At 33.6% G+C, this 105,054-nt stretch overlaps 1 protein-coding gene across 3 annotated transcripts; it reads right to left on the bottom strand.

Moving 5' to 3' along the window:
- Nucleotides 1-634: 634 nt before the first annotated feature.
- LOC126882373 (protein CLEC16A homolog) lies at nucleotides 635-104,306 on the bottom strand. Of its 3 annotated transcripts, XM_050647278.1 has the most exons (14): nucleotides 104,150-104,305; nucleotides 103,881-104,091; nucleotides 102,896-103,035; nucleotides 81,837-81,985; nucleotides 72,916-73,145; nucleotides 61,591-61,849; nucleotides 51,946-52,393; nucleotides 33,169-33,508; nucleotides 32,611-32,737; nucleotides 29,661-29,811; nucleotides 24,107-24,223; nucleotides 19,286-19,482; nucleotides 5,835-6,301; nucleotides 635-900 (listed from the first exon to the last, which is right to left on the bottom strand). In XM_050647278.1, the coding sequence occupies exons 2-14, from the start codon at nucleotides 104,081-104,083 to the stop codon at nucleotides 744-746; spliced, it is 2,985 nt and encodes a 994-aa protein (XP_050503235.1). In that variant the 5' UTR covers nucleotides 104,084-104,091; nucleotides 104,150-104,305; the 3' UTR covers nucleotides 635-743. The 3 variants fall into 3 exon arrangements, with proteins under 3 accessions (XP_050503235.1, XP_050503239.1, XP_050503241.1); XM_050647282.1 differs by having other exon boundaries at nucleotides 29,664-29,811; nucleotides 103,881-104,306; XM_050647284.1 differs by having other exon boundaries at nucleotides 29,673-29,811; nucleotides 103,881-104,306.
- Between the last annotated feature and the right edge of the window lie 748 nt (nucleotides 104,307-105,054).

Genomic DNA, 105,054 nt, shown 5'->3' with positions numbered 1-105,054 from the left:
AATTTTTGGACTTTGGGTGCCCTTAAGTAAAAAACACCCTATGATTGTTACACCCGGTATAAAATGACCTTTACCTGTCTAGCAATAATAAAATTACATCGATTTTCTTAAATAATAAGGCTGTGACATACTAAAAAAATCACTCGAATCGGACAACAGGTTTACGAAATTCGAGACTTCTAACGTGTACAATTCAGCAAGTGAGTCGATTATTTTGCTCTCAAGTGTAATAGTGCTATACCTCTATAGTTTTCGCACTTCGTTTTGTCGTCTTTTTTGTAGATTCGGCCAATAAGACTGCTATTCCATTGTTTCAGCATTTCTATCTTTTGTCAAACTGCCAATTTTAAGCGGAAGATTCTTTCTTACAGTCTTTCGCCGTATTTCTTGAAAATCTCAGCTGGAATACCCTCTTCTGCTGCCCTTCTGTTATTTTTTAGCTATCTTATTACTTCTTTAACTTCATTCAGAGTTGGTTCCTCGCACGTCCCCGCATCCGTCACCACATCATTTTCTTGCCAATTCTCATTTCCTTTCAGGCTTGTTGTTATGTATTTCACAGGAATGTAGGAATGTATTTTGCAGTCTCTATCTCGCGACCAGGAAACCCAACCGTATAAAATAAAACAAGATGTCCATCTTAATATTTAATATATTTTCTCATTATATACAAATATGACAAAACACTGTACAATGATAAGCTGCTGCTTAAGCGTATAAATCGTTGCAAAAATAAAATCTACCTATAAACTCTCTTCGTTCCCCTCCCCATTTTCTTCGGCTATAAAAGAAGTTTCCCTCGAAGCTTCAGTTTTGATCGCGTCTTTGGCTGCCGCCCCGACCAGTTGTTCGCTCGAAGTTGAGGGTTCGCATTCGATCACAGTTCGTGGAGTTTGAGGTCTGAAAATAATTAATCTTAAACGTTATCAAGTCTTTATCGCCAGATATATGGAAACATTGACAAATGCGAGTCAACAGTAAGTCAGCAGTAAGAAGTGTAAAGATATATGCTACGTTGCTAGGGAACACAGTGTCAGCTCAGGTAGCCAGAGGCTGCCCACAATATGCGTTTATCTGCTGTCTTATCTCCTGCTGTCTTATCTGCTCTGTTGTGGAATCTGGTCATGGATGGCCTGATAGCTAGACTCGACAACGATAGGCATCATGTGCTGGGCTATGCGGATGACCTAGTCATCTTAACCCACGGAAAATTTAATGGTTCAGCCAGAGATCGAATGCAACAGGCTCTGACCGTAGTTACAGAATGGACTTCAGATGTAGGGCTTAACATCAGTACTCTGAAGTCAAAAATCATGAAATTTACTAAAAGGAGGAATTCAGAGGAATTGGGTCCTCTAAGTCTAACGGCCAGTTTCACAATCTGTGGTTAACCCTAGCGGTCAACTAACTAACCTTTACCCACAGTCTAACTGGCAGTTGCTCTTTCACAACCACAATCATGATCACCAGAAATAACATTTTTATGGAGAATTATCAGATCAGCTGATCAGTCAGATGAGTTTTGATTGATTTTTATTAGGATTAATTCAATAAATTGTTATATTTCTTTATGACTAGGTCATCCGCATTTGTTGTATATATTTTTTAGGGATGTTATATTTAGTTGTGGAGTTTATTTTGCAGATTAAGGAAAAATAACTGTGTGTATATGTGTGGTTAGAATATTCACTGCGATATTTGTGGTTTCATTTGCCGTATTTTTGATGTTGATTCTTTCTATTTTGCTTTAAAAATTCATACATTTTAACATACCTCCTATGGGGTTAATAAAATTTGATATATGATGGTTGGATCTTAGATTTTGGACCATATAAATTAGTATGCAGAACTTTTTTTGAAGTATCTTTTTTTCGTAAAATTAATATTAAAAATGCTTCCTTCCCATACGTGGCCAACTAAAGTACACACGCTGGCGCTGTATATTACATGAACATTATACATTTTAAGTTTTGTTTAAGAATAATACCTATTTGTGTTAAGGTATTTCGCCAAAATCGTTAAAATTAAATTGTTAATAAAAAAATATGTAGCAAGCAAGAGAATATATGTGTAGTGTATTAATAATTACCCCAGGAAGCAAATCATTTAAAAATTTAAAAATTATTGGCCGCTGAAATGCTAAACGCATTTAAGTACATCATATAAATTCATATCTGTAATTAATAATTTACGTGTATACACTCTACATTCTGTCCTGTCAATAAATCGAAATTAGGTTAGGATAACCTCTGGTTAAGAGCTTAACCATCACTCCAAATTCTGGTTAAAAATTCTGTCAGTTAACCACAACTTCGCCGTTGACTTGATATTGTGAAACACATATTTCGGGGTAACCTCTGGTTATCTCTTAATAACAAGCTAACTTTACTTTGTGAAACCGGCCGTAAATGGTCTACATTTAAATCTGGTGAGTGAAGTAAAGTATCTCGGGATAATATTAGACTTAAGATTTACTTGGAATCAGCAGATAGAAAGAATAACGAAGAGAGCGGTAACTACGTTAATGGTAGCCAGACGTACTCATGGAAAATGTGAAGTTTGAGACCAGACATGGTATATTGGACTTATAACATGGTGGTAAAACCCACAATTACATATGCATCAGTGGTATGGTGGCCAAAAGTGAAGCAAAAAAGTACCATCATCAAATTAAGCAAGGTGCAAAGACTTGCTTGTCTCGGGATCACGTGGGCTATGAGGGGCACACCTACGGCAGCTATGGTGGCACTACTGGATCTCCCTCCTTTACATATAACAATTAGAGGTGAGGTGAGAATGGGATATTATAGACTGCGAGAAAACCTGAGCAACCTACCAGTTAAATCAGGACATAGTAGAATAACGAATGAAACTAATGATGCCTAATGGATGATGATTTCTGACCATATGACATCAAGATACAAGCCTGAAGTACCTTTTCAAGTGGACATTTGCCCACGAGACGAATGGGACAGAGGAAACTCTCGACCCAGACTGCAGGGTTACACCTGGTATACGGAGGGGTCTAAAACTGCCGACGGTTCGGGCACAGGAATATTCTGTAGTGGTGGAAATTTCAACATTTCTATTCAACTGGGAGAATATACCTCCGTATTTCAGGCAGAGATTTTTGCAATCTTGCAGTGTGCAAGAGAAAACAACCTGAGGGCATTCGAACTGCAGCAGGTTAACATATGCACAGATAGCCAAGCAGCCATTGGGACTCTTATAAGCCCTAAGGTGAACTCTAGGCTGGTGTGGGAATGTCGACAAGAACTTGACAGACTGGCACAACATAACAGTGTTATACTGGTATGGGTTCCAGGTCATCGGGGCATATACGGCAATGAAAGAGCTGATGTACTTGCCAAGAGAGCATCAGCTACAAAATACCTGGGTCCAGAGCCGGCTGTGGGAGTGCCAAAAAGCACAGTCCGCGAACAAAAAAAGCCTGGATCCGAAGCCAACACAACTCACACTGGGAGAGTGCACCCGGACAAACACATGGCAAGATGTATATCGGACGGACATGTGCTAGTAGGGCTGAGTTACTGCTGAAAACAAGCAGGAATCAGCTCAGAGTCATAACGGGTTTCCTCACTGAACATGCGCCAGTTAAGGGTCACCTGCATACAATGGGGCTGTTTCATGGAGACTTGACCTGCAAACTCTGCAACAGAGAACCTGAAACAGTCAACCATATTTTGCATGACTGTGAGGCATTGGATCGGAGGCGGCAAACACTTTTCGGAGACATCGAAGTGAAATATATTATGGCACCCACCCACCAGACCTGTACAAGCTGGTGCAGGGTTCCAGAATTCTGGAATGGGTTTCATAAACGAATGGAAGATGTACAATAAGCCAAGTGGCTGCAGTACAACCAGTTCACAACAGATGGCTTCCAGGAAAAAAAATGTAAAGTCGTTTTGGTATTGGAATTTTGTTCAAAAATTTTAAATAAGGTATAAGTAAAAAATACTAACTTCAGTGGATTTAGCGGATTGAGTGACTACTAAGCCTAAAACACACTCACACAACAAGGACAAAATCTTTCAATAGAGTCAATTGTAGTCAACCATTCACCAGAGCATTGAAATCACATGTGATCAGCTACTAAGGGGTATGCAAATAATGCTTAAGGATATTAAATGAATTAAACAAGAAAAAATTAGTTACACTCCTATATATTCAAGGAATTACTGGAGTGGAGCGAAAAAATCCGACGAATTGGTGATAAGAGGATCAAAATCAATTTTTAAGGGACAGGACTCATTTTGCGGAATTATTAACAGCATAATGCTAAAAGAATCGAAAAAGTGCACTATCTCAAAAGATATAAACATTAAAAAAAACGGTATGAGACAATCAAAAATATTTCTGGATAAGTATAACCATGAAAAGTTAAAAAAAGTTAGTTTAAACAAAAAAGAAATCCTTATTTAAACTGAAAATGTACAGGCCATTCTCGAAACACTTGAAAACATTGACGATAATAGGTGTGACATCATCTATTATCTTCAATGGATGTCGATATCGGGGAAAACAGGATTTTTTTAACACAAAACTTCCATATGCAGAGTGATTTTTATGTATCCAACACCTCAATAATCTCGAAAACAGCTTGCATGATTTTTATAGATTTTGGTGGGTAAGGGTGGGTCGCTCTAATGCGACCGATATTATAGTGGTATTTACATTGTTGTCAGATCTTCCGCTTTTCTGGAAATCTAATGAACTTTCTTATTCCAAATGGAACACCCTGTATATTTTTTGCGTTTTGGAGTCCTTAAGAAATACTAGTTATTTTTCATGCAATCTTCCCTATACCTAAATGCCGTAATTTCGGAGTTATTGCTACATTTATTAAAAAAAAAATTTAAACAAATTATAAAATTCAATTTTTTTTGCCCGGGCAAATATTATTTTAGCAATATATTATTAACAATAATATAATTTTGTTAATAATAACATATATTATTAACAAATACGTTGTTTTATAATTTTTCTCAAAAGTTGATCGTTTTCGAGTTATAAAGAATTTAAAACTGCAAAAAAGCAAAAAATGAGCCTTGAAAATTGTAATAATATCTGCCCGGGCCGAAAAATTGATTTTTATAATTTGCTTTAAATTCTTTGTAAAAATAAATGTAGCAATAACTTTAAAAATTACAGCATTTAAGGTATAGGGAATATTACATATTCCCAATTACAATTCGTTGTAAAAATAAATGTAGCAATAACTTTAAAAATTACAGCATTTAAGGTATAGGGAATCTTACATAAAAGAGAATGAGTATATTTTAAGGACTTCAAAACGCAAAAAATATACAGGGTGTCCCATTTGATATAAGAAAGTTCATTACATTTCCATAAAGACGAAAGATTTGATAGTAACGCAAATACCACCATAATATCGGTCGGATCACAAGACTCACTAAAACCTAGAAAAATCGTGCAAGTCGTTTCCGAGATAATTGAGGCGTTCCATACATAAAAATCACTCTGTATACTAAACTTCCATGGAGAAATAGCTCTTCTCACTTAGTCTTATTTTTAGAAAAGTCGCAGACCTATTTTTTTATTTTTTAGAGTTTACAGGTCGCAGTGTGACTTCTACCTTAAAAGTACTAACAGAACAGTAAGTGGTACGTTTCGAGAGAACGTTATTGGTAGAACTGGTAGGGGACACACACTTTATTCTCTCCACAATATTCTATTCTCAATTTATATTCAGGTAGCATACAAAAAAACATTTGACTGTTACTTGGAAGTAGCTTACTCGGTCTGGTTGAATGGCATATGTAAATGATATAAAAGATGATATTCCTCACCTCGGCATAATAGTAATTTTAGGAGCCATATCAATAATGGAACTCGGAGCTTTCTTGATTAACTCCAAAGGAATTTCTTCAGATCTCGGCCTCGGCATCCTCGGCGAGCCCTCCCTCGATCGGCCCCTACTTCCAGAGCTTTCCCTCGACCGTGAATCTTTTCTACCATTTTCTTTTTTGAGATTATTGCCGCTCCTGTTCGGACTCTCGCCCTCTCTGTGTCTCCTGATGGACTCATCCGCCCTATGGATCACCCCAGGGGAGCTCTCCCTTCGTGGAGCAGCCAATCCCGGTCCCCGGTTGATGTTGAACAGCGCCCTATTTTCTATCCTGGCTAATCTCACTGTAGAACGAGTATAGGAACCTCCTTGTCCTGCAAAGGCAGGACTTGGTGGTCCGGATTGCCCGGGAATTTCCAAAAGCCGAGCTATGTGTTGCATCTTCTTTTGGCGCGCTTTTATTCTACCCTAAAACAAGAATAAAGAAAAAAATTACGGTTAAATCAAATACGTTAACTACTATTGGTAGGGGAGCCCAAACGGGAATTTTTGCAGTTACTCCAGCGCGTCAGATTATCACATAGGAGAAACCTTGTACCCTGTAAATGTACCTCTACCATATATGGACTCTTAATACAGGGTCGTGCGTAAGGGGCAGTCCCTAAAAATATCTATCCTTAGAAAAATGCGAACACGTCAGATTAAGACAAGGTAAGTACATGAAGAACAGTGTATATTTCAAAAATGTGACGATACGAGCGGGGAGTAAGGAAATGGGAGAGTCACAAAGTTTCATAAAAAAAGCGAATATTTCGCGAAATTAAAATCAAATCAAATGATACCAAACACCAGTGGCGACGCGTGACTTTTTGTAAAATGTTACCAAACCCAGATGTAAAAAATCTTGTTTAAAAGAACCTCGCAAATATAAGTTTTTGTTTATTTTATCTGGAAAAATGTTAATAACGGAATCGTAGAAAGAGGGTTTAGTCATTAATCCATTTGAAAAGCGTTACTCAATGAAAATTAAAGAAAATGACGACATTCAATCTTGCAATTGGGTATTTCTTTGCCATGTTTTAATCCGTTTCATTGCTGAAAAACTTTTTTCAACGGATGCACTTGTAGCCGGAATTATTAAAAATAGGTTTGCCAATTTAAAGGGTTCCTAAAATGCATTATCAAGTTCTGAAGACGTTAAATATTGATACAATTCTTGTACATTTTTTTTAATATAATCATTATAAAGAACTGTCAATTCTGGTTTTTAACTTTACCGTGTCAAATTTTTGTCCATACAGCTGTACAAATTGATGAAAGGCTCTATCTGAAAATTGTTTGCTTTAAATTAGAAAACCTATTTTTAAGTTGGATAATCATAGTGTCAAAAATTTCAAAAAAAGTCGTCAACGACACTCATCCCTGTTTAATAGGGAACTTGCATAAAATTTTAAATTCGAAAAAAATGTTATAAATCACAACAGAACATAATTTAAAACATGTATCAAATATTAAAAAGTTTTGTTTGGCTTTCGTTTGGCCCCTAAAGATGATTAAAAATTCAAATTAAAACAGGTGGCCCAAAACGCGTCGTGACGTCATTCGTTTAAATTATGTTTACATTCTTCCAAAAAAGTAAACAGAATATAAAATTAGACATTATAAACGTCAGTAAAAAATACAGTTATGTAACCTCACAAGTATTTTTGATCGTTTGAACTATTTTAAATGTCATTTAATAGTGTCAGTGTCAAAACGAATGCCAAACCTAATAGGGAACTTGCACATTTTTTTATTGCATAATAATATTCAGTTTGCTTTAAAAATAAGATTTCCAAAATTTCACGCCTTAAAACCTCATAATAACAGAAGTACAAATTTAAAATCTATATATATATATATATTTTTTGTTTTCTGGCCTTGGTTTAGAGAACCTTTAGTCAATTTAAAATAGTTCAAACGATCAAAAACACTTGTGAGGTTACATAACTGTATTTTCTACTGACGTTTATAATGTCTAATTTTAAATTCTGTTTACTTTTTTGGAAGAATGTAAACATAATTTAAACGAATGACGTCACGACGCGTTTTGGGCCACCTGTTTTAATTTGAATTTTTAATCATCTTTAGGGGCCAAACGAAAGCCAAACAAAACTTTTTAATCTTTGATACATGTTTTAAATTATGTTCTGTTGTGATTTATAACATTTTTTTCGAATTTAAAATTTTATGCAAGTTCCCTATTGCACGAACACTGTAATAGGTAAGTAACCATTGTAACCATTCCAAAAAGTAGTGACAAGCCCACTAATATCCACAGCGCGCTTACGCCTTCGCCTTTCAAAATTTTCAGACACGAGCCGTCTTCGACCGTCCGACCGATATGATAGCCGATGGACCTTCATTTGTATCCACATTTAAAAGTGGTAACGTTAACCTTCAACTGAGTCGCATAAATTCGCCAATATTTTCGTGCGTCTAGTTGGTTTTTTAGTGAACTACTATTAACACTCATATTTCTATTGAAAAAAAAAAATAAATAAAATGGAATTATTTCACAGTAGTCATAAAATATTTATTTGCAAGATTGTTAACTGTTACCAATGGTAACAGTGGTTACATGGACGCTTCGCCAGTGCCAAACACGACCCCCTCACGGAAGGGGGTGAGTGGTAACTTAAAAATTTTTAAATAGAAACTCCGCGATATTTTTCGAAATTAACATCAGATCAAAAAACTAAAAAAAAACAAAAAACATCTTCAATATTTTTCAAAAATCTATCGAATGACACCAAAGACGACCCCCCACGGAGGAGGAGTTACTTTAAAATTTTAAATAGGAACCCCCATTTTTTATTGCAGATTTGGATTGTTTACGTAAAAATAAGTAACTTTTATTCGAGACATTTTTTCGAATTATGGATAGATGGCGCAATAATTGGAAAAAAAAACGATTTTTGAAAATGGAAAATCCCCACTAAAAAGGAAACCTTTACTTAATTTTTTTTTGTTTCAGGACCTACTCTTCACAACCCAATATGTCCCCATGACGCTTTAGTAACTGCAAATTTAGCATCCAATGCTCCCCTACTAATATAATACTCAGTTCATTAGAATATTTGGTCGTTAATGGAGAATTATCTCTTTATGAAAGCCTTTTCAAATAAATAGTAAAACACAAACATTGAAAAATTTAGACGATTTATGGTAACTTAAGCAAGAATTAAAACATTATCCATTCTTCAAATAACCTCTTGGTACATTGTCACTAAGAGACTGCAGATTAAAAAAAATATTATATTCATTTTTCCCAAGTAAAAAGATAAACAATAATGAGACTTTATTCAACGTAATATTGAAGTAAAGACTTATGTCGTACATTGGTATATGAATTTATTACAATTATTTAAAAGTTATCCAAAAGATAATGGAAAATCACAAATCGTTTTCGGTCAAAACTGACCATCTTGACTGTGAAACGTCCAGTGAACAGGTAGTTGAAACTCGCTACGGTAGAAGGTGTGAAAACTTTTCAGTTACCTTGTTAAAATATATCACATTACAAATAATGCGACATTAAGTCGCAACCACATTTTGATGCAACATGTGGATGTATTTCAGCCCTGTTCGAAATAAGGACGTGGTCCTTTGGTGAGAAGCAACGACCAACTCTAGTTGGGGTTGCCTCCCACCAAAGCACCACGTGCCTCATTTGAGCAGGGATGAAATACATCCACATGTTGTATGAAAATCTTAAGAGTAAACAGTAGCGATCAACAGGTAGCAACAAAATATAACTTCGGGAGATAGTATCATAAACTTTGGCAACAGTGATAATCTTTGACATTATCTAAGATTAATATTTTGACAATATCATAGTCGCGCTAAATGGAAGTAATAGAAAACGATTTTATTATTAATAAATAGATATTTATAAAAATAAACCGAAATGGGTGAAAATTTTATGTTAAGATAGGTATTTAGAAAGGTATTTGCATGAAATATCTAATAATAAAACAATAATAAATAATCATTTTTTGTTGTGAAGCGAAACAAATTTCGATTTTCGCATAATTTTGGCACGGTTTTTAATGGACTTTTTCTTGGAAGGTTTCACTTTATTTTTCGTTTGATTTACTTTTTCCATTTTGTTAAACTATTGATAATATTGCTATTAATAACAATGTAACTGAAAGGTTAACACCTTCTACCGTAGCTAGTTTCAACTACCTGTACACTGGACGTTTCATACTGAATATGGTCAGTTTTGACCGAAAACGTTTTGTGATTTTCCATTATCTTTTGGATAATATTTAAAGAATTTTAATAAATTCATATACCAATATACGATAGAAGTCTTTACTTCAATATTACGTTGTTTTATCGATGGTATACAGCCAAATGTAGGTTTACCCTTTTTAAATTCTTTTGAGAATTTATTTATCAAAAATTTTATTGAAAAAATCCTTTGTAAAATGTCTAAAAACTTTTATTAAAATCCCTTTAAGGGCTACATCACAACAGAACGTTTTCAATTTAATCATCATCAGTGTTATAATAAACAGGTTGAATGCTAGCTGAGCCACAAAAAAATACCACGGTGAGAACCCTTTAAATGATACGGTTATATTACAAATGCATATTTATTTAAAATTCCATAAGATGGATATAATGAATAAAGAATAATGCCCTTGGGTAAGGTATGAACCTTCCCATCACGTGGGATGTAAATTGAGTTGCTGTCTTTACATTACGACAATTCATCAAGTTACCGTCAAATTGTAATGTAAAGACAACAACTCAATTTACATCCCACGTGATGGGAAGGTTCATACCTTACCTAAGGGCATAATTCTTTATTTATCTATTCTTATAAATATGCATTTGTAATATAGCTACACACCATTTAAAGGGTTCTCACCCTGGTATTTTTTTGGTGGCTCAGCTAGCATTCAACCTGTTTATTATAACACTGATGATAATTTTGTAATAAAATCCAAAACGCTCTGTTGTGCTTAAAGGAATTTTAATAAAAGTTTTATAGTCTAAGAGCTAGTGAACCCTCCGACTAACGGTCGTCCTGTAAGGCTAAAATTTTTTCTAGTGATAATTCATAGCACACCAAGGCTAAAAACCATGACCTGGCAGGCCTTAGCGGTGCACGTGTATCTACCAGGTGAATCGAAAAGTGCAAATTTAGGGGGTAAAATAAACTTTCTCCTGTAAGGTTTAAGTTTAAGTATGTGTTTGAGTAAGTCATTTAGAAGAAATGTGTACAATGACAGGCGATTCTGAAGAGCATAAGACCTTGCCAGGCGAGGGGAAAGATTAGGGGTTTTTCCTAAAATTATTCTTTTTGCATCGAACAATTTTTTTTTAGGTTTTTTGAATCATTCCAAACAGAAAACGTCTTTAGTGATTTTTCTCTTAAGTTAATAGTTTTTGTTATATGAACGATTGAAAATTTTGAAAATCGAGAAATCGGCCATTTTTAACCCTAAATCGGACATTTATCTAAAAATTTCAATGTTTCCAAGGTACGTAGATATTCTTTAAACATTGATTGATGAAATGCCGAAGAGTTTTTGCAATAAAATATCGAAAACCTCTTTGTTTTTTTAATTGCTAATCAAGCGTGTGCGACACTGTAGTATAAGTGAGGACGTTTGAGTTTGCATAAATTCATTATCTCGAGAATGGGCAAATTTCAAGAGAAATCCTCAGACAGGTCGATTTTTATTTTTGAATTAGGACTTTTTGGCATATATATAATACTAGTGACGTCATCCATCTGGGCGTGATGACGTAATCGATGATTTTTTTAAATAAGAGTAGGGGTTGTGTGATAGCTCATTTGAAAGGTTATTTAATTCTATATTCAGCAATATAAACATTAACATAATTATTTATACAGGGTGTACAAAAAAACTTTTTCTTCTATTTGTCAAATTTAATCAAAGTTAATTTAATAAAAAAAATTTTTTTGTACACCCTGTATAAATAATTATGTTAATGTTTATGTTATATATACAAGCTGTACGCTCCCGAGGAAGCTGAAGCTGTTTTCACTTGAAGATCCTTTTTGTGGGGGATCATCCCATTCTGACTTTGGTTTTACAATTGCTGGTGTGACTTCGCTGTTTCCACTACCTTTCTCCATTCTTCTCTCTCTCTGATTTTGCTTCCTATATTTCTAATTTCCATACTTCTTAAGTCTTCTTCCACTTGTTGTCTCCATCTGAGTTTAGGCCTGCCTCTGGTTCTTGTACCTGGTGGTATCCATTCGGTTATAAGTCTTAACGGATTGTTCTTCTCTCTTCTCATTATGTGTCCATACCATCTAATTCTCTGTGCTTTTGTTGCTCTTACTATGTTCTCTTGACCCATCCATTCTTGTATTTCGTGGTTCATCCATTGCCTTGCATCCTCTTCGTTTTCCCTCTTTGGTCCCAGAATTTTTCTCATAATTTTTCTCTCAAAAACTTTCAGCTGCTCTTCTTCTCTTGCTGTTAATGTGAATGTCTCCAAAGCATATAGCACTATTGGTCTTATGGTCGTTTTGTAGATTTTCATTTTTGTATTTCGGCTTATCTTCTTATCTTTGAAAATTTTTTTATTTCTGTAGAATGCTTTGTTTCCTGCTTGAATTCTTCTTTTCATATCTACACTTTCATTTCTTCTGTTGACTAATACTCCCAAATATTTGAATGTTTCAACCTCTTCGAAGCTGTGTGCGTCTATTGTCATTTCTGTCAGTTGCGTCTTCTTTTTTTTACTTACATTCATGTATTTTGTTTTATTTTCATTTATTTCCAGTCCTCTTAGTTTGGATTCGTTTTCTATTTCTTGAAAGGTTTTCTTTAATGCCTTTTTATCTGTTGCTACTATGGTTATATCGTCCGCATATCCAATTATTTGTACTGTATTTTTATTTATAGTTCCTGCGTTTGACAACTTTTTTATTATCTTATCTAATGATAGAATAAATAGTACAGTTGAGAGCGCATCTCCTTGTCTTACTCCATTTTTAATTTTTATTATTTCTGTTCCCTGATTCTTATAGAAAAATAATAAATTACATGAGAGAAGAAAAAATAGTACACCATAGCTATCAACTCAAACAAGAAAGAGCATATAGAGTCGTACTAAGAGGTTTACACCATTCTATACCCTTAGAGCAAATAAAATCTGAATTATTAAGGCAAGGCCACACAGTCAGAAATGTTTTAAACATCCGGCACAGAGTAACAAAAGAGCCCCTACCATTATTTTTCGTCGATTTGGAACCAAAAAACAACAATAATAAAGTTTTTAATGTGGAATTTATATACAATACCAGAATTAGAGTAGAAGCTCCGAAACACAAGAACACCATTGTGCAATGCACTCGATGTCAGGCATACGGACACTCTAAGTCATACTGTTATAAACCTTATAAATGTGTTAAATGTGGAGGATCACACGACACCAAAAGTTGCACAAAGCCGAAAGACACACCTGCAACATGTACTCTTTGCAAGGGCAACCACCCAGCGAACTATAAAGGCTGCACTGTTTATCGAGACTTATTAAAAGCAAAGAACAGGAATAACGACACAACTGGACCTAGAAACACACAAGGATACATAAATCCCAATCCAGCACTGCACCAAATGACTCAACAATATGCGCAAAATGGAATGAATTATGCTCAAGTAACCTCAGGAAACATCAACAGACCAAATAATGGTGAAGATATAACACACATGATGTCAAGCTTCTTAAATGAATTCAAAAATCTATTTAATCAACTTCTGAACCAAAATAGCATGATTCTGAACATGCTAACAACAGTCATTAGTAAAATAACGAATTAATGGCTCCATCAATTAGAATAGCCGCCTGGAACGCCAACGGGCTACCAAACCATGTACTGGAAATCACAGCATTTTTAAAAGTAAATAAATTAGATGTTCTTCTCATCTCAGAATCACACTCAACCGAAAGAACAGTAGTAAAAATCCCTTTATACACAACGTACCTTACTCATCATCCTGATGGAACTGCTCACGCAGGAACAGCAATTATTATTAAATCTTCTATTAAACACTATTTCCTACAAAATTACGCCACACCTAAAATACAAGGAACCATACTAAAAATAGAAACATTCACATGGCCACTTGCCATTGCAGCAATTTACTGTCCTCCTAAACACTCCATATCAATTGAAGAATACGAGACCTTTTTTCAAGAACTAGGACCCCGATTTATAGCAGCTGGAGACTGGAACGCCAAACACACCGTATGGGGATCGAGGCTTATAACACCAAAGGGTAGAAATTTATTGGCGTGCTCGCAGAGAAATAATTTAAACTTCCTTTCGACAGGTCAGCCAACGTATTGGCCGACCGATCAAAACAGGATTCCTGACCTGCTAGACTTTGCCGTTATCAAAGGTATCTCAAATATACATTACAAAATAGAACCCAGTCTTGATTTAAGTTCAGATCACACCGCAATAATCATAACACTAAGTACAACTGTAATTTGGAAGGAACCTGTGGCAAAACTCTGCAATAAAAGAACCAACTGGGAACAATTTCAAGCTATTATTAACACAAATATAAACTTAAAACATCGAATTAAAGAACCCCATGAAATAGAAAAAGCAGTGCAACATTTAACAGAAGTAATACAAGATGCTGCATGGAAGTCAACTCCAGATGATAAAAAAATTACCACCCATGATCATAACATTCCTTTACAAATTAAAGAAATTTTAAATGAAAAAAGAAGAGCTAGAGCCAAATGGCAGCGGTCAAGGAATCCCCGGGATAAAACACAATTAAATCGGTTAACACATCAACTGCGTACAGCTTTAATCCAGGCCCGTAATGAGACTTTTAAATATTACATCTCCAACCTAACACCTAATGACCATTCATTATGGCAAGCGACCAAAAAATTCAAGAGACCAATAACATCTATTCCACCAATTAGAAAATCGGATCTAAGCTGGGCAAAAACTGATGAAGAAAAATCAAACACATTAGCACAACACCTCGCCCAGGTATTTAGTCTACATACAGAAGTCAATGCTGAAGATGAAGAAGTATACACATTTCTCGACGCTCCTTGTCAATTATCACTACCACTGAAACCATGTACACCAACAGAGATCTGGAAGGCGATAAATAAAACAAACCCTCATAAGGCTCCAGGTTATGACTTAATTAATGGTGATGTACTAAAGCATTTGCCTAGAAAAGCGATAGTCCTGCTAACTATTGTATATAACAGCATGATAAGACTGTGTCACTTTCCTATTCAATGGAAATACGCACAAATAATTATGATTGCGAAACCGGGAAAACCGCCTACAGAACCCTCCTCCTATCGTCCTATAAGCCTTCTACCAATAATGTCAAAAATTTTCGAAAGACTTCTTTTAGTCCGAATTCTCGAAAGAATAAACATAAATAACATAATACCTGACCATCAATTTGGCTTTCGACAGAACTACTCAACAATACAGCAGTGCCATAGGATTGTAAATTATATAAAAGAAACTTTAGAGGGAAAGAAAATGTGTGCGGCAGTATTCCTTGATGTGGAAAAAGCATTTGATAAGGTGTGGCATAAAGGCCTGTTGTATAAAGTGAAAAAGAATATGCCTAATGAAATATACCTGATATTAAAATCATATCTGAACGAGCGATTTTTCCAAATCAAAGTAAATACCTCACTTTCCAAATATCATCCTATACAATCCGGAGTACCTCAAGGTAGTGTCCTCGGTCCCTTCCTTTATCTCCTTTACACTGCTGATATACCTGCTGATGATGACATTACTATGGCCACATTTGCCGACGATACAGGAATCCTTACATCAGACGATAACCCAGATAGAGCTTCTAACAAACTGCAAAACTATTTAAGTTCACTTCAAACATGGTTAACAAAATGGAAGATTAAAGTAAACGGTGAAAAGTCTTCACAAATTACGTTCACAACAAGAAGGATCGACTGTCCACAGGTTCATATTAACAACATTCCTATCCCCTTAAAATCAGATGTCAAGTACCTGGGACTCCATTTGGACCGAAAGCTGACATGGAAGAACCATATCAAAACCAAGAAAGCTCAACTAAATTTAAAAGTCAGACAAATGTATTGGCTGCTAGGTAAAAGATCCCAGTTATCATTAGAAAACAAAGTATTATTATACAAAATTATACTAAAGCCGATATGGAGTTATGGTATAGAGTTATGGGGCTGCAGCAAACCGAGCAACACTAAAATACTGCAAACTTTTCAATCAAAGACGCTGCGCATGATAGCGAATGCACCATGGTACGTCTCCAATATAACTATCCATAATGACCTTGGGATACCATTCATCGAAGATGTTATTAGACTACAGGCAACCAAAGCCCAAGAAAGAAATTTCGCCCATGAAAGTCAAACTATTCAACAACTCTATCAGCCGCCACTTGTGGGAAGAAGACTGAAAAGGACATGGCCAGAGGACCTAACTGATTAGGTGTATTGGAGAACCATCGATGGATGGTGCCCAAAGCATGCCAGGATTCAAGACTTTGCTACTATTTGCTAAATACTCTGTGTTGTAATTGGAGTAGATTGTAAATTTGCACTTAATAAAATGAAAAAAAAAAAAAAAATTATTTCTGTTCTCTCTCTTCCGGTGTCTATTGTTGCTTGGGAATCTCGCATTGTCATTTCTATCATTCTTATAATTTTATTTGGTATTTTGCTCTCTTGTAAGTCTTGGATCATTTTTCTTCTACTTAGTTTGTCAAAAGCCTGTTTAAAGTCTAGAAAAAGTATATGTGCTTCTCCGTCGTACTCGTATGTTTTCTCTATCGCTTGTTTTAGTGTATGGATAGCATCTATCGTGGATCTTCCTTTTCTGAAACCGTACTGGTAGTCTCCTATGCTTTGTTCTGTGTATATTGTTAGTCTGTCTCTAATTATACCAGTCAGTACTTTATATGTTACATTCAGTAAATTAATTGCTCGGTAGTTTTTACATATCCTGTGGTCTCCTTGTTTTGGGATTGTCACAATAATTCCTGTCTTCCATTCTTCGGGCATTGTTTCCTTATTCCATATATTCTGTATTAGTTCATAAATCTTTCTGTATAGTGCTTCACCCCCGTATTTTATAAGTTCTGCACATATTCCGTCGTCTCCCGCTGTTTTCCCGTTTTTCAGTTTGCATATTGTATCTTTTACTTCTGTATAGGTCAATTCTTCTTCTTCACCTTGTTCCGGGTTCATTATTGTTTCTCTTTCTTCTTCTACATCCGTTTCTTGATACATTTCTTCGAAATACTTCTGCCATGTTTCTGCTTCTATGGCTACATTAGCTGTCCGTTTTCTACTACCTAGCTTTAAGTATTGGTACAGTGGTTTTGAATTGTGTCTCTTATTTTCTGTTTCGATCTCGTTCATAATTTCGTCTACTTTTTTATTTTTCTTTGATTTAAACAATTTCTTTGTCTTTTTCCTTTGATCTTGGTATTTTTCTCGTTCCTCTTCTTTACCTGTGCTTAGCCATTTCAATCTTGTTTTATTCTTTTCGTCCACTGCTAGTTTGCACTCTTCGTCAAACCAATTGTTTCTTCTTTCTTTTTGCATTTTTCCAACTACTTTCTCTGCTGCAGTGTTTATTCCTTGTTTGATTTTTTTCCACTGCTCCTCCATTTCTTGTTCCTCCTTGAACTGCATCTCTACATTTACTTCTTTTACAAATCTTCTTTTTACTCCTTTATCTTTCAATTTATCTACGTCCCATCTTCCCTGTGCTTTTCGTCTTTCATTCTTTGTTGTTTTTATTTTACATTTTGCAATCACTAGCATATGGTCCGAATCGATGTTTGCCCCTCTGTGAGATCTCACGTCATTTATCGACTGTTTGTGTGACTTTTTAATAAGTACATGGTCTATTTGATTCCCCTCCAGACTGCCTGGTCTCATCCATGTTATCTTGTGTATGTTTTTGTGTTTATATCTCGTGCTACTTATGTCCATGTTTAATGCCGCTGCTAAATTACATAATCTTTCTCCATTATTGTTTGTTGTGCTACGTAATGAGTTTTCCCCTGCAACCTCCCTAAAGCATTTTTCTTTACCTATTTGTACGTTGAAATCGCCTATAATAATTAATATATCTTCTCCCGGGATTTTTTCGGCATTTTCTTCTAGTGTTTCATAGAACTGTTGTTTTATTAAGTCATCACTGTTTTCTGTGGGTGCATAGACATTTATTATGGACAACTTGTTCGGTTTGCTGTTTACTCTTATGTATGATAATCTTTGACTTATGGGTTTAAATTCCATAACTTTATGCCTCATTTCCCCTAACACAATAAAAGCAGTTCCTCCATATCCTTGTTTTTCTTCTCCAGCATACCATACTGTATAATTTTCTTTTTAATATATGTTTTTTAATAATGTTTATGTTAGTGAATAGAAAATTCAATAACCTTTCAAATGAGCTATCACACAACCCCTACTCTCATTTAAAAAAATCATCGATTACGTCATCACGCTCAGATGGATGACGTCACTAGTATTATATATATGCCAAAAAGTCCTAATTTAAAAATAAAAATCGACCTGTCTGAGGATTTCTCTTGAAATTTGTCCATTCTCGAGATAATGAATTTATGCAAACTCAAACGTCCTCACTTATACTACAGTGTCGCACCTGCTTGATTAGCAATTAAAAAAACAAAGGGGTTTTCGATATTTTATTGCAAAAAACTCTTCGGGATTTCATTAATCAATGTTTAAAGAATATCTACGTATCTTGGCAACATTGAAATTTTTAGAAAAGTGTCCGATTTAGGGTTAAAAATGGCCGATTTCGCAATTTTCAAAATTTTCAATCGCTTATATAACAAAAACTATTAACTTAAGAGAAAAATCACTAAAGACGTTTTCTGTTTGGAATGATTCAAAAAGCCTAAAAAAATTTGTTCGATGAAAAAAGAATAATTTTAGGAAAAACCCCTAATCTTTCCCCTCGCCTGGCAAGGTCTTATGCTCTTCAGAATCGCCTGTCATTGTACACATTTCTTCTGAATGACTTACTCAAAGACATACTTAAATTTAAACCTTACAGGAGAAAGTTTATTTTACCCCCTAAATTTGCACTTTTCGATCCACCTGGTAGATACACGTGCACCACTGAGGCCTGCCAGGTCATGGTTTTTAGCCTTGGTGTGCTATGAATTATCACTAGAAAAATTTCTAGCCTTACAGGACGACCGTTAGTCGGAGGGTTCACTAGCTCTTAGACTATTATACCTTTTACAAAGGATTTTTTCAATAAAATTTTTGTGATTAATGGTATACAGCCAACTACAGGAAAATTCTTTCTTTTCCTTGTGGATTTTTTAAATTTATCCATACTTAAATTAGTTGTTGAGTATCTGTAATTACCTTGGTAAGTCGTTGTTTGGCAGCCATACATCTAATATTATCGTCAAATAAGAATTTGGCATTGAGAAGCGGTACTCTGTTCGTACTAGCACCCGATATTGGCCTGTGTATTGTAATGTGTAAGCACCTAGAATCATCTTTGTCTCCAGTAACTTCTATGTCTTGTAAAAACCCCACTAGTTTGGCCACTCCCCAACCTAAAACAATACATATATAATTACAATACAAATCATGGCTAAAGGTTCTAAACCAAGGCCAGAAACCAAAACAGAAAAATACAAATCTAAAAACGGAAGTTTTCAACAGTTCTTTAAGTGTCAACAAATTTTTCACAAGTACAGTATTTCAACATTGTACGACCATTAAAAACTTGTATTCAGATTTACTAGGAAGTATTTATCGATCGTAAGTTAGTTATCCAGAAATAGAAAAAGTACAAGTCTAATGGAATATTAAACTTATAAGAGCAGTGGCTTTCAATCTTTATGAGTCATGTACCACAAAATGCTTTTTATTATTTTTGGTACCACCTAACTGAAATACCTATCTAGCTAAGTAATCTAATTAACTATAATAGTGGTGCTGATTTTGGTCGTTTTTGCGTTTTGTGTACTACCGCAAATAATGATATGTACCACTAGTGGTACATGTACCACAGATTTAGAACCGTTGTATTAGAGGATACGATCCAAGAGTTAAAAGGGGAAGGAGACACAATGTCTGAAAAGTGATAGAAAATGGCAATGACATATTATAAACTGCAACAACTACCAAGGTATTGCTGTACATAACGTAATTTAAAAAATTGTTTTAGCGCGATGCGGTCATTAGTATCTATATTTTTGACAGGTGCATAAAGTTGACGTGTTTTAAAAAATGACGCATATGGACAACGATTTTCGATCTCTCATTAAATAGTACGGGAGCTAGCGTTGTGTTACAGTAGGAGCTTTATACCGAATAATTTTTATTTGTAGCAGTTGAATAGTTCGATAGTCAGCAAAATGGGCGTCACTCGCCGCACTACCTGCGGTGGAGTTAGAGGTGACAGCATCTGAAAGTAATATAATAAAAAAAATTGTCTGAATAGTCAAGCAGGGATGGCATTTGTTCTTGCATGGCGAGCTACCCCCAAATTGAATTAATCTAACCCTAACCTTTCCTTTAGAGCGGGGTCAATAGTAGTATAAATTTAAAATGGCGGCTGAATTCGCCTTTGCGTTAGACGACGCGCGCCTTTTTGAATTTAAAAGATAACCGTTTTTGCTCAAAATCTCCGCCATTTTTAACTTTTCGACCAGAATAATACGGACTGAAATTGTTGCAAACGGGATTTTCTACAATTTCTTTTTTACAAATTTTTCGTGCGATCAATATTTTCCTAGTTAAGACGGAAGGGGGGGGGAGACGCATAATTATTGAATTATCTCGCTTATTATTAACTATACAGTGAGGACGTTTGAGTTGGAATAAATTAATTATCTCAAGAATGGGTGAATTTGAAGAGAAATCCTGAGACAGGTCGATTTTTAAATTAGGACTTTTTGGCATATATTTAATACTAGTGACGTCATCCATCTGGGCGTGATGACGTAATCGATGATTTTTTTAAGCGAGAGTAGGGGTTGTATGACAGCTCACTTGAAAGGTTATTTAATTCTCGATTCAGTAATATAAACGTTAACATAATTATTTATACAGGGTGTCCAAAAACATTAATTTTTAATTAAATTAATTGAGATAAAGAGAAGAATGTACATAGGCAAATTCATTTAATTCAAAATTCATTTTAGTGCTGTCAGAAAACAGAAAAAACTATTTATTTGACAAATAAATATTGTTTTCGCTTAAATTCAATGTTAAAGCTGCCACCCACCTGTCTCTTAGAAGTTTGAACATTGAATTTAAGCGAAAAGCTATAGTCCTGTCGCCAGGGGGGGTACAACGGCCTCGTTAATTCAGATGGACTTACCCAAGTTTTTTTTATGTATTTTGACCCGTAGAACACGAATTTTTTGGGTAACAGTTGATCCGGATGTCGATAAGATTGTTATAGACCAAGAACTTGAGGAATCAAATAACAGCGATTTTTGGCAAAACAAAACAATATTTTGTATTTTTTGGGTCATTTTAAGCAAAAAATATTTCTACAAGTTTTTTAGTAGGATGCACAGTTTTCGAGATAAACGCGGTTGAACTTTCAAAAAATCGAAAAACTGCAATTTTTAAACCCGAATAACTTTTGATTAAAAAATAAAATAGCAATTCTGCTTAGCGCCTTTGAAAGTTCAAGTCAAATTATGTCGGTTTTGATTATTTGCATTGCTAAAAATTTATTGTGTTATTGTTAAACAAAGCTACAAACCACTAGTGCGTGAGTGATGTTTCTATGATTTCTCATTTAAAATCGAACGAGTAGGTAGAATAGGTACTAGTGCAATCAAGACTATTTCTACGTTACATGCGTTAAAACGCATGTAAAAGCACGGGAAACCCTACGTGTTTATAGCTTTGTTAAACAATAAAAAAATAAATTTTTACCAATGCAAATAATCAAAACCGATATAATTTGACTTAAACTTTCAAATGCGGTAAGCAGACTTGCTATTTTATTTTTTAATCAAAAGTTATTCGGGTTCAAAAATTGCAATTTTTCGATTTTTTTAAAGTTCAACCGCGTTTATCTCGAAAACTGTGCATCCTACGAAAAAACTTGTAGAAATATTTTTTACTTAAAATGGCCCAAAAAATACAAAATATTGTTTTGTTTTGCCAAAAATCGCTGTTATTTGATTCCTCAAGTTCTTGGTCTATAACAATCTTATCGACATCCGGATCAACTGTTACCCAAAAAATTCGTGTTCTACGGGTCAAAATACATAAAAAAAACTTGAGTAAGTCCATCTGAATTAACGAGGCCGTTGTACCCCCCCTGGCGACAGGACTACTATGTTTATTTGTGAAATAAACATTTTTACCTGTTTCCTGACAGCAGTCAAATGTTTTTTGAATTAAATAAATTGCTCACATTCTTCTTTTTGTGTCATTTAATTTAATCAAAAAAAAATATTGTTCTGAAGCTATTTTCTTGTGGCATTTTTATAATCAAGTATATTCAAATGGGAAATAAGCCACAATTTTACCTAAAAATGATTTTATTAACGTTTCGACGCCCAAGTCGGGTGTCGTTGTCAAAATACAAAATAATACTAAATAAACAAAAATGTTGTTGCTTAGTAAAAAATTCTTCTAATAATTTATTTAATCTGACTCATTTATATCGGCAATTCAGACACGTATTATACATTTTAAAGTAGACGACTGTAAAATGATATTGCCAATATTGATGAGTTGCGTTCCTGGGACGACTTTACTAAACGATAGTTCATTTGATTACATGAAATCAATCCCAACTCAAGAATATCCGCCACAAAAAATCATAGCATGTGATCTGTCTTTAAAAAGACAACCAAATGCAACGGTGGTACTGAAATTCTCGCGTTAGAGATTCCACAGTAAATCACGAGGAAAAACCAGGAAAAACCTCGTGATACTATCCCGACATCGTAAGTATTAAATATCAAGTCAGAATTTGGTATTAGTTTTGAGAGTAAACTAAATGTAAACCCAAATACCAAATTCTGACTTGATATTTTAAAATATCAAGTCAGAATTTGGTATTAGTTTTGAGAGTAAACTAAATGTAAACCCAAATACTTACGATGTCGGGATAGTATCACGAGGTTTTTTTTGGTTTTCCCTCGTGATTTACTGTGGAATCTCTAACGCGAGAATTTCAGTACCACCGTTGCATTTGGTTGTCTTTTTAAAGACAGATCACATGCTATGATTTTTTGTGGCGGATATTCTTGAGTTGGGATTGATTTCATGTAATCGAATGAACTATCTTTTAGTAAAGTCGTCCCAGGAACGCAACTCATCAATATTGGCAATATCATTTTAAAGTCGTCTACTTTAAAATGTATAATACGTGTCTGAATTGCCGATATAAATGAGTCAGATTAAATAAATTATTAGAAGAATTTTTTACTAGGCAACAACATTTTTGTTTATTTAGTATTATTTTGTATTTTGACAACGACACCCGACTTGGGCGTCGAAACGTTAATAAAATCATTTTTAGGTAAAATTGTGGCTTATTTCCCATTTGAATATACTTGATCAAAAAAAATATTTTTTGGCCACCCTGTATAAATAATTAGGTCATTGTTTATATCTCTAAATAGAGAATTGAATAACCTTTCAAATAAGCTAGCACACAACCCATACTCTCATTTAAAAAAATCATCGATTACGTCATCACACCCAGATGGATGGTGTCACTAGTATGATATATGCCAAAAAGCCACAATTTAAAAATAAAAATCGGCCTGTCTCAGGATTTTTCTCTAAATTCACTCATTCTCGAGATAATGAATTTATTCCAACTCAAACGTCCTCACTGTATATAAAAAAATGGAGAGAATTATATTTTATATAATTTTGATATCTTTCATTTTTTTTTCTAAAATCAATATTTAAGGTCTTAGGTTCGTTCCTGCTTATGGCTTGCTGCTGATGGTCAGACAAACTTGCAACATACTGTTGTTGCATTGTAATTAATAAACCCGCACGTTCTACACATCAATTATATATTACATATATATTGTATATAGGACCTCTCCCCGTATCATTTTTCCCGCGCCAGTCACAGAAAACTTTTTTGAAAGACTCGATTTTGCACGTACATATCTTCACGGTGTCTAACAAACTATTTTTATTTTTTTAAACATACTAACATTAAAAGTTTTGATGACTTACCTAGTCTCTTAGTGTCTGGCTCTACAAGTATCAACTGTAAAATGTCGATCACTAAAAATCGCCTCATTTTTGTACCGTCCTTGTACATCACCGTGCAGGCAATCAGATCAGAATTGTCTAGAAAAATATGCCATTTCATGAGGGGTTTTCTTTAGTTTATGGACCACGAGACTTATACAATCACTAGTATTTGGACAATCAACGATAGTGAGCGAGCAAAGTTATTTAATATGTTACAAAATGCGAAGCAAAGCAGTTAAATGGAAGTATTATATAAATGGTTAATATGCATATGCAAACATGTAAGCCCAAGTGGAACCTGTAGTGGTTTTGGTTTTCATTTATGTTGTATTTTATCTGGGGCAATTACCATAATTTTTAGTTTTTCAGGTGTTTTTGTGTTTATCGCTGTTTTCTTAAATTCACTTAACTTTCACTATATTTTCCGTATTTCTAATCTCCATATTTCTCATGTCTTCTCTCACATGTTTCCTCCAACATATTGTAAGTTTTTCTAGAAAATACTACCAGAAAAATAGTTAATAAGTGGGTTTTAACACACAAAACATTATTCGAAAAACTTTGCAACTTTAAATTTATTTGACGTTTCGACTTCCACTTTGGAAATTTCATTTTCCATTTTTTGATAATGATTTCCTAAGTGGAAGTCGAAACGTCAAATAAATTTAATTTCTAACTAATATTGTGGCTTATTCCCAATTAAAATAGTAAATATGTACCTTAAACAATTAAACACAAATCTTTAAATGTTTATTTTTTATTCTTTTAGTTATTAGTAGATTAGTATTAACACATAGAAAGTTTTTAATAAAGGAATTAATGAATATAAATTTTCATTATTCATGATTATCCTTCTTTTTTCAGAAATTTTCTGTTAACCAAGTCTGAAACAGGCTGTTTATTTTAGCTATTAATATGATGTGGTAGACATTTTTGTATATTGTTTCCAACAATGATATTGCCAAAAAATATCTCAAAGTTCAGCAAACCGACTATATTTTTTCTGCTTAATCTGTAATTGTCATATTGAGCTACTCTTTCAGGATGTCTATCATATATCTGCACCTTTCTATATTCGCTATATTTCGATTACATCTCCCGTAGATTATGTGGAAACTAAAATTTCTACATCGATTTTAAATATTTTAGGATCAAGTTCTTCACAATTACTACTTTTTCATCTTTGGCTGTTTCCCCTACTTTCTTTTCTGGTATCCAAACACTTATTCTTGATGTTTCTTAAATTTACTCGTTGAATTTTTGAATTATTAGTGGATAAATTGGAAACACATTGATTACATTAGTATTTTTTTACTGTTCCAGTTGAAACTATTAGTCGGAGAGATAGAAGCGGATTTTGTGCGTGATAACTAATATGGAAAAAGTATACGGGGATATATTGAATTAGTTGTGTACATGACTTTCCCCAACGGCCGGAAACCAGAGTGGGGGACGAGCGTTTATAAGGGGTCAAAGTCGCGGTTTTTATTATTTTTTTTGTGACGTTCATGATCGACATAGTGCACCAAAATTTGGGAATAAGTAGGTCATGACGTAACTGAGTAAAATCTCTAGAGGCGGAACGCTGCGTGGTCAACAAAGGGGTGGGGGTAGGGGTGAATATAAAAAATATAAAGGGTTTTTTGCGACGTTCATGATTGAGATAGTGCACCAAAATTTGGGAATAAGTAGACCATGACATAATTAAGTAAAATCCCCAGAGCCGGAAACCAGAGTTGGGGACGAGGGTAGTTATGAAGGGTCAAAGTCGCGGTTTTTATTTTTTTTGTGACGCTCATAATCGAGATAGTGGACCAAAATTTGGGAATAAGTAGGTCATGACGTAACTAAGTAAAATCTCCAGGGGAGGACCGCTGCGTGGCCGTTAAAGTGATGGGGGTAGGGGTGAATATAAAAAATATAAGGGGTTTTTTGCGGCGATGTTCGTGATTGAGATAGTGAACCAAAATTTGGGAGTAAGTAGATCATGAAGTAACTAAGCAAAACCTCCAGGGGCGGAAACGAGAGTTGGGGATGAGGGTAGTTTTAAGGGGTAAATCGCAGTTTGTATTATTTTTTTGTGATGCAGCACAACATTTGTCCCCCACGCAGCGTTCCGCCCCTGGAGATTTTATTTAGTAATGTCATGATCTACTTATTCCCAAATTTTGGTGCACTATCTCAATAACGAACGTCGCAAAAATCCCCTTATATTTTTATACTCACCCCTGTCTACCACTCCTTTGTACCCCAAGCATCGTTCCGCCCCTGGAGATTTTACTTAGTTACGTCATGACCTACTTACTCCCAAATTTTGGTGCACTATCTCCATCATGAGCGTCACAAAAAAAAAAATAAAAACCGCGACTTTTACCCCTTATAACTACCCTCGGTCCCCATTCTGGTTTCCGCCTCTGGGGATTTTACTTAGTTATGTCAAGGTCTACTTATTCCCAAATTTTGGTGCACTGTCTCAATCACGAACGTCGCAAAAAAACCCTTATATTTTTTTACATTCACCCCTGCCCCACTCGTTTGTCGGCCACGCAGCGTTCCGCCCCTGGAGATTTTACTTTGTTACGTCATGACCTACTTATTCCCAAATTTTGGTGCACTATGTCGATCATGGGCGTCACAAAAAAAATAAAAACCGCGATTTTGACCCCTTATAACTACCCTCGTCCCCCACTCTGGTTTCCGGCTCTGGGGATTTTACTTAGTTATGTCATGGTCTACTTATTCCCAAATTTTGGTGCACTATCTCAATCATGAACGTCGCAAAAAACCCCTTTTATTTTTTATATTCACCCCTACCCCCTCTCCTTTGTCGGCCCCGCAGCGTTGCGCCCCTAGAGATTTTACTTAGTTACGTCATGACCTACTTATTCCCAAATTTTGGTGCACTATCTTGATCATGAGCGTCACAAAAAATAAAAATAAAAACTGCGACTTTGACCCCTTATAACTACCCTCGTCCCCCACTCTGGTTTCCGGCCGTTGGGGAAAGCCATGTACACAACTAATTTAACATATCCCCGTGTAGTTTTTTCATATTACTTATCACGGACAAAATCCGCTCCTAGCTCTTAGACATGTTATAGGAAAAGTCAAACAATAAGGAATGCACGCAATTTTCCCCTTGTTGCCATATTCTAAATTTGAAAAAATATATAGGGAATAATCAGATTTTTTGACATGCCATTCCTATTACAGCGAGCATTTCATTGGGTCGAATTAGTGACGAGTTTTTATGACATCATTATTATATTTGGTGGGACTGTAAATGGTAACTGACGTATGTCATAATATTGGAGGTTAATATAATGTCAAATTATTGTTTTCAAATTAATTTATTTAGTTTATATTATAACGACAGTTTATTTTTTAACCAACTTTCCTTTCCCTGTCCTTGATTGGTCGATTAGGTTTGTCTTACTGTATGGTAGGTTTAGTTAGGCGTTAATTTTAAGAAATGTTGGCTAAATGGGCACAGCTCCCAAAGGCCATAAAAGAAGAAGAAAAATAATAAACGAACAAAAATCTTACATAACCTTCTATACAACAATGTCAGTTTGACACTTATAGTACATATAGTCATCTTTGTTTCACACTTTAAAGCCAAAGAGAAACAGTGTAGCCGGTAGCTCCTTTGGTTATGTTTTTTATTTGGCAACAGCGCTTGTTTGTTAAACTTGACGGTAGCGAAAAAACTAATATATGAGGAAACATTTGTTGAATTTGTTACCGTCAAGTTTGTACCGGTGGGTAATTAAATATAGACGTGCATTCCTAATTGTTTGACTTCTAGTTTAGGCTCTCAAGCTTTTTGTTTTACCTTAACCTTTTTACTTGTATCCTCTAGTGTATCATCCTTTTTAATTCACGTTTTGTATTATATACGAATCCGTAATTAAACTGATATCCTGCGATAAAATCGTTTTTAATGATTTTTTGGAAACTGTTACTTTTTTGTTTATCTCAAAAGTATTTAATACCTTCTACATCAGTATAGGATTGAATATAAACGTCAAAAGCTTAAGATTTATTCATTTTTAATATACATTTATTATTTTCTTTCTACCAGGTATATTGACTACCATTGCTTGGACCTGTATAGATAGCAATATCCCATTTATACTGAACATTTTTGGAACCAAAAGTTGTTTTGGTTGTTTCTAAAGCAGTATCCTTTTCTTAGGTACTACTTGTATGTTGTTGATGCTATTTTATCATTGTTATCTGCCTCTATATTGTCACGGTTAATTTTTTCTAATTTTGTCCTAAATAATATATGGTGTCCTAAATAATTAACAGACTTAAATTATTTACTATCTTTAAAGAAAAAAGACTTTACTATTAAAAGAACAAACAAAATTTTCTTTTGCAGATTTTGCTCTTTCACATCTTCCTCTGTGTTGTTGTAAATAGTATTTTGTTATTGATGCTAGAGTTCTTATTTTGGCTTTACCAGCTAGCACTGGTCTCTTCCACGATTTATATATGGGCATTTTACTTCGTCTGAAATAGTAATATCACTGGATGACTGGATTGGGAAGCAAGTAATATACGACTGCTATTGGCGAGTGAAGTTAGAGGTGGTGAAACAATTTTCATTCATGACACTTTTAGAGCTGCCTCGAAGAATGGATCCCAAATGAGGACTAATCTAACTTATTTTTGAGGTATTATAGTCTTATTATTTCTTTACTTGATCTTCTTGTTTGCCTATAATTTATTATTTTATTCTCTGTCTTTCGTAAGACAATCCACTAAGACTAAAAAGGAGGAATCTAAATTTTGGATTAGTAATCGTCAAGAAAGTTCTGTATCTTGAAAAAGTATATCAAACTTTTTAATGCTACAAAACTAGTACACAACAAAGTATGTAAAACACCTATGGTCTCTTAATCCTATTTGCACCATATTTCCTTCTTTTTATTTATGTTTCTATAAGCTATCACTACATTTGCTTTTATATGATTAGCTGGTGTATTCAATATTGATTCGTTATATTGTCCTAGACCTTCTTGATATGTGCAATTTTTGCAACTGGCGATATCTTCCCTTTTATACATCGATACTATCAATTTCCAACTATCTTGATACTGTGTTTGTTTTTAACTCTAATCCAGAAAAAAAAAATAAACCAATAAACCAAAGTACTTGGGTGTATGGCTCAAAAGAAATATAGATAAAGTAACAAAGAAAAATTTACATATTATAAAGTAATTAACAATGAGAATCATCAGTATAACATTATATATATGTACATCAATATAACATTAATAACATGCGTATTTTTGATAATTAAGAAATACATAGCAATATACCAGTAAATCCTTTTACCATATTTTAGGGTCTTCTATGTCTTCCGCATTCCACACAGAACATTGGCAAAAGCAAATGAAAACAAGCGCAAGCAAACAACAAACAATAATAAAACGACAACGAAAATGCAAAACGAACAAAAAGAATAACGACCACCAACAACAAATAGACTAGTGATTGTGTAAATCACGTGACTATGACACACAACGAGTTATACTCAGGTCCAGCGCTTGATCGATTTGGACGCAGCTCTGTGGATTAGTCAACGGCAGTTGGGATTCCACTTCTCCGTTTAACGTTAGCACCAAGTTACGTACGAGAAAATAGACTCGTATAGCCCTTCTGGCTCGCTCTACCTAAAAGTAAAAGAAAAACAAATAAATGAATAATAATCCAAATGTTGAATGGGTTGCATACGCGAGTTCATTTTGAATGGAGTAAAAGACAGACGACTCGCAATCATTTATTGTTAACTCCCAACGACCGGTTTCGCTCTATATAATATGCAGAGCATCTTCAGGTCAACGGTTACAAGTAACTAAATGCTACAAATAAAAACCAGAGTTAGAACAATGTCTGGTTATAAAAAGATGCTAAAAAGATCCATGAGGTCAAGCCAATATTGAACAATATGTATGTATATAAAATTTTCAAGACAACAGACAAATACATATGTATGTACACATACCGGCAGTAACAAACGCCCTCATGTCCACAAACACATGCAAATGTATGCAGTCTGTGATTATGCAATGTTAACGTGTTGTACTTACATTCCGCTACAAGGGGCTCTTTCTATAGTCTTCAATAACATGATTTATTGTTCAAATTATGCTAATGGGGATATGATGGGATAGACGGAAAATATTGTATAGGTTAACAAGTATATGAAGTTCTTGAGGGTAGAGAGATAAGTGGCGAGAGACAGCCAACAAATCTATGTTTGTTACTTTGTTTGTGAAATAGATTAAAAGTAGATGTCATATATTTAATTTTAACATGTAAAAGTGGTTAACTCACCAGAGTTAACACCAATCTCAGATATTAACTTCTTTTGATCCAAACGTTGTAAGCCTTACAATCACCAACACATAAATAAATAGAAATCTTTTAATAAATATAGATAAAACTTAAAACCGTTACATGTTAAAATTAAATATATGACATCCACTTTTAATCTATCTCATAAACAAAATAACAAACATAGATTTGTTGGCTGTCTCTCGCCACTTATCTCTCTACCCTCAAGAACTTTTCCATATACTTGTTAACCTATACAACATTTTCCATCTATTCCATCATATCCCCATTAGCATAATTTGAGCAATAAATCATGTTATTGAAGACTATACAAGGAGCTCCTTGTAGCGGAATGTAAGTACAACACGTTAACATTGCATAATCACAGACTGCATACATTTGCATGTGTTTGTGGACATGAGGGCGTTTGTTACTGCCGGTATGTGTACATACATATGTATTTGTCTGTTGTCTTGAAAATTATATATATATTGTTCAATATTTGCTTGATCTTATGGATCTTTTTAGCATCTTTTTATAACCAGACATTGTTCTAACTTTGGTTTTTATTTGTAGCATTTAGTTACTTGTAACCGTTGACCTGAAGATGCTCTGCATATTATAGAGAGCGAAACCGATCGTCGGGAGTTACCAATAAATTATTGCGAGTACATACGTCTGTATTTTATTTCATTTAATAATAATCCATTCACTCACGGTAAAATATTGCAAAACCTCCGAATTTTAAAGAACCATTTGGATTGATATTTTTGGCATACACATAGCTAACATGTCAAAGAAAAAAAATGTGTGCTTTTACCCTGGGGGCGAGTACCACTCCTTCTCGGGGCTGAAAAAATATACGTTCAAACTAAGTCCGGAATATTTCACTAAGTCAATACCTACTTTTCGAGTTATTTGAGAGTGAATATGTTCATTTTTCAACAAAAAAACACTTTTTAGACGGTTTTTCGCAAATAACTCAATGTACTCAAATATTCAATAACTCAAAATACACAAAGTAAGTAGTTTATTGAAAAAAATATTCTTAGCAAAAATATAGCTTATAAAGGTGTATGTATGAAAACTGTAGACCCAGTAGAATCAGAGTTATAGCTAATGAAAAGTAGGTTCTCATTCGTCAAATTCCAAAACAAACTTACAGATCGTATAAAGAATGCATCTATAAAGTAACTGTAAAGCGGTATCGATTAATTTCATTTGGGGACTAATCAGAGGGAGATTCTCACGATTTTACTCGCTTAGTTTTGATGCTAGAAACTTTTATAAAAAAAAAATAAAAATAAAGCTTTCTAACACATCAATTTTTGTCTTATCGAAAAACAAAAAATCCAAAATATTCAGAAAAGCAAAACCTAAATTTTGTTACTCTTTGATATCTTTGGTATCACTAATAATTTTTTAGTTATTTTGAAAAAAAAATGGATTTTTTAGATTTTTAGAAGTTAAAGAGAAAATTTACTTTAAAACCAAATTTTTTCAAAAATATGCACTCTGAACCGATGAAATTTGCAGATCATTTAAACAATACATAAGTAAAGTAACTTTTGAAGCGGTAACGATTAATTTAATTTGTGATGCTAATTAGGGGGTGGTTTTTACTACCAAAAAAAGGGACCAACTTTATATTGAGCGTAACTTGCTAACTTTTGATGCTAAAATTTTTTTAAAAAACAAGAATAAAACTTTTTTACACTTTAAAAAAGTTATGATAAGTTTATTTAGAAAAGTGCTTCATTTTTTGGTTATTTCACGTTGCAATATTTGATTTGGAATTTGGCGAATAAGAACCTACTTTTCATTAGATACAACTATACTTCTACTGGGTCTGCAGACTTCACACATACACCTTTTTTTAAGTTTTTTAGAAGCTATATTTTTGGCTCAGAATATTTCTTACGATAAAGTACTTACTTTTTGAGTTATTTGCGAAAAACCGTCTAAAAACATGTTTCTATTATTTTATCATTAATTTATTTATACTACACCTCTCTCTCAGTAGTTGTAGTTTCCAAGATGGTAGTCAATGTGGGGGCAACCAGTATAATAAAATATATTTAATGCAAATATATTGCCAATGCAATTATTGCAAATATATTATAGTATTCACTTACCTCACCACACGGCAGTCTTTTTGTAAAATCTATCCCTGTCATGGGAGTACCAGTTGGAGGCAATAAAATTGCACTATCCATACACAGCCATTCGACATTTAAAGAACCTTTTGACATATCACAGTATCTAAAAAATACAAAAAAATATTGTGTTATCTACTGATATGTATTTATTTACTGAAATGTTTGATAGTATTTGAGAGCGTCTTTCATTTTCTAAAGACCACAGTTCAATAGCTTCCCTCAGAGTCATAATACTTATTTGATGGTGTGTAATTTCACGAAATATAATGGGAAGCCTAAATCCAAGAGTGTAGTGCCGGTTTATTCACTGGGCACTTGGGGCGGCCGCCCAGGGGCCCGGGCCAGTTCCTTTTAATAATAAAAAAGTCCGCTAAATAATCTACATGTTTTCCGAAAATAATCTTACAATAAGTACGCAAGAATGAACTTACATTAAGTACCTTATTTAATATTAGGTCTTAGAATTTTGTCCTTCACTGTCAATTATTAGTAATTCAAGGAAAATAACAATAAAATAGATACGGAAATACTTACTCATGTTCAAACATATCGAGAAAAATTTCTTCACTCTTATAAAAATTCCTTAACAGCGCCATACTTTGCACCCTCGCGGTTTCTATTGTATTCCTATGAGATTCTGACAATACAGTCTTGCCATCACACACCGTGAGTTGTATGAACAGCTTTAAGGCGAGTTCTAGGGTGACTAGTCGTACTCTACAAGACGGTTGGCACGAGAAGATTATTATTTGCAGCATCTTTTCTACTAAGAAGGTGTTGTAGGTGTACCGGACGTCTTTCGATGCTGACGAGGATTTAGAAATGAACGATTTTTTCGGTCGTAGGACTTGCTCGGTGATATCTGAAGTTATACCTAAAATAATATTTCATATCTATAATTTGGGTATACACATATATTTGTGATTTGGGTCAACTCATACAGTCTTTAAAGATCTGACAAAGGCATATTGTACCACTTACAATGCTCTGGGTTGTAACGTGTCAAAAGGACGACCGTTATATTATATTCCGTTCAGTTCTCGTTATTTTATTAAACTTAAAAAAACATAAATTTTTAATTCTTATAAATATCTTCTTAAATAAATAATATTCTTTTATAATCCCTTAGAGGCTTTCTACCGAAATCTAAAATATTCTGTGTTTTATTACTTTTGTTTTGTAATTCCTCTCTATAAAATAACCGTTATTTGGGCTAGTCCAACTTTATGACGTTTTGTTTGAAAATAGTTACGTCAACACACAACAAGTGTTGTGTGTTTTTGGATGCCCCTGTAAAGGCCCCGAGGTAATCGAGTTCCCCTTGCCGAAAACATGGGAGTTACACAAAATGCGAGAGACTGGTTAAAGATAATTTCTTTAATTATTGTGTTATATGTATGTGGTGATAATTATACAGGGTGTCCCGAAAAGATTGGTCATAAATTATACCACACATTCTGGGGTCAAAAATAGTTCGATTGAACCTAACTTACCTTAGTACAAATGTGCTCATAAAAAAAGTTACAGCCCTTTGAAGTTACAAAATGAAAATCGATTGTTTTCAATATATCGAAAACTATTAGAGATTTTTTATTGAAAATGGACATGTATCATTTTTATGGCAGGAACATCTTAAAACAAAATTATGGTGAAATTTGTCCACCCCATAAATAATTTATGGGGATTTTGTTCCCTTAAACCCCCCAAACTTTTGTGTACGTTCCGATTAATTCATTATTGTGGTACCTGTTAGGACTTTTAACCTTTATAAAAAATGGCAACGGTGGCAACACCGCGCGCGCCTCAGTGACACCTAAAAACTAGAATTCGGGAACTAATGTTGTTAAGACAAGACAAGAAAACAGACTACAGACGAATACGCGAACCAAGAAGTGTATTTTATGTAATTTGTACCTCTTTCAATTAATTACAAGTATCATACAGTCCACTAGTGTTTATTTCGATTATCAGCGACAGGAAACGAGTAAATTCCAAACATTTTGGTCAAAAGAGCCGAATTTATTATCTATTAGCCGGCATGAGGCAATATTAGCGCCAAAAACTAGTAGACGCTAACCAAGTTAATAGTTCCAAGTTCTAGTGTCATTTCCAGTGGCCCAATTCAGCGAAAGAGAAGTACGTACAGCAAGGTACGCGACAAGCGACAGCTATTCATCAGGACCACTGCAAATAAAGGTCAGATCCTTCCATTTTTACATATTTCATTCTTAACCGATCATTTTATAATTAGTTGGTTTATTTGACAATAATTATAAACGATTTTATGCAATTCTATCAATATCAATCTAGTTAAATGATATTACCTTCTGTTTGCGATATTTGTGTACAATTATATATGTGTTTTCATATTTAATTTCAATAATAATCCATAGTTAAATTATAAGTACCCATTTGTCGAGTTTATCAATTTTATTTACTAAGATGGCGACCTCAAATGAAGTAGTAGTAGTAGACGATTTAAAAGATTTAGTTAGACTTCGTGGAACAAATAAACAAAAGTTAACTTTGCTAGAGAAATTCATTACTAAAACAAAAGACAAGGGTGACTTTGATATTCAAGATGTTCAATTTAGATATGATAATCATATAAACTTATTAAATGATTTTGATATAGTTCAAACAGAGATAGAAAAGAAATGTTCTGAGGGTCAATTACCGGAGCACTATTCAGAAAGAGAGGAGTTTGAAAATCGATTTTATGCGGCACAAGCATATTTAAAAACCATTTTAAGACCGGTAGCGGTAAACAGTAATAACGTACAATACGGTCAATTAGGTCAATCTAGTGAATTTAAAGCAGTGAGTGATCCCCTGCAAAATGTCCTATTACCGAGAATAAAATTGCAAACGTTCTCTGGGGAGTTTCAATTTTGGGTTAGTTTCAAAAATAGCTTCAATGCGACCATTGCGAATAATGCATCCCTTAGTGATGGGCAGAAGTTTCATTTCTTGAAGGCTTCCTTGCAAGGGTACGCAGCCAGTTGTATTGAAGGTTTAGAGAGCGTAGATCAACCATTTCAGAAAGCCTGGGATTTATTATGCGATAGGTTCGATAAAAAACAGTTTTTAATAGACAGCCACTTTAAATCATTACTAAATTTAACCATGATGCAAAAAGATAATTATAATTATGCTAGTTTTCGAAATATGTTAGACGAGATATCCAAACATTTAACTTCCTTGGAAGGTATAGACGTACCAAAAGAAAAGTTATATGATTCATTTATGATACATATCTTAATCAACAAGTTCCAGAAAAATACTATACGCGAATGGAAAGAAACTAAGGTTGCAAACGATTTGCCTACTTTAGAACATTTTATCAATTTTGTAAAAAATAAGACGGACATACTACAAAGTTTGGATGAATCTCAAACGGCTAAATCACAGTCTTCAAGTTCAAATAAGTATCATAACAGATCTAACAATCTAGTGCACTTTGCGGTTAAAAACCGATGTAATTTTTGTAGAAAGGAACATTCAATTTATAAATGTCCCACCTTTAAAGCGTTATCAGTCGAAGAGAGGTTTCGGGAAGTTAGAAAACTTAAATTATGCGAAAATTGTTTATTAAGTGGTCATGATAAGAGAAATTGTAAATTTGGTCCATGTCCTGTTTGTAAGACTCACAAACATAACACGTTGCTTCATAAAGATTATGCAGAAGTTTCAATTCGTGACACTAATCATCAAGTAAGTTCACCTAGTACTTTTGATCATAGAAATGATGGTGTAGAACAGCAAATAAGTATAAATTTTGCAAAAAATGAGAGTCAAGTTTTATTAGCTACAGTTATGTGTAATATTAAAGACCAAGATGGTAAGTTTCATAAGTGCCGAGCATTACTTGATTGCGGTGCACAAATGAATTTAATCACCGAACGCTTTTGCAATAAATTAAAACTACAATTAACTGATACAAACTGTTCAATTACTGGTATTAGTCAGCGTTCTTCTAACATTAGTAAAAAATGTTCATTAAAAATATTTTCACAATTTTCAGATTTCAATTCTAGTATATCATGTCTTGTAGTACCCGTTATTTCAAGTAGATTACCTGCTTATCCTATTGATATGAATAATATTCGATTACCTCACAATATTAATTTAGCAGATCCAGAATTCAATTGTCCTAAAGAAATTGACTTGTTATTAGGCGCTCACATTTTTTGGGATCTTATATTGCAAGATAAAATATCATTAGGTAAAAATCTTCCATTACTAATCAATACTCATTTAGGTTGGGTTGTAACAGGTACAGTTCCAATTAATTCAGATAAATATGTATGCAATTTTGTTGAAGTACACATCCCTGAGGATGATCAATTAAAAAAGTTTTGGGAACTAGAGGATGTTCAAACCAAGAATGAATTTCTGTCTCAAGACGATCTCATTTGCGAATCTTTATTTAAACAAGACACATCTCGTAATGAGAATGGACAATTCGTGGTAAAATTACCATTAAAATATTCTCCTAGTCTATTAGGTGATTCAAAGCAAACAGCTATTAAAAGATTTAAGTCATTAGAATCAAAATTCTCCAATTCCTATTTTAAACAACTCTATTTTGAATTTATTCATGAATATGAAAACCTAGGTCATATGAGTAAAATTTCTATTAATTCAGAACATTCCTATTTTTTACCACATCATGGTATATTAAAAGAGTCTAGTGTAACTACAAAACTTAGAACTGTCTTTGATGGAAGCTGCCAGAGCTCATCAGGATATTCTCTTAATGACCTTCAACATGTAGGTCCTAAAGTGCAAAACGATATTTTAAACATTTTGCTAAGATTCAGAATTTATAAATATGTTGTATCAGCAGATATTTCTAAAATGTACAGACAGATACTCATACATCCAGAACATAAATATTTACAACAAATTCTTTGGCGTGAAAATAATAATGAAGAATTTTCTATTTATCAACTGAATACTGTCACATATGGCACTAGATCAGCACCTTATTTAGCAATTAAATGTATCAGAACATTAGCTGAAGACAATTTAGACAAGTTTCCATTAGCTTCTAGCACAATTTTAAATGATATGTATGTTGATGATTTATTAACAGGATCTAATGATCTAAGCGAACTACAAGAAAGATGCAAATCTATTTACAATATGCTCAAATCAGCTCATTTTATTCTGAGAAAATGGATTTCAAATGATCAGCAAGTAATTACAGATTTTCAAGAATCCGATGTCTCAAATTCAGTATTAAATTTGGGAGATCACGATAGTTGTAAAACATTAGGTGTCCAGTGGCTAAATTCTTCTGATTCGTTTACCTTTAACATAAACAAATTACGTAGTCACGAACCATTTACTAAAAGACATATTCTATCGAATATTGCGCAAATATATGACCCTCTAGGTCTGTTAAGCCCGTCTATTATTATTGCAAAAATGCTCATTCAGCAATTATGGACTCTTCATATTTCGTGGGACACTCCAATCCCTTTGGATTTGCAACAGACTTGGTTACAATTTCAAAATAATATTAATATTTTTAATCAGATATCTATTCCTCGTAAAGTTGTCTCGAATACTTTACTTGATATTCATTGTTTTTGTGATGCATCAAAAGCTGCATATGCTGCGTGCATTTACCTTCGAAGCATCGATGATTCAAATCAATATCACATTAATCTCTTGTGTTCAAAAACTAAAGTTGCACCAATCAAACTTGTAACTATTCCGAAACTAGAACTCTGTGCTTGTTTATTAGGTGCACAACTAATAAACACCGTAACAGAAGCCATTCAAGTCAATGTTCCTATTTTCATGTGGTCTGATTCTCAGGTAGCACTAAGTTGGATTCATACGGATCCTAGTAAATTACAAGTTTTCGTTGCTAATCGAGTATCCAAAATTCAATCGTTGTCCAACACATTTACCTGGAATTATGTTAACAGCTCAAGTAACCCAGCAGATATTGCATCTCGTGGTATTATGCCTGAAAAATTAATTTCCAATACAATTTGGTGGAACGGACCACTGTTTTTGCAATTGCCACAGTCAGAATGGCCTAATGTGGATTTTAAGTTAAAAACTTCAGAACTGACAGAGTTGAAAAAGACTTCTAAAGTGTTTCAAGTTATATCAGTACAATTGTCAGATTTAATCACTAGATACTCAGATTTTATTACACTGCAAAGAATAACAGCCTATTGTTTACGTTTCATTTACAATTTAAGAAATAAATCTAATAAACGTACGGGTAATTTATCTATTGCAGAATTAGATGAAGCCCATATTAGTATCGTCAAACAAGCTCAATTAGAGTCATTTGCTGACGAATTATCCTTTTTCAAAAGGGGCAAGCAACTTCCAAAAAATAATAGACTTTCTTCATTAACTCCATTTTTGGATAATAAAGGAATTCTTCGAGTAGGTGGAAGACTCAACAATACGTATTTATCGTTCAATACTAGACATCCTATTCTTCTGTTATCCAAACACTATTTTACTAAGTTAATTTTCGAGTATAAACATAAGCAACTATTTCATCCAGGTCCTCAATTATTGCTTGCATCAGTAAGACAACGTTACTGGCCTATAGCAGGACGTGTCTTAGCAAAACAAACTGTCAAAAATTGTTTGACTTGTTTCAAGTTTAATCCTACACCCTTTTTAAGTCCAATGTCAAATCTACCAAATAATCGAATTAAACCTAATTTTCCATATGATGTGACTGGTATAGATTATGCAGGTCCTTTTAATATCCTTAGTAAAAAGGGGTGCGGAGCTAAACTATTAAAATGTTATTTGGCATTATTCATTTGCTTTTGCACAAAAGCTGTCCATTTAGAAGTTGTGTCGGACCTCACAAAAGAGAATTTTTTAGCAAGTTTAAAAAGATTTACCGCTCGACGTGGTATACCTAGTACTATTTATTCAGACAACGGCAGTACCTTTGTGGGAGCCAACAATTATCTGAAACAGTTAGGACATTTTTTACAGAAAAATTACAATTCTATTGAAACGGCTACAAGCGAGCTACGAATAAAATGGATCTTCATTCCTCCTTATACACCTAATCATGGGGGGCTGTGGGAAGCAGCTGTTAAAAGCACTAAGCATCATTTGAAACGAATATTAATTAATAATAATGTAACATTTGAAGAATTTAACACCCTTATCGTACAGATAGAAGGTATATTAAATTCACGACCATTGTTTGACATGTCAAATAATCCTAATGACTTATCTCCTATTACACCTTCCCATTTCCTAATTGGTAGACCTCTTACGTCATTGCCAGAGTATGACGTTCACAATATAGCCAGCTGTCGCTTAACCAGATTCCAACATGTGCAGCAGCTGTACCAGCAATTTTGGGGTCAATTTTCCAAACAATATATGTCTCAATTACATCAACAGTACAAATGGAAGGATCCAGCTAGCAAAATTCGATTAGGAACCCTGGTTCTTATTAAAAATGATTCTGTTCCTCCTTGTCAATGGATTACTGGACGAATCACTAAGTTATGTCAAGGTAGAGATGGAGAAACCAGAGTAGCAGAAGTAACCACCATGAAGGGATCAGTTACTCGTTCAGTAAGACATTTGTGTCCTTTACCAATGCAAGAAGACATCAACAATTGACAATTATTTGTGTTTGTTTTATTTTTTGTGTATTTAGATATTTTACTATTCAATATTTTATGTATATATTTTTGAAGGTGCCCTTCAAAAGGGGGGCTATGTTAGGACTTTTAACCTTTATAAAAAATGGCAACGGTGGCAACACCGCGCGCGCCTCAGTGACACCTAAAAACTAGAATTCGGGAACTAATGTTGTTAAGACAAGACAAGAAAACAGACTACAGACGAATACGCGAACCAAGAAGTGTATTTTATGTAATTTGTACCTCTTTCAATTAATTACAAGTATCATACAGTCCACTAGTGTTTATTTCGATTATCAGCGACAGGAAACGAGTAAATTCCAAACAGTACCATTAGTTAAACACAACGTTTTTAAAACTTTTTTGCCTCTTAGTATTTTTTCGATAAGCCAGTTTTTGTCGAGATGCGGCTTTTTTTTCAATATATTTACGTAAAAATTTTATGGGGGTTTTGTTCCTTTAAACCCCCCAAATGTTTGTGTACGTTCCAATTAAACTATTATTGTGGCACCATTAGTTAAACACAGTGTTTTTAAGACTTTTGCCTCTTTTTTATGTCACCTTTTATCGAGATGTAGCTTCTTTTTCAAAATATACCTAAAAATGTAAATTATAAATAAATTTTCAGATTATTAACAGGTCTCTATAGCCGTAGTTAACCATATACAAATATGTGGTGGATTCGACAAATATTCAAAATATCTCGATAAACACTGACTTATCGAAAAAGTACTCAGAGGCAAAAAAGTTTTAGAAACATTGTATTTAACTAATAGTGCCACAATAATAATTCAATTAGAACGTACACAAAAGTTTGGGGGGGGGGGTTTAAGGGAACAAAGCCCCATAAAATTTTTATGGGGTGCACAAATTTCACTTTAATTTTTTTTTAAATGTTGCTGCCATAAAAATGCCACATGTCCATTTTCAATAAAAAATCTCTGAGAGTTTTCGGTATATGAAAAAAAATCGATTTTCATTTTGTAACTTCAAAGGGTTTTTTTGTGTGCACTATTGTATATAGGTAAGTGAGGTTCAATCAATCTATACCCAAAATCTGTGGTATAATTTATGACCAATCTTTTCGGGACACCCTGTATATCATGATACTGAAACGGTGCCAAACGGTGTAAACTGCACACCAGTTTGGATTTAGATCCGAACACGCAACCACAGTATAAAGAGGGACAGTAAAACCTCTTCCATGTCGGCACTTTGATCTCAAGAAGTAAGACCGGCAGTACGCAATTGGTAATCCACCAGTGGTGGATGCGGGTTTTGCCTGTTAAAACCCGTACGTTTCTATGCGACTAGCAATGCGAGAGTGGGGCAAAAGCGACTGGGAACATTGCGCGGTCGCCATGTGCGACTAAAGATTTTATTTCCAATTTTTCGGAGAGTGGTTCTACTGTCCCTCTTTATACTGTGACACAACCATAGAACAGGTTCATCGGATATGCAGAACTGTGAATCGAGCATTGGAAGACAAAATGTACTGCACTGCCGCCTTTCTAGACATCTCGCAAGCATTCGATAAAGTCTGGCACACAGGTCTTCTATACAAATTAAAAAAAAATGCTGCCTCTCACTCACTTCCTAATTTTAAAATCCTACCTCCATAACCGTTACTTTTTTGTACAACATAGAGATGAGCGCACGTCTCTATTTCCAGTTGGATACGGAGTTTCACAGGGCAGTGTCCTCGGACCAGTGTGATACCTATTGTACACAGCGGACTTACCAACAAACTTTCAAACCACGACAGCTACATATGCAGATGACACAGCAGTGATGTCAGTACATCAGGACCCACGGACAGCTTCTCAACTTCTGCAAACCAGCCTCAACAAAATGCAAACTTAGCTAAAACAGTGGCGTTTTCAAACAAATGAAACAAAGTCGGTTCATATTACCTTCACAAACCGTAAAGGTCACTCCCCTCCTGTATATATATATATCAACAACCACCAACTAAAACAGCAAGCAACAGTCAAATACCTTGGAATGCACCTAGACCAAAAATTAAACTGAAGAACACACATTTTTATGAAGCGTACACAATTTGGTCTCAAATTACACAATCTATACTGGCTGATTGGTCACAAATCATCACTTTCAATAAAAAATAAAGTACTTGTCTACAAAGCAATTTTGAAGTGAATATGGAGTTAAGCGATCCAACTTTGGGGTACTGATCAAACTCCAATATCGAAATCTTGGAGAGGTTCCAGTCGAAGGTTCTTCGAATATTCACAAATGTCGCATGGTATGCTGCAAATAATATTATCAGGCTCGACCTAGAAATTGCAACAGTAAAAGAAGAAATTACTAACTTCGCACAGAAATACGAAGACAGACTGATACATCCAAATGTACTAGCCAGAAACCTGATGAGACAACCAGTCAGACGAAGACTTAGATGAAATACACGTAGTGATTTACCATCGCGATTTTAGTTATATGTGCCGTAATTCCCAGAGACAAATAATATTATAACTATGTAAAATATTTGTAAAGAAAATGATAAAGGAATCATTTTCTCCAAGTCACGTACACTAGTGGTCACAACATTTACTCATTGTAACTTGTTTTACATATGGTAAATAAATTGAGAGGTTAAATAAAAAAAATCTCTAAATGCTATCGTACGAGTTAATTTGTTCGGGCTGATATTCAAGATTGTCCCTAGTTCGCAGTCAACAGACCACTTGCATTATTGTCGATATTAGAACTTTCATGAGAAAGAATTCTCATCCGATGACTTTTGTCTTGTTTCTTCTGATTGGTCAAAATACCAACATGGTTCTGTTGTAGATGTGTTTAAGGATATACTTTGATTCTTTTATTGGTTGGGAGTAAGTGGAAGGAATATTTGATTTTTTTAATTGGGCAGAGTATCCTATGGTGGAAGAGATGAGGAATCGATCTTAGGACAGGAGGTCCAAGTCCTGAGATTGGGCAAGCAGTCAAGTTAAGTTTGATTTGAGATGAAGTTGAGTTAAGTTTGATATGAGATGAAGTGAGGCTCAGTTTTTGAAGTTATACTTCTTTAGGCGCCATTAAGAGTAAATTTTTATTATTCTGCGCGCATACGCACACAGACAGTATGGCGTTAGTTGCTAAATCTTTCAAGTTATGTATATATCAGTGCAAAAAAAGGTGTGAAAATAATATACATATTAGTGTTTTTAATAAATATATTTATTATAATTTTTGTGTCTTTGGATTTGTCTTCCTCGGGAGTAAGATAAGTATTAAAAATATTTTTATATTTATTATACCTCACTTCGTCCATTTGTTACCGTGAATTGTCATTATGTCCGAGAAACTATACAGGGTGTCCAGAAACTCTACCGACAAACGAAGACAGGAGATAATAAAGGAGCTAGAGCTCTTTGAAGATGGCGTCGTGTAAGTAGTTTTTCTTAAATAACTCCAGAACGCTTATATTGAGAAAAACGAAAATTGGTACACATATTTATCTTCCAGAGATAAATCGACTCCATGCATTGCGAATTTCTATTACCGATCATAGGCGTCCGTTTTGGGTAGGGCAACAATTATTTTATCGCATAACTTTTTTATCTTTAACTTTTGAGCATTTTTGACTCTGGATTATTAAATTGTGAGATATTCTACAACTAAAAGGTACTCTTGTTTTAGGTCGATAGGATACACCGTTTTCTAGAAAAATCGATTTGAAAAATTTTTCTTTTGAATTTCCAAAAAAAAAATTCAAAAAAAACCATTTAGAAATCTGAAAACTGGTACGTTTATTTATATTTCAGAGATGAATCGATTTCATTAACTGCGAATTTCTAGTACGGGTCATATGCGTCCGTTTTGGGTAGGTCAACGGTTATTTTATCGCATAATATTTTTGTCCTTAATTTTTAAGCATTTTTGACTCTAGATTATTAAGTTATGAGGTATTCTAATACTAAAAGTTACTCTTGCTTTAAGTTGATAAAATACACCGTTTTTTTTTGAAATTTTTTTTCAATTTTTATTTAAATTTAAAAAACGAAAAATTTTCAATTCGATTTTTCTAGAAAACCGTGTATCCTACGGACTTAAACCAAGAGTACCTTTTAGTACTAGAATACCTCACAACTTAATAATCCAGTGTCAAAAATGCTTAAAAGTTACAGACAAAAAAGTTATGTGATAAAATAACCGTTGCCCTACCCAAAACGGACGCCTATGATCGGTACTAGAAATTGGCAATGGATGGAATCGATTTATCTCTGAAAGATAAATATACGTACCGATTTTCGTTTTTCTAAATTGAAGCGTTCTGGAGGTATTTAAGAAAAACTAATTACAAGAAGCCATCTTCAAAGAGCTCTAGCTCCTTTAGGAAGCATTTTCGGACTAGGCGAATTGAGCTAAATTGTCTTAAAATTATCTGAAGAATCTCCTGTCTTCGTTTGTCGGTAGAGTTTCTGGACACCCTGTATAAACAGAGAGCTCGTGGCGTTATTGGTAGAGCATTCGGCTACAGATCGAGAGGTCTTGGGTTCAAATCCGGACCATTCCTATTGTTTTTGTTTGGAAAGTGATAAGCATTAAAATTAGTTTAATATTTAAATAAAATAAAAATAAACTATTTAAAGTATATTTTTTTCAGAAATGAATAACCATTTTCAATTTCGTTGCAAAACGAAAATACAGCCGAACCATATTCCAGTCCAATCAGAGAGTGCTGCAAGCACCTCTACCGGTTTCGAAACTTATTAGTCTCTCATCAGGAGGCACATATGCTGCTCTCCCCGATCCAACCAAAACAAACCCCAGCGTGCAGTCCCGAATTGCAACGAACGAAATGGCATAGATGCCCAGGGCCGCGCCAAGGCTTTCAAGCGCCCCGGGGCAAGTAATTTTAGGCGCCCCTTTCTTCCTTCCTTTGTACGTAGGTTTTTGTAGCATAGTGAATCGTTATACGGTATACCTACAAACTATTTTTTAAGTGTTTGGAAAGTATCATCATCATCATAATCTAACCGTTAGCTTCCACTGTTGAACATAGGCCTCCTCTAAGTTTCTCCATGTCTCCCTATCTTGAGCTACCAGCTATCCAGTTCCCGGCAGTTCTCTTTACATCGTCACACCAGCGCGTTGGTGGTCGATCTCTGCTTCGTTTATCCGATTGTCCGCCCGCGGTCTCTATTCCATAATCTTCTAGTCTAGCTGTTGTTTGGTGTTCTTGCCACATGACCTGCACATCTCTATTTCTTTTTTGCTACATGTTCATGTCTTTGATTTTTGTTCTTTGCCTGATATTATATTTGGTATTTTGTCTCCTTGTGATTCTTAGCGGGCCCTCTGGGTAACCCTTATCTTCTGCTCTTATATTTTCAGCAGCAGGAAAGTAATATACTGATAAGTTATGATGAATACTATAAATATTTACAAATAACAACGATTACATTATCAGAGAACAAATAAATATATAATTATTATTATAGTCCATTTGCTCACGGTTTTTGCTCCGTATTTTAAAGAACCGCTTGGATTGACATTAAATTTGGCATACGCATAGCTAAATTTATAACAAAGAAAAAAATTGATATTGCGTCGTCGGAGATGAAAAAATATATTATGTTAAAATTAAGTCCGGAAGTGGATAAACTGACTAATTCTAAGCAACTTTTGTTCCATATACAGTTTTTTCACTAAGTCAATATTTTTCGAGTTACTTGTGAGTGAATTTGTTCAATTTTCAACATAAAACCACGCTTTTTCGCAAATAACAAAAAATGTGTATTTTATTGAACAAAATGTTCTTGGCAAACATATATGTAGCTTATAAAGAAATTTAAAAAAAACTTGCGCACGCATGAAGTCGGTAGATCTAGTAGAGGAAGAGTTCTAGCTCGAGAAAAGTGGGTTGTTATTCGTCAAATTCAAAATCGAACATTTCAACGTGAACTAAGCAAAAAATGAAGCGCTTTTGGGGCAAAATTTATAACTTTTTTAAAGTCTTAAAAAGCTTTATTTTTGTTTTTTAAAAAGTTTCTAGTAGCAAAAGTAAGCCAGTAACGCTGAAAATAAAGTTCGTCTCTTCTTTTTGGTAAAAAAATCGTTACAGCTTTACAATTTACATACTTCACTTATGTATATTTATACAGGGTGTCCAGAAATTCTACCAACAAACGAAGACAGGAGATTACTCAGATGAATTTAAGACATTTTAACCCAATTCTTCTAGTCTGAAAATGCTTCCTAAGGGAGCTAGAGCTCTTTGAAAATGACTTCTTGTAATTAGTTTTTCTTAAATAACTCCAGATCGCTTTTATTTAGAAAAATGAAAATTGGTACGTATATTTATCTTCCAGAGATAAATGGATTACATTTATTGTGAATTTCTAGTACCGGTCATAGGCGTCCGTTTTGGGTAGGGTAACGGTTATTTTATCGCATAACATTTATGTCTTTAACTTTTAAGCATTTTTAATACTGGATTATTAAATTATGAGGTATGCTAGTACTAAAAGGTACTCTTGCTTTAAGTCGGTGGAACCAGGTAAGGTACTCTTGCTTTTCTAGAAAAATCGATTTGAAAATTTTTCGTTTTTTGAATTTCCAAAAAAATTTTCAAAACAAAACCATTTAGAAAAACGAAAACTGGTACGTTTATTTATATTCCAGAGACGAATCGATTTCATTAATTGCGAATTTCTAGTACCGGTCATATGCGTCCGTTTTGGGTAGGTGAAGGGTTATTTTATCGCATACCTTTTTTGTATTTAATTTTTAAGAATTTTTGACTTTAGATTATTAAATTATGAGGTATTCTAGTACTAAAAGTTACTGTTTCTATAAATTGGTAAAATACACCGTTTTTTTAAAAACTTTTTTCCATTTTTTTTCAAATTCAAAAAACGAAAAATTTTAAAATCGATTTTTTTAGAAAACGGTGTGTCCTACCGACTACTAAATCAAGAGTACCTTTTAGTACCAGAATATCTCATAATATAATAATCCAGTATCAAAAATGCTTAAAAGTTAAAAACAAAAAGTTATGCGATAAAATAAACGTTGCCCTACCCAAAACGGACGCCTATGACCCTTACTAGAAATTCACAATGGATGAAATCGATTTATCTCTGGAAGATAAATATGCGTACCAATTTTTGTTTTTCTAAATAGAAGCGTTCTGGAGGTATTTAAGAAAAACTAATTACAAGACGCCATCTTCAAAGACCTCTAGCTCCCTTAGTAAGCATTTTTGGACTAGAATAATTGGGTTAAAAGTCTTAAAATTATATGAGGAACCTCCTGTCTTCGTTTGTCGGTAGAGTTTCTGTACACCCTGTATGATCAGGAAGTTTCACCATTTCAAAGTGCTTATTTTTGAAAAAAAAAAATGGTTTTAAATTAAAAAAAAAATAATTTGAAATTTTGAAGTAAATGCCTTTTTTTCAAAATTTTTCCTAAGAATATATTTTCGATAAAATACTTAATTTTTGAGTTACTTGCAAAAAACCGTCTAAAAACGTGTTTTTTTGTTGAAAAATTAACATATCTATTCACTCTCAAATAACTCAAAAAGTAGATATTGACTTAAGTAATATAAAAACATTATAAAACAACTTAACTTTATAGTTACTTACAATTCGTCAGTTTATCCACTTCCGGACATATTTTGAACGTGTATTTTTTACCCCCGTGAAGGGGTAGTACTCCTCTAGGGCAAAAGCACACGTCGACACAATATCAGTTTCTTCTTTGACGTGTTAGCTATGTGTATGCAAAATTAATGTTAATCCAAGCTATTATTTAAAATTCAGAGGTTTTGCAATATTTTACCGTGAGTGAATGGAGTAATAGTTCAGTTTCATGAGAGAAATAACGGTTTGTACACATTGGGGATCAAAGTAATAATATCTGCTATTTTTATATCTACCTACGATTGGTAAATTTTCAATTTTACAAGATAATAAAATATTACTAATATTTCTGGTAATTTCGGTATTACCAAATTTTTTTTTCACCTACCGGCGCCTTTTTCGTTCGGCGCCGGGAGGCACCGCCCCTCTCCGCCCTTATGGACGGCGCGGCCCTGTAGATGCCCTAGCGGCAACTGCTAGCAAAGACTAAGTTTTCACTCTAATGGCATACAACATATCCCACCAGAATGAAAACAATGGGAACCTTCTCTGGTTACACCTCCGAGGCTTCTACAATATGCAAGCCATACGGATGCTGAGACTAAGGAAGATGAGGGAATTCTACAATTTACAATTCACGTCACATCTGCTCAGCGCGGTAAAGTTCCAACGAGACTGGTTCCCTTCATACTCCACACAGAGTAAATGTAAATCAAAAATGAATAACCATTTTCAATTTCGTTGCAAAACGAAAATACAGCCGAACCATATTCCAGTCCAATCAGAGAGTGCTGCAAGCACCTCTACCGGTTTCGAAACTTATTAGTCTCTCATCAGGAGGCACATATGCTGCTCTCCCCGATCCAACCAAAACAAACCCCAGCGTGCAGTCCCGAATTGCAACGAACGAAATGGCATAGATGCCCTAGCGGCAACTGCTAGCAAAGACTAAGTTTTCACTCTAATGGCATACAACATATCCCACCAGAATGAAAACAATGGGAACCTTCTCTGGTTACACCTCCGAGGCTTCTACAATATGCAAGCCATACGGATGCTGAGACTAAGGAAGATGAGGGAATTCTACAATTTACAATTCACGTCACATCTGCTCAGCGCGGTAAAGTTCCAACGAGACTGGTTCCCTTCATACTCCACACAGAGTAAATGTAAATCAAAAATGAATAACCATTTTCAATTTCGTTGCAAAACGAAAATACAGCCGAACCATATTCCAGTCCAATCAGAGAGTGCTGCAAGCACCTCTACCGGTTTCAAAACTTATTAGTCTCTCATCAGGAGGCACATATGCTGCTCTCCCCGATCCAACCAAAACAAACAGTTTGGTTTGTTGTGGTTGGATCGGGGAGAGCAGCATATGTGCCTCCTGATGAGAGACTAATAAGTTTCGAAACCGGTAGAGGTGCTTGCAGCACTCTCTGATTGGAGTGGAATATGGTTCGGCTGTATTTTCGTTTTGCAACGAAATTGAAAATGGTTATTCATTTTTGATTTACATTTACTCTGTGTGGAGTATGAAGGGAACCAGTCTCGTTGGAACTTTACCGCGCTGAGCAGATGTGACGTGAATTGTAAATTGTAGAATTCCCTCATCTTCCTTAGTCTCAGCATCCGTATGGCTTGCATATTGTAGAAGCCTCGGAGGTGTAACCAGAGAAGGTTCCCATTGTTTTCATTCTGGTGGGATATGTTGTATGCCATTAGAGTGAAAACTTAGTCTATATTTTTTTCGTTGAAATCATATAATAGGAGTAAAACTTCTTACAAGCGTACAAAGTACACACATTCTTTTTTTGTATGAGCCAAAGTTAGGCTCAGGTGGAGTCTTTAGCCGATTCCTTGTGAAAGTAACAAGAAATGAGTGTGTAGTAGTGAATACCAGATCGGTATTTTAGCGGTTTTCTTTCTGTTATTGTCTGTAGGTCGTACATAACTGTGCCTGATGTGAGTGAAGAGTATGTTGTTATAAGAATAAAGTAACCCAAGTGTCGCGAGACGTGTAGTCCCCAGTCTTTAATAAAAAAGTAATGGTTTAACAAACCATCATAATTTCTTTCTTTAGTCAAATGAAAGAAAAGAAAACAATTTTAAGTAATTAATTAAGAGAAGTGTCTCACCAATAATAATACAAGCAGTTACTTCTTTAATCGATAAACCATGGAATTTTATCTTTTGATATAAATGATAATATATGTACTGTAGAACTCTAAATATCACGTGCAAAGTGCAGTGTGGTGTCAAAAAGAGATGGCGAGGAGAAAGTCTACACGAGTTACCAGTAGCAGCTAACACCGACTAGAACACCAGGTATTTATAATGAACTTTTTATGAACTTTTATTTTCCAAAATCTCATAACCAAATAGAGGACCTTTTTTTCCCTATTAATTCATTTGGTAAAACTACAATTTTTCTCCTTATTGTTTTAAATAAACTATAAATGCTTATGTTTAACTTTGTATGAGTTTTTTTCTTTTGCACATCGATCTCTAATCTTTATTTTTAAAAAGGCAGACAATACTTGAGATAGAAATGGTAAGTACCTACTTATAATAAACCTAAAGAAGAGTAAAGTAAACTAAAGTAAAGCAAGTTCTTTTTTACATTTAAATATAGGCATATAATAGTAAATTCTAATAAGTTTATGGCGCCCAAGATTCAATATATTTTAATATCAAAATTATTTAAGAACCTATACCCCTTATGTCTGAGAACTGAGCGTACAATATATTGTGCTACAACACTATAAGAGTGAATTTTAATCTTACTATCTTAAAGTGCCCTCTTCTCAATGGAGGTTGGCTGCTATATTGCAAACTCTTCTATTTCTTCAGCTGTCTTTATTAGCTGTTCAAAATTTAGTCCTGTCTATTGTCAGATATTTCTTAGCCATGATAGTTTTTCCCTTCCTAGTACTCTCTTTCCCTCGATCTTTCTTTTCACTGTTAGTTGAGCATATTGGTACTTATTATTTATCAGTATGTGGCCTAGTTATGCAGTTTTTCTAACTATGACTGAGCTAAAAAGTTCTCGTTCCTTCATTCTTCGTTTGAGGTGTGCGATGTCCATGAAATTTTGGGGATTCTCCGGTAGATCCACATTTCAAAGGCCTCCAATTTATCTACGGTTGATGTTTTAATGGCCCCCCTTTTCAACTACATAGAGAAGAGTCGGCCAGACTCTTTGTAGCATGTTGACTCTTTGTAGTCTTTGTTTTTCAGTAGCATTTTGATAAACGTAGTCCAATTTTGAGTTTTATTCGAGAGTTATATAGCATTTTTTTTGATTTTTTCGAAATATTTTCTGGCCTGTTCTATTTTCGATGTTATTTCTAGATCAAGATTTATGCTGTTATCGATCCAACATCCCAGGTACTTGAATTTTGAACTCACATACCAAGATGGTTCTGTCGATGCCTCGTTGTAAACCCAAGACGACGTAAACCTGGCGTTTTGGTTCGAGTATAAGTTTTTTATTAGTTTGAGGTCCTTCCCATTTAAACCGACTTCTTGCAAATCTTCTAATAGTAGGTTGTGTCCTACTCCATCAAATGCTTTTTCGAAGTCTATGAGCATGTACATACGTATATCTTTCTGTTGTTTGTAGCATTTTTGAGTCAGAACTAGTAAACTGAACAGGGCTTCTCTCGTTCCCACGCCCGCCAGTTCTGAATCCAAATTGATCGTTTCCGATGATTGTTTCGCACTTTTTATAGTTTCGGTTATGTACGAATTTTATTAGGAACTCGTTAAAGTGTTGTGAGTTTGGCTGGCTTTTTCGTTAGCTGGATGAATATTGATTCTAGCCAGCCTTGAGGTTTTTTTCCTATATCATAAATGCGATTGATAAAAGGACAAATATTTTGATGTTTTCTTCTTTGATTTATTTCACCATTTCTGAGTATATTCCATCTGGATCTTTTGGAATTTTAATCAGTAAATATTAAGAACAAATTCAAAAGTAAGATCACGAAAATGAATAAAGAAAATTAATAATAAAGAAAGAGACAACGAAAACTTACCTGCATTATTGGCCATTGCGTACAACAAACTCAACCCAAACAAGGCAGCGTAATCGTTCTCCGTACAGTCTAGAGCCTCATAAACAGTCTCTAAAAAAGGAAAGTTTGTTATTCCAGCCCCATCGGCAGGGATCACCATCCTCTGCTTCTCCTCGTCGGTAACGTTCGTGTTCGTCTGCTCGTCCACGATATTCTCCTTGGAACTACTACTTTCCCTATCACTGGGCACACTTCCCGAAGCTTCGTCCTCGGAATTTTGCCTTTCTTTTATTTTTTCATAGTATTCCAAAAGTTTGTCCACGCCGTTTTCGAAAACCGTTCGGTCGGTTTTTAGGATTATCCAGGCTAGTGTTTGTACTAAAGGTGAGTGCGAGAGGATAAGGAATACTTGCGATAGGAGAAATAGGGCTACGACGCAGGATACTTTGCCATTGGTTATATCATGAACCTAAAAATTAAGAGATTATAATTAGAAATAAAGCTCTGTCTGTGTTATGGTTAGGCGATTTTTGTGCTTTCTGTGTTACTACTCCTTTAATTTTTAGATTTTTAGTCTATTTTTATATAAAAAGCAGTTGTTGTTAGAACTCTTTAGCGACGTATTAATATAATATAATATTTATGGATTACCGTTGAGGGCCGACATGATCAACCAAAAAAGAAGATGTATCTGATGATTTTTCTAGTGACTTTCTTGGGTATGAATCTTTGTCTTTTTAGTTTACTCCTCCTGGTTAAAAAATAAACCATAGTTGTGGGGTGAACTGAGTAGCTCTACAACAGATACAGCCGGTCCCACGCCCGGAAAAAAGAGGAGAGATATAGAAGGAACACCTCAAAAAATCATACAGAAGTAAAAAACTTCGTTTGTACAATGGTATAAAAAAGTTTATTAAAAACCATTAAAAGTCATCCAAAAGGATTCGGAAAACGTTTTCGATGTAGATCAGATCATCTTCAGTGCCTAGAACGAAGTATTTCCACGTTAGAATGAAAACAAAAGGTTAAAATTGTGACTAGTTGAAGAAAAATGTGACAATACTTACGTTCTGCTTAGTACATGAAACTAGCAACCTTATGAAATTGGTAACATCGAGAAATATGGTTTACATGATACTTATATAATATTTATAGCGACTCCAAGTCGATGTTAAAAGATTGAATGTGTTAGGAGTGCTCAAAGGGCAACATGGTTCCCTGCTCGATAAAAACTTGTGGTTCTTGACAGTTCAATGGACACAGACCAACAAAAGTGAATGAAATGACAATCTAATTATTAGACAGAAGCGACATGACAAGACAGGTAGTCAATTTTTGGTTATGAATTTAAAAGTAGTGTTGTTTAGAACTTAGATTATTAGTTAAGCTGAATGTATATTAATAACTGTATTAAAGTGAAATTTAAATTATAATAAATTATATTTTAATGAAAAAGTCTAAAAAGCAACTCTATATTACAGAAAGAACTGTTGTTAATGTTAAATTGATAAAAATATTACTCATAGTAGAGTCAATGACGTCATTGATGACAGTTTTGAAAAGAAGACGAAAGTTTAATTTAGTTTGAAATAGAAAGAGAAAGAAAAATAATTATTGTTTTCAACTTGCTTCTGCTAAACACTCTTTTCTACTTAAAAACTTCTACAGTAATATATTTATATTTCTTCCATTTCAGTCTGTTTACTCCATTACCTTCTATAGATTTAAAATTATCAGTTCACTAATTCAGACAATAAATTAAATTAAAATATTTTTTCAATTTGTTAACAACCATTACAACCACAATAATAGGCAACTAACATTACTCTTTTTATTTTTACAACATCACTATGTATCTTACCTTTGTACGTCTATAAGTTGTTCACATTAATTATTATTTTTCTTTCTCTTTCTATTTCAAACTAAATTAAACTTTCGTCTTCTTTTCAAAACTGTCATCAATGACGTCATTGACTCTACTATGAGTAATATTTTTATCAATTTAACATTAACAACAATTCTTTCTGTAATAGAGAGTTGCTTTTTAGACTTTTTCATTAAAATCTAATTTATTATAATTTAAATTTCACTTTAATACAGTTATTAATATACATTCAGCTTAACTAATAATCTAAATTCTAAACAACACTACTAATAATTCTGTCTAATAATTAGATTGTCATCTCCTTCACTTTTGTTGGTCTGTGCCCATTGAACTGGCAAGAAACATAAGTTTTTATCGAGTAGGGAACCATGTTGACCTTTGAGCACTCCTAACACATTCAATCTTTTAACATCGACTTGGAGTCTCTATAAATATTATATAAGTATCATGTAAACCATATTTCTCGATGTTACCAATTTCATAAGGTTGCTAGTTTCATGTACTAAGCAGAACTTAAGTATTGCCACATTTTTTTTCTTCAACTAGTCACAATTTTAACCTTTTGCATTCATTCTAACGTGGAAATACTTCGTTCTAGGCACTGAAGATGATCTGATCTAGATCGAAAACGTTTTGCGAATCCTTTTGGATGACTTTTAATGGTTTTTAATAAAATTTTTTATACCATTGTACAAACGAAGTTTTTTACTTCTGTATGATTTTTTAATTATGGTATACAGATTTTATACCTCTATAAAAGGCCAGAGTTCAGCTGTCCAGGCTGCTAGTACTGTGTGAGAGCCCCTTGTCTAGGGCTACCGACGAAGATCAACGGTGGATGGATCAGATGAGGTTCTATTAAATGGTCCTGAAAGCTGAAGAATATTGAAAGGAAGGCCGATCATTCCTGAAAGACAAATGGGAAGAACACCCCGAGAAAAAATTACCCGGTAGGGGTTTAGACATTGGGGCTGCTCCCCATTACTTGATACAGTAAATTCGGGAGGAACACTTGGACGACGACCACGGCGACGAAACAGGACAATGAATTTTGCAAACATGGAACCTACAGGGCTAGCGAGGTAAAACGGAAGACGTTACTAAAGGACTAGAACAAGAAACAATATCGATATCTGTCATTACAGAAACAAAAAGAAAAGACAAGGGAATCACACGTGGATAATTTGTTCAAGATTTTTAGCTACGTACCGAAGGACCAGAGAGCGGCCAAGGGGGTATTTATACTATACTTATTGAACAAAAACTAAATAACAAATTGGGAAGCATTTAATAAAAAAATAGTAACTGCGAATCTACACATCTACGGACACAAAATTACTATATTAGGCGTATATGACCCAATGAAGATAAATCAGTACCTGATCTGAGAATACTTGAACCTTTTTTTTTTAATTTTAATGGCATGGACTTTATGTCAGTCAGCCAGTCACAACTTGACTACTATATCAAGAAGATTAAATATTTAAAGACCGTAAGTCCATAAAATATCAATAACGAAGAAAAATTAGTTCAATAGCTGTTGAGAGGTAATTTATGTACTGAAATAAAGAGATGGTACTAAGCTAAGGTAAGCTAATTATAGCCTCCTTTCAACATCATAGGTGTGTTCAAAAACGATCTGCAAAAATTTAATAACAATCACAATAAGATAAGAATAATAATAAACAAGACGGTGAGGTCCTCAAAGTTCCATAGCAAGTTTTTTCTTTGTTTTTATCTTCCGCGGCTCCCTACTCAATTCGAAAGCCGCCTTGCTATGGACTGTCCAAGTTGCTCACCATATTTTCTCTATATACATACATACACATATACACACATATACTTTTAATACTTGACACTACAAAACTATTTTGGTACTTGATAGAAACATCACCAACACATTATACATACTCTCTTGTCCATTGGCTAAGATACTAAGCTAATATATAAATCAATTGTATTACAATTTACGACAAACACAAGTTCATTTTCCAATTAGTATAGAATATCTACTAAGTTGTCATAAAATGGAAATATTTAAATTACTCATAAACTACTTGAAAGAAACAAATATAGTCATTTGAGTCAGATAGGTGGGAATATAACAAAACTAATAAATTGAGGTAAAAATAAAATAAAAATCTGTGGCTAACGGACCCGCATCCAAGCCATTTTTTCACACACACACATAAGATACTAAGGATATTAAACGGAGCTGGTATCTTAAGTCTATGTAGCTGCTGAATAAATCGATCTGTTTCATTCTTATATTTTTGGCATTCAAAAAAAATATGATCTAAATCACCTTTTTTATCTCAATTTGGACATCGATCATTTTCGAGAACACGAATTTTATACAGGTGTGTGGGATAACAGGCGTGACCAAAACGAAGACGTGTTATAATTGTGATGTATTTTCTTGAATAATTATATGGCTGGAACCACGTTCTATTCGGTATTTTCTTTTGTATACTACAGTACCTAGAAGGGTTGGTATAAGTATGATGTGACCAACATTCATTCCAAATTGTGAGTTATTTCATTTTAATATAAGAGACTGCATCACAAAAACTTATAGGATGTTTATTAGGCAAACCATTTTTTACACTTCTTTTCGCCAGCATATCAACATGCTCATTATGTTCAAGACCGATAATATGTGCTTTAACCCAAACAAAATTAATCTTTTTATTAACTTTATGTAGTTCCAAAAAGCGTTTTTTGATTGCATATATGATATAATTGGAGGAGTAACTTGGGTACTTAGTCAAAACCAAGGAATTTAAAACAGACAGGGAGTCCGATATAATTATTGCAGAATCAATTGTAGACTGACTTACATACGTCAAAGCTTCGTAGATTGCAATAGCTTCAGCACTAAATATAGAAAATATGTTATCTAGTTTGTAGGAATAATTAATATTTTTGGATGGAATATAAAAAGCACATCCTACACCATCCTCGGACTTAGAAGCATCAGTATATATAGCCACAGATTCTTCAAAGCTTGCTAGTATAGAGTTTAATAAGTTAATATTAATGTGAAAATTATCACTGTATGAAGGTTTTACAATCTTGATATTCAGGAACAGTGAATTGTAATCATCAAGGTCAGATAGAATTGGGCTGGGATAATATAATTCACTAAGGATATCTTGGACAGGACACATCCATAATCCAATATTAATCTGAAATAGGCACGATAGAAAAGTAATGCGGTTTCAACGTTAGCTCCCCACCAAGTTCTAGTGAACATTTTTAGAAAATTCAAACCTTTCATACATCGGTCTAACATGTAATTGATATGCATTTTCCAAGTCAATTTTCTATCAAGTACCATGCCAAGATATTTGATTGAGTCTTTAAGGGGAAATTTATAAGAACCTAGGGTAATGTGAAAACACAAATTTCAGACTTGGAATGGGAAATCTGAAGACCATTTGCTGTTAACCATTCATGAACAACACCAAAGATATCTTTAAGAAAAGCCATAGTGGTATCAAATTTATTATTTTCAGTATATATGCAAAGGTCATCTGCATATTGTACTATTTTAAATGGAATATGATTAAAACTTAATTGGTGTAAATCAACGGTATACAGGTTAAACCTTTCAAATATACTTTTATTAAATTTTGATTATATTCATAATGCAGATGCTTTTCTACTTTTCTAATTGGCAAAGATGTCCATAAGTTTCTAAAAATCGTATGCTTTTACCAAATCATTCTCAATGCACAAAGTTGTTAGGTCAGTTAACTGTTCTTGTTTCATTGTAGATCTCATAGCATTTTTTGCGAGAAAGACAACCAAAGGATCTTTTTTCTTCTGTGACTCATTATGCAAACACATAATGGTGGTTCCGGTTTTGCACATTACCGGTCATTGGTAATGTGCAAAATATTCTTAAATCAATAACGACGTTAGGAAATATTGATTCCGATTTGACAAAATTAAGTTTCTCCTATGTAGAATATTATCCTTGTATATCACTCTCAAATGAAAAAATTTGTCTATCAATAATTATTCACTGATATCTTCTTTATAAAACTCATGCAACGTATCAATTGTTTTCTTAATATTGTTGTCATCTTTATCTCGGAATGTCTATAACATCTTAAATAGCGAATTAATTTCATTTACCGCATTCAATCTTCTGGTTAATTGCTTATTATACAATATAAATATGATTATTTCATTCATAGGAGATTCTGACCAATAGAAAGCTACAGAAATCTGAATTAAATCGATAATTTTTGATAACCTCTGTCGTTAAGTATATTACGTCAGATGCCCTTCGTTGCTACGAAAAAATACATTCAGTGACATTAATGACAATTAATGTTTTAAAAATTATAAAAGTGATGACTTTCAATCGTCAAATATTTATAAAAACTATGTGTTTAATGGTACTTACATAAATAAATTACAATAAAATTTTGGTTTTGAACAGTTTTATTCATGAAATAATCGCAACAAATTGCACTCGACCTCTGAAATTAATATAGAATTTTTGCTCTCGTGACACTTTGACATAATTTCTAACTAATTAAATTTCTAAATTAAAACTGTCAAAGTGTCACTCGGGAAAAATTCAATGATTTCAGAGCTCTTGTGCAATTACTACAGATAATATTAATTATTTCACAGCGAAATATTGCGTCGGGAACAAAATTATCAGTAGCATCATTACTAGGCCCAGGAAAATCATCAAAAAATCTCGAAGGCTTCTTGCACCGATTTTCTTTAATTGATGTAAATTCTGGATTTATTTCATAATTCTGGCAACTAATTTAGACTCTTCAACAATGGAAGACCATGAATTTCTGATTTTTTGTAAATCTTCTAGAAGCCCTGATATATTTTTAATCTCCATATCCATAGTTATCTGACTGTAGACTGCACTGTAGAATTTTACTCTGATTCATTGTTTTTAAAATTTTAAACAAAATTGATGATATTAGTACATATGTACTCAAATTTTTTAATGTATGTATATTTTAATTGATTTCTTCTTCTGCAGCTTTATTAATTCCAGGTAATTTCTGTGCTAGTGGTTTAATGCTTTCAATCCTAGCAGACCAACGAGCGGAACTCATTGAATGTAGAAAAACACCTATATTTTTCTTTAATATCTCTCAGCGTTGTGGGCTGCTGCTAAATATATTTTAAAATTCCGAAAAAAGTTGTTACTTCAGGGCAAGATTCTGCTGCATGCACTCCACATAACTTCAAGCTGTGACAGGCACATGGGAAAAACAAATAAATATAAAAGAATATTTTTTCTTTCAAAATAGAGGTAAAAGTCATATTAAATATAGCCGGGTGTTAATTAAACGAATTATGCCCATAAAGTGAAGAGCAAAAAAAACGGGAGAAATTACCTCTTTGGTATGGTCGACGCCGGTCCCCTTACATCGCCGGGCCTCGGTAAAATGTATAGGTTGTACCGCCCTCTCGGCGGGCCTGCATCCTATTAACAACTAGAAGAGGTACTCTTAAAAATAGACAATCAGCGAAAGATAATAATCATGGGCGACGGTAACGCAAGAACTGGAAGAAGATAAAAGAATCCAGTAATACGTAACTTCGGCGAAGGAGTGACAAAAATAATGTGAAAAATAATAACGAAAATAGACTTACAATAGTATATTATGCAAAGAGCATTAAAATGATGGTCATTATGATGCGAGTATGCGGTTTACGACATGAGCCGTGTATGTTGACATGTATAAAATACGAGCATCATAATAACAATAATTAAATGCAAGTTGTCATACATGATTTTTTCTATGATCATTCACAACAATAAAAAAATATTCAAATTTATTTATGAAAATGGAGAAATATATAATAGTATATTATGCAACGAGCATTTAATGATGGTCATTATGAAGCGAGTATGAGGGATACGAAAGGAGCCGCCTAGCGGCGAGTTTCGTATAGAGTACGAGCTTCATAATGATAATTAAATGCAAGTTGTATACACGATTTTTTCTATGATCATTTACAACAAAAAATATATTCAAATTTATTAATTTTGTAACGCAAACAAATTTTGACAAAGTAGTTTGTCAGTTTGTTTACATATTGAGAACTGTCAAAGCGTATGTATTTGACTCGCCACTGGTCACTACGCGTGAGCCACCCATTGACATATTAAGCGTAGACAATACACGTTGGCATACTCACCAAAAAAGCGTAACGCGGAAACAGCATGGAAACAGTCGATCGGTGGTCTATCTATCTCTTTTAACCAAGCGATCCCGCGCATGTTACAGACAAAGATAGCTAGACCACTCAATTCTACGTCGGCGTTACACCTCGATGCATTGGGTGGCATATGACTAGCCCGGTCTATCCTTAACATGTCTCTGGTGCCACCTTCATCGCGAATGCGGTATTATTGCGATACTATTGATTAATCAATACTATTGATTATCGAGTACAACATCATAAACTCGTACATACACTAAAACAACTCGACATAGATCAAAAAGACATTCGTTGCGTAGAGGCTCTTTACTGGAATCAAACAGCTGTCGTCAAGGTGGATAATGAAACAACGCAAGCTCAAAAAATTCTCAGAGGTGTAAGATAGGGATGCATTCTCTCCCCACTACTGTTTAATCTATATTCAGAAAGTATCTTCCAGGAAGCTCTTGAGGAATGCGAAAGCGGCATCAAAGTGAATGGTACCTGGGTCAATAATATACGATATGCGGATGATTCGGTCTTAATAGCAGACAATATAGAAGACCTCCAAAACCTTCTTAATAAAATTGGAGAGCATAGCGAGAACATGGGACTTAGCATCAACATAAAAAAGACGAAGTTCCTTATAATCAACCGTCAATTATGTCAATATCAAAATGCAAGACTAGCATATAACAACCAAGATGTAGAGCGCGTAAGAAAGTTTAAGTACCTGGGAACCTGGCTATGTGAAGACTGGATGTCGGATATGGAAATTAAATGTCGGATAGAAAAAGCCAGATTCATGAAATTCAGAAACGTCTTTACGAACTCTGACTTTGACCTAAACCTAAGATTAAGATTCACAAAATGCTATATATGGTCGGTGCTCCTATATGGCATGGAAGGATGGACTTTAAAAATAAAAACAATGAATAAGCTAGAGGCATTTGAGATGTGGATCTATCGACGAATCCTTAAAGTTCCCTGGACCGCAAGAATAACAAATGAAGAAATCCTGAGAAGAATTGGTACAGAACGACAACTGATGTGCACAATTAAACAGAGAAAACGGCATACCTGGGACATATAATTAGAAATGAAAGATATCAGTTTCTGCAAACCTTAATTGAAGGAAAGATCGAAGGAAGAAGGGGAGGAGGCAGGAAGAAAATGTCATGGCTCCGTAATGTCAAACAATGGACAGGACTAAAAAACATAGGAGACCTAATACATACTGCAAGGGATAGAGAAAAATGGTCAAACGTGATCGCGAACATCCATTAGTGGATTGCATAAGAAGAAGAAGAATTGATTAAAAATCTGTATCGTAATGAAACTCTGTATCATAATGAAGTTCATTATGATAGAGGTAGTGAAATCATAATATAGTATGAGAATAGAAAAAAACATATAAATTTTACTAACTTTTGTGGGTGGTCCATTGTCTCTGACGCGCAGTGTATATTCCATTATTAATAAGATTCTAAATAATCTGATAATAATAATCTAAATCACTTCTGAATAATTTCCTATTACTCACTAACTTATATAAATTTAAAAGAGTTCATTTAAAATTGGCTTACCTTTGGACTGCTATTCTGTGAGCTCTTCGGCGTCAAAGATGTTTTGCCAATCGCTTGAACTACCACCTCGTTAGAAGACGTCCTCCTTCGGTTAGACGATAAAGAATATATGTATAATGGAATGAGCAATTTGTGGAGCAAGTGATCAGTCAATACGTGATTCAGGTCTGTGATATTCAAACATAATATGTCGTTCAGGTAGTGCAAATGGTCCAAATGTTCTGCCACTAAGTCTGATAAGCGGTTTTGTGATTGATGGCTGTAAAAGAGGAATCTGAGTATAGTAACATTAAAATCATAAAATCACCCTCTAACAGGAATTTTTTTCCTTCCTTTGTGATGACTGAGGGAACTGAACTCATTTGCCAAACTACATTTTTTATTATTAAATGAATGGGAAAAGAATAGTTATTTATGAAACAGTTCGTGAAGTAAGCTTTCTGCGATGTTTAGAGCACGAGCACGCTATACATTGCGTAAGTTCGCAAAAAGTACTTCACGCACAGTTTCATACAATATTTTATCTACGATAAACAAATTTAAAAACTGTAACTTTTCGTCACGGGAATTCATTTCTATTCTACAACTTTTAGAACATTGACATTTAAAAATTCTAACTTCCTTCAAACCACAAAACTGTCAAAACTTTTGTTGTAATTTATTGCTCATTATGTCATCACCATGACAACGCGAAAGTTAAGAATATTTGATTATATAAAAGTGTGTCAAAAAAACAGTGCGAGAAAGTAAATCCCATTTAAACATTGTTACTTCACGCACACTTTAAACCCTTCACGCACTGCTATCTATAATGACAGTTTTCAGAAACTAAAAACTTATACATAATATGACATAGAGTAGATAAAAGTATTTTTGAAGTGTGTAAAAATAATTTGATTAAATTCCCAGCTAAGCGCTTTCGGCTTACAAAAGCATCTTTTGTTAGCCGACTCCACTCCAGATGGGGAGTGCTTAAACCTTACAATGCTCAAATTTTTTAATGTGTGTTTTGTGAAGTCCCAAAGTGCCGCAACTTACTAAATTTGAGGCCATCAGAGACACTGTTTTTTACCAAAAGTGCCAAAATCAACATTATATGCCATTATAGAAGTGACATCTACATCGAAAAAAAAAAGATAGTAGCAAGTTTCGAAAAATAGAAAGCCACTTGATTCAACCTATAAGTACACCAATATACAAAATGTATGCAGCCAACATTTTTCCCACGACTGAAACTCTTTGATAAGAACTAATTCGAAAAGATATCATTCCTTGATCGGCAATAACACTTCGCGTTTTCCTTAAAGCTATTAATTGAAATATAGCACTATAGATAAACGTCGGACACTCGTGGAAAGCAGCAGAATAATTTGTTTGCGAAATAGTATGGTACAGTATTTCTCATGATCATCTTTCAGTGCGTCACAGTTTTTCGATTTCTTTCTAACGCATTAAATTGTATGTGACAGAAAAAAGGCACGTCGGTGATTACATTTCGTCGGTGACATTTTTATAACATTTATTATAGTTATTCTAGTTGTCGATAGATGGCGCCATAATAAAAAAATAATTTTTTTTTAATTAGATAATAATATTACAAATATAATCTGTATAATTTATAAGACTATACAAATCAAAGAAAATACCATTTTATAAATGCAAGAAACACATTTGATTTGTTTTTATTCCAAATTGAAAATAAAATGTGACAACTGTCAGATTTAACTAAAATGTCATGTTAGAATAAATGTCATAAATGTGTATTATCACGGACTTACCCTTTTTCCTATCATTTGTTACGCACTGAAAAATGATCATGAAAAGGACAATATAACTAGACCCAAACCCAGACATCCAAAGTGAAAGTTATCCTCCAATACCAAATTGTTCTATATGGTCCACATAATGTTCAGAAAAAAGTCACACCATTTTGAGCGTCGGGTTTGAGGGGGAGAGGGGGGAGAAATAGGTAAATTCGTAGTTTTTTACGCTTTTCGTCAATATTTCTAAAACTATGCGGTTTAGCATGAACAACCTTCTATACAAAAATGTTCTACATTACATTTAAAATAAAAAAAACCCTATGCATAATCCTTCTAAAATGAACGGTTCCAAAGTTACGGAGGTAGTATAGTATAATTGATCCAAAAAATGGCATAACCCAGATAGTCCTGTCGCCAGTAGGGGTACAACGGCCTCCTTAATTCAGATGGACTTACCCAAGTTTTCTTTATGTATTTTGACCCGTAGAACACGAATTTTTTGGGTAACAGTCGATCCGGATGTCGATAAGATTGTTATAAACAAAGAACTTGAGGAATCACATAACAGCGATTTTTCGCAAAACAAAACATGTTTTTGTATTCTTTCGGCCATTCTAAGCAAAAAATTATTTTACAAGTTTTTTGGTAGGATGCATAGTTTTCGGCATAAACGGGGTTGAACTTTCAAAAAATCGAAAAATTGCAATTTTTGAACCCGAATAACTTTTGATTGAAAAATAAAATAGCAATTATGCTTACCGCATTTGAAAGTTCAAGTAAAATTCTATCGGTTTTGTATATTTTCATTGCTAGAAATTAATTTTTTTATTGTTAAACAAAGCTATTAACACATAGTGATTGAATGATGTTTTCAATGTATTTCTAATTTGTAATCGAACGAGTAGGCGCGCATACAGAATTTCTACGTACATTACGTCCATTAAAACGCATGCATTGGGCCCGGGAAACACTATGTGTTTATACCTTTATTTAACAAATAAAAACTTATTTTTTAGCAATGCAAACAATCAAAACCGATAGAACTTGACTTGATCTTTCAAATGCAGTAATCAGAATTGCTATTTTATTTTTTAATCAAAAGTTATTCCGGTTCAAAAATTGCACTTTTTCGATTTTTTGAAAGTTTAACCGCGTTTATCTCGAAAACTACGCGTCCTACGAAAAAACTTGTAAAACCATTTTTTGCTGAGAATCACCCAAAAAATACAAAAAAGTATTTTGTTTTGCGAAAAATCGCTGCTATGTAATTCCTCAAGTTCTTTGTTTATAACAATCTTATCGACATCCGGATTAACTGTTACCCAAAAAAATCGTGTTCTACGGGTCAAAATACATAAAAAAAATTTGGGTAAGTCCATCTGAATTAAGGAGGCCGTTGTACCCCCCCTGGCGACAGGACTAAGACATCCAAAGTGAAAGTTATCCTCCAACACCAAATTGTTCTATATGGTCCACATATTGTTCAGTAAAAAATTACACACAAGTTTGGGGGGGGGGATATGGGGGAGAAGTCGGTAAATTAGTAGTTTTTTTACGTTTTTCGTCAATATTTCTAATAGGTCTGGATCCCGCGTATGAAAAAAAAGTTGATTAATAGCAAGCTGAAAATTTGTTAATAGCTTAAGGGTGTCTAGTCGGACAAACTTTGATATATGGGAACACTGGAACAGGGGAAGTTTTATTTGTGGAACAGGTTAAAAATTTGAAACGGTCGGACCACGAAAACGGCACATGTATTTTGTCCGACAGAACGGACTTAAACTCTCCGAACAGAGATTAAACTCTCATGCAAAAATCAGACTGCTATGTGTCACCAAATGGGCGTTTTAATGAGTGGAACATGTAGAATATGTCAAATGACAGGAATAATGACAGGTGATAAATAGCAGTCTGATTTTTGCATGAGAGTTTAATCTCTGTTCGGACAGTTTAAGTCTGTTCTGTCGGACAAAATAAATAAGCCGTTTTCGTGCTCTGACCGTTCCAAATTTTTAACCTGTTCCACAATTAAAACTGCCCCTGTTCCAGTGTTCCCATATATCAAAGTTTATCCGACTAGACACCCTTAAGCTATTAACAAATTTTCAGCTTGCTATTAATCAACTTTTTTTTCATACGCGGGATCCAGACCTATAAAACTATGCTTTAGCGTAAACAATGTTCTATACAAAAATGTTCTACATGCAATTTAAAACAAAAAAGGTCCTATACATAATTGTTATAAAATCAAAGGTTCCAGAGTTATACGGAGGGTGAAAAGTGGAGGTTTTCGATACATTTTATATTTTTTGGGCAATTTATAATATTATTACTGATGAAAGAAATTTTCTTTAACAGGATTGTGTTTTGTAAATAAAATTTGCTATTTCAGTGGCCGATGGTATGTTAGTGATAGGCCCTTGAAGAAACGTTAACCTCACCACCCAAAATCATCATCAATTGCCCAAAAAATATAAAAAGTATCGAAAACCTCCACTTTTCACCCTCCGTAACTCTGGAACCGTTGATTTTATAACATTATGTATAGGACCCTTTTTTGTTTTAAATTTTATGTAGAACATTTTTGTATAGAACATTGTTTACGCTAAAGCATAGTTTTCTAAATATTGACGAAAAACGTAAAAAACTACTAATTTACCGACTTCTCCCCCAACTCCCCCCCAAACCGGACGCTCAAAATTGTGTAACTTTTTACTGAACAATATGTGGACCATACAGAACAATTTGGTGTTGGAGGAAAACTTTTACTTTGGATGTCTGGGTTAGGCTTTTTTTTTGGACCAATTATACTATACTATCTCCGTAATTTTGGAACCGTTCATTTTAAAAGGATTATGTATAGGGCCTTTTTTTATTTCAAATTTAATGTAGAACATTTTTGTATAGAAGGTTGTTCATGCTAAACCACATAATTTTAGAAATATTGACGAAAAACGTAAAAAAACTCCGAATTTACCGACTTCTCCCCTCTCTCCCTCCCAAACCCGACGCTCAAAATGGTGTGACTTTTTTCTGAACATTATGTGGACCATATAGAACAATTTGGTGTTGGAGGATAACTTTCACTTTGGATGTCTGGGATATGCCATTTTTTGGATCAATTGTATCATACTAAAACAAGTATATATTCAAAATATAATGGAGTATAGAAAAATGAAACGACAATATATATAAACATTATATACTTGGATGAAACATGGTACGATAAGCATGACACCGTAAAAAAGGCTGGATAAAAAACAGTAAAAAATGTTCAGTTCAGTTCAGTTCAATAAAGGTAAAATGATTATTATTTTACATTGCGGTGGAGAAAATGGATAGATCAACGACTCCCTATTGATATCTGCCAAAAAAATGAAAGATACGTCATTGGACTAGTACGATGATTTGGACAGTGATCTTTTTGAGTCTTGTTTTGAAAAAAAACCTTCTCCCAAAAATCCAAAAATTTCTATATGAGGAAGATTTGTATTCTGAAGAGACAAAGTTACCAATTTTAACAGAAATATGTTGTTGATGACTGTGGTCTCAAAAATGAACATAACGTGTTTAAGACTACCTCTTTATTTTTGTATACTGAATCCAAACGAATCAATATGGCAGTGGCGGATCTACGGGGAGGGAAAAAGGCAAAATTTCCCCCCTAACAAGGTCCAAAATCAAAGAAAAAAATTGAAGAATCAAATGTATTAGCTGACATGAAACTTAAACCACGGACAGACAAATTTAACTCAATAAACAGGCTATGTTAGGAAAATTAAGGGAACTTGGAGCATATCAGTTATTTATGTCTTTTATATAGTTTGGGCTCATCTTTTTTATGTCTTTTGGTTGATGTTTCATTTAAGGCGAATTTCCCCTCCCAAGGCAAATGTCTAGATCCGCCACTGCGAATATGGGCGCAATTAAAAAAAATACAAGAAGAAAAAATGTTGCTCTTAAATTTTCATCGGCTGTTCTGCAATTAATTACAGAAGAAGAAAAAACATTACAGCGAGAAGTTGAAAAAATATCATTGAACACGTAATGGGGGTGGAAAATGAATAAGCTAAATATTTACCAACAATAACAAATTTAATTATAACTGTGTGACAGTGAGTATGAATGGAGTTGTAAGTAATTAGAAATATATTTTTGTTTACTGCGGTATTTATACTAGGTTTAATATATTTTTATATTCGATACTTATAGGACTTTCCAGATTGTTCAATTTTAATATAACAGGGAAAATGTGCTATACATGGTTTTCTATTTAAGAGCGTAGGCGTAAAATTTCGCACCACTGTGTTTCCGATGCATTCATTTTTTTTTTCGAATCCTGAGAAAACTAAAAGTATTTTTGAAAAATTTAAACGCAGAATGAAAGATTGCATATTACCGAGGGCCAAAAGTCACTGAAAACTTTTATGTTTATTTCAATAAGTTACAGGGGTGAAAAATAAAGAGAAAATTTAGTGTGATTTTTTATTTCAAATATCTCATTCAAAAGAAACTTTTTGGTTATTCTAAGGGATTTTCGGCCCTCGGTAATAATGTTTCATTCTACGTTTAAATTTTTCAAAATACTTATTAGTTTTCTCAGGATTCAAAAAAAGAGAATGCATTTAAAACACACTGACGCGAAATTTTGCGCCTATGCCATTAAAATCGTATTTTTTTTATTTTAAATGAAATATCATTTTAAGAAAATAATACGTAATTTAAAATTTTACAGCATAATACGGTCTTATTGACATCCGAGAATACTACTTGTTCTTCACACAATGTCTTTCTATTTAAGAGCGTAGGCGCAAAATTTCGCACCAATGTGTTTTAAATGCATTCATTTTTTTCGAATCCTGAGAAAACTAATAAGTATTTTTGAAAAATTTAAATGCAGAATGAAAGATTGCATATTACCGAGGGCCGAAAGTCCCTGAAAACTTCTATAATGTTTATTTCATTTTAGAAATACGTAGAACGTAGTAGTTTAGCTTTAGAAGTGTACACACGTTAAATTGGTGCTCCCGTGCTTTTTAATTGATTTTTGCTGGAAATAAGGTATTTACTTATTAAGTTTTATTTGAATTATTGCCATCAAAGACTATTAATCGACAATTTAGTGAAACAATTAAATGCATTTTTTTGCGTTGGTCGTGTAATTAAAACATAATCACCAAAAAAGAACTACTGTTTATATACAGAATCAACTTGGATTTTTTTCGCTGGTTCCAGTGGCGTGCTAGTGTATTACTCTTTTTTCATTTATTGTTTTATTCTTATTACACCATGCCTTCAAAAATTTGTGTGTGTTGTAATAAATCGTTTAAAACCAACTTAATGATTCAATGTTCGGTCTGCAATAGACATTATCGACATGCTTGTGTTAACATAACATCAGAGGAACTCCGTGTCCTGAGTGATCCTGATAAAGGATATAATTGGTCTTGTTCAAGTTGTAGAGTAATTGGCAATCAAATAAGCGATTTGAAAAAATTAATTATATCACTTCAAAATGATATTCAAGAGTTGAAAGCTGAAAATGTGAAAATACAACCTAGTACACAGCAGGTGGATTTAGAAGAAGTCATCGAGGAACTTAACGACAGAAATAGACGCAAGAAAAATTTGGTCATCTTTGGAGTTCCAGATCACAGTCAACAGGGTGAAGTCGCTAATGATAAGCTGGAGGTTAATAAAATTATTAATCTCTTAGATCCGCAATTTGATATTTCAAATCTGAGGCTATTTAGGGTTGATCGATTTTCTGATGGAAGAACTCGACCGATCAAAGTAGTTTTACGCGATGAAAATCAAGTATTAAAATTAATTCGCAATTCAAAAGTTCTTAGGAATGGAAATTATAAAAATGTTTCTGTTGCGAGTGATCGCACTCCGCGTCAAATTACACATTATAAAAAATTAAAAGAGGAACTTATTGTAAAAAATTCGGACGGCCAACAAAACTTCCGAATAAAGTATATTAATGGTGTGCCAAAAATAGTCCAAAATTTAAACTGAACAATCCCAACAGCTTTTCAACTTGTAAAGAAGATTTATTATGCTACTATCAAAATGTGCGTGGATTGAACAGTAAATTGAAGACTTTTTTGTCTGCTGTTAGTGTTTCTGAATTTGATATAATTGCTATAAGTGAAACTTGGTTAAATGAGGAAGTATCCAGTAATGAATTATTTACTGATGATTACGATGTACATCGAAAAGATCGTAAATTTGATTTAGTGGATAAAACAAAAGGCGGTGGCATTTTGCTTGCAATAAAATTTTTTATAAAGTCCGAGGTAATGGATACTTCACCATTTGATCTTCAGTTTCCATTAATTGATATGTTAGTTATTAAATGCAGGATAAGGTATATCGTTTTTTATGTAATGGTATTATATATTCCTGATAAGTTAAGTTTATTAGATTTTGAATTTTTCTTTGAATCTTTAGAGCAACTTGATTATTTGAATGATAATTTTGTGATTATTTTGGGAGATTTTAATGCGCCTAAATTTATTGAGAATAACATATCGGATAGAAAAACTGCAGCAATTTTAAATTTATTTAATACTAATAACTTGGATCAATATAATGATATAAAAAATACACTTGAACGAATACTTGATTTGATAGCATCCAATATAAAATGTACTGTGTCTCACGATGATTTGCCTCTTGTAGCTGAGGATGATCATCATCCGGCTCTACTAATAAATTTTAATAACATATTTTCTAAAGAAGTAACGTTTATTCCAAATTCACTTGATAAAGCTTATAATTTTAGGAATGCAGATTTTGTTAACTTATATTCAAGTATCCTACAGAGTGATTGGAGTTTTATCGAATGCTGCGACGAAGTAGATATTGCTGTACAAACTTTTTATAATAAAATTTATGACATTTTTGATAAGCATATTCCGGTTTACAAAAATCATGCTCATAAATATCCACCTTGGTTTGATTCCGAGATTATAAAAAACATAAAACTAAAAGTTAAATTCCGACGCAAATATAAAAAATCTAAGATTCATTCCGATTTTATTGAGTTTAAAAGATTACGACGACTAATAAAATATCAGGTCAAGGTGGCATATGACAATTACTTGGAGGATATTCAAACAAATATTTCTCAAGACAAAACTAAGTTCTGGTCTTACATTCACTCTAGAAATAAATCATCACGAATTCCTGGAAACATGAGTTTTGAGGGAAGTGATTACAAAGATCCGCAAGCCATAGTGAATGCTTTTGCGGAATTTTTCAGTAGTGTTTATTTAGTTTCTGATGAAGAAGGTGGTTGCAATTATCCAATAAACCCATATATGACATCAATTAATTTTCAATCGGTTACAGAGGATGAAATAAATGCTGCTATCAGAAAGTTAAAAGATAAGATGACATCAGGCCCTGACAAGATTCCCTCGTTTCTTATTAAAGATTGCGCTGGTGCATTTGTCATACCTTTAACCAAGATTATAAACTTATCTATACAACAAATGAAGTATCCAGAACTATGGAAGGAAGCAAGGGTGTGTCCGATATTTAAGGCTGGGGTGAAGTCAGAAATAGAAAACTATAGAGCTGTCTCTATTTTATCTAATTTTTCAAAGGTTTTCGAAATCGTATTATATAATAGGATCTTATCTTCTGTTCAACTTTATATTTCATCTCATCAGCATGGTTTTGTTAATAAAAGATCAACTGTAACCAACTTGGTTTATTTTACCCAATATCTTTCTGAAGTTATTGACGATAATGGCCAAGTTGATGTTATATATACCGATTTTTCGAAGGCTTTTGACAGAATTGATCATGAAGTATTACTTAGCAAGCTTTCAACATTTGGTTTTACTGACGGTGCTCTTTTATTGTTAAAATCGTATCTTCAGGGAAGGATGCAGTTTGTAGCATATAATGGTTATGTCTCAGAAAAATATCTTGCTGCGTCTGGTGTGCCTCAAGGTTCCAATCTCGGTCCATTGCTCTTTCTACTATTTATTAATGACCTTCTTGAAAATATTTCATGCGAAAGATTGGGCTTTGCTGACGATTTGAAAATATTTTCTACTATTAGGGAGCTGGATGATTGTAACCAACTTCAGCAGAATATAGAAATATTGGAAAATTGGTGCAACAGCAACAAATTACAACTTAACACAAAAAAATGTAAAGTAGTCACTTTTTCTAGGAAATCAAGTTTATTTGTATTTAACTATAGTTGTCACGATAGAATATTAGAAAGGCAGAACACGGTTAAGGATTTGGGTGTAATTTTTGACACAAAACTCACTTTTGTGGAACATATGTGTGTTAAAGTTTCTGAAGCGTTGAAGGCTTATGGGTTTTTAATTCGCAATTGTAAGTCATTTAATAATATAAAGTCATTAACATTGCTATATTATACTTATGTCCGCTCTAAACTTGAATATGCCAGTATTGTATGGAGTCCTTTCTATGATTGTCATAACATTGCAATTGAAAGCGTTCAGAGAAAATTTCTAAAATTTTTAATGTTTAAAGTAAATGGTCTTTATCCGGCTAGAGGTATAGATAATAATTACTTGTGTGATCGTTTTAGTATGTGTAGTTTAGAATTAAGAAGAAAAGTTGCATCTTTAATTTTTTTGTACAAACTTGTTAATAATGCAATTGATTGTATTTCAATATTACAAAACATTAATTTTAATATTCCAAGGTCAAATTTAAGAACAAATGTATTATTTAGGTGTACAAGAGCTCGTACAAATATTCTATGTAAGGCTCCTATTAATGTAATGTGTAGAAATTTTAATGTTATTGGTAAGCATTGTGACATTTTTTCATGTTCTCAAAGGAACTTTATAAAAGTAGCTATTGAGTGTCTGAAATAAGCACTAATTTTTTATTTTATTTTTTTTATTAATTTATTTTCTTTTTCGGTTTGAATTTATATTAATTTTAGTCTAACTTGTATTATTAATGTTATTTTTTTGGTACTACTGCTTAAATCTTACCTATAGGTGTTATAAATTATGTAATATTTTTATCATTGTCCTGTAAATGGGAAACTGTTGGGCAATAAAGCTATTATTATTATTATTATTATTATTATTTCAATAACTTACAGGGGTGAAAAAAAAAGAAAATTTAATGTGATTTTTTATTTCAAATATCTCATTCAAAAGAAACTTTTTGGTTATTCTAAGGGACTTTCGGCCCTCGGTAATAATGTTTCATCATTCTGAGTTTAAATTTTTCAAAAATACTTATTAATTTTCTCAGGATTCGATAATAGTGAATGCATTTAAAACACACTGGCGCGAAATTTTGCGCCTATGCCATTAAAATCCTAACTTTTTTTTATTTTAAATGAAATAACATTGTAAGAAAATAATTTACGTAATTTAGAATTTTAAAGCATAATACGGTCTTGTTGACATCCGAAAATACTACTCGTTCTTCACACAATGTTGCCAAACTGAATTTTGTTATCGGTTTAAATTATCCAGACAAATTTCGAGTCTACTATAATTATTCATGTATAACTACATACATGCCAGTCACACCCAATACTTACTCTGCATCATTTCTAACACAAGAATCCAATTCTTGAATGTGTTTACCAATGAACCATACTATATTTGAGAAATAGGGTGCAGCTGTTCTATCCCTAATAAATGCCAACATACTGACATCTTCAACTTTGTATACATTTAAAGTTAGAGTCCTCACTGCTATCCTTACCATAGATTCTGGATGGTTAAAAAATTTGATAGCCTCTGTGTACAGTGGGAAATCATTGGTATGCTAGAAATTATAAAAAAATATATCTGGTGTAACAAAATAGAAAAATCAATATGTTTAAATATAGTAGAATTTAGGATTATCCGTGCGCGGATTACCCGGGCTGCAGATTATCCGTGCTACTATTCAAATTGCACTTTTGAGGTTTTATGCATCACCGTAAATCAAAAAAAGGTCTTGGTAAAACAGCTGGAATAAAGGCAAATGGAGTCCCCATTAACAACATTAGATATGCAGATGACACTGTCATATTAAACTGGAAAAGACTGCAAGACTTGTACACACTTCTAAATAGGTCAAAACGGCAAACAGGTGTACGTTCTCAAAAAACTTCTGATAGTGTGTAAAAATTTTTTTTTTACACACTATCAAAAAGTTTTTTGAGAAAAACTTTTTGAAAAAAAAAACAAAAAAAAAATTTTTTACACACTATCAAAAGTTTTTTGAGAACATACACCTGTTTGCCGTTTTGAACTGTCATATTAGCCGAAAATATTGGGGATCTTCAGAGGCTGGTGACCAGATAACGGAGTTTTAACAAGAATTTGGTCTAATAATGAACGTCAAGAAGACAAAATTTATGAGAATATCGAAAACTCAAAGAAATAACTAGAATCTCTGTATAAATGGATCCAATGTCGAACGAGTCGACCAATATGCATAATGTATATTGGAACAATGATCAACTCCACAGGTGATTACTTCCAGGAAATCAAAATCAGAATAGAAAAAAGGCTACAGCAAATTTTAACAAAACGAGAAAAGTGCTCCGCACAAGAGATTTGAAGTTGGAGCTAAGAGTTAGGTTGGCTAGGTGCTACGTTTTCTCGACTTTGTTTTATGGAATGGAAACTTGGACCTTGAATGCGGCATCAATGAAAAAAAAATAGAATCATTCGAGCTGTAGGTGTACAGAAGAATTCTGAAAATAACGTGGACAGAACACGTCACAAACAAAGAGGTTCTGAGAAAGATGAATAAAGAAATGGAAGTCTTAAATAAAATCAAAACAAGAAAATTTGAATATCTCGGACATATTACCCGTGGAGAGAGATACAACTTGCTCCAATTGATTATGCAGGGAAAGATTCAAGGAAAAAGAAGCATAGGGAAACGCAGAATATCGTGGTTGCGCAACCTGAGAGAATGGTACGGATGTACCTACATTAAATGAACTTTTCAGAGCAACCGTATCTTAAGTCCGAATAGCTATGATGATTGCCGACCTCCGTCGCGAAGATGGCACTTAAAGAAGAAGAAGAAGTAAATCACTCGACGCTCTAGAGAAGAGTCGCTACTCTGCTATATTCTTAACATGTTTGTTTTTGTTTTCAAAATGACAACCACCAGTGTTAAATTCAAGAGAAATAATTTAACGACTGAACAAAAACTAGAGGAATCATTTCCACGAATCTCTGAAGTTGACAAGTATATAATAAAATAATATATCAATAAAAACAAAGTGAAGCTACAAAATGTCATACACTTATCAGTCTTAGACGTTGAAAGAATCGACTCTTCAACAACTCGATGAAGCAGTTTTCAGGTGGTTTCTGCAGAAAAGATAGGAGGGCGTACCAATCTGTGGGCCAAATAAGTTAACTCACAGGCTAACGAGAGAGCTACAACAGGTAAAAAACGAGAGCTTCCACTCATATATTACGCAGTTATCCCCAGACGATCACTCATTATGGAAAGCAACAAAAAAATTTAAACGACCAAACATAAGCATCCCTCACATAAGAAAAACTGATACAACATGGGTACAATATAACCCTGAAAAATCTGAAGTCCTCGCAGAATACCTAACAGATGTTTTCAGTACCATCGTCCAACAAAACAATACTGACCATGACGTCGAATACTTCTTAAATGCTCACTACCAAGTATCGAGTCCTATAAAACCCTTCTCCCCACACAAGTACTACAAGAAATAAAATTATTAAACCCACGTAAGGCACCTCGACACGATTAAATAGTAGGAGATATTTTGAAGAACTTGCCACGAAAAGCAGTAGTGCACTACTGCTAAAAGCACTACCATATACAATAGTATACAGTATACTAAGGATTGGATACTACTATGCTTCTTTTCATGAGCATTTTTCAGTGCGTCACAAATGATAGAAAAAAAGGTAAGTCCGTGATAATACACATTTATGACATTCATTCTAACATGACATTTTAGTTAAATCTGACAGTTGCCACATTTTATTTGCAATTTGGCATAAAAACAAATCAATTCTGTTTATTGCATTTATAAAATGGTATTTTCTTTGATTTGTATAGTCTTATAAATTGTACAGATTATTTTCGTAGATATATTATACAGGGTGTCCAGAAACTCTACCGACAAACGAAGACAGGAGATTCCTCAGATAATTTTAAGACAATTTAACCCAATTCACCTGGTCCGAAAATGCTTGCTAAGGGAGCTAGAGCTCTTTGAAGATGGCGTCATGTAATTAGTTTTTCTTAAATACCTCCAGATCGCTTCTAGTTAGAAAAACGAAAATTGGTATGCCTATTTACTTTCCAGAAATGATTCGATTCCATCCATTGCGAATTTCTAGTACCGGTCATAGGCGTCCGTTTTGGGTAGGGCAACGGTTATTTTATCGCCTAACTTTTTTGTCTTTAATTTTTAAGCATTTTTGACTCTGAATTATTAAATTGTGAGGTATTCTAGTACTAAAAGGTACTCTTACTTTAAGTCGATAGGATACACCGTTTTCTAGAAAAATCGATTTGAAAATTTTTCGTTCCTTGAATTTAAAAAAAAAAAAGATTAAAAAAAACCATTTAGAAAGATGAAAACTGGTACATTTATTTATATTCCAAAGATTAATCGATTTCAATAATGGCGAATTTCTAGTACCGGTCATAGGCGTCCGTTTTGGGTAGGTCAACAGTTATTTTATAGCATAACTTTATTGTCTTCAATTTTTAAGTATTTTTGACACTAGATTATTCAATTATGAGATATTCGAGTACTAAAAGTTACTCTTGCTTTAAGTTGGTAAAATACATCGTTTTTTTTTAAATTTTTTTCAAGTTTTTTTCAAATTCCCAAAACTAAAAACTTTCAAATCGATTTTTCTAGAAAACAGTGTATCCTACCGACTTAAAGTAAGAGTACCTTTTAGTACTAGAATGCCTCACAATTTAATAATACAGTATCAAAAATGCTTAAAAGTTGAAGACAAAAAAGTTATGCGATAAAATAACCGTTGCCCTACCCAAAACGGACGCCTATGACCGGTACTAGAAATTTGCAATGGATGGAATCGATTCATTTCTGGAAAATAAATATGTATACAAATTTTCGTTTTTCTAAATAGAAGCATTCTGGAGGTATTTAAGAAAAACTAATTACATGCCGTCATCTTCAAAGAGCTCTAGCTCCCTTGGGAAGCATTTTCGGACTAGGTGAATTGGGCTAAATTATCTTAAAATTATCTGAGGAATCTCCTGTCTTCGTTTGTCGGTAGAGTTTCTGGACACCCTGTATAATTAGTAAATAATTTTTTTTCGATTATAGTGCTATCTATTGACAACTAGAATAAATGTTATAAATGTCACCGACGAAATGTAATCACCGACGTGCGTTTTTTTCTGTCACATACAATTTAATGCGTTAGAAGGAAATCGAAAAACTGTGACGCATTGAAAGATCCTCATGAGAAAAAGCATATACTACCCCATTCAATGGAAAATGGCACAAGTCATCATGGTCGTCAAATCAGGTAAGCCGCTAACCGAAACCAACTCATATCGGCCCATCAGTTTGTTACCTCTAATGTCAAAAACATTTAAAATACCCTTACTTAAAAGAATAGAAGAAACGGTGCCTCTAAACGAGATTATACCGGATCGTCAATTTGGATTTAGAAGGAAACATTCAACAATACAGCAGTGCCATCGAATTTAGTTTAGTTTTAGTTTAGAAGGAAGATAATACTGTGCTTCGGTGTTTTTAGATGTACAACAAGCATTCGGTAGAGTATGGCACGATGGACTACTTTATAAAGTAAAAACTGTCTTGCCTGATCGATTTTACATTATCTTAAAAGCGTATTTAATAGATACTTACAAGTGAAAATAGATGATGATCTATCAAGTTATAAACCTATAAAATCGGAAGTTCCTCAGGGTAACGTAATTAGCCCTTTCCTGTATCTCATTTTTACTACAGACCTCCCACAAACCGACAATATTATAACGGCTACATTTGCAGATGATATTGCAATAATAACCTCAGACATGGACCCGACGAGAGCATCTGAGAAGCTGCAATACCACCCGGATAGCCTTTCTAGATGGCTACATAAATGGAAAATAAGTGTTAATACCGATAAATTCTCCCAAATAACATTTACTACAAGAAGAAGTAGGCCACCTCAAGTTACCATAAATAACAACCCCATCCCCGTAAAAACTGTGGTAAAATATCTTGGACTCCACTTGGATGAGAAACTGACATGAAAGACATACATAAAAGCAAAAACAAGCCAACTTAATCTGAAAATTAAAAATATATACTGGCTACTCAATAGAAAGTCCAAACCATCATTTGAAAACAAACTGACCATCTACAAATATATACTAAAGCCAATTTGGGCATATGGGATTGAGCTTTGGGGATGTACCAAAGAATCAAATACCAAAGTATTACAGTCATTTCAGTCCAAGCCACTTCGTTTGATATCTGGAGCACCTTGGTATGTAACAAATCTAACCTTACATAGCGATCTAAAAATCCCATTAATAAAAGATGAAATATCGTCTAGACTGGATAAATACAAAGAACGAACATCAGATCATGACAATCTGTTCATAAGAAACCTATTCTATTCGAGAAGATAGAATCGAATCTGGCCAGAAGACGTTCTTGAGTAACTGTACGGAGAGCCGTTACTGAATGGTACCCGGCACATGCATATTACAAAATATAAACTATTTACTTATTAAATGAAGTAAAAGATAGACGTACTCGCAATAATTTATTGTTAACTCCCGACGACCGGTTTCGCTCTCTTTAATACGCAGAGTATCTTCAGTTCAGTGGCGGCTCGTGATTTTTACAATAGGGGAGGCTATACCTAACTGTAAAATATCTAGACTTTGCACTAGCAAAAAAAATCCGCCAAAAAATCTAATTTAAGGCCCCATCTTGACTATTTTTTATTTACATTTTATAATATCATAATTCATAATTTCATAATATCATATCATTTTAAAAATAGTTCGTCAAATTGTAAAAGTATATTACCAAAGTTTGTGTCGTTTATTTGTTAACAATTCTATCTCTATAAGTAGATATGCATTTCAAAATTTGAACTTTTTGCAGTCCATACAGGTTGAAGGTTCACATTTTTTAAGATACTCAACTGAAATTTTTTAATTCTAAAAGCGGCCTTCTGCGAATCCAAAACACGGTAAATTACCGATATTTTGCTTTGCATTACAGATATCGGAAAAAGTTATTTGAACAAGTTGTTCCAAATATTATTCTGATACCACATACCAAATTTCATCACAAAATTCGCACTTTTAGTTTTTTTATTATTTCTAGTCAGGATCCTAAAATTGCAGTGGAGGCTGCTGGCCGATCAGCCGCCCTTGCCCAATCTCCGGGCAGCGTCTGCGTTAAACTATAATGCAGCTCTAAGGAGACCGGGTCTCAGTAAACGCTGCTGGGCTGCGCGGAGCATAAGCAAGTGAGATTTTCCGGCTCCAGTTTTAGGATCGTGACTACAAATAATGAAAAAACTAAAAGTGCGAATGTTGTGATGAAATTTGTTATGTGGGGTTAGAACATTATTTGGAACAACTTGTTCAAATACCTTTTTCCGATATCTCTAACGCGAAGCAAAATAGCAAAGTAAACAGAACAGTGTAGCATGTGTAAAAAAAAGAATGTGTGTACTTTGTACGCACGTAAGAAGTTATACTTCTATTATATGATTTCAACGAAATCTATATACTTTAAACAGTTTCTCTACTACTTTCCAAAAATTTTTATTAAAACAATACCAAAAATTAAAAAAATAAAATAAAACACACACAAACACATTGAAAAATGTCACAAATGATTTCTGAACAATAATTGTTGCCAAAAATTTTAATTAAATACGTATTTTCTGAAAAAAATTATATAATAATATACTTACAATCATAAAATCTATAAAAAAAAATAAAAAAAATGATATAACTTGCATTGGGCTTGAACCTACTTCCCGTGTATCCCGCCGTACGAGAGTTGAAGCGATTTCAAACTGCACCACCTTCGCGTATACGTCATGTGGGAATATACACAAACTGAACAACTTTTTGACATTTTGTTTATATGAATTTTTATTAGTTTGATTTTTGTCGAATTAAAATACAACAATATATAGAGTAAGAAAACGATACATTGGATGAAAATTTGTAGAAAGTTTGTTCGTAATCAGATTATGTAAATTAAAGCATTGCCTACTAGGGGTATAGCATAGCAAGTACTAGGTAAGTACATTATTTTTTTTACATTTTCCAAATAGGTATGAAGATAATTTTTTATTGGAATACAACTGAAACATTTAGAATTACGTACCTGTGGCTTTTCAAAACTATTTAAAAAGTCACTATAATTATAAATTTGATTTTATTTCTGTCCTCACAACAATAAAAACTAATATATTATACAACATTTTTGTTTACCGATAACCTCCATATTGAACAATTATTGACAGATCATTTCAACACCCAATCAGAGCCCGTATAAAGACTAATACCAAACTGTCGGTGTGCGCATGCGCGCAGATCAATATAAATTCACCCTCAATCTCAATCGCGCCTAAAGCAGTATAACTTCAAAAATTTATGGGGAGGCTAAGCCTCCCTTGCCTCCTCTGACCAGCCGCCACTGCTTCAGGTCAACGGTTACAAGTAAACTAAATGATGCCGTTACAAACGGCATCATTTAGTTTACTTTTAACCGTTGACCTGAAGATGCTCTGCAACCTATAGAGAGCGAAACCGGTCGTCGGAAGTACACAATTAAATGATTGAGAGTACGTCTGTCTTTTACTTCGTTTAAAATGAACTCGCATATGCAACCCATTCAACTTTATTTACTTATTACTCTAAATGTTAGTGTGGAGTAGATTGTAAGTTTGCAATTAAATAAATAGAAAAAAATATTATTAAAACAAAATTTAAATAGTAATTGTCATGTAAAATGTAAATTTTTTAGGCCTGGGCATTCAAGGTCTGTTGAGCCTTATAAATAAATAAATCATTGTAATACTACACTAGTCCTATAATTGAATCTGTTCTGATTTTATATTTGTGTGCCTTTATTTATAGTAATAGACTAAGAGCCGCTATAGGTGAAATTTCTTAATCATTTTAGGCACGATGGGACCCTATAACTTAAATAGTAGAACCTAAAAGAAAACGTTTGAACACTGTGCCGTCACTTTTCAGTGGCACATGCGTCGACAGTGGCGCATCAAACTTTTCACTTATGGACGGGATACATAAATTAAAAAATACCCTCCCTCATTACCAGAATTCAATTATTTTCATTTTTTTAAGTTCTATGTGATTAAGATATAAGATTCATCGTAATTTTAACCCACCACCCCCTTCTCCCTGCCCTCACCATCAAAAACTTTATTTTTCGATTTTATTTTTTTTTGGTGGGATGCAATCAATTTTAAAATTTCAAAAAATTCAAGCGCATAGTTTTAAAAAACACGTCTATTTTTTATAGACCTGTAGGTTGAGTGTACATAACCTCAACAAAAATTTAAAATTTTTTTTTTTTGGAAAAAAGTATATAACTTTTTTTTGGGGATAGCTGCAGATCTAATTTTTTCTTATTCTTGTGTATGTTATCAAACACTATATTTCTAATTTTTTTCAGATTTTTCTGTAACGCTGGTCACCTTCAAAAATCAAAAAAACTGTTTTTTAAGGGGGTTTTGAACGTGTTTCTCTCATTTTTAAATATTCTAAAGGACTCAGTTACTTCAAGTTACATATAACCTACAAAAACGAAATTTATTTGATATATTATAAAGTCTATAAAATAGAGAAAATCCCCAAAAACCCCCCAAAAAACAGTTTTTCGGATTTTTGAAGGGGGCGAGACTTACGGAAAAATCTGAAAAAAATTAAGAAATATAGTGTTTGATAAAACACACAAGATTAAGAAAAAATTAGACCTGCAGCTATTCCCCAAAAAAAAAGTTATACGCTTTTTTGAAAAAAAATTTTTCTTTTATTTTTTTGAGGTTATGTACACTCTATCTACGAGTCTATAAAAAATAGACATGTTTTATAAAAGCCTCAGCTATGCGAAAAAAAAAACGAAAAATGAAGTTTTTGATCGTGAGGGCAGGGGGAAGGAGGTGGTGGGTTAAAATTACGCTGAATCTGATGTGTTAATCACATAGCACTTAAAAAAATAGAAAAAATTCAATTCTGTTAGTAAGGGTAATTTATTTATCCCGTTCATAAGTGGAAAGTTTGATGGGCCACTGTCGACGCATGTGCCACTGAAAAGTGACGGCACAGTGTTTAAACGTTTTCTTTTAGGTTCTACTATTTAAGTTATAGGGTCCCATCGTGCCTAAAATGATTAAGAAGTTTCACCTATAGCGGCTCTTAGTCTATAAGGAATAGTTAGAAAATAAGTTATCTTACCTCATTGTAGAAGAAATGAATAGTGTGGGCATTTAGTTTTAAACTTAGTGTCTTTAAAAACGATATGTAATAGGCCATAACCTCTTCATCCGAAAAATCAAACTTGTGTACAATTATGGAATTCACATGGTTGTTTGATAATAAGTAATCTAAAACAGGAAAAACAAAAACTAATATATGATTACAAACATTAAAAAATTATATATTCAAAAGTTGTGCATCTGTAGCAGCTTTACTTTCTTCTCTAGGAAGAATACTACAATTATATTCAACACGATCATATACAGTATGCGGCAAAATAAGCAGTACTGAAATGAATATTGAAATGTTTATGATTATTTATATAGCTATAATACATGATATAGCCTCGCAAACATTATTCATGACGACGCGCGTTCCCGATAAAACAGATGTTAAAGATGACTTCTGGCCAGTGGCGGATCTACGGAGTGGCAAAATGAGGAAGTTTCCCCCGTAACAAAGTTCGAAATTAAAGAAAAAAAATTGTTCAAACATAAAAATATATTAGCTCACATCAAACCGAAACCATCAAAAGACAAATTCAATCCAATAAACACCCTAGTTAATAAAATTAATGAAACTTTATACCTATAAGTTAATATTTATGTCTTTTATGTAGTCTGAGTTTATCTTTTTTATGGTTTTTTGGTTGGTTTTTCATTGGAAGTTCCCCCTAAGGCAAATTTCCCCTCCCAAGGCAAATTTCTAGATCCACCAATGCCTCTGGCACAAAAAAATCTCTTTAATTCTAGTCCGTAATTCCGAAATGGTAGACGATGTATCTGTCTGACTCCTTCAGCATTCCCCATATGTACGCATCTGGTGGCGTTAGTTTTGGTGAGTGGCAACTCCCAAAATGATCGCACAGTATTCGAAGAGACTCCCTGGCAGTGTGACAGGTTGTCCCGTCCTGCTAAAACAATTGTTGATTTTAAGCTTAGACCGTTTTCATGACTTTTTCCGTATTACCGAAAATAGTACTCCACCATAAAATTTTTTTCTGCAAAACTGAGAACCATTCTGAAGTAACTAACATTAACATGATATTCACAAACGGTATAACAATGTTCAGAAACCACTTAATACGTTTCGGCACATGACACATACAAATTTGAGGCATACGAATTTCAGTACGGTTTATTTTGCCGCATACTGTATTAATAATAGTCGCAGGAAAAGCAAAAAAAAATATTTTTTTAAACCAGATAGTCTAAATTCCTCTTTCAGCTTTTGGGGAAGTTTGTTATTAGATATCATTGCTGAATATCGAATTCTACTTTTTTTTTCTAGTCAAACAGTAAAGCATTTGTGTCATAAGTTGAAGACGAAATTAGGAAAAGAGCCAGAGGAGAAAAAAAGAAGGAAAACATACAAAAATTGGCTATTAGGGGATAATTAATGTTAATATTAGTATAAAAAATAATTAATTAAAGAGGAAAAACTATGGCAGTTTTTTTAAGCTGTTAGCTGTTATAAGCGGTCATACCTCAGCCAATCGACTTATTGTGCATTTTCCATTTGAATAACCTTCTGGCTCAGGTCATTTTCAACGACTACCTACATAGATTGAACCGACGGTTTAAGGTGGCTTAGATAAATTAGAAATTGAAAAGTTTCTGGTCTCTATGCCTGAGATCGATCATCACAGTTGAATTTTGTGTATTGGGACCGTGCAAGTTCGGAAAAGCGACAACTGGTTTCATAGCTCGGCAACATTTTTCGCACTTTTAATTATATTGACCAATCATATTGGTCCTGGTTACTGGGCAATTGTCAAGACCTTAGCCCAAAAAAATTATGAGAAGAAAAAGTAATATTAAGGTTATCTTATTAAAAGGTAAACAATTGTATGTAGTAAATAAAATTAATTATTAAAATGCACTATTACAAGCAAAATATTAAATTTACTTTTATATAATAATTGCATATCATATCAATATTGTGGAGCAACATATAATTTTTCTTCTTCATTGACAGTAGATATGAAATATACGTAAATTTGACAATTTCAATTGACAATGAATTATTTAAGAAAGTTGCAAGATTTTTCCGCTATTCGCGCACGATCGTTTCTTGTATCCCCTCCAAGTACTTGCACACGGCGAATACCTGTAAGCAGCACTGATGATGGAATTTTTATTCTGAAAACATTGTGTGGTGTAGCCTGAAAGGATCTTTTTTTTCTTCTTCTTCTTCTTCTTCCTCTTTATAAGCCATTCTGCTTGTTCATTGGCGGGTTGATACCTCTATGGAAGGTTGTAACTCCATCTTTTGCGCGGTCGGCCGATACTTCTTCTACCGATTGGTGATTTGTCTCTTGCTATTTTGACCACACGTGTCTCCCCATTCTGGTTATGTGGTTGTTCCATTCTCTTTTTCTATTTAGTGTCCATTCGTTTATATACTGTACGTTACATTGTCTTCTGATATCTTCACTCCTCTTTCGATCTCTCAGTGTATTTCCTGTAATTCTTCTCAGTACTCTCATGTCTGCCGTTTCCAGTAGTCTTTGTGTTGTGGCTGTATCGGGTCTTTGGCTGAATTTAAAGCGAAAAACAATATTTATTTATCAAGTAAACATTTTTTCCTGTTTTCGGACAACAAAAATGTATTTCGAATTAAATAAATTATATACATTCTTCTTTTTGTCTCAATTAATTTAATAAAAAATATTTTTTTGGGCACCCTGTATAAATAATTATGTTAATGTTTATATTAGTGAATAGATAATTGAAAAACCTTTCGAATGAGCTATCACACGACCCCTATTCTCATTTAAAAAAATAATCGATTACGTCATCACGCCCAGATGGATGACGTCACTAGTATAATATATATGGCAAAAAATTATAATTTAAAATAGTGAGATGTCGCTACGACATCCGTGACATTTCTTTCTTTACAATCTGGGAAGGCACAGATCGAGGTACCTGGTTGAATCGGAGAGAAGAGGATATGGGACTACTGATCTCTCTCTCTCTCTCTCTCTCTCTCTCTCTCTCTCTCTCTCTCTCCTGTCGTTTCCCCATTACTGAGGATCGTGATTTCTTCCAATATTCCTAACAATGTTTCTCCATTGGTCTCTATCTTCAGCTGCTCTAAGAGCTTCGCAGAATGAGTTTCCAGCTGAATGCTTTATTTGGTCAGATCATCTAGTTGGTGATCGTCCCCTTGATCTTCTCCCCGGAACGTTTCCAGAAACAATTAATCTCTTCAAACTGTCGTCACCTCTGCGAACCACGTGACCAGAGAATTGCAGAATTCGTTGCAGACATATTGTGGACAGCCTCTTTTTAATATTCTTCTCCAGCACCACATCTCAAAGGCATCAATTTTTTGGCGCTCACATGCGCGAAGAGTCCAAGTCTCTGCTCCGTATAGAAATATTGAGAATACAAGGGCATTCACCAGTCTCATCTTGATATTTTGAGAGATGGATCTGTGTTTCCAAACTTTAGTTAGGCGACTCATTGCATTTTTTGCCATACCAATACGTCTCCGGACTTCTGCTTCACAGTTACCATCGTTAGTTATACTAGACCCGAGATAGACAAAGGTGTTTACTATCTGGTATTCCTGTAATATGTTAGTCAGTTGAATAGTGTCAAATCTGTCGACCACCATTATTTTTGTCTTAGCTTTATTGATTTTGATTTACCTACTGGTACTACTGATGATGGGGCAAAAAAGCCCCGAAACCGATATAGACTCTTCCTACAGTCTCCGATTTAAGTAGAGTATAATGCTGCTGCATTTTCAGGTTGCAAAGAAATTGAAAATGTTTATACATTTATAATTTAAAAATAAAAATCGACCTGATTCGGGATTTATCTCCAGAGTCGCCCATTCTCAAGAAAATGAATTTATTCCAACTCAAACGTTATCACTGTATAAGTATAACCATTGATTATAAAGCACCCACCAAACCATTGATTATTAATCAATGGTATAACTTCAGAGGCTTATATCTTAAAAACATGATTTTTTGGAGCTGGTCTCAGAACCCAAGCTGATTTTTAGGCTCAGAACCCAAAGTTTCAGAGCATTTGACAGAGAGCCATTTCCCATAAGGTTTCTGCGGGGTCCTTTGTCGGAAGATGTCGGGAGAAAAATATGAGACAGGATGTGGAATAAAAACAATTAAACATTCCACCTCAGTAATGATCTGATCTGTAATAAGTAGCAAAGGAATGGGACATTTATAAGTGGTACAAGGAATCATGTAACAGGAACAGGACCCGTATAAAAGAGTCTTGCAATGAAAAAGATTGGTTCCACAAATGAATAAATGGTATAAAAGAGTCTTGCAATGGAGAAAATTGGTTCCAGAAACGAATAAATGGTTTGGTAATAGCCGCCTGGTCTTTATGGAGGATAGACCTTTTTATATAACTAAAAGTTTTTTGAAGGGGATAAGAAATTCCTCTATCACCATGGCCCAGCAACACCAAACATGAACCCCATTGAAAATGTCTGCGAGTGCCTTAAAAGGAAATTTGCTGAACAAGTAATACCAAATAAGGTTCAGCTGATAGAGGACAATTTTTCATTGGAACCATAATGGTCATTTAAAAGAAATAGCAACAAGATGCATAAATAGCATGCCTAGGAGAGTGCTCCTAGGTACAATATAGCAACAATATTGGTCAAAAAATTTTACTTACTGTTCCTATGCTAAAAACGGACTGTAAGTAAAGTGGAGACAAAAAAAAGGAGAGTGGCTACACTTCTTAAACCAAGGATGGCTTACAAAATATTAGTATTTTTCTAAAATTATGTGATAATTTCAATTTTTTCTTTAATAAATAAAAAAAGGTTAATACATACTACCGTTTATGTAATTCTCTTGTATATAAAATATATAGCAAACATAGTTAATTGTAACTGATTATGAAACAAACAGAAAACCAGAATTTGCTAAGTTAGTATAAAGGCATAAATGCATTAGAGAGTCGCGGACGCGACTCATCGCGGACAAGACAGTGGACGACTGATTCTCATTAAAAATTGAATCAAGTCCTCGTCGCGTCTGCGACTTCCAAATGCGTTCATAAACATTAAAAACAACGTAAAGAATTTGAGCTAGACTAGTCCGCGACGAGTCGAGTCGCCTCCGCAACTCTCTAATAGTACTGCGTACCTGTTCAATATCAAATATTCATAATTCATATCCGATATTAAGCAGTATATTTTTATCACCCCGTAGATCACATGAAATAATTTGTTATCATATTTAAACATGTGCGGGCTATTTAATTTGTTTCATTGTTGCAATTCATAAACAATATTTTACCAATGGACATTAATTTAGCTGACTAAGTAAAAACCTTTGTTCTTTTGGTGGTGTTGGCTATGACCCAATTCATGTTGCCAACAAGAGAGAACATACATTTAAATTCATTCACTAGAGTCAACTCAACCAGGCAAGATGTGACTTTAAATTCATTCCTTCGATTAACTTCAACGAGTCAATATGTAGTTTCATCAAAAAAGTCTCACGTTAATTAGCATAAGAGCCACATATTGGTACTACGTTCTCCCGGGGGTTTTAGGTACCCTAGTGTCAGTCTCTATCAATAAATTATAAAAGTGCTTTTGGTGTTTCAATAACAGACGATAGATCTCCACTGAGCCCGAAGATTAGACATGGTCCTTGTCGAACAAAAGAGAACATCGAGGTGGTAACATCTTTAACAAGACACGAAAAACACAGATCGACCTACAACTACAGTCCACAGCTAACAACACCATAGACACATAGACGACACTACTCCCGGGAGAACCAGAAACCAGATCCAGAAAGCCACTACAGAGCCAGAGATCAACCTACAGAACCAGAAACCAGATCTAGAAAGCCACTACAGAGCTAGAGATCAACCTACAGAACCAGAAACAGATCCAGAAAGCCACTACAGAGCCAGAGATCAACCTACAGAACCAGAAAGCATTACAGAGCCAGAGATCAACCTACAGAACCAGAAACCAGATCCAGAAAGCCACTACAGAGCCAGAGATCAACCTACAGAACTAAAAACCAGATCCCGAAAGCCACTACAGAGCCAGAGATCAACCTACAGAACCAGAAACCAGATCCAGAAAGCCACTACAGAGAAAGAGATCAACCTACAGATCCAGGGGTCACTACTGAGCCAGTGATCAACCTACAGATCCAGAGAGTCACTACAGAGCCAGAGATCAACCTACAGATCCAGAGGGCCACTACAGAGCCAGAGATCAACCTACAGATCCAGAGGGCTACTACAGAGCCAGAGATCAACCTACAGATCCAGAAATCCACTACAGAGCCAGAGATCAACCTACAGATCCAGAAATCCACTACAGAGCCAGAGATCAACCTACAGATCCAGAAAGCCACTACAGAGCCAGAGATCAACCTACAAATCCAGAAAACCACTACAGAGCCAGAGATCAACCTACAGATTTAACACGATCACTGCCGGGAAATTATATCATTTATTTCAAGAAAAAAAATAGAAAACTAGGAATCATGGAAGCGTTATAAGGAAAACAGAGGCGTTAGTACTACCAAAAATAACCAGAGATCTACCGGAACAGGATATAATCCTACAGGACTATAAAAAAAATGCACTACTAGCATACCCAGGATATTACGAAGTAGGGAAGATAGACATACTGCTAGGAGTAAAAGAATACAGTTATATATTGATAGAGGGTATCGACGGATTAAGTAACGGCCTACTCACTCAAAACACGAAACTAGGATGGATAGTGTCAGGAGCGACACAAAGAAAGGAATCCAGTCCTCAACAAACAGATCATAAAACTATGACTATTGTAAAAGCAGGAAACTTAAGCACCTTATCAGGGGCAACTACATACTTTAAGGATCAAGAAACACTTGTCCAAGCAGAAAACAAAAGACTCCAACAAATACCGAAAGACAGTAGGTATAAAGGAGCAGAAGAAGTGTACAAAACGGACACAAATACAATACAGAAAACATAAGACTCCAACAAATACCGAAATACAGTAGGTATATAGGAGCAGAAGAAGTGTACCAAACGGACACAAATACAATACACAAAACAAAAGACTCCAACAAATACCGAAAGACAGAAGAAGAAGTGTACCAAACGGACACAAATACAATGCAGAAAACAAAAGACTCCAGCAAATATCGAAAGACAGTGTAGGGATAAAGGAGCAAGGAAAAGTGTACCAAACGGACACAAATACAATACAAAACAAGACGTCGATCGACGGAAAGAAGGATACAATGTAACACATGAAGATTACAAAAATAACTCTAAAAGAAGAGAAACATACAGAGACAAAACCTGCAATAGTACTAACGCCAAGGAAAGACGTGACACGAAGACGTACCGTGACAAAACGTAGAGAAATACAAAAGAAAATAGACGTCGTGATACAAGAACGTATCGAGATCAAACCTACATTAATACAAACGAAAACAAGAAGAAAACCTACAAGGATAAAAATAGAAAATACGAAAGACAAAATTATACGAGGAGGAATCATTATGTAAACTATACAAATACGAATAAACATGAAACATATGAAAGAAGAACTTATCATAATAAAACTAGAATTCAAAGAAACAGAGGAGCACAGCAAGCTCAACAAGGAAGAAGAAACAAACAATGGACTCAGGTGACTTACAACCACCGTGAGCAACAGAAAAATTCGGTGCCTGATGCAAATTTTTTCGGGAATGTATGCAAACTAGAAAGGGATTGACCTTAAGGGTTGAAAACTAAGTCGTGTAGGAGGCTGGCTAAGAGGAATGCCTAGGGTGGTAATTCGGATCCCACTCGGTTGAGTCCTGCAGCTCCAGCACGACAATAGATTGTCTACGTGATGGATAGAATAAGCAAACGAAACTTGGAATTATGGAATTAGGATATATTTTTTTTTGAAATCAGCTATAACGCTGCAAATGGAGGGATTTTTTTGCCCCTCCCCAAGGAATCTACTAACTATAGTAGATTATTTACACTTTTCTACCAAACTTATAATACAACTCTTGTATAACTACAGGGTTATAAACTAATACTTCAATTATGGTCATAGAAGAAAATAAGACAAAAGGTGACCGCAACATATAAACACAATGCTATAATAATAGAATAAATTAAATACATAATACAACCGTCTATTAATAGAAATAATTAATAACTTTACGTATTTCGAAATATTTCGCGTTTATAAAACACGACCTTTATTATTAGACTATATACAGTGATGAGCGCGCTAATAACCGGCAAAATAGCACAAAAGATGGAAAACGTATAAGTTGTGAGATAAAAAGAAATGAAACTAGTCAAGTTGGGAAATTTAGCGATGTTAACTTATACATTTACATTATATGGATTGTTTCCCACCTTTAGACGTATCGCACGAGTTTGGAAACTACCACTGTCACAGTGACAGTTTTAGTTGACATACTCCTCTGATACGTGTAAAGGTGGGAAACAGTCAATATAATGTAAATTTATAGGTTAATATCGCTAAATATCCCAGCTCGACTAGTTTCATTTCTTCTTATCTCACAACTTAATACGTTTTCCATCTTTTGTGCTATTTTGCCGGTTATTAGCTCGCTCATCACTGTATATGAGGTAATGCAAACCGAGGTTACAAAACATAAATATCGAGATTCTGAAAGAACAGCAAATTCTATCCGAGTTGTTTGGATGAAATAAAATGCAATTAAATATATCTACGTATATAATTATAGTCCGAGAGCCCGTCGCATGATCGATGCATGACTATAACTAATAATACAATTCGATACTATTAATAATAAAATAACGATACTATACGATTATAATAATAAGAGAATACAATAATAATACAATACACACATTGAAACATCTATCCTACTCAATACCTTTTCCTTTACCTCTACCGACACTGAACTTTAACGCGAATGTTGTTGATTTAAATTCTGATTCAGATTTAATTTTGATATTATTACCTAAGGTGTTGCAGTTGCAGGATTGATAAGTTGTTCAAAGACTAGTGTCTTCACATGACACTGTACATTAATCTATTATGTTATAAATACTTTATCATTATCATTGTTAGCGTTGCTGTACTGACGCCTTGTTCGGGCATTTCGCCGGGCAGTATGTTCAATATCAAATATTCATAATTCATATCCGATATTAAACAGTATATTTTTATCACCCCGTAGATCACATGAAATAATTTGTTATCATATTTAAACATGTGCGGGCTATTTAATTTGTTTAATTGTTGCAATTCATAAACCAACAATAGATAATATACATTTAGCTTCGTTCTCCCGGAAGTTTTAGGTACCCTAGTGTCATTCTCTATCAATAAATTATAAAAGTGCTTTTGGTGTTTCAATAACAGGCGATAGATCTCCACTGAGCCCGAAGATTAGACCTGGTCATTAAATAAAGTTGATTAATAGCCAGCTGAAAATTTGTTAATAGCTTAACGGTGTCTAGTCGGACAAACTTTGATGAAGGGAACACTGGAACAGGAGAAGTTTTAATTGTGGAACGTGATTTTAATTGTTGAACATGTCATCCTGACAAGTTTATGATTGTGAAAGCTAGCATATAGCAGGTTGTTTTGCAAGTTTATTCAATAGCAAACTTTATATAATATATGAAAAAATTTTTGTCCGACAAATATATTGGGCGTTTTAATAATCCGACACGTAGAACATTTCAAATGACAGAAATTATGTTGGTGCTAAATAGCAGTCTGATTTTTGCATGAGAGTTTAATGAAAGGGTAACAAATCAATTGGAAGTTCTGTCCGACAAAATACATGGGACGTTTTCGTAGTCTGACGTTCGAAACCTGTAACCTGTTCCACAATTAAAACTTCCCCTGTTCCATTGTTCTTCTTCATCAAAGTTTGTCCGACTAGACACCGTTAAGCTATTAATAAATTTTCAGCTTGCTATTAATCAACTTTTTTTTGGTACGCGGAATCCAGGCCTACTACATTGTCACATATTATTATATATTAGTGTAGGTTACAAGACCACTATATCCTGGGCATGGGATATAGTGGTCTACATGACCATATGATAGTTATTGCTGTGGTTTTATCAATTATAATTATAATCTAAGGATGTATACTTTTAGATACACAGATATTATTTACCTACTAAATATACTGTTATGCTCTGTATTTCTCTCTTTTATGAGATTGACGAGCAAATTCTAAATTTAATTAATTACTCAATTATTTTAATTACTGCTTATGTGAAACAAAACCAAATTTAAATTAACTTTTCTAATAAACTTTATTCTCAGGGCTATTTTATTTTTGATGCTTTACCTTTGGTTTGTGGCTTCTGGTATCTCTAGTTGCTTACTCCATCCAGGAAAAAAACAGGGAAATTAAACACACTCAATGTCACATAAATGTTAAAAATATTATTTATTTATCCAATATACCATAAACATAGGATTTAAAAAATATGCTAAAATCTAAATTTGTTGCAACTATTTCTCATCTACTAAATTAAGCTTTAATTCTGATATCTCCTCTGTTTTAACAAAAAAAAAATTATTTAAATAATTCGTTATTTATTCTTACAAAATTTAATAAAATATACTTTTCTCTTTTTTTTGAATTAATTACTTATTTCTTCTTTAAAATTTGGAATGACTAATTATGTTATAGAACTGTTCAATACAAAAATTACGCAAATATGGTGTGGATATAAACAAACTCTCTCCGTTTCACAAATGATTTGACTAACCTTTTTGTTTCTTTCTCTACTTCTTTTCCCGGATTTCGTCGTCCTCGATTCTCCCACACGTACTCTTGGATGTTGCGAAAGGTCCCTCTCGTCCAAACTGCTTCACACACAAACAAACAGGACTCGCTCGAATTCTCGACTCAGTTTTCTCTCTGCTCGATATCTTGTGCAAATAGATACCAATCGGCTACTCGTTCTAGACAGAAACAGGAATCTTCCTCGGACACAGGAAAATTAACTTCTCAAACCGGTCAACGATTTCGTTTCAACTTGATTCTGCTCGCAAAGGCCAATTTCACCACTTTACACTGACTTCTCACTTTTCAAAAACTGGACTGCTGTCTCCAGATATTTTTTACACAGTGCCTCTTTTTCCTCTCCTCAAAATCAGACTCAACACTCTCATCCCTTCCATCCATCATTTTCCACCAATCACAAAACACCCTTCTACCCAATACACCCATATTATCATTTCTTAAGAATCGATTTAATTTGTACACAACTTTCCAATTTGTTAAATTCTGGGAGACATCAAATTTCTTTCGTTGCTAAACAAAAAGCCTTACATTCTAAACTCAATAAATTTGCTTACCGCTTAACCTTCTTCGATTTTTTTTATAAAATGTCTTATTGTCCATTGCAAAGCGAAATAAAACTGTATTGTCTAATCTGACCGCACCATTGTTTTAGTCCGTTTAAAACCCAATAAGAAAAACCACCTTCTTAACGATTTCATTTTTCGGCGAAAACACCACCTAAAGGTTCTGTTGTTGGTCTGTGCCCATTGTACTGGCAAGTACCTAGCATTTTCGAGCAGGGAACCATGTTGCCCTTTGAGCATGTGTTCTATTATATCTAATAACATCGACTTGTAGTCACCAGGTTTTGTTAAAATAACATATTTAAACCGTATATTATGGGGTTACCACTTTGAATGGTGTGCTAGTTTCAAACTACTCTGCAGAATGCACTAAAGATGTTCTGAATTAGAACGAAAACGTTTTGCAATCAATTTGGATGACTTTTTAGATAGTTTTTAAATAAACGATTTTATACCAGAATTTAAGTTGAAGTTTTTACTTCTGTATGAGTTTTTTAAACTATGGTATACAGCCAACTATTGGGTTTTCCCATTGATTTCAATAAAATATTAGTTAAAATGATTTAAAAAGACAGTTTTATTCATGAAATAATCTCAGCGAATTACCCTCGATCTAAATCATTATCGACTTCTTGCCCTCGTGCCACTTTGTAAATTATAAAAATCTTGTAACAGTATTAATTTGTAAAATAAAAATATTAGTTCTTCTGATTTATGCTTTTTATTAACTGTGTAATTTAATATTTTGTATTTCAATAACGACTTCCAAAGTGGAAGTTGAAACGTCAATAAATTAATTTCAAACTAAAATTGTAGCTTAATTCCCAAATAAAATAAAACATTTTCGGCCGGGTAGACATTATTTTACATTCTTTGTATCATTAAGAACAAAAACGACCTTTTGTAATTTTTCTCTCAAGTTAATAGTTTTCGAGTAATTAACAATTTAAAACTGAAAAAAATCTAATAATGACGATTTTCAAGGTTCAAAAACAGTAAAAAGTATAATTTTTGAAATTACCAAGTACCTAAATTCAAGCTCAACTCTTCTAATAGCTTGCCATAAGATTTTTTGGCTCGTTTTATTCTAAAACATTGCTTTTTAATTGTTAATGAAGTGCATATGAGAGGACGAGCGATCGGGCTGCATTAACAACTAAAAACAATGTTTTAAAATGAAACAAGCTCAAATTATTTATTGGTAACTGATAAAATATTGCTTGAACTTGAATTTGGTACTTCGCAGTTTTAAAAATAATATTTTTTATTTGTGTTTTCGAACCTTAAAAATCTTCATTATTCGATTTTTTTCAGTTTTAAATTGTTTATAACTCGGAAACGATTAATTTTAGACAAAAATTACAAAAGATCTGGTTTGTTCTCAATGATCCAAACAACCTAAAATAATGTTTACCCGGGCCGAAAAAATTGACTTTTATAATTTGTTTAAACTTTTTTTTTAAATAAATGTAGCAATAACTCCGAAATTATGGCATTTAGGTATAGGGAATATCACATGAAAAATAATCAGTATTTCTTAAGGTCTTCAAAACGCAAAAAATATGCAGGGTGTTCTATTTGAAATAAGAAAGTTCATTAGATTTCCAGAAAAACGGAAAATCTGACAACAATGTAATTATCACTATATTATCGGCCGCATTAGAGAATCCTTACACACCAAAATCTATAAAAATCATACAAGCCCTTTCCGAGATAATTGAGTGTTTTCATACATAAAACTCACTATGTATTGTTGTATAATTTTTTTTGGAAAAAATTTAGTAAATAAATTTATATCAGAGACCACGAAATTATAGATTTTTATCGCCCTGTATATGACCAAAAATTGTAATAGGATAATTTAGTTGATAATCAGTGCCTAAAAGAACATAAACTAAATCAGAAATAGTATAGTCAACCGCGTAAATCAGTACAATACTTTGTGACATCAATTTACTATTTTAGTTGAGAATAAGCCACAAAATTGGCTTATACCCAAGTAAGTATTTCAGGTAACAATATGTAATTGTCATTACAACCCAACTGTGGCTAATCCCATATAAACATAATATTTAATTTTATTTTGTAGTTGAAACTAGCCCACTATTTGCATATAAAACTTTTATGTTACATGGTTTTCAATTAATAATTAAATTTTTGAAGCTACACTAGGTTGATGTTAAGTGAAGAGTATGGTTTAAAGTCAACATTTCACGCACATTTTGTGATATTTTTTGAAACTATGGTACAATTATTTTATTTTTAAATTAAATAAGCATATTAAGTACAATTCAAAGAATACTCAAAAAAATTTTCAGTAGTAATAAATTGTACGAGAGCTCTAAAATTATCGATTTGTTTCATAAGTGACATTTTGACAGTTTTAATTTCACGAACCGAAGGGGACTGAAATTATGTCAAAGTGGCACGAGGGCAACAAGTCGATAATGATTTAGATCGAGGGTAATTCGCTGAGATTATTTCATGAATAAAACTGTCTTTTTAAATCATTTTAACTAATATTTTATTGAAATCAATGGGAAAACCCCAATAGTTGGCTGTATACCATAGTTTAAAAAACTCATACAGAAGTAAAAACTTCAACTTGTATTCTGGTATAAAATCGTTTATTTAAAAACTATCTAAAAAGTCATCCAAATGGATTGCAAAACGTTTTCGTTCTAATTTAGAACATCTTCAGTGCATTCTGCAGAGTAATTTGAAACTAGCACACCATTCAAAGTGGTAACCCCATAATATACGGTTTAAATATGTTATTTTAACAAAACCTGGTGACTACAAGTCGATGTTATTAGATATAATAGAACACATGCTCAAAGGGCAACATGGTTCCCTGCTCGAAAATGCTAGGTACTTGCCAGTACAATGGGCACAGACCAACAACAGAACCTTCAGGTGGTGTTTTCGCGGAAAAGTGAAATCGTTAAGAAGATGGTTTTTCTTAATGGGTTTTTGAACGGACTAAAACAATGGTGCGGTCAGATTAGACAATACAGTTTTATTTCGCTTTGCAATGGACAATAAGACATTTTATAAAAAAATTCGAAGAAGGTTAAGCGGTAAGCAAATTTATTGAGTTTAGAATGTAAGGCTTTTTGTTTAGCAACGAAAGAAATTTGATGTCCCCAGAATTTAACAAATTGGAAAGTTGTGTACAAATTAAATCGATTCTTAAGAAATGATAATATGGGTGTATTGGGTAGAAAGGATGTTTTGTGATTGGTGGAAAATGATGGATGGAAGGGATGAGAGTGTTGAGTCTGATTTTGAGGAGAGAAAAAAGAGGCACTGTGTAAAAAATATCTGGCCAAAACGAGCGCTGGTGTGCTAGTTTCAAACTACTCTGCAGAATGCACTGAAGATGTTCTGAATTAGAACGAAAACGTTTTGCAATCCATTTGGATGACTTTTTAGATAGTTTTTTAATAAACGATTTTATACCAGAATACAAGTTGAAGTTTTTACTTCTGTATGAGTTTTTTAATATTATATTGATATCTTCACCTGAATATTTGCTAAACGTGTTTCTTGGTGTTCTCTGTGACAAGTTGTAAAACATTAATTGTCATTAATGTCACCTGTTATCATAACTGTAAGCAAAAACATAACAAAAATAGAAAAGAGCTGTATATTACATAACAAAAAAACAAATTGGAGTTATTTTCGATATCAAGTACATAATCAAATCAATTTAGACATCCCACTAAAGACGGATAAACAAATCGAACACGCAATAGAACATTTTAACACAGTTTTACAGGAAGCAGCATGGAACTCAACACCATTACCTACAAATCGATATATGAACAAAAACTGTACCAATACAATACATGAAAAAATAATGGAGAAGCGAAAACTCAGAAAACAATGGCAATTATCAAGATCACCTCAGAGTAAAACAGACCTCAATAAAGCACAAAAAGAAATAAAAAAATTGATAATAGCAGAAAAAAATGCAAGCTTTCAAGAATACTTACAAAAACTAGATGCAACCCAAGCCACTGACTACTCGTTATGGAAGGCTACAAGGACTTTACGCAGGCAGAACTATACAACACCACCAGTAAGAACACAAACAGGGCAATGGGCGAAAAGTCCACTAGAAAAAGCCGAAACATTTGCAACACACCTTAAAAAAGTTTTTCCACCAAATGACGGAAATTACTCACTACAAACTGAAGAAGAAATTATTTCAATACTCACAAAACCCTATCAACTAGAACTTTCTGAAAAAAGATTCACAAAAAATGAGGTAAAAAATATTATACAACACAACATCGATCCAAAAAAGGCTCTAGGATACGACCTGATTACTGGAAAATCTCTTCAGCAACTCCCAGAGAAAGGCTTCCAATTTCTGACACAGTTATTCAACTCTGTAATGAGATTAGGCCATTTCCCATCACAATGGAAACTGGCACAAATAACAATGATACTAAAGCCAGGAAAAGAACCATAAAGTGTACAGTCCTACCGTCCTATTAGTCTTCTTCCAGTGGTATCCAAAGTCTTTGAAAAGCTGATACTTACTAGGCTAATGCCTATACTAGAAAACAAAAAACTAATACCACCACACCAATTTGGGTTTATAAAACAACATTCAACAATACTACAGGTACATAGAATTGTGGAGAGAATCAACGAGGACTTTGAAAATAATAGGTACTGCTCGGCGGTATTTCTGGACGTAAGTCAGGTATTTGATAAAGTCTGGCATAAAGGTCTATTATGTAAACTAAAACAAACTTTACCTACAAATTACTTTATACCCTTAAAGTCCTATATCACCAATAGAAACTTCCAGGTAAAGTATGAGAATTCGTGAATCTATGTTAAGCTTTGTCCATAAAATTGTATAATTTTCAGTGACAATAAAGCATATTTCTATTCTATTCTATAATGAATTCACAAACATACAACAAATTCTCGCTGGGGTGTCCCAAGGAAGTGTACTAGGACCTATATTATACCTTATATTCACTGCTGACCTACCGATAGATACACATATCACTACAGCCGCATTTGCGGATGATACGGCAATACTATCATCGAACAAAAATCCCAAAATAGCCTCAGAAATCCTACAAAATAAAATAAATAAAATACAACAATGGATGACAAAATGGAGAGTCAAAATAAATGAAAACAAATCACTACACCTATCATTTACCACGCGTAGGGAAACATGTCCGGCTGTATACTTAAAAGGTAAAGGAATCCCACAAGGAGACGAAGTCAAATCGCCGCCGCCTACAAAAAGTATAACTCCGAAAAATGCCGGTAAGAGTAGAACATTCAATGAACGCCGCGAAAAATATTATTTTCGATTATATGATTGTGAAAATTATAATCGCTAATAAAGTGTTAGCGAAAAAAATTATTTTTTGAGGAGTATCAGCAAAAAACATCATTTCTGTTTGTGGGTCCACGAAAATTATAATTACTAAAAAGTTCTAGGAAATAATTGTTTCGTCGGTAGAAACAAAAACAGAAAGGGAAATAATTGTTTTCGTCGGCATCTTTTATGAACTATGTACATCTTTTCGTTATAAATATTTTGGGAGTTATCTTCGCGGACACGCATATAAAAAAGAATTGTATCGCCAACACTTATTAAAGAGTTATTATTTTCACTGGAAATGTATTAGGAATCACATTAATCATAGGTACCAGAGAAATATCTAGGTATGTACTTGGACAGAAGATTAAACTGGAGGAAGCATATATTTACTAAGCGAAAACAACTGGGTCATAAGTTAAGAACCATATATTGTCTATTGGGCAAAAAATCAAAACTATCAACTGAAAATAATATACTAATCTACTAATCCATCCTAAAACCAGTGTGGACTTATGGGCTAGAATTATGGGGAACCGCCGCACATTCCAACATTGAAATCATTCAAAGATTTCAGTCAAAAATACTGAGACCAATACTAGGAGTTCCATGGTTTATAACCAATGAAGCCATTCATCGGGACGCCGGACTACCATACGTCAAAGATGACATCAAAAAGTGCGCGAAAAAACATACGGAGAAACTTAAAGTGCATCCAAACGTGTTCGTAAAAAGTTTAGTGAATAACCGCGTACTGTTCCTAGACTATTATTGTAGACTAAGTTTTAAAAAAGGGGTGCATCACTGGATGCCTCCCTACATGTCATTCCTAATTGTCAGCCGTATTACTTATTGTCTATAAATTGTATAGATATATTGTAATAAATGTGGGGTTAATAAAAAAGAATTAATGTCACTGAATGTTCATTTTTGCACAGTAATGAAGGGTATCTGATGTAAAGCTTGACAACAGGATATTATCAAAAATTATCAGTAGTAATTGCACAAGAGCTCTAAAATTCTATATTAATTTTAGAGATCGAGTGCAATTTGGTGCGATTATTTCATGAATAAAACTGTTCAAAACCAAAATTTTATTGTAATTGATTTATGTAAGTACAAATTACTACAATTAAACACACAGTTGTTATAAATATTTGACGGTTGAAAGTGATCACTTTTATAATGTTTAAAACATTAATTGTCATTAATGTCACTGAATGTATTTTTTCGTAGCAACGAAGGGCATCTGACGTAATATACTTGACGACGGGAAATTATTAAAAATTATCAGTTTAATTTTGATTTCTGTAGCTTTCTATTGGTCACAATCTTCTATGAATAAAATAATCACTTTAATTTTTATTTCTGTAGCTTTCTATTGGTAAGAATCTTCTATGAATGAATTAATCAAGCAAAAATATTGAAAAATAAGTCAACAGTGGCAAATTTTTACAGACACCTAAAAAAATGGATTTTGTCGTGGACATCGAAACTAGTTACCGGATCATGTGAAACAAAAAATTCAAAAAGATTTTATTAGCTTATAAGTTTCTCGAAGTAACACTGTCGAGTTTTTTTATTTTTAACGATTTTTGAGTTCTTGGTATCACTCGGAAGTAAAAAAAAAACGAAATTCTTTGTAACAAAACGGTGAAATTCCACATATTTATTATTGTTACACAAAAAATAAGCATAAAAGCAAATATATCTCGACAGCGTTACCTCACGAAATGTCTAAAGAAAATCTATGAAAAATTTCAGGTGGAGTGGTCGTGTAGTTTTTGAGGTACAATGTCCACCGCCTTTGAAAAAATAGTTTTGAGAAAAAAGCGTTAATGAGTTTTGACAACTTTCTCTTCGTCTTTGACTGCCAAATCGCAAAGTGTCGCATACCGGAGTATGTTTTTGAATCGTGGAGTAATCTACAAAGGAGAAGGGAAACAGTTGTTGAATTTTTGTCACTACGCTCAAGCATGCTGGCACGAAACCGTGGCAAAGCGAGTGGAAGGTAGGAATATTCAACATGCTGTATTTCTGGTAGTTTTACTCCGATTAATCTGAAATTTTCAGAGAGTATTCTTGAAGTTAAGAACTTTCATTTAAAATAATAAAGAAGATTAAAAATTTCCAACCATACCCCATTAGTACACTAACTTATGGGGCAACATGGTTCACAGCTCGAAAAACAAAAGGGTGCTTATCTTGTGAAGAATACAGACCGACTCTTTAGTCTATGTAATGTAACAACAAAGTTTTATATACAAATAGTGGGCTAGTTTCAACTACAGTTGAGTCCGCGAGTCTTTACCCGTGCTTCATTAATACCTGGCGAGATAAAACACATACTTTTTATCTAGCATCATTCTCTTCCACGCATGAAACTCATGACAAACCAGCTGCCCGTTTGTTATTAAGTAAAAACACATGTTATTTTTATGAACCATCTAGACTCAGTGCATTGAAAAGAGATAGGTACAAAAAAAGACGATTCGATATGTTTTCATATTTTAAGCACAATTTGTTTGACGTTTCTGCTTTGTTTACTTTTATGGCTGTCAGTCAGTTGAATTTTTTGCGGTTTTTGTCGAATTTTTGCGTTTTGAAGTTTCTTTATATTACACAAACAGTTGTTTTCACAACTAATTTTATATTGGGCTTTGAACTTTTAAGGTAAATAATTATATTTTGGCAATTAATATTTAAAACATACAAAGCTAACGTCATTCACACAGTAAAGAAATGATTGTGTTTAGATTTCCGTCAAAGTGAATAAAATAACAAAAATAAAATATGTTATTGAATTTTTTTATAAATTGTTTATTTATTTATTACTCAATAATAATAAAAAATTTATTAAGCTACTTCAAACATAGCTGTAATTCTGCACAAAAATTTTGAAGCAAAACTTACATTTGACATTCTATATATTTGATAACGTCAAATTTTATAATAAAACCCGTAATCGGAACAGCAGCCACTTTCTGTCACTTGTTGTTGCGTGAAATAGATTTCCGATTTATTTCGTATGCTTTAAATGATGACGCACGGGTAAAGACTCGCGGACTCAACTGTACAAAATGGAATGCTTCACTGATGTTTCACAAATCTTTGATTTTATATGATGGAATTTTATAATCCATTTTGATGATTTTTTAATGTTTTTAATAAAGCAATTCGACTAAGACACTTTGAGAATAATTCTTACTTTATACGGGACACTAGGTTACAATTAGTTGACTCAGTTATAGATCTGGGTGTTATTCTTGATACTAACTTAAATTTCAACCTACACATTAATAGCATGGTTTCTAAGTCATTAAAGATGCTTGGCTTTGTTAAAAGATGCAGCTATGACTTTACGACTGGTCGTTCTTTAAAATTTCTTTATTGTTCTTTGGTTAGACCACATTTAGATTATGCATCATGTGTTTGGTCACCTCAATATAACTGTCATATTAATAAAATCGAACAAGTTCAGCGTAAATTCTTACGTTATTATGCTTATAAGATGCATCTCACTGGTCAAAGTTATGAGTCTTTACTGCAAATTATTCGACTTGACTCATTACAGAGTCGTCGTCAACATAAAGATCTTTGCTTCTTATATAACTTAATTCATGGTCATAAATTCTGTATCCCACTTTTAAATAAAATTGGTCTACATGTACCTTCAAGAACCACCCGTTCTGTGACCACCTTCCACGAGGTCATTAACCGCACAAATTATAGTTCAAGTTCCTATCTCTCTAAAACTCTTAAATTAGCAAACACATTATCTCCGCAAATTGATTTCTTTGTGAACGACTTTACTGCGTTTTCCACACAATTATATTTATACTTAACTTAATGTTCTAATTTCAAGACTGATTTGTCAACTACTGTTATTGTCTTTGTTCTAGGATAAGTTGTATTTGTCAATTTCAAAATGTTCTAGCTCTCAATTGTTGAATGAGAGCAAGTAAGTTTATTCTTTATTATTGTTTGTTATGTATTTACCAATTTTGTATCTACTAGATCTTATTTTTCTAATTTGTGTGACATTTTAATTGTAAAAAAAATTTTAATTGTATCATGTACTAATGGACTTCGGTCCGTAAATGAATAATAAATAAATAAATAAATAAATAAATACCTATATCTTTACACAAACATTGTTTTTAACCCTCTGTAGGTTTTTTTTATAAATATTAAGATTTTGGTAATGTAATTTGATAATAATTCCTCATGCTCTGTGAACATGAAATAAACTTATGGCATAAAAATTCAAACAAATTAACCTAATAATTGATACTAACATAGACTGAATAAAATTACTTACATAATGATGTCTCATTTCGTATATTTTCAAAAAGGATATTCAGGGTTTGCAAAAGTTGAACACACACATAGCTTCCTCCTCCGCTTCTTTGGCGCATTATTCTTAGAAAAAATGACAGCATATTCTTTTCCAAGAAGAAACTGAAAACATATAAATATAGTACTTTAAATATACAGTATGGGAAATAATTTAATGTAGATATGCGCTTTTAATGGGAGCAATAGAGAGAAGCACATTTAAAACGATATAGAAGATATAAGAAGACAGGGTGACCAAACCAATTCGTTTTGTAGGTAAGTATCTTTCTGCAAGAACAGCTTTGCCAAAGTAGAAAATTAACAAAACAAATTAACAAAGTAGAAAAATAATGTATTTAATTTTTTGTCAACGAATATAATAAACAAACAAATAATAAAAAAAAACTTAAGCAAAAAAGAATATTCACTTTTCATTTAATGTGAACTCAACTTTTTGGAGTTCATGATCATTTATTGTATAAATTTGTTGTATTTGTAGTTGTAACCATTATTTCTAACAGTGTAAAATTAACACAACCCTTTTGAAGATAAACGGATTAGGATGAATATGAATGCATAGTGCCATATAAAGTGTTTGTTTCCAAGTTTCTACACTTCTTCTTTACTAAATTTACTTTTAAAAATTATCCTTCACAAATTGCATTTGAATGAGGAAAAGCGAACACAGACAATACACTCAAATTAGTAAATTGAGGATTACCATCAAAATATTTTATTTGGACCCACTTTAAAATATAAATTCATCCAGATTATCACATTCTATATTCTATTGAAATATCCTAGTATTGTTCAAGATTCCTCCACTCATTGATTTTTGCATCGTTTGTGGGTCTTGATTATTACAAATGCAGGAAATTGTGACAGCGGGAAAAGACTTTGGCAACTGTTAAAGTTACTATTAGAGTCTGGTTTTGCATTTATAAGCTTTATATACAATTTATACTTACTCAAAAACTGAAGAATCATTTTGATCACCCCAGATAAGTATCTCTGCTATAGACCTAAGAGATTCCACCAACAGCCCTCTGTTATGCTCTGAGACTGTTTGATTTCTAGATAAAACATTGTACAGGTACTTCAAGTGTTCTAAGGAATGTAAATTTTTTGGCCTGCCCCATCCTCCTCCAAACCAACTTCTGCTTCTGAACATTTTTTAACCTGTTTTTGTAGAAAAGTAAAAAGTCAAAATTCATAATAATTTATCATTGAATTTTACCCTTTGGAACTGGGATCGTAATTTTCACTATTGAGTAATTATTTTAATCAGCTAGTGTAAATCAATCTCGACAATCAGGTAAGCGAACTCAAAATTCATATCAAAATTAAACTATCAAATATTTGTGTTAATCAGGCGGCCAAATGTCACTGTCACCACATATTTTAAAACGTCACTGTCCAACAGCTGTCACTGTCTAACTGACATTTTTATCGATGTTTAGAAAACTGGACCATCACCATTATGCATAAACAACCACTGATAAGTTTTTGAGCGTTTATGAATTTTAAATTTCAGAAAATACATTCTGTACATGAGATTCTTGTAAAGTGTGCTGAACAAAGATAATCTCAATGATCAAGATTGTCTCAAGCAATTAAATAAAACTACAGCACTCCTGTAATAATATTAATAGTTTAGTTTAGACTACCCTTATTTCTTGCGTGAAAATAAAAAAATAAACTATCGACTATCGCTTAAAATATTAAAATGAATCGATCGCTAAACTATCGATGATATTTCTATATATACAGGGTGTCCAGAAACTCTACCGACAAACGAAGACAGGAGATTCCTTAGATAATTTTAAGACAATTTAACCCAATTCACCTAGTCCGAAAATGCTTCTTAAGGGAGCTAGAACTCTTTGAAGATGGCATCATGAAATTAGTTTTTCTTAAATACCTCTAGAACGCTTCTATTTAGAAAAACGAAAATTGGTATGCATATTTACTTTTCAGAGATGAATCGATTCCATCCATTGCAAATTTCTAGTACCGGTCATAGGCATCCGTTTTGGGTAGAGAAACAGATATTTTATCGCATAACTTTTTTGTCCTTAACTTTTATGCATTTCTGACACCGGATTATTAAATTGTGAGGTATTCTAGTACTAAAAGGTACTC

The sequence above is a fragment of the Diabrotica virgifera genome, chromosome 1 (assembly GCF_917563875.1).
Source record: "Diabrotica virgifera virgifera chromosome 1, PGI_DIABVI_V3a".
In the NCBI taxonomy this organism is placed as follows: Eukaryota; Metazoa; Arthropoda; class Insecta; order Coleoptera; family Chrysomelidae; genus Diabrotica; species Diabrotica virgifera.
The sequence above is the reverse complement of the archived record's forward strand: the minus strand, read 5'-3'. Positions and strand labels throughout refer to the sequence as shown.

What these genes read in the sequence shown, in the direction of transcription:
- LOC126882373 (XM_050647278.1), bottom strand. Translation starts at nt 104,083, where the DNA reads ATGTTCAGAAGCAGAAGTTGGTTTGGAGGAGGATGGGGCAGGCCAAAA. An exon ending in TGTGTTAGAAATGATGCAGA is followed by an intron (nt 61,850 to 72,915) that starts GTAAGTATTGGG and finishes CCTCTTTTACAG; the next exon opens with CCATCAATCACAAAACCGCT. An exon ending in GCCAGACACTAAGAGACTAG is followed by an intron (nt 19,483 to 24,106) that starts GTAAGTCATCAA and finishes GTATTGTTTTAG; the next exon opens with GTTGGGGAGTGGCCAAACTA.